The sequence below is a fragment of the Curcuma longa genome, chromosome 1, assembly GCF_044706935.1.
Source record: "Curcuma longa cultivar G26 ecotype Majalengka, Jawa Barat chromosome 1, ITB_CL_G26_1.1, whole genome shotgun sequence".
Classification (NCBI taxonomy): domain Eukaryota; kingdom Viridiplantae; phylum Streptophyta; class Magnoliopsida; order Zingiberales; family Zingiberaceae; genus Curcuma; species Curcuma longa.
In genome coordinates, this window is record NC_133861.1 from 21,909,095 (window position 1) to 22,017,243 (window position 108,149).

Below are 108,149 nucleotides of genomic sequence, written 5' to 3' on the forward strand. Positions count from 1 at the left end.
CATGGAGCTCATACTTTCTCCCATATCACAAGCCTTTCCAAGTCTAGTTGAAAAAGGATGTAATTCGATTGACTAGACAGTTGATGCGTTGGCCACTCCAAAGTTCTAGATGTTCGATTTACGTGGCATGCACTTTTTGGACGTGATGGATTGAACATGATGTAGTAGAAATCTACCCCACACCTTGGAGCGATGACGCGGCGACAGAAATCCACCTCGCACCACACAAAGCGATCATGTTGAAGCTTTCTCCTGGCTTTCTTCTCATGACATGGATGACTCTACGAAGAATAACACGAATCAAAGGGCTCATTAGGAGTAACCTAGACGAGGTCATCATAGTGTTAGTAGTAGTCCTAGAGCTAATTATGTGATGATTAACTAGGAACTTTTATATCATATTATATTATTAATAAAAATAAAGTTTAGTTATTATATTTACTTCATGTTTGTGCCAAATGACTAAATATAATAATGTCCTCAAGTAGTAGGTTCTAATCTATATCATATCAATTAGTTGAATTGATAGTGAGATGATATATAGAACACTACTTTTAACTATTCCTAATCAAGCATTAATATTCAAGGACAATGTTAATGCATTGAGACTAGCATGTAGGTCAATTGATGACTTAATCTTATAAGTCATGGATATGTGATATCACGTTGACACATGGGTATATATTAGAGAATATATACTAAATTGACCACCATAAGAAAGTTTCATGGATCGTTATATGTGTCATAACTTTCTCATGTGACTATTGGTATGAATAGTCCTTAGACCTTAAGTCACTCTGGTTCCCTACATAAGAAGTTGTATACTTTAATATCGTCAAATGTCACTCGTAACAGGGTGGACTATAAAGGTGATCACTATGAATGCAACAAATTATACAGAGGAATATGAGTGATGTAGATAGGATCTATCCCTCCCATATAACGGGAGTGATATCTGTTGGCCCCTTGATCGAGTAGGACTACTAAATGCATGATCATGCTCAAATGAGTCAATATAAGATATTGATATTGAGCTCATTTCACTACAAAAATACAGCCTGTTTGCGATAAACTTTTACGACGAAACATTTTCATCGTCAAATAGGGACGAATTTTGTGACAAAACACGTATTCGTTGCAAAAATGCAACAATATTTGCGACGTAAATATTTTTGTTGCCAATTTGGGATGAAGACTTTTTTGTCGCAAAATTCATCGTAAAATAGCGACAAAAATCTTGTTTCATCGCCAATTTCACGATGAACCCTAGGATTCGTCGCCAATTTGGCGACGAAACCCAGATTCGTCGTCAAATTGGTGATGAAATCCTGATTCATCGTCAAATTGAAGACGAAAGTCTCGTCCATCGCCAAGTTGGCTAAAATGGTTCGGGTCACGGGTCTAGGACCACGGGATAATAAGTTATGGTATTTGGCGATGAAATATTTTCGTCGCCCAATTCGTCGCCAATTGGCGACGAATTTTTGTCGCCAAGTTGACTAAAATGGTTCAGGTCACGGGTGTGGGGCCACGGGATAATAAGTTAGGGTATTTGGCGATAAAAATTTTTTCGTCGCCAAATTCATCACCAATCGGCGACGAAAATTGTATTCGTCGCCAATTGGCGACGAATTCATGTATTCGTCGCCAATTGGCGACGAATTCAATTAGCGATGAATTTGGCGACGAAAAAATTTTCGTCGCCAAATATCCTAACTTATCACCCGCACGCCCGATCCCCTTTTCTTCTTCTTCGCGATTTTTCCTTCTCTCCCTCTGATTTCTCTACTACGCGATTCCTCCGGCGATTCCCTCTCCGATCCCTCCGACGACGGCAACTGCGACAAGAACGCGTTAGGCGAGGCTGCTCGAGGGTAAGATCTATAATTTCTTTATATTTTTTCGTTGTTTCTTCTCTTGGGGGGTTGGAAAGTGGCGGCGCGAAGGTGGTCGGTCGGCGTGGGCTCGTTGGCCGGGTGATGGCATGGCGGCGGGGTGCTGGGGTTCACGCGCGCTGGTTGCTGGGGCTGGCCGGCCGGCCGCGCAGTGGTGAGGTGGTGGGGTGGTGGGTGGTCGGGCGACCGCTGGTGGGGTGTTGGCCGGCCAATGGTGTGTGCTGGCCGGCCGGTGGTGGAGTACAGTGCTAGTCGACATCAATTTTAGGGTTTAGGATTAGGTTTAGCTAGGTTAGGTTAGGGTTAGGGTTAGACTTTGTGTTTAGGGTTAGGATTAGTGGTTAGGGTTATGTTTTAGGGTTAGAGTTAGGGTTAATGATTAGGGTTAGGGTTTAGGGTTAGGGTTAGTGATTGAGGTTAGGGGTTAGGGTTAGTGATTGGGGTTAGGGGTTAGGGACAAATGACTAAAGTTTTTTAATCTGGAGTTGTTGAGAGCTTAACAAATGAATATGACACTACTGTTCGCTGCAATATGTTATTTTTACACTGGCACTTCAAATCTTTTTTTTTTGTTAGTTTCCGTAGAAAAAGTAGACAAAATATGTACTAAAATGCCATAAACGTACACTGAAATTGAAACATTGAGATCATCTTACAATGTCAACTTCATTGAAATTGGATTCATGGGCTGTTTTTTGATATACGTACCTGATTATATTTCCTTGTTACTTCTAAAACTTACATTAAGAAACTTGCTCTTTAAACCATATCAATGGGTCACCGGGACTGCACCTCTGAAACCACACTTCTCCGTGGACAAATTGCAACGATTGTGCTTCCATTAGCCTTGTAATTTATAAGCTGCTCCGCTTGAGGCCTTCTTTATGTAGGAATCAATGCAACGATCGTCTGCCATATTCATCTGCTGAATTAGAGACCGCTTGATGAGACCATGAGGTGTTTCAGTAATTCCGGAACGATACACGTCAGGAGTGAAATCAAATTTGAGGTTGGAGATGGGAGTGTTTGACTTCTTCGAGTCATCTTCTTGTAGGATATCTCCTATCCTAGATAAAATATTGAATGACAAACTCACAAGAACCCTCGAGTAGGCTTCGACGATTGCATGCCCAATATCCTGCCATGAAAAGGAAGAATTAAAAACATGAAAGGATTCTTTATCACGAGTATTTCACAGCATAAATAGAATAAAAATAAGAAGTTTAATTTGATCATTATCCCAAGAAGATGATACAATTGAAGGGCTTTCCATGTGCATAAAGAAATGCGATGCAGTGAATTTAGTAGAAAAATTTATCACCTTGTTGTATTGAACCTTGGTGACATCAATAAAAGATTGAGGAAGGTTTGGAAATCTGATCTTCAAAAGGCGCAAAAGTGCTTCAGTCCTCTCCAGATAGACTGCAATCTTGTCAATTTCAGATCTATGTTCTTTGACAAAGGACCATGGGTGTCGCATTGGTGATTTTTTGACTATTTCATATGACATTTGCTGTTTCCAGACAAAGATTGCCCCTTCTAAACGGTTTATTGTGTCAAGTACAAAGTGCTCAGTCTCCATATTTAGAGATACAAATATTTCCTCAACAGGAATAGACTCTGCAGCTATACCATAGTAGATGTCCACACCCAAACTAGCTTTTCCTGACTGCTTTAACAGAAATTCCATAAGCAAAATACACATAGTTACACAACAATTTAAAAATGATAAACCAGAGGCATTGTTATACAACTAGCAGTGGAAATAACTACAAATGTTTGCTTGCCTTTGGAAGAGCATCTTTTACAGAAGGGGGAATTGGCATTTGAGTCAAAACCTGTTCATTAATGTCTTTGGCGGCCTTGAGGACTTGGTAGACAAATTTACCCAGGAAACCAAGTTTTCTCCTCTCAGAAGGGGAAAGTCCAGACTCTGGGGTGCAAGGAGATGGAATCCACCATTTCTTGCTGTTTCTTGTCCCATTATTACTGCCATCTCCATTTGCTCTGCTACCTAATTCAGCATACCAAAACTCAGTGTTCACCATTGAATCCAACATTTCCTGCAAGTATATATCATGCTTCATTCAGAACCCAAGAAAGGAGCCTTGGAAAAATAAAACTAGAGTGATCTTTATATATGTACTTGCAAATTCCAAATGTCTGATAATTAAATGAACAAGACGTAGCTTACAATCAGCATTGAATCTAATTTCTTGAGAGCAGGGAGAGTCAAATGAACATCAGATCGAGATTTTGGAGTCATTATCTGCAAGAGGTATAGAGAGAATGAAATCTGTTGATTTCAATGCATAAATCTAAAAGGAGTTGGTCATCAACAGTGCACCTCTAATATACGGCCATTAGCACCACTCTGCTTAGCAGGAACCAGCTCAACCATGTAGCTAGTAGGGGAAAGCAACCAGTCCATTTCTCTGTGCCATCTGTTTTTTCTTTCCTCAGATAATGGCTCCAATTTCCATAGCTCTCCGTATATTGATGCTAATAATATAACATCACCAAATAAGTCAGAACCAGCAGATATTTCTAAACGTTGCTTCAGAACACTACATTTTTCTTTCAGCCAAAACAACTCAATCTAAATTTATGCAACAATCTCATAGCCTAGAATTGACATTTGTACATACACTATAACCTCAAATACTTCCAGAGTGCCTGTAAGTTAAAGAACTATGACATCATGACACTTTCACAGAATTCAAGAGATGCAACAATCTGGAATTTCCATAATTTAGGAAATTGAACAATGTCAGATGAAGAACATCAGTACCTGCAAGATTGATAATGGCATGGGACAACGCAAGAGCAGTACTTATCCCTTTGGTTCCCCCTGAAACATCTCCACCAAGAAGTAGCTTTGCAAACTTTTCCTTCATAGCTTCAACATCTGATATGTCCATTGAATACATAATAGGTGCCTTCCCTTTGACACACAAATGATGCAAGCTGTTAAAAGTATCCCAATCATCAAGCAAGTGATCTTCCTGCTTGCTTGAGGACAAGCATTGTGAAGAGAAGGAAGAGCCAAAACCATCTTTGCTGGAAGAACAGCTGGAAGCATCTTCATCAAGAGAGTCCGTGGTTACAAATCCATCAGCACCACTTGTGGTGCCACCAGCACTCTCATTGTCATAGGAGCAGCTGTTGAGGATGCAGCTCTCTAGGCCATTATATGTTGTCACCCCTACAGAAATGCATTCATCCTTCATGGTTCATATTTCATTGAGAACATAATTTTGACAGAGCTATACCTAAAGCTACAGTGAAAAATAAATTGAAGCACGAGACATAGAGCCACGAGTTATCATTTTGATTGGTCAGTTTATAATTGTAAAAGTTTTTTAAGAAAGAACTAACAAATGGAGGAGAAAATGATAATCATATAGAAGAACAAGGTTAGCATTCTTTAAATTGCCTTGATTACAGAAATGTGCAATATATCAGCCTCCAATTCTTATTTACCTGTATGAAGTATGAAAGATGATGATGTTGTAAATAAGGCTAACATAGTTACATTGAGTTTGTAAAATAGTTTTACTAGTGATACAAAACCAATCTAAGGTGATGTGGAGATGAAGTTTCTGTAACATAATGTTGTCTATATTCTGAGCAAAGATTGAAGTGGATATAGACGACACAATTTATAGAGTAAGTACATCCATCATCTGCCTTCAAAGAAAAAAATGGCAAAAACCAAAAGGGCTTCTTGATTTTCAAAATCATTAAAAGGGAAAGTCCTATTTTCTTTATCCTTATTATTTCTAATATGTCCATTATAGTAATATTTATCCTGATTTTTTGTAAAGAGAATGGTTGATACACTTTTGCTAGTTCAAGGCAAAACTCATCCTAATTCCAATTAAAATATATGTTAATTTTACTTTCAAATTTGCTAATCATTCCGCGTGGAGTCATGATGGTTTTTGCTTCAAATTAGCAAAAAGTGGCTAATTTCACTGAAATTAGTCATTTTTATTAGTTTAACAAATCATATTGCTCAATCAAGGTATGAATATTATCTGGTAGAAAGTCAAGAGTTACAGGAGAAATTAGAATGATTTTTGCTTTAAATTAGTAAAAGTCAACAGATCAATGAGAAAAGTCACTTTTCAATGCATCAAGATAAAGAGGGGTTTAAGTAACTTGCTGCTGTTGAAAAATTCCAAGACTGCAGCAGATCCTGTATTCAGTAGATGTGCAGGAGATGTCCACATACAAAGAATCCAGGAAATCATAGCATGACACTCACATTGGCAGTGGGTCCCATTGGCATGCAGTGACCCACTGCAGGAGATGTCCACATACAAAAGGATGATGTGTGTATTCAGTAGAAGCTACTGAGGGAGTCGGTTATTGACAAAGGCCCATTACCTGGCTTCTATGATTCACTATGTTTAGCGAGCGAGGAATAGTAGCTTCTTTGGAGAGGGACAATTAGATATTAAGTGGATATTCAGGAGTATGCAAATACATGTATACCGATCACTGTGGGTACACTCTGATCTGACGTTCTGTCAGACATAATTAGCCCCTAGGGATGATGGATGGTTGATTATGGTGATTGGGCTTGCCCAATCTGTTTGTACACCTTTTTTTGGATTTAATATATTTTTATTTATAAAAAAAAAGAAGATAAAGAGTGGTTTAATGGGCATATTAATTGTAACAGAGTGCCCTTTGATAATAATCAAAATAGAAGCATCCAGTTGAAGATTTTGAAAACAAGACGCCTTTTGAATTTCCTAAGATGATTATCTTAGGAATTGCAATTCATCTTTATTTCTAGAGAAGAGTGCTAGGTATATCTGAAATATACAGACAAAAGGTGGATATCCACAATCTTAATAGAAAGATTTATAAGTCGAATAAAATCCCAACCAATCAATCAAATAGTCAACATAAAGCACATGTCCATATCTAATATGGTTCTTTTGTTTAAAAGCAAACAATAATTACTCAAGAAGGTATAGACTGAGATGCAAGATCTGTATTGATCACATTGGCCGTAACTTACAGGTCTACAGGATAAAACAGGCAAACCTACAGTAGGTTTGTTGATCAAGGACAAAACTAAGACATATCAGCTTAGCCTGTGTTGGCAGTTTGGGTCATAAAGAATCATACAGATCTGAAGAGCAATTGGCCAACTACTGCCAATCACGTGACCAACAGGCTATTGCTGTGTAGAAACGTCATGTCAACCTGGGTACTGGATCAATTATGAACTGCGTAACCGCAATTAATTAACAAATAGATGATGCCTGCAAAGTCGTCTTCCAATCGAATAAGGAATGATAGGTAGCGGGTACAATAGACAGGGTTCCCACGTCGCCTTTTCACTTGCAAAGCACACTGCACCGTCCATGTGATAGGCGCAGGAAAAGCGGAAGGGGGAAACATTGGGTCGCGCACAAAATTACAAAGGCCAACTTACCCTGGAAAGGAGAGAATAAATCCAAAAGCTAGAGACGAGACGGGACGATCTTACAGAGGAGTTGGTCCCAGTGATCGTCAGATGAATCTACATTTACTGCTTAAGGCGGAGTAAAGGAGTCCGCTATCATCATTCAATACGGGCATTATCTCCCCTCGGTCGGTGCTTTATCCTTTCTCTCTATTCCAGTTACCAAGGACATTGCAGTTGCCTTCCAGACAACCGGACGGCCTGAAAACTGACGCGACGCGTCACGCTCATCCTGGTCAGCGATAAAAAGCAAAGGCGAAAGAAAAAAGATAACTACTTGAAAATTGCAGAGTACAAATCTCTCGGTAAGATTCACAACTGTGATGAATACACCTGGAACTAAGGAAGAAAATGGTGCTCAGGAAAAAAAATCAAGTTTTGCTGGTATCGAAACATACAAATGAGCAAGGAAAACAAGAAGAATTGAAACATACGGTCTTGCTCCTCGAAATCCAGGCTGATATCTTTGGTGCGGCGGCGACAGCAAACTAATCTCTTCATGGTATTTATTAATCCCTGCTTCAGCGGAAAATGGGCAAACATTATGAACAGGATTCTAAAACAAGTGATAGGTTCAAGCATGGTGCCGCAAATTAATATCACTTCCCTAAGAGCTAAGCAATGATCGCAAATCAATTGAAGAGGGCTCCACCATGAATCTGAAGCAATTTATTTCTTTTTTTATCTTAATATCTTGCTCGTGTAATCGTGTTACTGTCACCTTCCTATTGTGGGATTAGTTCATAAAACTGCTACTTTTAGGTCTAAAAATAATAAAACTTTCATCCAATCGCTTTAAAAAGCAAACAGAAAGTAGCAGTCCAGGAATTTTGAAACTTGAATCGGACACGAGAACTTTTCAGGAGCAGATGAAGACAACGCCACATTGCAAAAGGTTAAAGTTAAAAAACAGAAGAAGAAAAATTTAAAAAAAAAAAGCTGAAAAGAGAGGAAAAGATTTCAAAAATACGGAAGCAAAAAAAAGTGAAGCAGAGAACTTGAGAACCGAATCCCTTCAAATGATAGTATTTGCATTCCAAAAACAAGCCATGCCAACGAACGGCGAAGAGAAGTTAAAACATTAACCCAGAGAAAGAGAATACGCGGAGGAATAGCTTCCACGCCTACTATTCGAAGATGTAGGCCAGATCTGCACCACAGGAGCAATCACAACAACAAAACGAGTTACCAAAACTCGCAGATGAAGATCTAAAGTCGAATCCGAGAGGGAAACTAACCCGAACTTGTGCCCGTCCGCAATGCACTGCTCGTGAAGTTGTGCTACAGCGCTACCGAGCGTGGAGCGGTTAGCGATGGCGGTGAAGACTGAAGATTTTGTGGGATTCTTTTAGGTTTTCTTTACAAATTTCGGGAAGAATAGAAGACCAGTGAGACGCGCAAAAGCGGCGGAGGCAGAGGCAGTGCGCCACTAGGAGCAGTTGCAGTCTGCCATGGCCACTCGGATATCGAAGAGAACAAAGCGCACCTCTTCTTCCACATATTCTATTTCCCCTCTTACAATATTATAATATAATCATAAAGCCCACTGCCTATGGAAAATGCCATTTTCCTTATAAATAATTTTTTTTCTTTTTCTTTATTATAATTATTATTATTATTATTTTATACAGAATGACAATTCGGTTAGCATCAGTCACCCATCGATGGTCCCTGTGATAAAAAACATCCAAAATCTAGGGCCCAAAATCTATCCATATTAGGGTGTCAATGGGCCCGCTCTGTTCGTCTTCTATGTGGTGGGCCAAGCACATCTCTTCTTGTAAATATAAGACTGTTTTGTTATTTGTCTTATATCTCTATGCTGATAAAGGTTTCTATAGATTGCAAAGTCGTTTTTAGAAAGATAAATTTCTAACAAAGCATGAGTGATTTTTTAGGATTTTCCTCATCCTTAGGATTTTAATTCTCCATTTTTAACCTTAAACTTTTTAACCCAAAGATGTTGATCATGACCATTAAGCTTTGTTTGGGAGGAGATAAGGAAAGGAAAAGAAAGGGTAAATAAGGGAAAAGGAACTTTGAATCTTATTTGGAAAGGAGTGAGGGAAGAGGAGGGAAGGATAAAAAAGGATAAGTCTTAATCTTTTTTATCCATAAAAAGAGAGATTTTATTACACTCTAATTTGAGGTGTAAAAAAAAAAAGGTAACTCTAAATATTATTTATTTCAATTTTATTTTATTTTAAAATATTAATTCTTAAATAACTTATTTAATCTAAATTTTTTAAATTTCTCTAGTTGAGCATGATTTTTTCACTTTTTTTTTACATCAATAACTTTTTATAGAAATATATGTAAACATACTAATTTATCCTTTGTCATACCAAAATATACAGATTTTATATTTTACATACTTAATATACGTCTACTTATTATTTATTTACAATTTTTTATTTATTTAAATCGTAAATATTAATTTTAGTTAATCTTATAAGGTAGTTTTGGCAAAAAAAATTTTACATCAATTTAATGAACTATACATATTTTGTCACATATAGACTTATTTTAAGAAGTAAAAGTATTTTTATAATTTTATATATTTAATCTTCATTTCCTTTCTTTTCCTCCCAAATAAAGGAACACATGTTACATTAATGAACTTTCTTTCTTCCCAAACAAGGAGAATATAAATAATTTTCTTTCCCTCCCTTCCCTTTTCATTAATAAACTTTCTCTCACTCCATCCAAAAAATGATAAATCTCAGTCAGTCTCATGGACTTAATCCCTGAAGTATTATGGTCTAAATGAAGTTTCCCACCGACCACCAGGGTAAATCAGGAAGCACATACGGCGGCCAATCCAGATGCCCAGCATCCTTTGATTGCGTTCTCCATTTGAAAGAAAATTTTTATAAATACACTGTAACTATGATCAATATCATGAATATCACTTTCATTTTTCCGGATGTTTCGCTTGACTCCATCCAAACTTAATATTACAGCACACCAACAGTATCTCCACTATCAGATCGGATCAACGTTCATCACTTCGACACCGGCATATTTCCCTAACATTATACTCATTTTATGTAATGTTTTCTTGTTTGATTTATGTCAATCACTTTCAAAACGTCTATCTTTAATTCCTTACAGCAATTGAAGCATGTGACATTCTTTTTCTTTTTCTCCGAATTAACTTTGATTATCTTTTGATCTTATCTGTGCTCATCTTTTTATTTTTTCTTTATTGTCCTTTTTACTGTGCATGTTTGCGTAATGTACGTGGATAATGATAATGACGATGATTGTGAAGAACCACCCTTCTCGTCTTCTTTTTTGCCACAAATGTAGTCCCCGGGGCAATGATGCAACGGTAGGACATTCGGATTATAACTCAGGAATCTGTGGTTCGATCCCTAGCTATGCCGTATTTGTAGGAATTTTCCTCCAAATGAGGAACGCAATCAAAGGATACTGGACATCTGGATTGGCCGCTGTATGCGCTTCCCGATTTATCCTGGTGGTCGGTGGGAAACTTTCGTGGAACCGGACCGACCACCCCTAGAGATGTGGCTACTGGGATTATCATTTTTTTTTTCTTGTGTCACAAATGCAATATCTTTCTTTCAGATTTTGACTTGGCTTGTGATGCCGGTGCTATGGAATGGCATGGTTCTTTTTCGGATGGAGATCAAGAGCCAAACCTGTGCATATTCTCACGACGCATAGCAACATAAAGCATGAGCTTACTGTGTATATTCCCAAGACGATAGCAACATAAAGCATGAGCTTGCTGTGCATATTCCCAAGACACATAGTAACATAAAGCATGGGCATGCTGTGCATATTACCAAGACACAATGTAACATAAAGAGCATTTATGAAGTTGTCAAATCGAAGATCCTTGAATATATCTTTTTCTGCACATAATGTCAGATATGATGGTCTCTTCATACATAATGAAGGCTCTGGCAAAGGGGAGAGGGGACTTTTGGGGGCTTCCGGACATCTTCATCTTCTTTAGGCCGAGAGGCCTCTTCTCCTGCTTCTTCCGCTTATACTGAGAGGGTTGGTTCGATTTTTCTAAACTCTTCTTCTTCTTCTTCTTCAATAATTTCATTTTCCTTTCACGGAATACTGATTTGAGCGTCGGAGTGGCCTGCCGGGACTTCCCGGCACCGTTCTCACATCCTGTTGAAGTGCATTTCATGTCCTCATCATCCTCTCCCTCGAGCTCTGCTAGGAAGTCGCATACGTCGGACGGTTCGTTGACTGGTGGCTTGACCATCAGCGGCATTTAGCCGGATATTTTATTTTGACTTGGCTTGTAAAGGAGCTCCATTTGTCAATTGAATCATCCAAAGGAATTAAATCCCTTGATACTTTAGAGCTTCCCAAACACCATCATCAATAGCCAACTCTCTGTCTGTGAAAATACGCCAACAGAACTAAGTGAAGAACACAAGTTTCAAATATCCACGAGCTTTTAGGACTACAAATTGAGCTTCGGCAACCTTCACATGCGCAGATCCAGTAACTCACGCCACTGGTAGCTAGTAATCTCTGCATGCATTGGAAAATTAAGTCAGGCATGCACACGCAGAGACAGCTCTGAATTAATGTGACAGGTCTATGATTGAATGTGAGCATCTAGGTGCTTGCTTTTCAGCTCGCCACGCCAACAATTTGTGATCCCACCGTCAGAGCCTTGCCAGGGCAAGGCAGCAGCGAGGGCACGCCATTGCCCATTGGTGCCCCAGAGAGAAGCTTGTGGCTGAGGAGCAAAAGAGTATAGTAGCCAATTGCAGTGTGGGACGTGAAGCACATCTCCATTCTTAATTAGAAGTAAAATGGTGGGCAGAGTTAGGTATACACTAGTATTGAACAGCATTGGAAGTGACCCCAATTATTTTTAGTTTGTTAAGTTTTTTTGTGAATGTTCGATGCAATAGAAAATGATGTTTTACTTAGATTTTTTTTGAGTAAAATGAATTCCTTTCAATAAAAAAGTAAAAGTCATTTTTCCTAAATCATGTGTTCTATTCATAAACTTATCTATGTCCACTAGCCAGAATGCAAGTTGAATAGTTTGGAAAGATTAATATTGCCACATAAGATAAAAAGAATGACTAATTCAATTGATTTGAGTAGTTAGATCTAGTTGAGTAGTCTGATTAATTTGAGCATATTGATCAAATCAAGTGATTAAAGTCTCATATGGGACAATTAAATCGAGTGATCTAATCGTGTCGATCAATCTAACTAGCATAAGAAGTTTGGTCATATCAAACTGCCTTATCCATCTATTAATTAGCAATTTCATTGAAACCTTCAATGACAAAGTCAAATTCAGATCACTATCTTGTAGATGAAACATGTAGGCACTAGGCACTAGGAAACACTAACAACGTGGACCAAGTCTACCGAGCCAAGTGATAAGATTAATCGTTGTAAATTACTCTAAAACGGAGTGTATTGCCTAAGAGTTGACTAATATAATAATATATTATCCTTTCAAAGCTTAAATCATCATCTTTTCTATTGTAAAATTGCATTTTGACCTAGTATTTTCTTAAAAAATGTCGTCCAACTTATTCAAGTAATTAGACATTTTGATTTGGCCATAGCAAAGCTTTCAGATAATCATTATGAATCGATAAATCTTTTAACATGACATGTGCTATTGAATGCCTTATTCAAAACTCACGAAGCATAACTGAGTTGGTTATAAAGTTATAAAAGGACAAGGATTATCCTGACCAGTCAGGTAATACCTTTCTGTATAGAGCCGCTAAGGAAGAATGCCTCGTTCGGAGACACACGACCAACCGCAACTGATCCCGGATCCAGTGAGTGAGTCGGCTGTCTCAGGACAAGGCGTGCGGACACACGTCCGCCTGCGTATGGATGAATCTTCGGCGGCCAACAGCGTAATAAAAGCTGCTGCTCCACGCGAAACCACCCCCGGCCCCGCTTCCCACCGCCCCACTGGCGGCCTCGCTCGACCACGTCGCTGCTTCCTCCGCCGCGGTCAAGCCACCTTCCTTTCCCTTGGACGATATGGCACGTCCGCCAATGTGGCCTCCACTCCGGTCCGAATCTAAATCTGATCTAAGAATCTAAGCCCGAAGCATAGATTTTCTAGGATCCGGATTGGTGCGGTGCAGGCACGTTGAAAGGAGACGCCCACATGCCGCCCGGGGACCCACACGGTGTGCTTCCCGCTCCCGCGGGCCGCTCGCGTCTCCGAGCTTCCAATGTTCCAAGTGGATGAGATGCATGCGCCCCAATCCCTTCTCCAACCGCTGCATTCGGTTTTTAACAGCCTAAAGCATCATTCCACAGGCGGAGCTAAAGCATGGAGGAGGAGGCGCCAGCTGGGACGATGATGCTGCAGCAGCAGCAGCAGCAGCAACAGTTACACCGGGCATCGAGTTCTCTCTTCCCCGACTCCAAACAGCACCCGCCGCTGCCGCCGCAGTTGCACCTGAAGCCCCCCGCCGCGCCTAGATCTCTCGGCGAACCCGCCTTCCACTCCCGCTCCCGCTCCCAGCCTGCGGCCCTGCTTCTCCTTCGACGCCTCGCCCATCACCTCCCTCTCCGACTCCGTCTCCATGGACGATCACGAAATCGCCCAGGTCGGCGCCGCCGCCGCCGACAACGACCTTCCGCCTCGCGGGGCCCACCGGCGATCTCAGAGCGACGTCCCCTTCGCCTTTCTGCCTCCTCTGCCCCTGCGGCCCGGCGCCGGAGTCAAGATGGAGATCCAGTGGGACCGCGGGTTCGACGGCGTCGCCGGCGACGATTTGTTCGGCACCTACATGAACTTGGATGGCTTCGACGTGCTCAATTCCTCCGAGGACAACCGCGGCAGGGAGAGCGGGTTCAAGACGGACGGCATAGAGAACGAGGCGGAGAGCAACTCGTTGGGGGCGGTGCAGCGGGGCGCCGCCGGGGACCCTGCTCAGGTTGCGGCGGCTCCCCGGCATTGCAGGAGTCTCTCGACGGACAGCTTCATGAGGAAGTTCAACTTCGAGGAGGAGGAATCAGCAAAGCTGCAGCCGCCTCGTGGATTGCGAGCAAGATCGAGCGCGGAGCCTAACACCTTCAGCTTGGATTTTGGTAATGGCCAATTTACGCCGGCCGAGATGAAGAAAATCATGGAGAACGAAAAACTAGTGGAGCTGGCAATGGCGGATCCCAAACGCGTCAAAAGGTTAGATCATAAACATCAAAATCGAATCTTTTCCTTATCTTCATCGTGCATCAAAACTGCACTCACGATGATGAATTCAAATTTGTGATTTTAGGATACTAGCGAATCGACAGTCGGCTGCGCGATCCAAGGAGCGCAAAATGCGATACATTGCAGAGTTAGAACACAAAGTGCAGCTGTTGCAGACAGAAACCACCGTTATGTCAGCACAGCTCACGTTCTTGCAAGTGAGTTTTTCATCTCTGTTCCTTGTTTATGGTCTTGTTTAACTACTATTATTATTTTTAATTGAGTTTCTTTTACTTTCACTGCAGAGAGATTCAGCTGGACTTGTAAATCAGAACAATGAACTCAAGTTTCGACTTCAAGCAATGGAGCAACAAGCACAACTTAGAGATGGTAAATTTTATCACTAGAAAAAGTATGAAGTTTTTGTAAGGAAATTAGTAATCTTTGTCTTACACTAAGCTAATGGTGTGTAATCATGTCTAATACACATTAGCCTATAGCTGATCATTTTTGTTATCATGTCTAATCATGTCATGACAGTTTGGGTTAGCATTGGATGATGCACAATGACATAAACAGGTTGAAACTTACTAAAATATTGTATTTATATTATGAAACTTCATTAGAAAAATTAATCTAAAAGTTAAACTTCCTGAAAGAGTTAAAGACTTTTGCCATAGAATAAAACCTAATATCCATTTATACTACTCAAAACTTCAGCAAAGCATTTATTCCTTCAACTACTCTATTTTTCATTGTTATACAGCTTTAAATGAGGCATTGACTGCAGAAGTTCAACAGCTGAAACTTGCTGCTAGTGGACTTGTAGATGCTCATGATTCAACCAACACCAACCAACAAACATCACTTAACGCTCGAACAATGGATTTCAGACAAGATCAATGATCCTACCAAGAAGGAAGGTTGATGCTATGTACAGGGCTTCATCAGTTACTTAGTTTGATGTGCTCATCTGTTCAATTTATCAAGATTAACATATTCTTTAAATTGTTGAAAAATTATATTTTGGATTGTTGTTGATCATAGACATTTCAAAGTTTTCAAACTAGTATGAGATTGTTGGTTTGAGGAACGCATATGTCAAAGTTACATTGTGTGTAATTTTTAGGCACATTATATATAATGTTGGCCAGCATACCAAGATGAAACTCAGTCATACAAATTTCACAACTAGAAGTGTTGATATATTTTCCTTTGCTCGATCATTTTCAGTATTTTAGCAAATCGATTCTGAATTGGAAGGCTATGAGTGGAAGATTGTTCTTAGAGCCACTTCAACTTGATACCTACCTGCTAAAGAATCTGGTTCTACACAGCCACTCTCAACTTGATAGCTATTACAGAAAGAAGAAGATTCCAAAAATAAAACAGGTGAGATAATGTTATATATGATACTTAGTCTCCATTGTTGAATATATGAACAATATGTAAACAATATCATCGACTGCATTCGAAGAAGCAATTGCAATGGACACTGATTTCTCAAACTCAACTCCCATTGTTGGCCCTAGATTTCAGACTCAAAGGGTGGAGGTTTTCATTTTGATCAAAACTTTGAATGGTCTCCTATGCTTATCTTGGATGCACTTTTTATGATGACACATTTCTACACTGAATTGGTTTACAAGGCACCCCAGCCTTTTGATCCTTTGATTGATTATGCATTTTGGGTTGTTTGACCTTAGTGGTCTTTGAATAGCTATAGGTTTTAAGGATGTCTCTTCCCAATGTCACTTTCCTCTCCATTTGAAGCTTCCCTTTAACTTGATCTCTCTCTTTTGTTTGTTAAGACCACAATGCTCAATGGGGGAGTTAATTTTTTCTTTTTGTCGACTAATGGTGAAATCCAGTCGACTTAGATGGTTGTTGGCAAATACATACTGAAGTGATTGAGAAACTTAATCAACTGATAGTAATGAAGACTGAAAGGATGAAAGGTGGTCGTTTGAATGTTGACAAAATGGTGATTGATTTTTAGCAATCATCTATGGGAGCCCCAATAATTCTTAATTCAATGACTTAAGTCGAGAAATTTATATAGAGTTCTAGCAATACACAAAGGTCTAGAGTCCATAAAACTCATGGAGTTAGGCATGCTCTCAATTTTGCTTCAGTAATGGAGGTTGAAAGAATGATCTTATCCTTTTCTATAAAGTCAAATTTAGATGAAGAATCTGAAAGTTGCCCATGAAGTTCATAAGCAAAAAGAAAGTAGTTTCGATATTTCCTATTCAATTCTAAGACATCCTCATCTCCAATAAATTGAATTGCATTGAAATTTGTTATGGCACTGAGAATGTAAGGAAATATTTCATGCTTCACCTTTCCAAGAACTTGAGCAAGTCATTCAACAAACACTGCACTGGAACCAAAAAAAAAAAAAAAAAAACAATGGACAACTTATCAGAGCCTTTCATTCTTTTAAAACAAAAAGAATAATGTATCTTTACCTTCAACACTGCACTGGAAGAAGCATATATGTTGCCTTGTAGTTAACATCTACATAATTGAATGCTTCTAGCTTTTCGATCGTTTCATATGCCAAAAGAAACAGCCTTGTGCAGGAATGCATAGTTGATTCATTAACTATGTTCTAGTGTATTGGCTTAAGATATTAATCAACACAAAAGTGGGTCTGGCTACATCGATAGCTGCCATCATTCAGAGTTATTCTTTTCCCAAACGCATGGCCGGGGAATCATTCTGTCACACTCATTCAAACATTAACCATTGTTCTGAAAAACATAACCATATAATTATCGAGCATGGTTGTTACCCTGTTCGAGAGAGAGAGAGAGAGAAAACAAAAATTTTATATAAAAAAATTACAAAAAAGAAAAAAAACTGGCCCTGCTCACGAAATCTCTATTGGATTGGGACCAGAATTCCACGTGGCTGCGCTAGAAAACAGGCACGTCTCATGCTTCTCCCCACTTTTCCGCCGCGTTAAACACGTACCGAGATCATTCCAGCGACGCCGACCGTCCTCCTCGTTTCCGGTTGCCGGGCCTTCCTTCGCGGGCAGTAGAGTAGCGTGTGTCCCAATGCTTCCCGGCTCGCTGACTGCACGGCCGCACGACCATCTCCTTAACAGCCCGCCAAAGGGAGCGCCTCCGTCGTCTCCGCCGCTATTAGCCTCTGCCTCCCCGCAGCACCCCATCAAGCTCTCTTCCGCGTCCTCTTTCCCCTTCTGCAACCGTCCCGCCCTCCTCCTATCCCTTCTCGCTCTGCAACTCATCCTCCTCCTCTCCGCTCGTTTCCTCCCTGCGCCCCGCCTCCGCCGCCCACACTTTCACCCCTGGGCTACTACGGCTCGTGCTCCTCCGGATATATCTACGTCTACGATCTTCCTCCTGTGTTTAATTCCGATATCCTCGCCGAATGCCGCCACCTCAATCCATGGCACTCCCGATGCGCCGCGCTTTCCAATTCCGGGTTTGGCCCGCCCGCCGACGACCTCGCCGGTGTGGTTCCGTCCACCTTGCTCCCCTCGTGGTACTCCACCGACCAATTCGCCGCCGAGGTCATTTTCCACAGCCGAATCCTAGGTCACCGCTGCCGCACGACCGATCCATCCGTCGCGACTGCCTTCTACGTCCCCTTCTACGCCGGACTCGCCATCGCCAAGCACCTGTGGTCCCCCGCCTCCAGCTCGCGAGACAGGGACCACGACGGCGCCCTCCTCCTCCGGTGGATCAAGGACCAACTTCCGTGGCAGCGATCTGGCGGCTGGGATCACTTCATCGTGCTGGGCCGGATCACGTGGGACTTCCGGCGGTCAAGGGAGGGCGACTGGGGCGGCAGCTTCCTCTACATGCCCGGGATGGAGAACGTCACCCGACTCCTCATCGAGCGCAACCCGTGGGACAGCAAGGACGTCGGAATCCCCTACCCCACCCGCTTCCACCCCCGGACTGCCGGCGACGTCCGCGAGTGGCAGCGGTTCGTGCTGAGCCGGAACCGGTCGAATCTGTTCGGGTTCGCGGGGGCGGTGCGGGCTGCGATCAAGGACGACTTCCGTGGTCTGCTTGTGAGCGAGTGCACTCGCGCGGGAAGCGGGAAATGCCGCCACGTGGACTGCGGGGGCGGGCGGTGCGGCAACCGCAGCGCCGAGACCATGGGCCTCTTCCTCGACTCCGTCTTCTGCCTGCAGCCACGCGGCGACAGCTTCACGCGGCGGTCGATGTTCGACTGCATGCTGGCGGGCGCCGTGCCGGTGCTCTTTTGGCGGCGCAGCGCCTACGTGCAGTACGGGTGGTACCTCCCGCCGGAGGGGGAGTGGTCGGTGTTCATCGACCGGAGGGAAGTGAGGAGCGGAGCGGCGCGGGTGAGGGAGATCTTGGAGGGGATAGGAGAGGAGCGAGCGCGCCGGATGAGGGAGAGGGTGGTGGAGATGATACCGAGGCTGGTCTACGCGGCGGCTGCGGAGGGGCTGGGGGAAGGCATGCAGGACGCTGTCGACGTGGCCGTCGACGGCGTGCTCCGGCGGTTCAGGGAGGAGCGGCGGCGCCGGCCGGGGAGGAAGGAGGATGGGGGAATGTAGATACAAAATCGATAATACGAATTATTATCTACAAACGGCAACATGCACCATTGATTGGGGTTTGGATCGAGAAGCAGCTGTTACAAGATTTGCACCTTCAGTTTTAGGAGATCGACCAAGAAATCTGGGGCTCATTACCAACACCAGCGAAGAAGAAACGTTTATGATTAATTTGTTGAATAATAAGTTGTTGTAAAATGGCATACGAATTTTCAGTTTTTCACTAAATGCCTTCAGTTGCCAAGTATAGGCCTATTATTACAATTTAGATCAAAATTGTATTGCAGAACCTGCTGTTATGCTTACATTATACAATTGCCATCATGGCCTACCTCAAACGTTTACCAGTTTGGGACGTCCAGTTTTCTCATCTATTACCACACGCAGACCAATACCATCAATTTCAGGTGTGTTCACAGGTTGCTGTAGCTGAAACTCGGATACTTCATTCTGGTTTTCCAAATTTCCTTCTAGCAAGTTCCTCATAGCCCACAATCCCCATTCTCTTAGCAAGGGATTGTCCTCATCAACAACACATTGTTGCAACAGCAAAGGAATAGCCTTGACCTGTCTGATCTCATCTTGAACCTTTTTCCTGCCATGTAGACAATTGGCAATAACAGAAACTAGATCTCTCCGATACCCTCTGTAAGGGCAGGCCTTTCTAGCGGCTGCTGATGGTCTTGACTGGTCCCTAGTGTTCTTCATGGATTCTCTAATAATTGCAGGTGGCTCAAGCTCACCTAGTAAACACAAAAGATGCTGTAGAAGGCCTGCAGATAACAATGAATCAACATAGGAGTCTGCAGCATGTGAAACAGAATTCTCCCAAGCACATATATGCCTCAAGATAGCAAGTGAATAGCCGAGGACATCGACTGCAGAGCAACCAGTTGGTAGATCAGAATTTCCTCGATAAGTAAATTCAACAAGTGATGATGCTTTTTTGAGGACTTCCAGAACTTCAAGTGCAAAAAATTTGGAAATTATGGAAACATCTTTAGGTCGATCTCTTAAGTATTCTATCAAAACTTCAAGAAGGAATGTCTGATCTCCAGTAAAGTGCACAGACTCACACTTTATCGAGTTTAGGCCTAATCCCATAAACACACACGAGAAGTATGGTTCTTCAATACAAACTTTGCAAAGGAGCCAATATAGCCAATCATCCTTGTATGCCACTGCAGTAGAAAGCAGAAACACAATCAATGAATGTCCAAGAGCAGTCATGCAACTTTGGAGAGGACGTGAAATTAATAAACCAAAGAAGAAACAAGTGAATTAGCAAAAAAAAAAAAATACCAAGTGCAGTGTTAAGAAACATGAAAAACCTAAAATTGAATTGAAAACGTCATGTCTTTAACAAACTTCGCAAGGAATCCAATATAAACAATTCTCTTACAACCAAATGCATAGAAAAACATAACGAATTTCTTGAAAGTATTTATGCAACCTTATAGTGAATAAAATTATAACCAGACAAAAAAAGCTCTTTCGTCAACTATATGCAGTGTTAAAAAATTCAAAAAATTGAAACTAATTGAAATATGTTGTTTGTTAAATAAAATTACAAGAGTGAAAACTATATAGATTATGCATCCAAGTAAATTCAATCTCGAACACATTCTTAGTGGCAAATTAGAAGATCCAAATGTATAAAAGAAAAGGCATAAAACAACCTGCACGAGCTGTGGCTATGACCTCCAAAAGAATTGGCAATCCGGTCTCAGTTTTGCAAAGCTCTGCCAGCCTCTGACGCCCTCCCTCGGAAGAACAGCACGTGTCCAAAACCATGCACATAGGATCACAGATAGCCGGCTCATGGTACCGAGCCACCTGAAGCAACAAAGTCGGAAAGAACCTGGCCCACACGGCCGACCGATGCGCCTCCCCAGCAGCTGCAGCGTTCCCCAACGCCTGAAGCGCGGCGCGCACGACCTCGGCAGGCGCCGGTGGATCTCTCAGGAGAACGGATGCAATTTGATCAGGGCCACCGAGCTCAACGAAGGCGTCCTGGTTGGTGGCGTCCCCAGCGCAGAGATTGCGGACGAGCCGGAGGAGAGGGAGGATGGCGGTAGCAGGGCCGTCGGCGAGGCAGTGGAGGGCCGCACCAAGGGCTCCGCTGGAGGCGAGGCGAGCGCGGCCTTTGGGGGTTCTGGAAGCTTCCAGGAGGCGTTCTAGGGTTTCCTCTCCCGCTCCCACCGCGAGGCGATCGCCTTGATCGGCCATTAGGAAAATAATTGCGTCGAGGAGAGGTATAAATTGCTCGGTAACTTACCAGATCACTTAAAATACGCAAAGGCCTACCAATTTCCAATTATTTACTAAAATGCCCTTCCGAACATTAGATTTCCAAATTAAAATATCAAATTAAATTAGCAGAAGAAAAGGGCGTTCGTATTGAAGCATAATTGATATTCTGCACGTCACTCTCGTGCGCGATCGTGCGCGCCAGATTGATCATCGTCAATCACGCGTGATTGCGCAGATCTGACTGTCCAAATATGAAAATGCACAGTGCTCTCTGCGCCTGGCCCGCCGCTGTTTCCGTTGCCGCTCGCCGTCCGACCACCGACGGCCACCGGACCAGGCTCGATCGACGCGCCACTCGTCGGCGCATCAGTCGGTGTCGGATTCCAGTCGGATTGTAGCCGAATCCGGTGCAATTTGATCGGAAACACGCCGGCCAAATCGCGGTCGGATTCCGACCAAATCGCGGTCGAAGACCGATCGGGGAAGGACCAGCGTGCGACGGCGATCCTTCCCCGACCGATATCCGACCGCGATTTGGTCGAGAACGCCGCGTGGCAATTGCCGGTGCGTTTCCGACCAAATTACGTAGAATTTCGGTCACAATCCGACCGGAATCCGATGCTCGGACGACGCGCCGGCGAGTGGCGTGTCGAACGGGCCCGGTCCGGTGTCCGACGGTAACCTGACAGCGTGGCGACGGCGGCCGAAAGATGAGGGGATCGGCTGTGTTGTGTACGGGGGTCGCACATGGGATCGCGTAGAATATCACCTCTGCGTATTGAAGATGATCAAAAATAGGACCAAATGTATTACACATTCCACCCGTGGGGAACTAGTCCAAATAACCCAATAAACGAGACGGTAAACGAAGGGTGTATAACGAGAACGTAACAGAATTATTTCCCTCTATTGTTCAGAGATTAAAAAATGGCCACGAGTTCGCTCGTGGGGTTTTCAGAAGATTACTAGTAGCCAGCCACTCACTTCTATACCAATCCCTCAGCCAGCAAAAGAAAGCGGGACCCATGGACGTGCATGCCAATTCGTCTCTGGATTGACATCTGGTGGACAGACTCCGGGAAGCGCGGAGGGACAAGGCGATAAAGGCTGGTGGAGCTGGGCGATTCGCCAGGCCCCCAAATCTGCTCCGATCGTTTTCTTCTACGTGCTCGAGCGGCGGTTTTCCGGTGCGAGATCTGTTGATTCGCCAGGCGCTTCGACGACGCCTAGTTTTGGTTCTCGATCTCGCTCGTCGAGTAGAAGTCGGTGGAATCTGTTATTAGCGTTTCGATAATGGGTCGCTCTTGGATTTTGGTGTTGTTTTCGTTCGTGTACATCTCCAGTGTTGCTAATGCCAGTGACGGCGACGGCGATCCGCTCTACAGGTGGGCTTGCTTCCTTTGGGAATTACTTTCTTTTTGTGGCCCCTCTATCTGGCCTCTCCTTTTGCAAAGTTATCATTTAATTTGTAACTGTATCTGGGATTTTTTTAAACGACTTCCTTTTTGTTCAAGAAAGTTGGAGTTTGGTAGTTTATTTGGATCGCTGTGGTTTATTTTTGGTTTCTTGTTTGCTGGATGATTGGATGTTGCTGCGTTAATGATTTAGAACGACGTGTACCTTCCATTTACCAATCTCGTCGAAGAATCTTCAATTAGCTCTTCAATTAACTAAAGGTTTGGTTTAGTAACCTTGAAAGATGAAGGTGGTACTCAGAAAGAATGTTTAACTGGATTTTGAAGACATAATTCTGGAGATAAGTCTTTGTTGCTAGGCCGTACATTGCTCCAATCTTCACTTAATGAATTCCACAGTGTGTGATTTATATGGTATCAAGTATTTTGATCCTTTATATTGAACGCATTATCGGGGGCAATTTTTGTTCATGCGTTATTATTGATGTTCGGCATACCACGACCTTGTTTTCTATCCTAGAGGCGACCTAGGTAGCATAGATGAATAATGTAAGGCATCCATTTACCACAAAGAAATCAAGAATGTGCTTGGACTTAGAAGGTTGTAGGTTTCTGCCCAGGTGTTCTATTCTGGAACAATGCCCCTACCTGTTGATGGGTCTCATTTGCTCACATATTTGCTGTAAACAATGCCCCTACCTGTTTGATGGATTAGTATTTGTTTACTTGAAATATTGCAATACTAAATTTGAATTTCCAAATAATTTTGTTCAATTTAGTATATTTATTCAAATAAGCTGCTCTATTTTGGTTTTTTTAGTGGCAAGAACAAGATTGGAGTTACAAAAACTTCTCTGTCTTCTGCTTTTTTTCAGTAATCTTAGATTAAAATCTAAATCCATATTGTATGGTAAATGTTATTAGTAACATTTTATAAGAATGATTAATCTGCCAATGGTTCTAGGCAGTAATACCAGACACTAATCTTAGATTAAAATCTAAATCCATATTGTATGGTAGATGTTATTAGTAACATTTTATAAGAATGATTAATCTGCCAAAGGTTCTATGTAGTGGTACCAGACGCTATAGTGAATTATTAAAAAAAACCTGCAGGCATGTTTTTAATGCTCTATCCTACAGGCTTGATTGAAGCCTGAAGATGCAATAGGGAATTCTCCTCCCATTTGCATGACTGGAAAAGAATGAAAAGATTCCTCCAACATCTCGAGACTAGTAATAGTAAAATAGGAAGTAGACTTTGATCAAAGAAAAAAAGAGATTTTTTCTTTAACATCAAATGGAGAAGAGGATTGGACTTTTATGACACTGAAGCACCTCATCTAGGCACCTTAATAGTTATTTAATTACCAATCAAAACTTTGATCAAAGAAAAAAAGACATTGTTTCTTTAACATCAAATGGAGAAGAGGATTGGACTTTTATGACACTGAAGCACCTCATCTAGGCACCTTAATAGTTATTTAATTACCAATCAAAACTTTTTAAATATGATTCAGTAATCATTTTATTAAATATTAACCCAATTAAAAAATAAAAAGGGTTAGTGTTAAATTGTGCCACCTAATGTTGTACTCCCTGAAGAGAAAACATAATTTGATGATTGGCCTGAGGCTTGACTATAGAAGTAACAAAGGCTAACACAAGGTCCATGTATACGCACCTTCAAATTACCTGATAAGCTAAGATAGGATATGCTGCATATGGGATGAAAGTGTTGCATTTTCTCTTATATGGCATGTAAACAAATAGGAAATTTGGGTTAGCCACTTGAAATTTGGGATGAAAGTGTTTGCATTTTCTTACCATGGCGAGTATTGGGACACCCTTTTAATGAGTGATTTAGGGTTAAACTGAGTGTATTAGTTGGCACAAGACTTTGTATTGTAATGTGCATATTGCCTGATGTATAGACCTGTATCATTACTGACCTTTCTTCTTCTCCCATTTCTGAATAACTTCAGTACCTTTTATTTGGCTATGTAATTTGTTCTTTTTTTTTTTGATTTTGAAACAAATCTTCTTTAAATAAATGGGCGGGGTTAGGTTCAATGACTGGCTCGTGTGGTTTCTAACTTTTGGTTGAAAGTGAGAAATTGCACTTGTTTAGCTTGGACTGATTTGGCTATGCATAGAGATTTAAAACCTTGCCATGTTGTTCCAACCTTTTTGTCCATTCTTCATCTCCGATAGTTGGACATCTATTCCCTTAATACTTGTGTCTGACATTGGCGCTCTAATATTTACACTCGGAGTGGGAACTTGACATTCCTTTTAATCACTTAAAAATATTGGGAAACGATTGTGTGGGACACTTGGATGCATACTAGTGTCGGATACTCATATTTGAGTCTGACTAACATAGTTCTTCATCAATGCAGATTTTCCCTCTTCCACTTGTTTGGATTAAGTTGATTAGGTCATTGTTACATGCTTGGTTTATTAATTACAAATTGTTGGATAATGATATTTCTCGTGGCATGAAAATAATGAATAATTTTGTAGGCTAGATATCTGTTTATTTTTTGCTGCTTCACTTATTACAAATTCTATAGAAAGGGTAGACTATATTTGCTTCATGAAAAAAAAAATCTAATTTCCATTTTATAAAAAATAATATAATAAATAAGGGGGAAGAATCAAATTGGCATATTTGTGATTTTTTTATTCCTATTAAAAATAAAACATTAGTCTTTATATAAAGGATGATGGAGCTTTTCTAGAACAATGGAAAAAAACACTGACTTATAGTTTGTTTTGTTTGCATCTGTTTTCTTGGATTTTTTTAGGGATTGCAAAGGTAACCAAGTAAATTTGTGTAGAAACTAGAATGGTAGGAGAATAACATCCCTCCCCCTTCTTTCGGATTATTAAATAAGTCCCTTTTTTGTGTAGGATTTAGATCATACAAATTTTGATGCTACGTGGGTTGTTAGAATTGCACATACTTGCTAACTGTTTAAATCCCATAGAAATGTAAGAAACAATAATGTCCTTGGTCGGCTGGTACTTCAGCACCTTTTTGTTATCTATAGGCTTTGAAATTGTTTGACTTTCTTTTCACAGATTTGCAGATATGAAAGCTCAAAATTACTAGGTGGAAAAGTAGAAAAGTTTAGAAATTGTGTATTGTATCACTTTCTTATTTGAGATGCTTGAAAGTGAAAATTTCTGTTTGGTTTGTAACTTGATGTTTCTTCATGTCAGCGTATGTATAGAAAAATGTGGAAAGACAGGAACTGTTGGAGCCAGCTCAATCCAACACTCTCAATTTTCAGCTGATGGTGTACTTGCTGACGGTCCATGGTATATGCAAGAACCCTTGTATGTTCAGTGGAAGCAATGGAATTTTAGGAGTGACTGTCAATACTTTTGTATGATGCAACGGGAGAAAGAAAGGGAAGAACTTGGTCTCAGACCTGTTAAGTATCATGGCAAATGGCCTTTTAAGCGATGGTCTGTGCTTCAGGTAAATCATTCCCTTAAATCAGTTCCATGCTATGCATTAAAATAGAATGCATTCAATAATTGGTAAACTACTGACTGTTTTTATAGCTGCCTTAATTTTTTTTATGTCCTTTTATTTCAGGAGCCTGTTTCAGCTATTCTCTCTGCATTAACTCTCATCATTCAATTCAATGGGTGGCTATCTTTTTTCCTCTTATCATCTTATAAACTACCTCTTAGGCCTCAGAGTGGGAGGACATATTATGAATTCACTTGCTTGTGGCATTTTTATGGGCTGTTATCACTGAATGCCTGGTTTTGGGATGCTATATTTCACACACGGTATGTGTGATATCTTTTCCTCCTCTGTCATGAAGCAACCAGAAGAATAAGACCCAACTTTACTCTTTTTTTTTTATTTGACTGCTTTGCAATCTTTTTTTTCTCTACAGATGTTTTGATTTGACAGAGAAGTTGGACTATTCATCATCTGTGGCTCTACTTGGGTACTCCCTCATTCTGGCTATACTGAGAACTTTTAATGTGAAGACCGAGGCTTCAAGAGTAATGGTTGCAGCCCCCTTGGTGGCCTTCCTGACGACACACATCCTGTATCTTAACTTCTATGAATTAGATTATGGTCAGTGCTCATCTGCTGGTAAACTTCTTGAATAGTCATTAATTTTCAAATAGAATTGCACCTCTGGATTTGCTAAGTTATCTTGTTGAAGTTTCAAAAACACCCGATGTGAGCCAAACTTAATTTGATAAATCGTTTAACCTCTATTAGCTGGACTATTAGATTGCTTTCTTGGTGATGCTTTGCAGATAAATTTCCTAGTCAAGAGCCTACATAAATTTTATTCCATTTACTTGTTTATTGTGAAGGAAGTTGAAGTTATTTAGAAGGTGATGTTTGCAAGATAGGATTTGATAAATGTAGTCAGGATGCTAATTATATGCTCACTGGCATTTGACTAAATTGTATGTACTATTTATATGGTGCTGTTCTAGGAAAGCAAATTTAAATTGAACTGAATATTTAGTAGGCTAGCATTTCTTGAAAAATTGGAAGTTTGGGTTTAGATAAGTTTCTTTTAGTCTTGTTTAGCTCCTTCTGAAAAGAAATGATTTGACAATAACTGTGATTCCTTTGGATGTTTGTGTTTGACGCTTTGAACAACTACATTAGATTGTTTTAGAATCAACAGTCAAGTGATTTGTCAGAGATCTAAGAAAGATTTCCTCTCGATGGCTATTTAGAATCCTAAAGGAGCTGTCACATGCACAGATGCTTGTTATTTTCATCTACACAATTTAGTTCACAAACTCATGAATCAGTAATAATTGAACAAACAAGTTAGAAAAAGGAAAATTAGCTGGGCGTGGCGTTTGATTTTGGTCCTAAATTAATTGCAGGGCTTAATACAAAGGTGTGCTTGGTGATGGGCATTGCTCAGGTTCTACTTTGGGCAGTCTGGGCTGGAGTAACTCGACATCCTTCACGTTTCAAGCTCTGGGTGGTGGTTGTCAGTGGTGCTATGGCTACCCTTCTTGCATTGTTGTATGACTTTCCACCTTACAAAGGTTACGTTGATTCCCATGCACTGTGGCATGCCGCCAACATCCCTCTTGCATATCTTTGGTGGAGTTTTGTTTCTGAAGATGCTGAGTTCCGAACATCAGCTATCATGAAAAAAAACAAGTAAGAAGCAGGATAGAGCGCTGACGTTCCACTGCTCTTTATAGACTGATTGAGCTGTAATTCTGGTTCGGTGTATTTTTCCTTCTTTCTCTTCTAGTTAATAGTTGTTGATTTTTTTCCCCCACTCCACTTGGTTTCTATTGCCGTTGTTCTTGTTCTCGAATTGATAGTTAGAGGAATTGTTTCACGACCCAACGTGGCGTTGTACTTCATCTGCCCTTTTTCTTGTGGCACGTAGTTTTGTTTTGCTTTAATATCCTCCTTTCTCTGCAAGGTCATCAGTGCTTATATTATATTGATGAATCATATCAACCTTAGCGAAGATAGCGAAAGACAAGAAGCCACAAAATATTTACGAGACAACAAGGCGTGCATTAATATACCAGTCAAATTCAAGAAGCCTATTGAAGGGAGTGCTCCCTCGACGAAGGCTTAATTTAGCTAAAGAAATAGAAACAACATATATAGAGGACATGAAACGATACTATCAGCCTTGGAAGGAGAAATAAAACTGAGTGAAGGAGGAATCATATGTCCACTGCCCAGATGAGGTTTAACAAATGAGACTGGAGGGGGGATAGCATCTATGTGGCTCCATGGAACTACTACAGTTCCACTAGAAGATGATAAAAGGTATTGAAGCTTTCTCAGGGGAAGCAAGCAAGAATAAAGAGTAGAAGAAATTGCCACAAGTAACCTGGTGAGCATGGTCCATGGCTCTCAAGAAACTCCTATATAGCAGCACCACATGGAACTCATGGATCGATATATCAATGCACTTTCCCATTGTCTATAAACCTGGTGATGCTGGGCTGCCTACTAGAATCCACCTGCACTTTCAGAATTTATCTAGCTAGTGGTCTGTTTGTGAGATCCGATCATCCACCTCTAAAATCAATCAGATTACAAGAGCAATATCTTTTCAAAACTACAGCATCCTTTTGAGAGCTTTCCCACTATCATTTCTCAATGTCAGTAAAACTTCAACTTCTGTCGTTTCTGACTACTACAGTCCAGCAGAAGAGCAAACTCAGAGTTGTTCTCATTCAGATACATGCAATATATATCATTTCTCAATGTCAGTAAAACTTCAACTTCAGTCGTTTCTGACTACTCCAGCAGAAGACAGTCCAGCATGCCAATATATATCATTTCTCAATGCAAACTCACAGTTGTTCTCATTCAGATACATGCCAATATTGCTATATATCCAAGCACTCATTTCTAAATAAACTTTGATAGACTTGTATTATTTGGGCGTGTCCTAAACAATACAAGTCAGTCATGATGGGTCATGCTGGGCCAAACTAAAGGTCCCATTTCCTTTTAGCTAGTGTATATCGTAATGCATCCTTTTGACCTCACACCCAGCTGCGCACAGTAGCACTTAATTAATTACAATCTATTAATCATACACTAATCTTGTTATATTAGCAAAACAAATGGTTCCAAGAAGAAGATTTAGAGGAGTATATATCCCTCAATGTCACTTAATTAAAAACAATGCCTGTTTTCCACAAACAAAACACAAAAACAAAGTCAGCAAATATTTAATGATCATAAATTATAGTTAAAACTCAGGAGTCGCGCTGAGCACGTTGATATTCTATGTGCTGGGCGGTGCTCTGCAATATTGTGGTGCGGGCGTGCACATTTTTCCTCGACTAATTTACAAGCGCTGACTTTTTAAATTAACTTATTTAATCGTTTGGACTCCTCAAGGAATGTAAAGTCAAAGGGTTGACTTGCAGCAGCCTTTCGATCGATATCAGCACGCGAACAAGGGGAGTTATAAACTTACGTGACATATATAGAACATCATGCGTATATTTGCATGCTGATGCATACAGCAATTAGCATTTGCCACCTTGCTCGATCATATGCAGTCTGTAATCACATATTTAATCGTTTTTAACTTATTTAATTGTTTTGCAATATCAGTGAAAGTGGTAAGGCTGCACGCTTAAGTGAAAATTACATGCGAACTAAACCTAAATAGCTTTAAAGGCAGTTCATTGACTCGATCCAATTAAGCTTGATTAGGCAGCTAGCAACGTGATAAAGGTGTCTGCATGCACAGGGAACCATCCACCAACCAATATTTTTCAATTTGACTTTGTAAGTTTTCATTTATTTTATAAAGTCAAACACAGTTTAATAAGGGTTTAGTTAATATATATCATAAGCAAGAGATATCTTAGGGACAAATATTCTAAGAACAAGTGAATTAGTTTATATGGATTCATTTGGTTGCAATGTTCCATCTCTAGACTCTGACAAATATGAATATAATAAGTTCATCCGGAAATAATGGAATATTAAAATAAAATAAACAACATTAAAAATGAATGATAGGTACAAAGATAACATATTGAAAGATTATATTCCAAAATATGTGATTAATTAATACTGCAAACTAATTAAGAATCAATTAGAGGATGATATGGACATGCTAAACCAATTTCTCATTTCGTATATGCTACTAGATCTCTCAAGTCCTATATACTTCTCATATGGATATTAGAGGTACCTACAACTCAAGCACATTAATTTTGTAACTCGAGTATCAGAACGAGACACGTTAGATTATTAATTGAAGTTCTTTCAAAGACTTCTATTAGATGTAAATTACAATCACTTGTGAGACTTTTACATCTTCTTCCATCGTAAACTTTTTTGCCACGACACTTTATGCAACAATTTGTCGTGATGGCTTTTTTGTTCGTCTTAGTTGATATCTTGTTTTGTCGGTATGAGTTATTTCTCAACGGTTGTCAACTTAATTAATGGTAAGAGTAGGCATTTAGCATTAAAGGTGACTTGGCCCTTTCCCTTGAGATCAAACAAGTGGCCAACTTCCCTTTAATGTGAAGTAATTAGGCTAATCAAGTTAATAACACCTCCAAGGAGTCTCAAAGCCAAGCACATACTCAAACAACAAAAGCTAGAAGGAGAGAATGAGTGAAAAAAAAACTTTTATTTAAGAACAATATTTAAAATATAAATTTACTATTACTATTGCATCTAAGACCTTTTAGGCAATCGAATTGAAAATGTATGGAAGCATTCTCAACTAGAATCATTTAGGATTTTTTTTTTTGGTTTATAGCAAGAAATTGGATGTATTTGTCAAGGAATAGCAATTAACAAAGGGGGAAATTTAAATAAAAAAAGTCTCCTTTTTTTTCTTTGTTTATCATAATTCATTGCTCAATCTTTACAGTGAGCGTTAAGGAGTTGGTCTCGTCTACTTCCGTGTCGTTGACGGCTTTTGGCGCCGTCTTCTTCTCGGCCTCGTCGTCTTTGGCGGCGGAAGCTCCGGTGAGATGCTGGGAGCGCTCGGCCTGCGCAATCCAGTCTGTCCTCTTGATGACGACGAGCATCAGCGCGACGCAGGTGGCCTGGGCCGCGAGGAGCCCCAGCCAGAGTCCCCTGAAGTCGAGGGGCGTCCAAAGCGCGAGGCCGACGGCCACAGGCATGCCGACGGCGTAGAAGGAGCTTAGGTTTATGTTGGCCCCCAGCTTAGGCCTCGCGCTGCCCCTCAGCACCCCGCACCCGGTCGTCTGCGGGCAGTTCCCGAGCTCGCAAAGGCCGAGGATCGGCAGCACCGCCGCGGTGAGCTCCAGGATGGCCGCGTCGCCAGTAAACATCCTGGCCCATACGTGCCGTACGGAGGTGGCGAAACTGAACGCGGTGAGGCCGAGCGCGGCGCTGCACCAGATCCCCACCGCCGCGGCGCGGCGGGCGCGGTCGGGTCGGTTCGCGCCCAGTTCATTGCCCACGCGCGTCGACACGCCGAAGCTGAGCGAGGAGGGGAAAATGTAGATGAGCGAGGTGGTTTGTATCAGAATTCCCATCGACGCTACGGTGGCCTGCGGGTTTAGTAGGAGGCCGCTGAGGATGATCATGATCTCGTACCACCACCACTCCAAGCACACGGAGACGCAGCTGGGGAGGGCCAAGTCGAGGAGCGACCGCCAGTCCCTCAAGCATTCCTTTCCCAAGCTTAGTCCGCCTGTGTCGCGGTGGACGCCAGAGAAGTAGATATAGACTATGAGGAACAGGACGACGTTGAAGTTGAACCAAACGGAGGCCAAAGCGACCCCGCCGATGCCGAGGCGGAGGATGGAGACCAAGAGGTAGTTAATCGGGAGGTGGAGCGCGACGGCAAGCCCCGCGCACGCGGTGAGCGGGAGAGTGATGGATTGGGCGCGCAGGTAGATGCGGAGAGGGTGAAGGAATGACTGGAGGACAAGGTCCGGGAGAGAGGCGTAGAGGTAGGAGGCGGCTACCGCGGCGAGGTCCGCGTCCTGGCCGAGGAGGAGGAGGAGAGGTTGGATGTAGTACCAGAGAAGCGCGATGGGAAGGGAAGTGGAAAGGAGAAGCAAGACGGTGCGGTGGAGGGAGAGCCCGAGGAGGTGGTAGCGGCGGGCGCCGAAGGCCTGGCCACAGATGGGTTCCATGCCCATGGCGAGTCCGGAAAGAACAGAGTACCCTGTGATGTTGGCGAAGCCGATGGCCAGCGAGCCGCCAGCGAGCGCCAGGTCACCGAGCCGGCCGAGGAAGAGCATGGAGACTATGGAACGGCAATAGAGGAGGAGGCCGGTCAAAACCATCGGCAGCGAGAGGCCAAGTATGGCCTTCGCCTCCACGAAGGCTGATCCCGCCTCCGAGCCAAGCGGCTTTACCGGGAGGACTGGGTGCGCTCCCGCCGACGGCACCTCGACGACCACAAAAGGATGAGTTAGCAGGCCTGTGGGATCATCGTGGTGGTCGCATTTGCATGCGGAAGCCTTACACATCTTGTGTCAGTTTCCGAAGACAAGGAACGAAGGCAGGCAGGCAGGCAGAAGAAAGAAGAAAAAGCAGGCGACGAAGAAGAAGAAGAAAGGGTTTTGTGAAGGTTTTAAACTAAAAATTGACAGCCGTTTCTGTTTCCCAGGCATCAAACAACCACCAACAGCCCTAGAATTGAATGAGGAGAACAGAGCACGGCTATCAGGGTTTTATACATGGCCATGCCATCGGAGACTTGAATTCCCTCCTCCATTAATCAATAAACTATCGACAAAGATCGCTGCTGCTGAAAGTTGAAATTACATAAAGTCAACCATTAAGGAGACGCAATAACTTACTCCCCTGCAGCATGAAAGCAAACCACAGCTCCCCTAGAGCAATGGTGCAACGATAGGACATTCGGATTGTAATTCAGAGATCCACGGTTCGATCCTCAACTACGACGTATTTGCAGGAACTTTCCTCCAAATGGGGAACGCAATCAAAGGATGCTGGGCATCTGGATTGGTCGCATACGTCGTATGCGACCCTGGTGGTCAGTGGGAAACTTTCGTGGGACCGGACCGACTACTCCCAAAGATGTGGCTACTGAGATTATCATTTTTTTTTATGAAAGCAAACCACTGCTACTTGTATATATATTTCTTGCTACTTGTATATATATTTCTTCAGCTAGTTGATCATATGAACAGGTGGTTTGATACAACGTCTGTCCGTATCAACCATAGCCATTTTTCACACGAACTAGGTAGGCGATTACATAGAACTCTCTGCATCACCATTTTGACCTTTCCTGCAACATTATTATTGTTATTAAGCTCGATGACTTTTATTTGCTTGGACTTTTTCTTTTTCCTAATCGTCGATTAGTACACACGGCCACGTTAGATCGTATCTGACAGCATATCAAGTTCTAAAATATGTTTTTTGTTTTCGAGTTATATATGGTTTGCCAATTAACATCCTTCAGTACAAGGTAAAGTCTAATTAAAACAACTCTGGCCGACAGCGTGAAGATGGCCTGAAAAATGCATGTATAATGGTTTGGTGGAAAGGAGAACCAGTTTCCTGACGGATTCATGCAGTAATTTAAAAAAACTCAAGTCAAAATGAGACAACTGAGTTATCAAAGCTTAATTGGAAACTGTAAGTTGTATATATCTCTTGGAATGCAGATACAGAGGACTGCAGATTTTTTAACATGGAGAGGCGGCATGATGTTGGTCAACTGGCAGCATTAACTGGTGTGGCAAGGAGGACTCAGGAGAAGGTCCAAGAAGTTGGGAGGGAGGCCATTAGTTTCTGCAAAACCTCTTCTTCATTGACAAATACAATCATAGGACTGACTTCTTCTTATTCTAGCTACCTACTCTTTATTTTATAATCTAGATATTCAAACTTAATCTTAGGAGTTTTTTATTTTTCAATTCATACTGTTTGTGATCACATCTTGTGTTTGTTAGAACTAGGCATTGAGACTGCATGCAATCTCAAAGAATCTCATGTTCTTGCAGACAGGCAGCCTTTTCCTTCCCCAATATGCTTTAAATTGAGGACTTAGCTTTGGGTCAGTGATTCTGAACCCGGGCCTGTTCACTGGAATAGTTCAGTCGTCGAGTGGTTCGAGCGGAAAACCGACCGGCTGAGTCAAAAACATGGCTTTGAGGTCACTCAGTGACAAGCCATTTAACAGTTACTAATGTCTCCCTTCCCTTCCCTTCCATCCCAAAAAGCAAAAGGGGGAAGCTCAGGCATAGAGAATTGGGTTGGCCAATTAAGACACAAAGGTAGAAGAAGACTTTTGGCTGAGGTTAGGTTTTTACCAATTCAATCATATGGAAAAGTGATCGATGATCTTGTTCATCCTCCAGCTGGTTGCTGGTTTCTTTCAAAGACTACCTGATTGTCTAATAGAGAAATGTTGCCTTGATCTTGAATCATTCAATGAAAAATGAAAAACATGCATGATAGCGTTCGATTAAAATTAGTTTAATTTCTTTTTGTTGATTGTTACAGATGCAATACCATTTAAGTCTCCTAATGAGGTTGGGCTCTTGTAATTGCCATAGGCAACACATCATCATATAGTACTCAAATCTAAAAGTGGTGTTCTAGTTCGTTCTTGAGATAACAAAATATATGCTGCTATTCAAATGAGATCGATTTCTATTGACGGTTTAGCAAAGTACGAGTGCACATTTGTATCATGCCCCCAGGGCTATGAGATGAGATGATTCAAATTTCACCTGTAAGGAATTAATTTGAAAAATAGGTCGTAGGATGTTTTTGTCCAACTAAAAAAATGAGACAAGTCATAATTTTTAATTCAAGTCGGTCCAGTCGCAAGGAGATGGAGATTTAGATAATAATTTGACTAGGATTATATTAGTTTATTTTAGGAAGGCGTGATGTTTTTTTAAGGTTCATATCTGTAAACCAATAGAGGGGCATTCATATATTTAAAGATTTTGTCAAAATTATTTTAAGTTTAATATTGTTTGAAATTGAATGAAATAAAAATGATAGCTGTTGAATTAGAGTCACTTAATTGAAATAAATTAAGAAGTTATTTAAGTGTTAATTGTAGTTAGTTAATTATACAATTAGTAAATTAAATAATTTAATTATAAAACATTCTCAATTTCAAAACTAGGAGGTCTTTTTTTTATATATATAAAAAAGTTTAGCCTTCTATATATAAATAAAGAGGTAGAGTTGGGAAGTCATTACCTTATTTTAGAAATCAATCTATAGAAATTTTAAGCTTTTCCTTAAATTAGTACAATGTTTATTCCATTGGTATTAAAACGATGATGCGGCATCCACTTAACACTTTACTAACTAAGCATATTGCAAGCATGATGATTCTTAATTACTTTAAGGTGAGGAAGTGAAAACTAAACAATGGTATGATATACTGTTCACTTTGAACTTAAATTCTCATACCAATAAAGATATCTTCTATCTTATAAATTCATGATTTTTTTGTGTATTTTCAATGTGAGCTTTGATTGCAATTTCAACATATAGAAGTGAAAATGATAAGATATAAAATTTTAATTAAAAAAAAAAAAATATCCTTATTTTGAATGACATTTGAAAAGTACGCTAAGATATTTCTTCTCAACAATTATGATCCAAGAAAACTTAATGTCAAAATTGTTATAAAAATTTGAAGATAATAGAGATATAAATGTTAAGAGCGAAGTCATTTTCACTATATAGAGAATGATCGATGTAGAGACTACTAATATATTTTTCCCCTATTTTTCAACCATCTACATATGACATTTCAGATTAACCAAATCAGATTGTAGAAATTGACTTTTCAACATCACCCCTCGCTCAAGTTATTTTATAATAGTAAAGTATTAAAAAAATCAGAATCTCAAATGAGAAATATCTTACATGTATTAGCGTGTTAGTGAACTTATACGTTCTTTTGCTTATGGATTTCCTCATAAAATGGATTATTTCTTTCTAAGAAGTTTCTCTTTGATGCACGCAATGGTGTCAACTAGATGCTTTGTTAATGCCTTCACAAATTAATGTTGGCAATTCCTTTATCGATGCTCATCAATATCGATAAATCACAATTCAAAAACATTGAGAAAGTGCACACTTCTTATAGTGTTTATACATATTTGAGCCCTTTCCCAATAGCAAATTAAATGCCAATAACATATAATATCCCTCTGAATACTTATTCTCTCGATCGATACTTCTAGTAATCATGGCCCTTTTCAATGCTTTCTTACGCAACAAATTGAAGCTTTCACGATTCACCCATTAACTCAGTCTATTCGAGTTGTCTAACCTCGAGACTTTGATTCGCAAGAAAATCTACAATACTACTTTAATTCATTAGAACTCCAAGACAAACTGTTGATGTGGATTAATAGCTACCTAGCTAGCATTTGTTAAAATCGATCCTACTAAGTCTACAGCTCTACATTCAACCTTGACTTCATGCCTCGGTGTTCATGAGTTTTCTACCATCGATATAGATAGATAAATTTAATTACAACTGGTCTGGTCTACGTTATTTACTACTACAACAGTGCATGGCTACCAGAAGTCATTCAACTGTGTGAACTGTGGGCGATAATGGCTGCCGTTTATGAAATTTTCAGGTGTGACCATGAATCTCGTTCCACATTTGAATCTCCAGAAGAAGTGGACGAGTTCAACTAAATTTATGTCGCCTTGACGAGGTCATATAGAATTGCAATTGCAAAGCTTAATTATAAGAACATGATACTGTTTATTACTGCAGTTTTACAGATAGATCTGTGATATGAGATATATGGTTCTTTTACTTTGCTGCGATCGAGAGACGTGTATGACTTTAATTAATTAGTCGCTGAGATTGGCAAACGTACGGAGAAAAACAAGCTTGTGTTTTGGTGCGATGAGACAGAGAATTAGTAGTTTTCATGCACGTTTATGTGATCAGTTACAGTGCTGCCGTGGTTGTGGAAAGTCAGAAGCGTTTTATCTTATCATTTCATGCGAGCTTAAAGAAGTTTGAAATAAACTCTCGGACAAGTAATGTGATTCGTGGCAATGATTGGAGGATGTAGTATGATTTAGTGGTGATGCGACAAGATGATGCGAGAGGGAGAGGGAGAGGGAGAGGGAGAGGGAGAGGGAGGTGGAGACCAATGAGAGGTCGTCACGTTATAGGGGAAGGACGACGACGTGATCTAGTACTGAGACTGACAATAAGATTATCGCAACAAGAGCAGCTGTTGCTGATTGGTTATGCGATGGATATGACACGAGTAGAAATGATTAGGTAGCAGCCTGACCATCAACCCTTTTCAGGCTTTTGAGGGTTCCAAGATCACAAGGAAGCCTATCTCACATACAAAGTGTAGGGAGATGGGTGCCATTCTTTTATGTTTAAAAAAAAAAAAACTTACAAAGACCTCCTTTATTATTATTTTATATTATTAATTTAAATTTTAAATGTTAAATTCTAATTCTGAACTTATAATAAGTATGATTTTCTAATTACTTGTGATAATTATAATTTATAACGTAATTGTTATATTTATAAATATTTATATTATAGTAGTTAAAATTTTATAACTGCTATAATACATATTTAATATATTTAAAAATATTCATATTATAACCGTTACAATTTCATATCTATATGTGAATTCAACTCTATTTATCTATTAGTCACTATTTATTCACGTTGTAGTGGTTATGAAATCATAATTGCTACAATGTAGATTTGACTTGTTCACTTAACATTCACATTGTAATAGTTATGAAATTATAACTCTTATAACTTGAATATTTTTGAACGTTAAGTATGTCAGACACGTTGTAGTAATTACGAAATTGTAGTTGCTATAACATGTATAACAACTACGATTTCATAGGTATTACAATGTATTCAATCGATTCATAAATTAAAATTTAAAATTTAGATGAAAAATAATAGTATTAAATAATATAGAATAGTATTAAAGAATATTTAAATAATTATAAGCAATTGAGTAAAAGTGGGTCTTTGATGATTTGAAATAAAGGATGGCGCTTTTGACTTTTTGGCTTTTTTTTATGGGTTAGATGAGTAAGTTATTTATCTTTTAAATTTTTCCTCCCTGAATAAATAAAAAATTCATAAATAGTATTTATTTATCTATTTGTCAACCCTAATGTATAAATCACAATGAAGCTTCCTATCATAAAAATCATTATTATTTTAATTATTAAAGAGAGCTTCAATAATTTTAATATGCTTATCTAAAGTGAACAACTTTAATCATTTCTTTGTATTTAATAATTTGAGATTTTTTTTATAAAAAACATCACTGAATATTCAATATATAGCTTGCAGAATATTTGTCTACATTTTTTAAGGCAAATGATGATTTTAATTATAATTGACAAAAGTGAACTATTTTATATATATATATATTATTATTTGAATAAGGATGAAGAGTAAAATAACACGTTTTAATTTCAAGTGGAACCTAGATATCTTTTATAATAATTGTAATAGTTAATATATAAATTTACAAAACTTTTAAAAAATAAAAAATGATATGTTACATGAAAAATGATATGTTATATGACATAAAATTATGGTACACTCAACTGAATGGATGTGAGCCCCACAGCATGGATGTGAGACCTACTGCATAGAATGTATTATGTTGAGTTTCATGTTACCTTTTTTATATAGTGCATAAAAATCTAGCATTCCTTGATGTTTTTCAAGAAGAACAATGATATACTATATGAAAAATGTAATATGAAACTCAACATGACACACTTCATGCAATGAGTCCATTGCATGGACGTGGGACTCATTGCATGAAGTGTGTCATGTTAAATTTCATGTTATATTTTTCATATAGCGTATCATTTTTCTTTCAAGAATAAAGGAAATTTCTTTAATTTTACCTACATCAACCTAATACCAATGAATGAATGAAAAACATGCTTATATTTTCACTTTCAGTGCTACTTGTCGGCTTCTCCATGCTCCACGACTCTAGCACGCAATCGAGATAATTAATCAAAGTTGCGATCGATCTTGTCCTTGTTGAATTCGAACAGTAGTTGACAAACAGATCGCTAAATACGCTACCTAGCTACTAGCTCTCTACTTATTCAACATCATGTGTCTGTCTGCTATATATGATAATCCATGCATGGATATATCGATTGCAGTATCTTCTACGCCATGGCTTCTGGATTTGTCGTCCGTCGGCACGGAAGCTGCATGCAGGGCTAATGGCGAAGGCCGACCTCCGAATTCCATCCATCCATGTGGCGTGGACTCTGCGCGTGGGTGCACCGCGCGGTGGGATGTTTTGACGCCTGCCGTGTCGGCTTCTCGGCGTTCGTGTCGGCCAAGCGTCAGCAACAACATTCGACCGCGTTTCTCAGCTGGTCTGGGTCGTCCTCGTCCAGGAACAGCTAGCTGCTGCTGCGGCTGCGGCGCGTGCCGCAGCCTCACGTCACTCGCGACGAGACTTTTTCTACTTGAATCGGTCGGTCAGACTTGGTCAAAACTCAACGGCTCTGAGTTGTTTTTCCCACGCACGGCCGGTCAGACTTGGAGGGCTCTACTTGCTGATTCGATCGATCGTTAAGCGGGCCTTACCGAATGGGCTCGGCCCCTATCGCTTTAGCTATCACCATAACCCAGCACCAGGCCCAATTCATTGCCATAACTCGATTAGGATGTTAACTCGATTAGATCCTCCAAGACATGTCTCTCGCCCTATGGTCCCTACATTGCCTAAGCATGAACAATTGGAACACTTGGCAGCAGTTCTTAAGGGGACTGGATTAATATCGCTTTCAAAAATATTAAAATTATCATAAAATTATTATAAAAATCATTAATTGTATATAAATTTATCATAAAATTGTACATGGAAATATTTTATGCATAATATTTTTATTTAATGTAAATCAATTTATTTTATAGGCTTAGTAGTTGTTATCTATGCTGTCTAGAAACGGCGTTTAGACTGCCGTCCCCGTTTCCGAAACGTTCGGAAACGTTTCCAGCCGTGGAAACTTACTAGAAACGGCCGATGGAGGCTGTAGCGGCGTCGGGGCTTGGTGAGAAGAGCAGACACGGCGTCGTCGGGGCCGTATGGTGGAGGAAAGGCGAGGAAGGGGAAAGAAGAGAAGAGGGGACGGCGCTTCCTGGGTTCGTGAGGGAAGGAGACGCGCGACTCCTTCTCCCGGCAGCAGCAGGGGGCACGCGGTGGTGGCTACGATCTGCGGCTGAGCGCGATGGCAAGGCGGCAGAAGATGAGAGAGAGGAGAAGAGGCGAAGGTGGGGTTCGGCTTCGCGTTGGCAGCCCCTCCGGTCGGCGTCGACGGCGAGAAGCAGAGACAAAAGGGGCTGCGGCGCAACGAAGAACAGAAGAAAAACGAAAATCACGATTGGGAAACCGGTAGTGCATGTAGCTTCTTTAATAATCTTTCTTAATGGTTCCTAATGGGTTTGAGTTTATACCATTAAGCCATTAATTCAAGAAACCTCATCCACTAACCAATTAAACCCATTAAACCTCCTAATACTAAATGAATTAGGATTAGTTGTTATACCACTGATATGGATGATAAGGATGACGTGACTCTTCTTTGGACGAAGGTCAAGAGTCCGCTAACGAGTCAAGGTCCAGACCAAAGTATTAGAACAAGTCAACATGAACCCGACTACATCGGATTTAGTCGACCAATGACCCAGGCTCAGCCCATATCAAGGGAGTCACTTGGGTTCGGCCCTGACCCCCTCAACGGGCCCCCAAGACCACATCAGGCGTCTCGTCTCGACCAACCTTCGTCTCGGCCAATCTCGTCGACCTGACCTCGTCTCGACCATCTCAGACACCTCTTCTCAACCACTCCACCCCACACCACCTCTTCTGAGGTTCCCATTTCAGGCCTTTCATGCGCACCACCACGTCACACAACTCCTCAAAAGAGAATGTTCCTACGTGCAGACATCCATGTGAGAATGTACCAGCAGGAGGACACTCGTGGCAGTCGCAGGTTCGGTCCCCTCTGATATTCTTGTTTCTGCACATCAGGACAAAGGGCGTACCAGGTGGTCAGGCGCAGTCTCCTCCGATACCCCCTCCCGCGCATAAAACCACGAGGAATGTAAAATTGTCAGATCTGGTTCCCTCCAATTTTCCTTTTTTTTTTCTGCACATACAGCCAAAAGGGAAGGATGATTCGAAGGAATTTCCTTTCTCGGCAAATGGCTGCAAACAGTTAGGAAGACGTCACCCCACCCGACGTGGAGGGACCCAGTGCAGGTTATAAAATGACCCTCCCATCACTATGTTAGACGTTCGATTTCTAAAACTTTGCTTTTATTACTTTCTCTCTGGTTTTACATCATTTTCACCTAAACCCTAACTTGAGTATCGGAGTGGTCTGTTGGAACTCCCTTGGCACTAATCTAACTTCTTCTTTGAAGTGTGCTTCAGGTTCGGATCGGGATCCACCCCTTAGCTCAACTTGAAGATCATCCACGTCGGATGGTTTATTGACAGGTGGTTTGATCATTCGCGATATTTAATCGGAACAACCATCGTTGAAATAATAATAATTAATAATTTAAAAATAAAATATATATTAAAATATTATTTTAATTTTTTAAAGTAAGGGCGCCCTTTAATAATTCTGATAATTATGGTGTAATTTGATTTTTATCCGACATAAAATGATTCTTAGGCATGTGTATGGCATGCTCATTTCAGTCGGTGTGTGAGCGTCGACAGATCTCTTTCTCCGCAGCTTGTCGGTTTTGCTCCTCTCCCGTTCCTGTTAGATCGACGAATCGCATCCCTCCTGGCACGGCGATGGGTCATGCCAACCTCCCACCGGGGCGACGGGGGCTGGCGGCGGGAACGGGGTCGAACTGTTCCTTCTTCGACATCGTCTCCGCCGTCTTCCTCGCCTCTGTTCTTGTCTTCATCGTGCTCATCTATACCGCCCTCGACACCTCCAGCCAGCGCGTCATTGCCCCCTCCACCGTCGACCCTCGCCAGCGCGAACGAATTCTCTCCATCTTCGATTCCGCATCTGCGGTGTCCTCCTCCTCCGCGGTTGTGCTCGACGCTTGCCCGGCCAAGGAGGTCGATAATATGCCGTGCGAGGACCCCCGCCGCAGCAGCCAACTCAGCAGGGAGATGAACTTCTACCGCGAGCGGCATTGCCCTCTGCTAGAGGAGATGCCTCTTTGCCTCGTTCCTCCACCAAAAGGGTATCGAGTTCCGATCCCCTGGCCCGAGAGCCTTCACAAGGTATATGATCCAATTGCTTTTGTTTTCTTCATTTTGTTGCCTTCTCGTGTTTAGAATTCATTCATGTATTGATTTCTTGATCTGGAAAATCACGATATCTATTGAGAGTTTACTTCCAATGTAGCAATGCTAATTTTCTTGAAACGATTGCATATATATATTCCATTTTTATTTGATAATCTTTAGAAGAATATTCTTGATAGGACAAATAATTCACAGTATTTTACTGCTTTTGTTCATTTTCCTCTTCTTCCCTTGGCCTCCTATTCATCCACCAAGTGAACGAAAGAAACATTTACAGGGGGAGAAGAGTACCCTATCGAAGGGAACTAAGTCATTTTTTTCTTCTTTTTCCTGTTCTTTCTTAATGCCTCATCCTCCAATTCCATCTAAAACGGCTTTCATTTTTTCTTTGGCCCTGTTTGTCAATGCTACACCTATTGTCTCTCTGTTTGTAGTATTTATCTTCCAAATAGTGACCTATTAAAATAATAGTCTTCAAACAAATCTAATTGTTGCCATGGTTTATGGTATTATTTGTTCTAGTTGCTAATGAAGGTAAGGAATCATAATTGAACTCAAATTATTATTAGTTAGTGGATAAGTAGTTTAGTTCTGTATCATAAATATGTTTGTTCAGGATGAATAAATTTTATCTTTCTACTATTCCATACAGATATGGCATGATAACATGCCATACAATAAAATCTCAGAGAGGAAAGGTCATCAGGGATGGATGAGAGAGGAGGGTCCATACTTCATTTTTCCAGGTGGTGGTACTATGTTCCCAGATGGGGCTGTGCAGTATATTGCTAAGCTCGGACAATTTATCTCCCTAAACGATGGCCATATAAGGACAGCTCTAGACATGGGATGTGGGGTAAGAATTTCATCACTCTTAAAGTTATGAATCTTCTTTTTGGTAATTTGTTCTGAAATATATGACACTCATTAAAGGTTGCTAGCTTTGGGGGTTTCCTGCTCAAGGAAAATATCATGACACTTTCATTTGCTCCAAGGGATTCACACAAGTCTCAGATACAGTTTGCATTAGAAAGGGGAATACCTGCATTTGTTGCTATGCTTGGCACTCGGAGGCTTCCATTTCCTGCATATTCATTTGATTTTGTTCATTGTTCTCGATGTTTGATTCCCTTTACAGCCTATAGTGAGCTTTCTTTGTGTTTGTCTCTGTTCATGAAATTTTTTGGATCCACATTATGGTGATCTTTAATCTTCATCTTATTTAATTCCATCAATGGGATACAGATGGAACTTATCTCATTGAAGTGGATCGTTTGCTTCGACCAGAAGGTTATCTTGTCATATCTGGTCCACCTGTTAAATGGAATAAGATGGAAGAAGAGTGGGCCGATCTCCAAGCTATGGCTGATGCTTTATGTTACAAGCTTATTGTTGTAGATGGTAATACTGCTATCTGGAAGAAATCCTCTGGTGACTCTTGTCTTCCTAACTCGCACAATTTTAGGCTCGATAAATGCAGTGACACAGATGACCCAAATGAAGCATGGTAAACTCCATAAAAAATAGTTCTTTCTTAATTGTAGTAAAACTATATGCGAGTAGATATCTGCTTTTGATCACTTCTCATTAACAATTGAATATTACTTGTTGACAGTTAAGCTCTTTTTATAGGTATTTCAAATTGAGGAAGTGTGTGAGTACGGTCCCCCTCTCTAAAGACATATCTATCAGTTCTCTTCCTAAATGGCCAGAGAGGCTGTTAAAACCTCCTTCAAGGATCTCACTGACAAAAATTGCTTTTGATGCATTCAAGGCTGACACACAAAACTGGGCTAAACGAGTTGCATACTATAAGAACACACTTGGTTTGAAAATTGGGAATTCACATATACGCAATGTTATGGACATGAATGCTTTTATTGGAGGTTTTGCAGCCGCACTAAGCTCTGACCCAGTCTGGGTCATGAATGTCATACCCGCTCATAAGCAATTAACTCTTAATATTATTTATGACAGAGGACTTATTGGCGTATATCATGATTGGTAAGCTTCAAGCTCTCTGAGTATTATCATGCTTGTCATGGATTCTCTAATAGACATTGTTTAAATCTAATTATTGGTATAATCGTCCTATGATAACATGCTTTTGCCCATTTGGCTCCATATGAGTTTGTCTCAATACTTGTCTTAAATGGATTAGTGAGGTTGGAGGAGAAGAGTGGTGCTTTTTCGAGTTTTTGATCAAGAATCTGCACCACTCCTAGATTTTTGTAATTTATTTTTTTCCCTTGCATATCCTCTTCTGTACTATGACAACAATTCATAGATTAGGGCAAATAACAATGTTTTATTTGTTATAATAGGTGTGAGGCTTTCTCAACTTACCCAAGAACCTATGATCTTATTCATGTGGTGGGAATGAACTCTTTGATAGAAGATGAAACTTCGACCAAGGGCAGGTATGTGGTTGTTATCTAATCGTTCAGTTTTATTGTTTAATTGATGGACAAAAATTATGAGAGCCACCAAAATACTTATCTTATGAAAGTGGTGTTTGTAAGCCAAACAATTGGTACCTTAGAAGTGGTGTTTGGTCACAATTCAATTGGTCCTCTTGATTTAAGTCTTCTTACCACTCAAAATTTTAGTGGTTATGTCGAAGAACAAATAAACAACATCAAGAAATTAGATAAGTTTGTGAGTGCATCATTCATGCAAAATGAAAAATATAATGAAAAATATAGAGTTTTTTCAACAATCACCACATGACTACTATTTTTAGAAAAGGAAAGCTAGTTTGGATTCATCTTCGAAAAGTATCCTTTCCTCAAGTTCATTATGTTAAACTCAAACTTTGAGCATATGGACTAATTTATAAAGGCCTTTGAAGAATCAATAAAATTGGGTTCAAGATTGAACTTATAGGTGAATATGGTGGTGTAACTACCGCAATGTGCCTTATTTTAGGGAAAATGAGAATACAAAGTTGATTTGACTTTTTTAAGCAAAAGGAGAATGATGCAAAAGCTAATGCGATTTCTTGACATTTTGGAGTACTTGATTCTTCGATCTATTTGATCATAGAGTGAACAAGATAAGTGGAGTAATCCCTTGGATAGAGTGGCAAAGCTACTTCATGAGAAAGTCATTATGGAAGATACGTTACTCTTTATATCTTCTTTAGTAAGGTGAATTTAGTGTCACTCCTTGGAAGGTGGATTCTTTTATGGTTCCCTTTCTCTCTTATTAGTGGCTTCCTTAATTTTTTTCTGTTGGTATAGTTGGGCTAGTATAGGATCGACTAGTGTATCTTGCTGACTGTTTTCCTACAACTTATGGTGGCAAGAATTGGGATGCGATGAGGAATAAAATGGCTTCTTAAACAGAATTCGAGTGAAGAAATGAGCAGATCACCACAAAGAAATCAAAGGAAGAACCGTTGCTCTTTGATGAGAATTTATTGGAGGGCTGCTGAGCAGAAGTTGAATGCTCCATGCATTCCTAGGTTTTTGGATAGGATATATGCAGATGAAGAGGATCGCAAGATAAACTCAATGAAGAAATCCACAGTGACAAAGAAATCTTGCCTCTCAAATTGTTGAAGTGCTACTCTTTTTTCTGTAAAATTAGGGAGGAAAGCAAAATCTCTTGCTTCTCATTTCTTCTCAGAATAGAAGAAGAGCAGGAAGAAGATCAGGGAGTCTCCAAACCTGGAGAAGAACCTGTAGGAATCTCCTGCAGTACAGTGGAAGTCTTTGCAGAAAACTGTAGAAATGGAGTCTATGGATCTAGAAGAAGAATATGCTGCGGCAATAATCTTATGAAATCTTGGAAATGAACAGTTGAACTGAAAGAAATAGGTGAAAGATTTTGGCTTTGTGAGAGAACAAATCAGACATTCTGCTTGTGTATCAGTTTTTGGCACAGACAGACACTAGACAAGTCGGCTAATATTCAAGGTGAATAGATGGCTAAGCTAGCCAATGGAGCAGGCCAACAGTGGAGGCGACCTGTATTCCATATCAAGATGGTGACGAACTGACTTGCAAAACTTGCTTATAGTTTGATCCCTGCCAAAGTGGCCTGGGTTTGGGAGGAAATTTGCATGCGTAAGATGTATGCGCGAAGTTGGAAGCCTGTTTGAGAAGTAGCTTTGTGTTAACAAGGAAGAAGACACAAGTAGCTGAGGAGGCCCAAGTTTGAAGCATGCACTGCAACAGTCTGCGATGAGGACAACAGCAGTGCTGGACAAGAGGGATAAAACATAGATGGGTAGCCTTTGATAACAAGTTAGGTTTGGAGAAAGAGAATATTCTACTGTGTTGTCGTATTTATACAAGACATCACATGGTATTTGCAAAATCCACCTAAACATAACATGCGGGGGAGTAAAGTCTGATTTTTCAATTACAAAGCCTTCTCTTTCGGTGCTTTTTAGGCATCTCTGCACCACTGGGATGTAGATGAAGATGGAATGAGTAGCAAGCTTCATCACTCATTGTAGAACAGATAGGAGAGAAGTTTGTCATGGAGAAATCCAACAAGGCTAGCCCAACCTACCATCATAACCTAATAGCTTTAACAGCAGTTTCTATTCTGTGGACGTCTGCACTTCAACAAACTGAAAACACATAAAGCAATGATCCTTTGGCATTCCATTTCTATAAATATTTTTCCTTTTCTTGCATAAAACTATGGTGACCTGTTAATTGAATGATTTGCATGATTATTTCAACAAGTATTATATATCTTCTGTTGTTGTCATGTTATTAATGTCAACATAAAACTGAAGAATAGGTCAGAGTTGATTTTATATGTTTTACATTTACAATATGCTATTTTAATGGCATAAGTTGGCTTTTGTAGTTCTTGTGCCCATTTTGATTTCCCTGATGAGTAAATTATATATGATTTTTTTTTTAATTCCCTTGCAAATCTATACAAAGAACATAAATCGATCTATGATTCATTTTCTCAAATGCAGGCTACCGTAACCAACTACACTAATCTGTTTTTAAACTCTCTGTCCATGGCAGGTGTAGCTTGGTTGATTTGTTGGTGGAGATGGATCGCATATTACGCCCGGAAGGAATTGTCGTGGTGCGAGACTCAGTAGAAGTCATTAACAAGGTTACACGGATAGCTCGTGCCATCCGGTGGACTGCCCAAGTGCATGATAGCGAACCTGGATCTGATGGCAGTGAGAAAATTCTTGTTGCTACAAAAACATTTTGGAAATTAGTTGCAAACTCCCAGTGACATTGTAAATTCATCAGTTCGTTTTTCATTCATTTACCTTAGGCATCAAGGACACAATTCTCCATAGCTAGCTGTTAGAAATGCCATCAAATTATTTATATGCATAGCATACGCACAGTTAACACTCCTAAAGCTCTGAATTTTGAACATTCTTTGATAAGACATTAGAAATAGGAGTCTATTTGTCTTTTCCATTTAGAACATGATTCGTGTTGTTACATATCATACTGAGGTACTCTGAATTAATATATATCCATTGCACATTTTGAGTAAATTTATTGTGTATTTTGGCTGATGAAAATCTAAAAGGTTTTTGGGGAGAGTTCACTGCAAACCTAGGAGTTGTCTGTTATTGAGGTTCTTGGGTTGGTTTTTTAGTTGAATCGAACTAGTTACATTCGGGGTTTGATAATTATGGTTGATTCATAAGGTTTTTTTAAAACTATTTTAAGTAATTGTCATTAAGCTTAACGCAAGATTGTCATGAATCTTGGATGAACATTGGCATCCCCTGTGTCCCATGCACCAATTTCCTAGGTCAGATGTTAAGGACATCCTTAGCTAGTTTGTGGGGAGGGAGTCAAATTAAGCCTAAGATCATCTATCAATATGATGCTTTTACAATTTAAATTAACTTACTAATTCCTATGAAAAATAACTAATATTTGTTCTTGCATGAATTTCAATTGATTCTCGCATCAACAATTCCTTCTTAAGATAGGGTTCCTTCCACACAATGAGATCTTAATAATTGGGTATCTTTAGGCACTTGTTTATGTGTTATGAGCTAGATTAAGTATTCAGTAATCGAGTAGTTATGGATAATTTAATATACTATAATTAAAAAATAATAAATTTTTTTATTATAGAATTACCACTTTCTTCTTCTTTACCCCCAAGTAGTGATGACCTCACCCTCCACTCTTCTTCCAATGAAGACATTATTGTCCCCTTCTTCCACTTCCCACGACAACCATGCCACCCTCTTCTTCCACACTGACACTTTGTCTTTCTTTGTGTTGACCTATCACTTGAGCTTGCTCTGGAAGACTAACTTTCCTGTATAAGTCCACAACAAGTAGCTTAAATTAGTTCACAAGGGTTGGACAGATCGATCACTTTCAATGTGAATGGTGGAGATGAAAATATCCACAAATCTAGAGACAAAGCTAGAGATCAATATTTTTTTTAAAATAAGACTCACACAAGGTGGAAATCATTAACTATTCCATGAGACATGGAGAGAACCAATATTGAGGATGCACTGGCTGCTGTCATTAAAAAGTTAATTATGTGTTTAGTGATTCGTGAAAGAAGGAAAGACAGATTATGCATTAAAAAAATGGATGAATTAGTGGAATATGTCCAACTCTTTAGGTGCATGCATTCTGCACTGAATAATAATTAGTCAATCAACTAATGAATAAACTAAGCAGAAGATGCCTAAAGGCAGGTATTTCCCTTTAGATCTTAATTTGTTTTGGTGCCTAATGACGTCCTTTAATCGAAGTTAGTGAATTTATAACCATTTGGGGTGACTTCTTTGTGCTGTGCTGTGGCAAGATGTAAGATTCTCCACTAATTGGAGAGCAATGTTTTCTTTTTAAATCGCAGTAATAAGAAATTCAGCAACATGTTCCTCGCGTTTAGTTAATTACAGAGACTCCATTATTTAATCTCCTGAAATTTAATGTTATTCAAATAGTTTCCTTAATTTATATACATTTTCCCCTCTTTTGATGTTAGACAATTGAAAATTGACGGTCAAATTGAGCTAGAAGTCAAAGTTAAGACGAGATCGGATCTAACCAAATCAATTTCTAGAAAGATAGCACTCAATCGAGAAGTTCCTACGATATTTTCATATCTAAGATCCAAAACTTCCAAACTTGCTACAAGATGAGTAGAGATTCTTAAAACCTAAAACATCATCGCACCTTTGAAAAATTAAATTTTAATGAATTAATTAAATTTATGCATATTAAATAAATATAAATAAACTCTCTCTTCGTCGGTCAGCGGGCACGATAGCAATTGGTCCCACATCTACTGACTACAAATTTGAACGGACTCAGCAAATGCAGCGTTAGCGTGTAGTAGTGGGCAATGATTGATCAACCAAAGTGCCATGTGGACGAATTCAGTTGTGGCTTTGGGGCTCAATACAACAAAATGGGGTCGAGCAATCATTTCCCACCACGACCATATCGCTCCGATCGCACCCCACCTTTGGCCATTTACTAAACGCCGAGCTCGTGGATTCGGTTCGATCTTTTTGCCAAAAGAAATGGTAAAATAAGTTAGGTTTAAGAGCGAGGCTTACGCCATTATTGGCAGGATTAAGCAGGGGATCCCCATGAAATGACAAACATGGGGTGGGGCATCCCTGTGGAGCCCACTCACTAATCGACGTATTCTGTTATACGTAGGAAAAGATGCTCCTCCTACGGCTGAGCGAGGGGGCTCTCACACGTCTCGGCTGGAGAGTGCAGCGCTGAGGGAGGGGCACGAACCGCCTCCACTTCGCTTCGCACTCGTGCCGCAGTGCCAGAGCTGGGGGGCCCCGCCAGTCCCGATATCCGTGTCGACGCCACAGGGAGACCTTCGCCTTCACTCCGCACCATTTATAGCGCTCCGTTCTTTAATTGTGCCTTCCTTAAAGAAAAAAAGTTGGGGGAAAAGGCCTCCCCCAATTACACTCCCCTCCTTTTATGGCCCTCCACGTCGCTTTCGCTGCGAGATAGGAACTGGGAGCGCGCTGCTCTGCGCTGCTCCTCTTTTCAGGCTATAAAAGTGGCGCGGCGCCTGCGCCTTTCCCCTTCGTCCGTGATTCGAAGAAGAAGGTGGAGCAGTTGCTTCCCATAACCATCCTCTCTCTCTCTCTCTCTCTGTGTGTGTTCAATTTGATTCCAGGTTTTGTTTGTGAAGTTGAACTAGGGGATCATCGGAGGAGGATCGAGTCGAATATTAAGCAAGTAATAATGCTGGAGACGGTGAAATACCTGATCGGATCCGCCGGCGCGAGCGGCTTCGGCTCCAAGTCCACCGGCGAGGAGGTCACCGCCGCCGCCGCAGCCCGCCTCCGCTCGATCACCGCGATCGTCACCGGTGAGTCGTTTAGTAATCTCAAGGCCTCGGTTATTTGATTTCGATTTGGGTGGTTTCTCACCGTCGGGGCGCAGGGGCGACGTCGGGGATTGGGGCGGAGACGGCTCGGGTGCTGGCGATGCGGGGGGCGAGGCTGGTGCTGCCGGCCAGGAATCTGAAGGCGGCGGAGGAGACGAAGACGCGGATCGCAGCGGAGTTTCCCGGCGCCGAGATCGTCGTGCTCCCGCTCGATCTCAGCTCCTTCGCCTCTGTACGATGCTTCGTCTCGCGCTTCCTCGCTCTGCGCCTTCCCCTCAATCTTCTCATGTACGCCTTGCCTTCCCTCGATCTTTCTTCATGATAAATTCCTATGCTCTGTCCCGTTACTCGCTTTCAAACCGTGGCTCTGTGCCTAACAGAAACAACGCCGGCAAGTTCTCCCACGACTACGCCGTCTCCGAGGACGGCGTCGAGATGACCTTCGCCACCAACTATTTAGGTCGAAGAAACCCATCCCTCCAGCTTACATTAATTGATCGGCATCATATTAATTTTTTGGAATCTTGATTGTTTCAGGCCATTTCTTGCTCACCAAGTCGCTGATGAATAAGATGGCGGAAACGGCGAGGGAGACGGGGATCCAAGGCCGCATCGTCAACGTCACCTCCGCCATCCACACCTGGTTCTCCGGCGACTCCCTCCATTATCTCGATCTCATCACCGGCGAGAAAGTGTAAAACCATTTAATTTCTTTTGTTAATATTAATAACAATGAATGTATATATGCATGATCTTGTTGTTCCTCTTCAGACCGTACGATGGCACGCGCGTCTACGCACTCTCCAAGCTCTCAAACGTCCTCCACACGATGGAGTTGACCCAGCAACTCCAGGTTTGAGACCTCCGCGGCTCCGCCGTTGATTACCACCCTCCTTTCATCATCACGTCACATGCATGCCCTTTCTTCTGATTCCTCTCTCTCTGTCTCAGCAAATGGAAGCGAATGTGACGGCCAACTGCGTCCACCCCGGCATCGTACGCACCCGCCTCACACGCGACCGGGAAGGCCTCGTCACAGGTGTCAGCTCCTCTTCTTGTCTTCCCCGTGATCGATAAGTTTGATTTATCTAAATTCTTTGACGTGCACTGCAATATCATGGCGCAGATTTGGCCTTTTTCCTCGTGTCAAAGCTGCTCAAAACCATCCCCCAGGTGAGTCGCCCGTTCACGAATGTTAATTGCAGCAGACTGAGATTAAAGAATAAGGAGTGTTGTTGCTCCGGCAGGCGGCAGCGACGACCTGCTACGTGGCGGCGCACCCCGATCTGGAGGGCGTATCGGGGAAGTACTACGCGGACTGCAACGAGGCCTCACCGTCGGCGTTGGCGTGCAGTCGGGAAGAGGCCGCGCGGATGTGGCTCGCGTCTGAGGTCATGACGGCTCGGTTCCGACTGGAGGCGTTGCCTCCTCCGGAGGAATCGGAGATGTGACCTGACGGGGGACGGAGGAGCGATGGCGTTAATGTGACCTGCAAAAGAGAAGGATAGTGAAGTGCAGTACAAAGGTAGCAGCTCCGTGTAAATGTGATGTGAGAGGACGGGCGAAGGCGTAGGAAACGGAAGGAAGTTACCAGTGCAGCAGTAGCAGCAGCAAGTTGGTGTATTAATCGCAAGCGACCGTACTGCGATGCCATTTTTGATAGATCTAGTTAATACTTCATCTGCTTCGTTAATCTAGCTAGAAGTAAAATGTGGAAGCTTGGATCTGTTCTAACCCACCAGATGATATATAATATAGGGTTTTATCTTGTCTTCTTAATTTTTTTTTTTCTCATGCAAACACGGCAGTCTGCAGCGGATTCACAGGATTCTTCTCTCTCTCCCTTGTCGATGAAATTATTTTTTACTACTATCCCTTCCCTCCTTTCATCTAACCATGAGGGACACTTATCTCAGTCGAGTTGGTACTCTGATAGATTTACAATAACAGAATGAGATTTGAATCCCCCGTTTACTTTCCTTATATAAGTTCTTAGGATGAACATTACTACAAAAGAGATGAAGGAGAAGTCTAGCACACACTTGCTGCTCACTTTCTATGTATCATGGGAGCATATCTTGAAAGCTGCTGGAAGCTTTTGTGGCCATCAAAAGGACTGCTGCATGTCTAGACAGCACTACGTCAATATATAAGAAGGAAACAGACACTTCTTCATATTCTTAAAGGGCAAAAGGCATTGCCATTGTCTTTCTTGTCTTGAAACATGATGCCTTGTCTGTTTCCTTCTTATTGACGCTTGAAGATCATGGGCGCTTCACGCTTGGGAGACTACATGAGCACCTTGCCGCTTTGTGAATCTTATTTACTTGGAAACATAATAAAGTCTCCTTTTATATTAGAGTGGAAATTAAAAGAGGGTTATAGATATATAAGTTTTGATGTATTTGATCAGTATGTTCGCATAAGCATGTGAAATTTTCTCATAACCTTTAATTATTGATGATAAATAATGTTTTGGTTATTTATATATCTTCTTAAATATTAAATTTAAAGCTTTATTCAGTATAAAAAAAAATGGATAACTAAGGTACAATGAATTATAGTGGAGAATATTTATCTAGTGAGTTTATAGATCACTTGAACATCCAAAAGGAGAAATCAGACATGGTCTAATCAATGACAAGTTGTGTTGGCCTACAAATATCTATTTTTTGAGAAAATGCACTTGATATTGTGACCTTGTTCCAAACATGGTTCCATTAAATGTATATTGAACAAACTGCAAACATCATATGAGATATGAAAATGAACGAAATCACACCTTTTCTTCCTTTGAATTGATTATGTGAAGGTTATGTGCAAGATGAATGTATCTATTCATGAGATACCCAAGGGAAACCAATGAATATTACATTTACAACTTACAAAAGCAAAAAGAGTTTGCTACTCTCTCACGTTCTTTGAAACAAATTGGAGCTTGCCCTTGATAGCAGGGCTGGCCCTGGGCCAGGGCAACCAGGGCAACTACCTAGGTCCACAAATTAGTAGGGCATTAATTTTTGAGTTAAATTTTATATTCTAGCTTTTAATTATTGTCTCTCAAAGAATATATATTAAAAATTCTTTGATCGAATTCAAAAAAAATTGAGCGGTCAATTCTGTAATTCTTTGCCCATTTGCCCATCTAAAAAAGATTAGCGGTCAACTAATTTTTAACCCCTAATTGCCGATCATTTTTCTGTTCATTCCGTCAAGTACAAGCACCAGATCTCGACAAGTTGTGGATCTCATCACCAGATCCTTTTTCTATTCATTCCACGAGTTGTGGATCTCTGTCGCAAACTGCCCTCACAGGTCACCAGAGACGGATCTAAGTAGGGACTATCCTGGGCTGTAGCCCAGCCCTATGAATTAATTTATCATTAATCTATTTTAAATATTTGTGTACAGGGTAGTGGCGCAGTTGGCTAGCGCTCAATGAGTTATTCCTGAGGTCGCCTGTTCGAGACTCTTTCATTGTATTATTACTTAATATAAATTATTTTGAGTTTTGATCTAATTTTTAAAAATTTATATAAGGTTGGGCTATTTTGGGCTCTAATATAATTTTAAAAAAATTACATAGATATTTATAATCTATCATTTGGTATCAAAGAAAAATTAATAGATTTTTTTTATTGTATTTTAATGTTTAATTCATCCTTCCCATATTTAAATTCAGCACAGTCTACTTCTAATTTCTGGATCCGTCCCTGCAGGTCACAATCTCTTCTATAGTTCCACACACCATGAAAGTGTCATTCCATATTGAGTTTTATTATTCTTTGCTTATTGCTTATTATGAGCGGTTATAAAAAAAATTCGATGTTCGATGACGACCTTCATCCAGTTTGGAGCTTCTTCACTACGAAGAAGAAAAAGAGTATTTCAATGAAATTTACAGTGGCAATTCAAAAAATTCTGACTTTTTTTTGTTCTTTTTTATATGTTCTAAATATTACTTAGAGTGTCATTATCATTTTAAATAAGAGAAATTATTCTTTTTTATCTTGGAACTCTAGTTGCTTGGAGAGTATTGTTTCGTATAAAATTTCTTTATTTTAGAACTCTTATTGATTGAAAATCATAATTTATTAAGCTCTAAAAATTAAATATGCTACTGTGTCAGAGGTCAAAAATTATAATTTCACCCAGAACCCTTATACAACAAGGATTGACTCTGATTGATAGAATGTGATGAGTCTACAATCCACAAGGACAAGATATCATATATTGGCTCTTAAGACTATGATGTAATGGTAAGAGATGAGAGGCTCCCAAAATAATAAGGATTCAAATATCACCTAAGAATACATTGCATTTGAAGAGTTTGAACAACTTGTGATGTTGGATTGTTTGTTAGAATCTATTTGTGCTTTCCGATTTATGTTGATGGTTAGTGAATTGAATATCTGAATTATAAAAAAATTATATATATATACTAGAAAGAGGTGACTCAAAGCCACGAAATCTAAAATACAATTGAGGTATATTAAGTAACTTTGGACCTTAGCAGATCTACCTAAAGGCGGTAAAATGTGTTGAGTGTATAGTCTGTATATTTATGAATTGATTATTAATATGCGTTGAAATTGGCAAACTGTTAAGATTAGGAGTGTCGTCGTACGGGTGCGTTCGTTCGTGTCTCGAAGGGATGCGGCAACTTTGCCGACGCCCTTAGTCGCCTCCTCCATTTGCTCGTTTCCATCTTGAAAGCGAAACATGGAGCCGCAAACCCATGCCGGCGATGATGGAGGCGACGACATCGAATCCGTTAAGCGATTGCGACAGCAAATGGAAGACGTCGTCGCCTCCCGCCGCCAGTCGCAGCTCGACCTCGTCTCCTCCCTTCAGACCATCGTTCCCGACCTTGTATCCTCCATAGATGCCTCCCTCCGCATCATCTCCGCCTTCAACAGCCGACCCTTCTCGCCCACCCCAAACCCTAGCCCCAAATCCACTGCAGACCACCACCAGCCCCTCACGCCCCGCCGCCGCCCCCTTCCAGATGCCCACCCCCTGCCTCGCACTCGCCCCGAGGCGGCACCGCTTTCTCCCGGCGCCGAAGGCGGCTCTGCCAATGGCAGCGACCGCCTCTCCATCGTCCGCACCGTTGTTGCAGTATGTCTCCTGGAGCTCGTCCCGTTCACTGAGATTGACTCCGCAGCATTGCTTCGGCGGCTGGAGAACGACCAGTCTTCCGCCACCCCTGCCGAGAAGACTGCTTTGACTGATCTTGGTGGGGATCTTGGGCCAATCTCTGCCGTCGAGATGGCGCTCCGGCGAATCTCTGAGGAGAGTGGGGGAGTCCAGTTGGAAGAGCTCACCGTGAACGGTAAATCCATGCTGATGATTTGGGGAATCGATCGGAACAAGCTTCTTAAGGAACTTCCCGAGAGCTCTTCTCATGGTCAGCAGCCACCATCTCATTTGTCATCGGCGGAACCCAGCTCAAGCAGGGGGAATACTCACGGTCAGGGGCCGGCAGTGACCGGAGCCGACAATGCTCCTATTATGATGCCAAGTCCGTCACCCGATATGTGGATGGGGCCTCCTGATTCTCATCTCGCCGGCATGCCGCATATGTTTCGTGGCGGCGCCCCGCCCTTAGTTGGTCCGAGGGGGGGCGGGCCTAGAGTTATGGGGATGATGGGGATGCCAAGGATGATGGGACTTTCTCCACTCCATAGGCCCATCATGGGACCTGACAACTCGCCTGGTGCACCTATTTCTGGAATGCCAAAGCAAACGACAGAGGAAGATGATCTAAAGGATCTCGAGACGTTGTTAAATAAAAAGACATTTAAGGAGATGCAGATGTCAAAGACAGGAGAGGAGCTTTTGGATCTGATTCACCGGCCTACTGCAAAAGAGACTGCTGTTGCTGCAAAGGTTTTAATAGCTCACCTAAAGTTATTACTTCGCTTTGGATTACTAAAGATTCTCCATGAAACTTCAATTCATCTGGTTTAATGTAGATGTTCAACATCCTACGGCCTTTACTACCACAATTAAAAAAATTCTAAATTTTGAAAACAACAATATTTTTCTTCTTGAAATTTCAGAACTGTAACTGTGTTTTTATATTTGGGTTCTATGATTTTGATTTGCTTTTTGGATCGTATCTTTTGTAAATGGAATTTCTTTCAGTGGTTTAGTATTCCGTTGACTTGCTAATCTGTGTTGTTTGTTTTATTTGTCAGACTAGTCTGGAAGAATTCTCTGAGATCTTGTTTAAGAGGTTGTAGACTGTCTTCCTATTTTTAGTGATATTTTTCTAAATAATAGGAAATACTAGACTTAATCTCGTACCTTTACTTATTAATAATAGTTATGTGTGGAGGCTATATATACATGGGTTGATTGTAATCTCATGCTCTGAAAACCAAGGTTCAAAATCTCAAGGTTGGTGTTTCAGCCGTCAACCAACACGATGTTGTTTTGGTATTGTACTGTGTTAGCCTAATACGGTTTTGCTACTTATTTACTTTGTAAGGATATGTGTATACCAATTTAAAAAAGAATTTGTTATTAATATTTGAGAGCAATAGCGAATAAATAACTATTTTAATCTTGATAATCTTGCTTATAAAGTCATCAACATCAAGTGTTTACAAGAACTCATTTACTAGGATTCTCAAAATGTTTTGGAATCTACCTTTCCATTGATTTTTGTTTTATTTCAACTCATTGTGCAATGACTTCCACTCCTAACTTGGCATAGTAGGGTAGAAAACTTTGCTAATACAGCTAAACGGCACTGACAATTTCATTATTGGCTTATCATACCCCCCTCAATAAGGGTACAATCTACATAGTCTTCTATTTCAGTTAGTCCATTGAAAAAATTCATTTTGATCTAATGGATCATGAAAATTAGGCTCTTTAGGTTTAAATGTCTGCTAACATGTCCTATCTTATGCTTGGGCCTCCATTTGCTATTGGTCTTAGGAAAATGACCTTTGTTCTTTAAGGAATGATCATGTTGCATGTTGCATGTTGCATGTTGCATGTTGTACACAGATGAGACTTATGAGTTTATGCTACATTAGTGACCTAGTGTCTTAGGATCCGTTTCTTTTTCCATCTTGTTGAGTAACCGCATAGTGTTGCATGGTGTGCTCTTTAAATCATTTTAGGTATTCACTCTAGTTCTTAGGGCTTTAAGCTCATCTTCCATGCTATTATATTTTGAGTCAAAGTTGTCACACCTAGACATCTCTCCCAGTAGTATTTCCTTTTATTATGGCCGAATTTATGAGTTGACAAGTAATGGAAATATAAAATAAAAAAGCACTGTCATCCTATGTTTAAGATGACAGTAATTACTAAAATTTAAGATGACATTGGTTACTGTCATGTCATCCTATATTTGTCCTCTTAGAGTTGATGCAGGATTTTAAATTATGCACCAATTTTCATCTTCCAACAACTATACATGGAAATAGTTGAAATTTCATTGATCAGAGGGTTCTTGGAAGAGATTTAACATTTTGTTCTTTAGTTGCAGATTTTTGAAAGTGTTGCTTCTCAAATTTGTTCTTAAAGAGTGACCTAAAGTTCTGAAAACCAATATAACAACATTTCTAATAAGCAATGAATTTTCATTTTATTGTGGGGGAAAAAAGTTTATTTCTGAAAAAAGAGCGTAATCACATATAAGGAGACTTTCAATCAGTCTTCTATATATGCTTGTCAACTTAATTTCCATTAAACAATGAAGTTACTATTTCCACCTCTGTTGGTATCTGGCTAATGGAGTGTTATATTTCGGAGGAGTTCCATTGTTTACTTGATGTGTATTGATATTTGATAAAAAGTTGCTCTTATTCTAATTTGGATATGTAATAATATTGTTATCTAGATAGTAAATAGCCTAGGGAATTTTGCTTGATGGGTTGAGTACAAACATCTCTTTTTTGCTAAGCCAAAAAGGTCCCTGAAGATAATTTACACAACAACTTTTCCAAAGCTATGCCAGGATCCCTGAAATGATTTTCCAAGTTTATCTTTATATTTTTCTTAAATATATTTTGAGTAAACATTGCACACATCTGGGAAATTTTGAAAAAAAGGTCACAGGGACCCTGAGTGGGATTAAAAAAAAAGGGAACCTATTTGGTCTTTTGCCATTTCTTTTCATAGTTAATCATAAACTCACAAAGATTGTAATCTTTAGATTCAATTATCTTGAAAAATGAAAATACTAAGTGAGTTGGTAAAGTTCTTGAAAATGCATAACCTGTTTGTCTTGAGTATGATGAATGTTTTCTCATGAAATATTGGATGGTTTTCCTTGTATCTGCCAAATCTTATGTCTAAAATTCATTTCTCAGTTCAAGACGAAAGGTGGATCTCAACTCAAGGAATACTGTTCTAATTTAACTAAAGAAGATTGCAGACGCCAATCTGGTTCTTTTGTTGCTTGTGATAAGGTTAGTGGTGGTCTAGGTTTTACAGGTGCAGTTTGCTAATCCGTGACTGTTATTATGCCACTAAAATTCCATGAGTTCTATTTGCAAATTTTAAAAGCTACTTTTACTGAAATTTTTGTAGTGGTATATCTTCTTATTTCTTGTTCACCCATGAACTACTATCTTTGGTATATATTCAATCATGAACCATCTTTGGAATATAATGGTTATCATATGTGTATGTACAAACAGGATCAGTTTGAGTTTGGTCAGCAACTTAGTTATACCTCTGTCAAGGTAGAAATTGATTAGTCATTTTACATCCAGAAGGTTTAATCTGAATGTTTGAATATTACTTGATGCAATCTAAGCCAACAAGCTGTCAAGAATAGGTGATGCCTCCATGATGGACAAGAAGACTTTCGTCGAGAAGGCCATCTCTTAAGTGAGTCCATTCCCATTGAATATAACCTACTACCAGCGCATGTTATCTATGATTCAGCATCAAGATTCATGCATTACATGCAACCCTATATTAAATTGTCGAGGAGTACCTTTATGAGGTGAAAAATAATAAACAAGGTTATCGCATCAAGGATTGGGTCAAAATATTTTGCTGATTTTGTGAGTCATGAATCATATTGAGTGTAAATTGTAAGAATGATATTAAACATATGAATTAGTAAAAGAAAGGTGCCTTAGAAAAATTGTAAGAATATCCTATGATTTAAAAGGTTGACTGCTCTGCAATACCAATATCACATTCACAGAATCACAAAAGCAATACCTAACACCTACTCTGGCCAAAGAATAGGTTGGCATGAAGAGGCAGGACGGATGATGTGAGGCGTGGGCTAACCCTATATATCTTTTACTGTGATTACACCTCTCCACAGAATTGGGTTTAAAACAATTTGGTACAAATTCGTCTGATTCTGATCCAACTCTGATTCGGCCCACCAGTTCAAATCATTTGGATGGTGAATTGAATCTAATTGGTTGATTCAAACTGTGAATCGTGTGATTTTGACAACCATGGATATATAGCTGGATGCTCCGGATATACATATAGAGTTATGCTCATTTGGTAGCTGGATGGAACCAACATGAAGCTTCATCTTTCTTATTTTCTATAACAGAAAGTCTGTGTCGTAACAAAATTGATGGATTTACTCTTGATGTACTACATATATGGCATCTTGAATAGTGCTGTGCAAGAAATTAGTGTCATGTATGAAATGCAGATGGTCGCATATAACAGAGCCAAGTTTGAGTAGAGCCAAGTTTGAGTTACTTCTGAACTCCTGGAGAGAGAACCAACTCAGTTCCTTTAAACTGTGCAATAGACTGCATGCAATTGATATTGTCGACCAGATGGTCAAGAAGGCAGGGACACTGATTCACTTCCTCTACATTCATTATTGGTAGACAACATGTAGAAATTTGGTGATGGGGAAATCTTCTAACAACTACTACATTTGTTTCCCTTCATCTCATTGAAGGTCTGCACTAGAATTATGTTATGATGTCACAATAAATAGCAAGATGGAAAAGATTCTCCTATTCTCCAACTTTTGGAAGTTTAACATGGGCAATACATATCACCTAATAACCAACTGAGGAGATCAAGAAGTGACTAAAAACATTTAACAAATATCAACTTTATATTCATATTTATCTAAGGTTGCATGGTGGAGTGACAAAAAGATCATCATTTGACGAGTTTGTTATTTGTTGAAATAGAAATGTTATCTTTGTATCAATTACCAAGTTTCTGCTGTCCATGTCAATGACAGGGTGAACCTTTGGGGATTGTAAATGATTACAACAACCAGCGGATGCTACAACAGCCTTGATGATGCTGTTCATGACATTCCTGTTCTCAAAAAAGGCATTCCATTTTTCCCTTGGTTAGGTTGGCCAAGAGGTGAACAATGAAGTGAAGTCGGAGATTCTAGGTAGCTAAGTAAATTTAGGGGAGGGGAAGAAAGTAACTTTCTTCCTTGTGTTTGGAAGAAAATTGAGTGTTTCATCTTCCTGTCTTGCTTTCCTCCTTCACGTTCTTTCCATGTAAACAACATTTTGAAAATCTTTCTTCCCTCAAATATTCCCTAGTTTTTCTTTCTTTCCTACTTCCTCGCCAAGTAAATAGGGAGTTAAAATTAGCGTGTTTGCTTAATTTCTTATATGGGTGAATCTGAGTAATTACATGGTAGTATGGGTGTATGTGGTCCACATATAGTCACTTATCAGTCTCATGAGAAGTCCAATTGGTGAAGGTTTGCATTTATATATTTGGTTGCATATGAGATTTCATAAAATTTTATACCAATGACATCTGCAACTGATAATCAACTACTTGGTAATACTCAACCGTTTAATGATTAAGTGACTACTGCAGGCATATAAGCTTACCTTTTTCTATATTATGTGCAGTTGTGAAAAGTCTCAACATTCAGATCATCGTGAACCTAGAGCATTATGTTTCAATTTTTTTTAAAGCAATGTTCCCTGTGCTTGTATATGCATTTTTTTTTTTAAATTCTTCGATACTTGGACTATTCATCTCTCCTTTCTCTTTGGTCCCTTTTTAAGTTTGCTTGTTTTCTTGCTCAAGGTTTTCATTTTAAAAAAAAAAAACAGGTTCATTTCCGGCGTATTATTGCTCCACATACTGATACGAATTTAGGTGATTGCTCTTTTCTGGATACGTGCCGTCATACAAAGGTTAGCTTTTGTTTTTTTACTGTCTTAGTTGCTTCTCTTTTTTTTTTTCCCTTCCCCCATTTATATTATAAAAAATTTTCATGGCAGACTTGCAAATATGTTCATTATGAACTTGACCAAACACCAGATGCTCCAATTATAATGGGATCTGCCAATGCTCCACCTCCGAAGGAATTAAAGCTCCGAAGGGCTGAATACTGTTCAGAAGTGGAGCTTGGTGAACCCCAGTGGATAAATTGTGATATTCGTTCATTTAGAATGGACATTTTGGGAAAATTCGGCGTCATTATGGCTGACCCTCCATGGGATATTCATATGGAATTGCCTTATGGTACAATGGCTGATGATGAAATGAGAAATCTGAATGTACCTGTATTGCAAACTGATGGTTTAATTTTTCTTTGGGTCACTGGGCGTGCAATGGAACTTGGGCGTGAGTGGTGAGTTATTATTTGCCTTCTTTTCAAACAGTCCTCTGATACAATAATTTGATAGAGGGATAGTTGAAGCCAATCACAACTTGATGAACTCAGATGACAAGCATATAGCAATCTCTACTATGTTTATCTTTTGTGCCTTCCACTATTTATCTGTGCTACATGACAAGCATATTTGACTATCCAATGTTATTTCACTTAGATAATATATTCCTTGTTGCTTTGTTTGAGGAACTTGCATGTGTATTATATTGGGGTATACATTTATGACAGTTTGCATAATGAGTGTATTTCAATGTTCATCTAAATCCTCTATTAGGACTTTTCAAGTTGAAATATCTAAAACTTCCTAATGCTTCTTGACATAGCCTATTGGTCGATGACAAAACTGGCGTTAATGGATCCTTACTATATAAGGGTGGACAAGACCATTTACTGTAGTGCTTCAAATTACCCACTTGTCCTCATACAAGAATTTCATTCCTCTTATGAACCAGTGAGACAGTAGAACTGAAATTCCTCCAACTCTTTTCTTCATATATGCCTCTTGGAACTTGGTCTGAACTGTTGTACTAGTCTACTAAATAAAAATTACCTAGCTACTTGGGTTTGAGATTAACATAGGTTAGTTCTATAATCCAGTGTAACAACAACCTGATCTTGTAGGGTTCACACTGAGTGGTCAAACCAATTAACTTGTACTATAGAAGCAACCACTAACAGAGGATTTCATTAGGACAAACTTGTTCAGGGATTCCTACCTTGTTGTAAGGTAAATGGTCAATTTTCAAACTAGTAACACAATAAGGTATATGCTATAGTGACCTCATTTTTGGGGTAAACTCACTTTGCGTATTGACATTTTAAGCTTGTTTAGTACTAATTTGACATATCTTTTATAAGCTTTGATTGAAACATTTATTCCTTCCTCATATGCAGTTTCTTGTGAATTTGTATGATACTTACCAAACATATAGTTGTAGTTAGGTATTAGTGGCTCTGGAATGTGACAGTTCTTTTGCATTGGGAAACGTTCTGATTTATTATTAAATTGATTTGGTTTGCTGAATTCTCATAAGATTATGAATTTGGTTTCAAGTATCCTTTTTGGATCACAATGTAGCAAGATGTACAATTGTGTTTTAGAACCTAAAGTTATGATGATTTGAGGATCTTAAGTTAGCTCATCTCAGTTAAATATTATTACCAGCCTAGAGCTTTGGGGATATGAGCGTGTTGAAGAAATCATATGGGTGAAGACCAATCAGCTTCAGCGGATCATAAGAACTGGACGAACAGGCCATTGGCTCAATCATAGTAAAGAACATTGCCTTGTTGGAATAAAGGGAAATCCTGAGGTCAACAGGAATATTGACACTGATGTAATTGTTGCTGAAGTTCGGGAAACAAGTAGGAAACCTGACGAGGTACTAAATTTTGTAGTTTTGCATCTATTATCTATCAATAACCATGTAAAAATTTGACTATGGATGAACTCTCTTCAGTTTCTTTTGAATCAATATGCGAGTTTACTCTCATGCATCTAAGATTGAGCTATATAAAAACTCTTCAGTTTACTCTGTTGCCCTTGCCCTTCTTTTCTTAATTCTTATTAATGCATTGTGGAAATATGAACTAATTATTTAGTGATCTATTGTCTTAAATTTTGTGACATACTTTTATATTAATTACATGGAAGATGCAAATTTCTAATGCATCTTTGAATTGCAGATGTACCCTATGCTGGAGAGAATCAGCCCGAGGACGCGAAAATTGGAGCTCTTTGCTCGTATGCACAATACACATGCAGGGTATTCTCTTCTATTCTAAATTGTGTTTACTTGGTTGTAGTGCTCTTTATGCTTAATAATACACATGTGGGTTTTCTCTTCTATTCTAAATATTTCCTGACTAGTTTGGGTTTTTCTTTTCACTTGTATCTTTTTAACACATTTCCTGGTTATTCATTTAACTGTTCTAAGTTTGGATCTGGAACACTGATATTGTTCCCCTATATAAATATCTTGGTCTTTTACAGTTTTTTTTTTTGTTGTCTCCTGTGGGAGTCTTTCAATTTGTTATAATGGTTGCTTTCCAACAATCAGGTGGCTATCGCTAGGAAATCAACTCAATGGGGCGCGACTCGTGGATGAAGGCCTTCGGGCGAGATTCAAGGCTGCTTATCCGGATGTGGAGGTACAACCAGTATCACCTACTAGAACAGCTTCTGCTGCAGACACAGAATCAAATGTCTCTCAAATGAGGGCACCTTCTGTCGGAGCGGAACACTACAGCGAACCAGCAGTGATCCCTGCAGGTTATGCTTCTGTAGTGAAACCCATGGTGTCAGACACTGAAGCTGCAGTGTGACGTCCTTCTTTGGCAAGCATAAAACGATTCTCTGCAGTAGTTTTTCTGCGCCGTCTCTGGCATTACCAGAAGAAATGTCCACCACAAGTGCATTGGTTGATTTTCAGCACTTTCTCTGGCCTTTCTGGATGGATCATGTACCCTGTATGATACAAAACTCAGAGTCTCTCTACCCTTTACTGATTAGTGCACCAGAGGTCCGGCATTCTAATCCCCATGTATAATTTAGTTCGCTAGGATTATACAGGTAAACCTGAAGCTCGAGTGGTGCATGAATACAGCAAATTTCCAGCTTCTGTAATGGTAGAAAATTATCTTATGGAAGGTTCGACAATTCTTGCATTCTGTTAGTTTGGTGGCACGAGGTTTAATTTGCTAGGCAAAGATTCAGTTTGTGCTCTGATATCCCTACAATATTACTGAGATTGAACTGCGCCATGTAAAAAGCTTGGAGTTCGTAAGGTTTTTTTGGTTGACCATGAATGTGTCTCCAGTGACATGGAAAAACCCTAGCCCAACATCTGCTGTATTGTCAATTGTGCACGACCAATCTGCTGTATTTCGGTGAGCAACATCCGTGCTAATACATCAACCTTTTGATAGTTCTAATCCAATCATAGACTTTTGCTTACCATTCTGTTTAGGAGCAACTTGCAACACAAGTGCAGATCAGTGCAACACAAGGCAGGGGTAGAGACCGAACGAGACATTTTGGGTGAATTGGTCGGGAGAAAGAGGTTTGAGTGGAAGTGAGTCAGGCAAAGTTTGGCATGGAGAGGGACATTTCAGGCATCCACTTAAGCGCATGCAACGTTTGGTAAATTTTAAATTGCAGTAGTGTGTTTTTTGAATATTCCTTAATTTTAATTGTGCCCTTTGGCAAAATGTTGTTTCTTGTTAAGAATCCTTTTTTTTACAAAATAAAATAAAATAAGAAATTTGAAGTAAGTGTCAAAGGGAGCTCACTAACTCTGATTACTTAAATGTTAGCAACGTGTGCGTTGCGAAGTATTCTCAATCAATTATTGCTGCCTCGGTCTCAACAATTCAATTAATATATTCCTTAATCCGATGTTAGAGTGGGAGTTCACCTACCCATTGAGAGACAATCAATATTCTTTGAAATTTAGCTAATCAATGCAAAAGAAGAAAAACAAAAAAATAATCTAGTTCAAACAAGTCATCGGATATTAATGATTTTAAGTTTATCAAAAGTTCAAAAAAAAATTATACATTTTCTTGTTGTCCTCTCAGATTTTTCAATATCCCTCCACCATTCACGCTTCAAGATAAAATAAAGCATAGATATATGCAAACATTTTTTGTATAATTAAAAATATATATAAACCACTTGCTACTCACTGAAAATAAATAAAATAAAAAATTCTTTAAAAATTTTATATTTATGAAAATAGTCTACTAACCAAATTAAGCAACGAGCACAAATACCTTGCAAGATTTTCCATTACCAAGCCAGCAAGCAAGAAGAATACAAAAGGAAAGTACGCTTTTTATTGATTTGTTAAATATAAATATAAATATAATTGCTTTCTCTAAATAATTCCTCAAAATAATACAAAAGGAAAGTAAATTTTTTTTATCCTTCGTGTAATAACGGGGAATGGTGGCCCGAAATTTTCAATTTAATTGATCAAAAATAATTTCTATTACGATGACAAAATCTCCACGAATAGTGTTTAATTGACTACGTATTTAAACAGAACATCCAAACACAACACATCGGAATCTCCTTTGGCCCTTTCGGAAGTGGAAAACACAAACAATACCGACCCAACCAAGACGGCATTAACTTTAATGATTAAACAGTCACTAATGACGCGATTATTGAATCCATCTTTAAAACCAACCCACAGGCCAGCAGTCATAATAGAATATATAACTTGGAAGGAAGGAGGGAAAGGACGGATTCCCTTCCTCTATTTTATTTATTGTTTTCCTTTTCCATCCAAGGAATCAAACCTCAGAACTCCATCCGTCGCCGTGGCATGCAATTCCCAATCCACAGCTATTTTTTTATTAATATTATTTTTATTTTCAGCATTAATTAGTGAATGGCCATCTCTCCTCTTCCTTTTGGCTTATTTTTATTTATTCACAAATATTTCTCTCTCTTTCACCTCCTCTTCTTTCGCTCTTCCTCGATTTCGATCAATTTTCTCGTCCAGTGGTTGAGGCGGCGGCGGCGGCGGAGTGGGCAGATATGGTGGTGAATAGTCCCACATCGTTGCTTGCGGCGGTGGTGGGCGGAGTAATCTTCGTGCTGGTCGTAATCTCCTTCAAGTCGCTGGTGTTCTGGATGGGCCGGTGGTGGCGCTGGGCGGAGGAGCGCACGCAGGCCTACCAGTGCTTCGAGATCCCGCAGCGCACCGAAGGCGGCGAAGACAACCCGCTCTACCGCCGCGCCGCCACCTACGTCGCCGCCCTCCCCTCGCTCGAACACGCCGACTCCGCCATGCTCTTCTCCTCCGGCCGCAAGCCCAACGACTTCTTCCTCCTCCTCGGCCCCGGCCACTCCGCCGTGGACTCCTTTCTCGGCGCCCGCGTCTCCTGGACTAACGTCTCCGCCGGCGGCGGCTCCCGCCTGGTCCTGCGGCTTCGCCGCCAGGACCGCACCCGCTTCCTCCGCCCCTACCTCCAGCACGTCGAGTCCGTCGCCGACGACCTCGAGTCCCGGCGGAGGGACGTCAGGTTGTACACCTTGTCCGGCGGAGGCCCGCGGTGGCGGTCGGTTTCCTTCACCCACCCGGCGAGCATGGAGACGGTGGCCATGGACGCGGACCTCAAGTCGCGGATCCGCGCCGACTTGGAGTCCTTCCTCAAGGGCCGCGCGTACTACCACCGCCTCGGAAGGGTTTGGCGGCGGAGCTACCTTCTCTACGGCCCCCCCGGGACCGGCAAGTCCACCTTCGTCGCCGCCATGGCCAAGCTCCTCTGCTACGACATCTACGACGTCGACCTCTCCCGCGTCTCCGCCGAGCAGCACCGATCTGAAGGCGCTCCTCCTGGGCACGACCCCCCGGTCGGTGATCCTGGTGGAGGACCTCGACCGGCACCTCAAGAGGAAGGGCGTCGGAGAGGAGGGTGAGATTCTAAACTTCATGGACGGCGTCTTCTCCTGCTGCGGCGAGGAGCGGGTGATGGTGTTCACCATGAACTCAGACGGCGGCGGAGGGATGTTGGAGGCGGTGGAGCCGGCGGTGCTGCGGCCGGGGCGCCTCGACGTGCACATCCACTTCCCCCTTTGCGATTTCACCGCCTTCAAGACGCTGGCGAACAGCTACCTGGGCCTCAAGGACCACAAGCTGTACCCGCAGGTGGAGGAGGTGTTCCAGAGCGGCGCCAGGATCAGCCCGGCCGAGGTCGGCGAGATCATGATCGCCAACCGCGCCTCGCCCAGCCGGGCTCTCAAGTCGGTCATCAGCACGCTCCAGCAGCAGCACGCGCCGTCCGCCGCGCGTATCGGCGGCGCCGCCAGTCGGAGGCAGCTGAGCGACGGACGGTACCTGGAGCCGGTCGGAGAACTCGGCTGGCGACTCCAGCGCCAACGCCGCCATGGGGTTCGGTAAGGAGTTCAAGAAGCTCTACGGGTTGATTAAGATGAGGAGCGGCAGCAAGAAGGAAGGCGCGGTGCCGGTGGAGTTCGCCGCCGCCGGAACCACCCCCCTCGACCAAGTAGATAAGGACCGTTCCACGTTGAAGAACTAAATTTACTGGATTTTTTCATGCAAAATTCAATCTTTTTCCTCCCTCTTTCCAATTTTTTTTTTTGTTAAAAAATATTTTAGATTTGTTTTCTTAGCATGGGATCATCAAAGAATCGGTACGGAGGACTTATTACTATTATTATTATTATTATTACCATTGTAGCTGTAGAAAGAAAGACAAACTCAATCTATCGTCGTTTGTGAATACTGTAAATGACACATACAGTTTGATCAGATTACTTTTCAGTGATCAACTCTTTTTCTTTTCTTTTCTTTTTTCATCGAATGAACAAATATTTTCTCTGCCAGAAAAAAAAAATTGTTCTTCATTCGAGCTTCTGTGATCAAAACTGATGGCCTGAAACTGTGGACGATAATGTTCCATCGCTCGAAAAGTTTGTGCTGGAAAGACGAATTAGATTCGTGCAGCATAACGTACCATCAAGCAAATGATACGACACGGCATCAGATTTGTTCAACACGAACAGGCTACGAGTCAACGCTGACACTCAGCTTTGACAAGTGTTTAATGAGAGAGTCAGCTCCCCTTCTACAACTACAAGTTTGATTTTAATTCAGCTTCAGACATTTACGTTGTTTCGTCGACGTTGTGTCCAATCCTCACGCCTGAAATTTCAGAATATTCAAATTGCACACTATGACCAAGTTAGAGTCAGTTTTAACTTTGAAGTCAATATTGCTCCATTCCAAACACCAAACCTTTCGTCGAAAACAACTTGATAGGCAAAAACATTCCAAATTAGCCATGTAGCCATATGAGACTACGAATAGAACGGTAGATGAACTTAGTAAGTCAAGCCGAATTTAAAATGAATCAAACCATTTATGTTTAAATTTGACTTGATTTCTTTTTTATGAATTTAAGTTTGATTTAAATTTGACTTGAATTTGATTTGTTTAAATGTTATCGAACTCTTAATTTAAACTTATTTGATTGATAGAAACTTTTATATTTTAAAACTTGTTTGATTGGTTATTGAGTTTGATAATAAAAATTTATTTATTCATTTTATTTTTTAAATTTATTTACCATGTTGATAAGAGTTTATTGATGAATATGATTCATAAACTTTATTTGTGAATATTAAATATTATTCACTAATAGTTTACAATTTTTGTTCATGAACATTAACAAGTTGAACACATGTGTTCAAATTTATTTATTTAATTAAACTTTATTAGTATTGAATGTTTGATTTATTTATAGCCCTAACTATGGAGGAATTCCTTAAGGTATTCTAGTCTCCTTGGTAGTCTCAAATAACTATTTTGAAAGTTTTAGACCAATGAGCTATTTTGTCTAAAACAATTTGATAGACAAAACCCTCCAAATTAGCTAAATGAGACTATGGATGAATTGTAGATGATATTCTTGACTTGATCAAACAATTTTATCCAATAAAATTAGATGGGCAAAAATACTCTAAATTGGCTATGGACTTCGATGGCATAAAGTATTTTAAACTTACTAGTAGACTTACATGATCAATCTATTTTATGCAAAATAGTTTGATAGTCAAAAACCCTCCAAATTAGTCATTTGAGACTATAGATGGATTAATTGTAGATGGTATTTTTAACTCACTAGAGGTCTTAGATGCTTAATTTGAAGAATTTTAGTTTATTATTTATCCAAAATAGCTCGAGATCACAGTGGGATTGCTTAAGATATTATGTATTCACTCGTAGATTAGATGATAATTTTGAAAAGTTTTAGGTGTTCTAGAGGTTAAACAAGCGGGGAAGAAGAGACTAGGATTTTATAAATATGAATGAAAAAATAGATATTATAAAACTTTAGATGCACAATTTGGTAACATACTGTTTTATTTATTATATTTATTTATTTATATATTTGTAAGGTAGACAGTAGACTACTTGGAAGGTGAATTAGTTTCATTCCGTGGAGAATGTGGAGAGCCTACAAAAACAAACAAACAAGAACCATAGGAATCTGTTCAGATAAGCCATCCCTTCTCAAATTGCTGATGCTCACGGCACCTCCCTTCTTTTTTGTTTGTTTTTTTGTTTTTGATAATCCAGATATTTGATTTTTCGAACTGAATAAATCATGAAGCGCAAATCCATTTCTTTATAAGATTCGACAAATTCAGCATTTGGAATTCATTGAGATAACTGCTGCATTATCGAGCTTGATTTGATTCTGACAGGCATCAGCGAGCAGCTTTCACTGCCAAGGAGGTGTTCCGAAGAGATTCTGTCATCTTGCTCCGGGGAGTGGTTTGCATAGTTTTAGGAAAGAAGAAAAGGCATTAAAGAGCATCATCAATGGCTAAGGACTAGTGCTCCAGGGACATTAACTTCACAACAACCAAAAGTTAAGAGAGAGGAGTCAACAAGGAACAGAGCAGAGCTGAGCTAGATTGATGTCTGCTCAGCCACTCGAGTGCTCGAATCCACTTTGGTTGCAATCAATTTGGAGAAATTATGATGATGTATATTTTGGATTTTTCTTGATTGATTCAATACCAGCCTGAAACCCATAGCTCAAGATTCAAAGAAATGGCTGAAATTTAGAAGAAATAGTCCATGATAAGAAGAAGATATTTCCAGATTAATTGCAACTTGAAATCTTTTAGTAGGAGAAATAGAGAAGATGCTCTTCTGTAGGTGATGTAATGCAGCAGCCGAAAGGTTCAGGCTTTAGACTGCAATAAAGGTTCACATGAAGAAAGCAGAGAACAATAAAAGATTGGCTTTCTGAAATCTTTTTCAACTTCTCTCTGTATAATAAACTGAATGCTCAACTATTTAAAACCAACTAACCCTTATGCACTCGTAATCTCTATATAAAAAATTGTCATTAATAATCTCAATCCACCTTTATATATATCAAGAATTTTGGTATGATACTGACACCTCTGGATAAATAACATATATAGCAAATCTCTATCTGATGGAATGAATACATCCAAGTTTAGTCACATTCACAAGTGACGACCACAATTAAGTAATCAGTTATGGTGTTGTTTGGACATCCAAAAAAAAGTGGACAGCATCTAAACTAAGGTGTTTGGGCATTCAAAAGAAGTCCACAGCATCTAGATTTTTAGCAATCAATTTCTTACATGGTTATGTAACCTTCGTTTATTTCTAAGGACATGTTAGTGCTTAGTTTCTTTTAGTCTGTTGAACCTTCTTCAATGTTTCAAATAATTTCTACTTCACTTCTTCCCTTGCAGAACCTCTAGTTACTTTTAAGATCTAAAAGACTTAAGTGAGATGACTCAAGCACTATAAAAGTAATGATAATAAACTTCCAGCAAAGTTTAGTGGCGATGCTGATGCTTGATTATCAATAAACAGCCATCGAATCTGATTCTAGATATTAAAAAAAAATTCTTGCAGGTCCATAAAAGTACATCCACATGCACTGCACAAATATGCACAGCAGGCTCAATTGTACTTGTTCATCATACAGCGTGGTACTTTGGATTTACTTGTTATATCTTTAGGCAATGGCCACTCGAATGCCTAAGGATGGGTTCCCATCGACATGATACTTCAGCTTTGCCATCTTGTACTTGGTATATGATTACAGTCCTCTCTTTCGATGGGATTTTGATTGATTTTTCTCTCTCTGTGTGATATATATTTGTATGGCTTTCAGTCTCTGATAGGTTGATGATCAATTAATCGAGAAGTAGCGTCACAAATACTCGTGTGGACGACTGTAGTGATGTGTACATGAGGCCTTGTCTTCTAGCAACAGCCAGCAGTGGTGGAGGTGCTAAGTTGGTGATTGGCATTGGAGAGACAATGCCATTGAGTTGAAGGGATAAAGTTGAGAGATGAAGAGAGTATATAACACAGTTCTTTGCAAATTCCATAATGTCGTCCTCCTTTTTTTTTTTCTTTCTTTCTTTCTTTGGAGTAAATAGTTTAATGCAACATACTGTAATGGATTGGAAGAGTAACAAGCTGATCAGCAACAAAATTTGGAGGTGGAATGTTGAAGAACAAAGCTCATTCCTCACTGCTTTATGGCTGGGAAAAGTTTGAAGAAGAGCTATTACACTCCCTTGGAAGGCAGATGAGGGTAGTCAATAGGAAGGGTGTAATGAAGAGTCACTTTTAATAAGGATTAATTATGTTCTCCATTTATCTGTCGTCCCAAATATAATATATATCATCTTCTCACTTGAGTGCCTCTTCCTTTGTACATGAACTCAAATTCAAACCTCCACCTTAACCATCTAGTTAGTGTTGATATTTTTCCTCCAAATGAAGAGCGCAATCAAAAGATATTAGACGTCTAGACTGATCGCTGCGTGCACTTCCCGATTTACCATGATAGCTGATGAAAAACTTTCGTGAAACCGAACCGGTCACCCCAGAGATAGTCAATGAAACTAACTGAGATTTATCATTTTTTTTTAGTTAGTGTTGACATTTTCAAATGAGAAAGCAGGGCAGACCCATAATTGCAATTCAGAAATTGAAATACAAAGAAAACGACAATGTATACATCACTCGTCACAAGGCAAACGAATATGAATATGATTATTATGATAGCATTAAGTTTGAATACAATAAATAGGAGTTGCGAGAGCAGCTTCATCTGCTTGTTGATCTCCAAACTTCTTTTGGAAAAAAAATGCACATACACAGCCAAAGCGTCAAAGATCCTGGAACGAGAAGGAGCCTTGCGGCGCTGTGGCAATACAACTAGACGCAAGCATGCCAGCAACAGTGGTGGTAACTACACAATCCAAACAAATGGATTTTCTGAAAATCGGAGGCACTGAAAACCTAACAGCTTACATTGTACATCATGATCACGATCGGTTTGTAGCATTGAACAGAAGAAATGTCTGGATTGGGTTAGTGACAATATGATCTCCAAGTACCCAAGCGATATGCCATTGTGAGAACTGAGAAATTGATATCTCCGTTAGCTCCTTTCCATTCGATCTTCTTAGAGGGGTAACAAGAAAGTACATTGGAAGATCTCAGTCAGGAATATCTATATATCTGGCATGACAATGATCCAGAATCTCCAGAAAGTAGGAACTAGATCAAGATTCTGCTATTTCTTCATTCCTCTTGTTTTCTTCTTGGCTATACAATGCATTTAACTCTTGTTGTAACTGAAATATGCAGGAAATATATTGGTTAAGCTAAGTAATATATATATTCTTAAAATTCATTCATTAAAAGTAGCAATATGCACAGCCAGAATAGGCAATCACAGAAACAGTTAAGTGGACCACTAATAATGGTAAGTTTAAGTGGTACAAACAGAAACTGCCCTTTGTCCAGAAATGCAACTCTCAACATTTTCCTGAAATATAGACTTGTAATTTCTTCTGCAATGTACTAAGAATCAGAGAAGAAACACGCCAACATTACATTATTGGTAATATGGCATCCTTGTTTAGTTCTATGACCTGTTAAACTGGCTTGCTTGGAGCTAGATCTCAAGATATTTATTAGTTGTTCCTACAATTTCGCTTTCTAGAAGGTAGAAAGAGTATTGAGAAAACCTTGTTTCTAAGCATCCACTTCTCTTCTTGGTGGAATCAAACAAATAAAATAATATAAAACCAGTAAACATAACTACAATCTAGTTTCAGCTCCTTCTTCATAAGTGACAGCAATAACTAATACTATCTACCCTTATAGCCAACATGTATTGGTAACAATTGCGAGAACAGGACTTTAGGTAAAATAAAATGATTAGATATCTGTATTAGCATTATCAACTCATTCCTAACATCTTATTGTAGTATCAAACAGTTACGCTTGCCTGAATATGTTGCAGCTTTGCCGCAGTAAGCTCATCAGTTAGAATAATCATCCTGCAGCAGGAAGATATAAATTAACTGGTTACAAGGCACCCTAGGAGTACAACACTACTATCTGAACGGTAGATGAAAATTTTAATAATGACTAGTATATATACCAGCTTAGCATTCAAAACATATATAACTTTATGAATGTGAAACTGACTTTTCCAGTAACATGTGCCTCTTTAAATAAGGTCTGAATTGAAAACCTAAATAATAGGCATAGTGGATAGGTTTGGTAGACAATTTGATAACACAGGATATAGCAAGCCCATGTTATCTGAAGGAGCATACATCATAAATTATTTTTTCCACTATGTCCCATGTGTTTGTTAATGGATAATTTGATCATTTAATCAATGAAAATGATACAATAATCAGGATTACTGACCACTTCAACTTGAGCTAAAAGCACAAATATTTGTTAGCAATGCAAGTGAGAAATACATTTGTTATGCTTCTTGATAAACATCATTAAGTTGCAATGCAAAAATAAATATTTGTCAACAATGAATGTCTACAAACTATTGCAATTGGAAAATATGTACAGTGCATAACCTACCTGAGATGGTTAATGAAACTTATTTAGCCAAGGAAGATATTGATAGAAATTAATAAAAAGAACCTCAGATTCTATTACCGATTCAAGCAGAAATATCTCCACACAAGCACAAGGTGTGACAAACTAGGTACCTAAATAATCAGAGTATTTAATAAAAGGTGCCTCTGATCATCTGAAAATTAGAGAAGGCATTAGGAGGTACCTCTTTGTTTTTCTAATTCAATAAAAGAACATTTTTAATTTAGCTACACAAACAGTGGTACACACATTGATTATCCATAGGGTCAATAAAATATTGGGTTCAGTTGCATATAATTTTTGAAAATCACTAATTTTTAAAATTTCAGTTCAAAAATGAAATCATAAATCATCAATGATATCGGAGCATTTGACTATGTTTTTGTAAGTCCGGAGCTGGTTTTGTGATAAATGTCTTTAATTTATAATAACCTACACTGGAGAGAAATATTACCTGGCTTGTAGCTCTGAGATTTTACTCAGTAGTATACGTTCTCTTTCGCTGTTCACAGCATCCGGCTATTAAAAAAAAATCTCACTCAGTAGTAGACCATACTATACATTATTTCCACTCAATTAAAACTGAGAAAGGGATGATCAAGTCCTAAATTAACAGAAAAAGAATAGTATGATTCATGGGCATGCCTCCGGTAACCAGAATGAATCATTATTTATCTGTATATAGTGATAGATTATTTATTATATCTCTCAATCTCTATTTGAGTGATTTATTCCCCAACATAGTGAAGAAAAATGAGTATATGCTGCCAGTAGAGGAATAAAATTTAGACTAGCAAAATAAGGCACCATAGAATCTCTTTTCTTTCCTCTTTCAATCTTTCTTGTGATTCCACACCAAAGGTGGTAGGGAAGTAAGTTGGCCATAAATAGACAAGATTTGTTGGTTTCACATTTTGTTCAAAGTAACTGCATTTGCAATGAATTATCAAATGTAAAATTTTAGTAAACTAGTAATTTTGTTATTTACTCGACAACCATGTTCTCAGGCAAGATTAACATAGTTGGATCAGGAGATAACCCAAATGTTTCTCCTGGAATCTGATAAACACACAACTATTTGGCATAATAATACCAAAGTTGATATAACCCAAATGTTTCTCTTGAAATCCAATAAACACAACTATTCAGCATAATAATACCAGAGTTGACACTCAAAGGTCAATATAGGCCAGCAGCATATAATCATGCAGATAGAAGAATATAAAGTATAACATACTACTTACCAACTTCTCATTCCTCACATTTTGAGTTAGGTAAGGCACTGTAGGAAAATAAAAGGAAAAGAAAAGCTCAATATAAATTTTCTACTTGACATTGATCTTCCCAAATACACAACCGGAATAATTTTAAACTCACAATCAATTGTCTCCCTTTGCTGCAAACTATTCAACAGATTCATAATGAGATCCTGACAATTAAAACCACTAGCAGTGTTATAAACAACTTTAAACATTGTTGTTAGATTTCACTCAAGGCACATGAATTTGTGAAGGAATGGAGGTAATTGAAGATGATCACGATACCTGTTGAAAAGATGCTTGCTGAAAAAGATTTTCAAGATGGGGCTTGAGAATGTATGCAGGCATTGTACTGTTGTTAACTTCCTTCAGATTGTTATTGCCATCTCCATTTGGAGGTTTGACTTCCTTCAGATTGTTGTTGCCATCTCCATTTGGAGGTTGGCCCAGTGACTGAAAGTAGAGAAATACGAGCACCTAAGACCTATACCAACTAATAGAGAGATGGAATAGGCATAAATTACAGGAAAATATGGATGCATCTATTGTCAGTTTCAACAAGGAATGGACAACAATGATTGCATCATGAGACCTCTGCATCTACCATGTGATTGTTTCAGACAGATATAAATATCTAATTTGACTAACAGAAAGCACTAAAACTTGGTTTTCAGAGAGAAAAACAACACTAGATGAGGAAGGTTTGGAAAGAATTGTCATACACATACTTCTAATACTCCTAATAAAAAGATGGCGCACCATATGAAGGAAACCTAACTGTTTAAAGTGATAGATCAAAAGCTGACTAAAAAATATAAAAGCAAAGAAGAAATATTGCATATAGTTTTATGCATGCATAAGATTTATAATTAAATAGCGAAAATAATGCACATACATATGTTCACTACAATATTCAAAACTATCGAAACATAGAAATCATTTGATGACTTCTCTTTGATTATTGAGTTATACTGAATTTGTAACAAAGACTAGAATTTTCGATATTTACCAAATGAAATATACTTCCTCAATCATGAATAAAACACTCAATGCTGACTAACTGTCACTAAATAACTACAACATCATTGCAAAACTTCCAACCATAAATTAGAATCTTGAACTAAGGAAATTAGAAATTATTTGTCAGTCTTGTAGAGGTCCAGTGTCTCACCTAGAAGTTCAGGAGATTAAGATCACCAAAATCTTGATACCATAATGATTTTCTTTCTAGAATATCTATCTTTGAACAGTAACTGTTCAACTGTCATCCACTAGCCAATAACTTAACACATTGAATAGTTGATAATTTCTTGACTACTGACATTTTCCCTCTTGAATTATTTCCAGATACCAATAATGATAATCAATTCCTTACCTCAAAAACCCTGCTTAACAATTAATCCTACTGTCAACTTATATTTAAAGGAATTGTGTCTGAATGAGGTTGATGGGGAATTTTAAAGGAAGAGAACCAAGCAGTAAAGAACTATGATTTTGGCTTCAGATAAATTAGAGAATATGAAAAATGAGAGAATAGTTAATATGGATGAACATGAAACCTAGTTTTACAACATTTCTTGAATTTATTAGTTGGTATCACTTAATCGACTAATAACACATATGTAGTTAGCGAGCACTACCTAGAGTAGAGTTTTAAAAATAATTCCCCTAACATGGTGCATAGCCAACCATTGATACTTCCTTCAACCATCCAATGTTTGGCAATGAAACCCTCCCTAGCATTTGGCAATTCTTCTTCAAGGCAAGCATCATCAACACGAAATCATCTCCTAGTGTTTGGAAATGAAACCCTTCAACAAAGTCCACACATCCTCGCATGATCATCATGTCTACGAGTTTGGCGGAGCCCAACCTTCCCCTCGCAACCATTGTGTCCCTATGTTTTGCAACATCCACTCATCCTCATGCAAAGTCCTCAACTTTGTGATGACCTCTGACAAGTGATTCTGTTGCCATGTTCTTTTGTCATTTTCCACCTAAGATATCAATGACCTTTTCAATCGTTGATGGTTGCTCCATTATGTGCAACTTCATGTGTTATTAATTACTCCTAGGTGAGGCACCCCCAACTCAATCCATTGTTGTTGTTGCTTCCTAGGTCCAAGGGTTTTATTTTAGTTCTATTATTGTTTAATAACAAAAGAATATTTATAATTACTAGGAGTCATTAAAGTTTTTAAAACCATGTTGTATTTTTATATAGACCGTGCCTTATTTCAAATCAATAAAAGGGGTTAGTATCCCATGTATTAGGTATCATTAGCTTGACAATATTTTCCTCTTTGTGAGTTGAGCTCGAGTTTTTTTGCGTGGCACAATTTGTTTATGCTGTGACAATTAGTATCAGACTTGAACTCTTGATTCAGCCTCTGGTGCAAGTTCCTTCCTACAAGTCATTCTCTTCCAGCAACAGCTTGTGTCTCAGCGAGCTCATGTTCAGCCACCTATCTCCGCCCTTAATGCCCCACTCCATCACAACCTTTTGACTGCCCACCTCCTTCCCCAACAGGTATCGATGCATCACAAAATCCTTAGGTCTCCTCCTGCCTCCACTTCAACCTTCATCAACTCCACCATCCATCCATCTTCGAACGATAGCATCCCCTAATTGAAGTGTGCCAATAGTTCAATCAATAAATGTTACCATTGCATTTAGTGTTGCCACCCGCATCACTGCTCTCCTTTGCCATGTTATTGCCCACATCAACATGTTGTTTCATTTAAAAACCCCGTTTTCCCACTAACATCTTGGTCACGTTCGCATGATAGTGTCCACAACTGACATCACCGCAAACCCATGCGACCTCGCCTCTGCTCCTGCCCAACATCTTGCTCAAGCTAGGCAGCTTCATCATTGACGCCTCCTCCACGAACCTTGTGACACATCCACGAGCTCGCACCCTACATCAGCTATGCAATGCCATCAGTCTGGTCCCTAAATCGTTTTAACCTAATTTGGAACTTTTGCAATTTAGCCTTGGAAATTTCAAAATAGTCTAGTTGTTGTAATAAGAAAAAAAAAAGCAAATGATATTTTCCCTCTTGCATCTCATCACTTTCACATCTTACAAGAAGTCAGCTTGTTCAAGGATCACGTGGTGCAAACTTCATAGTAGAAAAGGCTCACGTTGTTAGTAATTTCATTCCCTTCATTGAAGTTCCTTTTATTTAAATTAGTTAGTTTAGTTAGTATAAGTGTATTTATTGTTTTCTCACACAACATCTGGAAACAGCCTCTTGCCAAAGGCAAGGTAAGGCTGCGTACAATGGATCCTTTCTCCGGACCCCGCATGGCGGGAGCTTCGTGCACCGGGCTGCCCTTTAATCACCCTTATTTGTTTAATTTTCTATTTATTCTTTAATTTATTATGATACTTTTATAATTCTCATTAGGGCGCCTGGGCCATCAGGGCGCCTGTATTAAGATCCGGGTGCTCGGACATACCTTGGTCTAGGCACCTGGACCAAACCAGGGTGCCTGGACTGTCCGAACGCTTGGAATATAATTCAGGCGCCCAGAATTGGTTCAATCAGGTTTGGTCTGAGTTGACTCCAAGTTTGGTTTGACTGTTTCTATTTGCTTCTATCATGCTTCCTTAGTATTACTTCCAGCTCCTGATTCCTACAAGATTAACATACAACAAACAAGCAAACAACTTAAGCCTAATTACAGTCTATTTATGACAAGAACTCACATTATCATACAAGTAAAAGTAGGTGAGAGATAACAATACACAAGCTTAGGACCCTTTGAAATAGAGAGGATGCCTAAAATCTTTAAAGACTATGCTACAAATATAATCAATAAATTGGAAAAGGTTGTCAGATGCAACCTAACTCAGTTCACTCCTTAAATCAAGAACATTATAGATAGTGAGAAGGTGCCAACCCTTCATAGCAACAAGTAGGAGGCACCTAGTTCATTGAAGAGAACTTTATAATACTTGGTTACTGAGGACAAGCTTCGACTCTAGGGATGACAATTTCCTACGAACCCAATGGAGGATCCAATACCCAACCCGAATGGAGGTGGGTGTGGAGGAACTTTTTACTTGATAAAATAATCAGCTAATTAGGTATGGGGATTAATTATTGAGTTCAGGTATGTAGGTAGGTCTGGCAGTATATATATTTAAGAAAAAAAATGCAATTGTAGGTAGTAATAGGATATTTGGATAGGGTATGGATATCTGATCCTCCGACGGATATGAGGATGGGGATAAAAGTTGAATATCCAATAGGGATGGAGATGAGGATAGATATAATAAATGAGGATGGGGACGGAGAATATGGAATCCAACCCATTGCCATCCCTATTCGACACCTTGCTCCTAAGTTACTTGAAGAAATGGAACACAATCAACCAACCCATCAACAAAGGCTCCCCCCACTTAGCACCTATATGAGATACCACAAACCTTAATCTCACCACTTGATAGTCAACTACTTCATGATGAGGGAGAATGACATAGTCTAAGGTTTTATTTTAATTTTGTTATTTGTAAATAACAAAAGGATGTTTATAATTATTAGGGAGTTGTTAGAATTTTTAAAATATACTTTTACAGAGAAAAGGTCTTTATTTTATTTCAAGTCTATAAAATGGGTATCTTCAGCTAATAATATTTTCCCCTTCAAGTTATGAGTTAAAATATTTTGGGTGACATGATTAGTACATTCTGCGTCACCAAGTCTAAGTAGCTCTATTCATTATTGTATCCAATAGCTGTGATGTTGTGACTACATTCCCACTCTACGCTCATTAAAGGGTTCTTTGTGGACCAAAATCTATTACAAATTTACAATCGAGATCACCAACCTAGGTAAAAATTTGTAAATAGTTAGAGTTGTCTATTTTTTCGATATAGTTAGAGTTTTGATCATTTTTCATTTACTTAAAAGGAGTGATGTATGACTTTATTCATGATTAATTATGTAATTCTGTTTTGTTTGCAAATACTTTATTGTAGATTTAGTTTTCAAGTGGCAATTCTTCCACCAAGAGAGACGATAGAATTTTTATTATTGATAAAATTATCTCAAACAATAGATTAGGTTTCTCATATAAGTTTTTATTATAGACAAGCAGACTAAGTGCATTAAAAAAAATGCAATAAGATAATATTATTTTTATTTGGACCAAGATCATTTTATGTAAGCCACATTATTTTATTTTTAGCACCATCTCTATGACAATTAGACTAAGATCAGTAAAAAAGGTGCAACAAGATAACATTAATCTATGCCTCTTGTATTTGTGTCAGATACCAACACTCAATCTGGAGGCTTGTTTATTTTATTTGGCCCTAGACCATTTCATGTCAGCCACATTATTTTTAGCATCATTTCTACCCTACCATAAGAGATAACTATATCATGAAAGGATATCTACTTCTTAAGCATTCTACAATGGCTTTCCATAAATTCCAGATTGTTTGGATGCTCTCTTTGATATATGTGCCATCATGTTGAAAGAAATGTCTTAATATAAAATCTCTTGATGCTAATGTTTAAGGCTGTACTAAGAACAGTAGAATCTTTTCTTGCTGCCACATAAATTGCAGCTTTGCTTAACAAGAAAAACGTTATGAGATGCTATGAGTAATTTATAAGGAAAAATCTGTATAGAGTAAACAGCATCTCCATGGAATATGTATCTACCATAAACTGAAAGATGCTATGAGGAAAAAAAACAGAATAGAACAGTGAAGGCATACCACTGGCTTTGGATTAATTATCCAGTCACCCACACTAGCAGATTTTCTTAAGGGGGATTCCTGAAGAAGGAAAGAAGAAACAACAAAATGACCTGTCAAGGTTAAATGCAGATGACTACAAAATTGCATTATTTCATGGAATATGATTTACAAATTTTTACCTGGGTTGATCTTCTTGAAATGTTACATAATGGCAAGTCCTAAATGTACAGAGACGTCAATGTTAAGTCAAACCATGCAAATTAGAATGAATAGTTTTCAGAAGCCTACCTTCACAAGATCCACATTTTCTGATGTAACTGAGAATCGGCCTTTTATTTGAACAACATTAGGCTTGATCTTGTCCTCCAATGAGTCTCCACATCCTGTAAATGTGCAAAAACAAATCGGAAGAATACAGTCATACATTTGGGAAAATTTCAAACAAGGACTTAAAAGATAAGCTTGTAGAACTATTGCAAATATTCCTAATGAAAAAACATAAGAGCACATAATTGGATACAGAACAAATGTCAGTCACGTAAACCTAAATGTATACCCGACTATTACAAACCTGTTGATGAACGCATAGGAGCAGATAAGCTGTTAGCTGAAGCACGGTTTGGAAGCATTAGTGGACCACTGAGATTTGCAACTTTACGTGTATCACGTATGTATCTCTCAGCTCCTTGCTGATTGTCATTATCAACCCTAGAAGATAGAGGCAGGACTATTCACATTGTTGCATGAGCATATGATTTGTGAACCAACACAGTTATTTCAATCAGGACAACCAAAAGGAAAACCAATAGTAGTAAATCATCACGAAACAACAACAATCAACTAGGAAAAGATTATAGCTCCATTTATCAGCAGTAAAAAAGAATGAGAAACTTATGTCAAAGCATCCACCTTGTATAATATAAGGGGAAAAAATACATTTAGAAACAGTGTTGATCATTGAATATTATTGGTAATCAACTCTGAATAGAGAAAGCTAAAGATTAACCTTTCTGTGGAATGCACTCTTTCTGACACTGAGGTGGTAGGCATGCTTGACAGTGCAAGTGGACCACTATAAGTTTGACGTATTTTTCCAACTTCGACTTTCCTATGATTGGTAAGTGCATCGGGTTTTGATGTTGATGGTGCTAAATCACTTTTCAGTCTGCAGCTGTCGTATTGATCTAACCTTTCCTGATTACTACCATCTGAAGACTGTGCTTGCAATATTTCATCCCTTGTATTTGAGCATTTTGTCTCTGAGGATTCTGCACACTGTATACTTCCTCTGCAGAAGAAAAAAAGAAAGAACCTAAGAAAAAGAATATTTTGATTAACATAACATGGTTTTTATTAGAATGGTAAGTTTTGTGATAAATTTGATTTTCAAAGTGCTAGAGGATTCTCTCTGACTGCCTTAGCAAGAGGGGAAAAAAGAGCCTTTGCCTTAAAAGAAAGTTTTGACTAAACAGATGTTGTTTTATTAGAATGACTAGCTCTGTATCAATTTGATTTTTGTGAACGTTAAGGATTCATCCCAACTTCCATAAGGCAAGCAAGATGAGTAGCAGCAACACCATAAGACGCAATTTAGGTTTGATAAGCAAGAAGGGTCAAACAGATGATAATATGGATCAATAAACCCATACATCAGTAGAACAAATACACATTCAGTGTAAGATTTTAGAAAAATTATAATTCCATGAAACATAACAACCACCTATGCATGCTCAAACGTAAAACATATTAAGTCATGTTAGGCATTGATAGCATAAAATATGTAAATAAATTGCACTCAATGACAATAATGCAGTAGTCACTACTCAGAAAGTTCTGCAATAATTCTCAAGTATATTAATTAATGCAATTTTTCACTACTTGCCTCAGTTATCTCAACCTTGCTCCTTGAGGATTGAAAGGAAAAAAAATAAATGGAAAAGCTTCACCTATGTCATAGGGTTCATGTGAAAAGTGTAAGGATATCTGTGCAAGTCAAGTTCCATAATGTCTCATGCAAGAGATGGGCTACATTGAGAGTAAAACATGATATACAGGAAGAATGGGCTTGGTGCAAGCGGCAAAATCTCAGCATTGAGAGTTCTCTTGATATATGAGCACATTTCTGCTATTGTACAAAATACTAGTAATCTCTGAAAAAATCTGTTCTTAGAAAGGAACCAGATTTCACATGGACATAAAACATAAAAAAAATAGAATGCCCCAGAGGGTTAGTTAATTCTGATGAAGGTAAACAGGTGAAGAGCACAATTATTTTACAAGAGAGGCATGTCAGGAATAATGTAAACAACAATTGTATTTGGAAGCATGTTTCCTAAACAAATCATGTTTATATATATATATATATATATATATATATATGAAATTTACAATTTTACATTTGTAATTTTGTATGACTCCCTAATAAAATGATGAACTGAGTGAGCAACCACAAATCATGTCAGTCCTAATTTAGCATAGATGATATCTCACATCCATTGACCTCAATATTTAGATCTTTAGAAAACGAAGTAGTAGGAAACCACCCAAATGTTAAATATAAGCTTCATATCACTCCTCTGAAGCCAGCTGATTACTAACTTGACAAGTGGATTAAAGTGCAACGAAATGTTAAAGGCATTAGCCAATCTTTGTAGACCAATTAAGTACTTTTTGGCATCATAAAATATTAAATTATAAAGTTTATTTAGGGTTTAGAAGAGTTAATTAGGGGTAAAATTGTCAAAATTATAAGTTCTACAACTGAACCGAGATGTTTAGATGTTGATTTAGTGGTTTTTGGACAAATCTGGTTTCAATGTGATGTTCGATAACTATTTAATGGTCGAACTAGATCATATTTGATTAAAAGTTGCTATGAGTTTAAACCGGGCTCAAATTGGGTTTTTCTTAGCTATAGCTGAACCAGTGTCAAACCTAGTTTGACCTGGACGGGCTCAAACTGAGCCAGCAAGATAGGTTAATAGCCTCAGATAAACTCATTCTCCTCTTTTCCCTCTTATTAAAACTCGCAAGCTTTCCCCCTTCTCTCCCACATGAAACTCTCTCCCTCTTCCTTCTCTTGTGACCTCACACTGGAGCCCGTGTTCGTTGTCACCTCCCACATAAAACCTTAATACAATCAAGACTAAATCAAATGCAATTATATACTCCTCTTCACTGGTGACTGGAGCCTGAGTTAATCACTGACATGTCAAAAATTACAAATAAAAAGTTGAAAAAACAAAAAGAAATGAAAAGAAACATTTGCCTTCATAAGATAATAAAACTCACCTTGAGTTGGTTTTATCATTAATTGGTGACTTTTCGCAACTGGATCTCAGTGTAGAGGAATCCTGAAATACAAAAAGCTTGGAATAATTTATTTTTCGGAGGAAGTGAAACAGCATATATATCAATTCTGACAATTGATTAAAAGAAATGAAAGTAATTACTAGCTCAAAAAAAAGGAGTTAGGTCAACCTTGCTGGAAACAAAATTTTTGATAGTTTCTTCATCTTCCTTCGTTTCAGAAAGGTCATCATCATCTCGAATCTGTGAACAAAAAATAGCAGTTTAGAGGTGTATGAAGATGGACTCTAAAGCAGCTTGATAGGGGAAGTGAACATGATGATATGACAGCAATTAAAAGGGGACGAAACTTTCTTATCACAACAGAGCAGGCAATTTTAGAAATACCAGTGATGCTTGAGCCTTGAGATCCTCAATGTCAAAGTTCCATGCACTGACACCTCTCTGATATTCACTCTGTAAACATAGAATATAGCTGAAGATGATCAAAGCCTGATAATGAATAAATGACATACTTGAGACTTAATGAATAACATCATTCTTATGCATTTCAAAAGGAAGACATCCATCTTTGAGTTTTCTATGGTATATCCTACATAAACATTCTTGCTACGAAAGAAATATTACTTTGATTGTATATATGTATATATGTATTATGATTCATTGTAGACAAAAGTAAAATCAAGATATAATAATACTGAAGAATGCAGATTGCAGTTAATGCCCTCTGTACAATACATGGAAAGTCTGGCGTTGAATGACCAGCATTATTGACCCTTTTGACGACCAAACAGTTTTAACTTCGGGTTTTGAATCATGGGAGAATGTACTAACTCTTACTTGACATGCGTAAAGGGAAACTTTGCTCCTATAATTTTTTCATGTCCAAATACCAGTTGGTGTAAGTTGATGCAAACAAGGAACAGACGATCACAAGAATTTTAATTTTTAATTGATTTGGTAATGTTTTATTTACGATTGGGTGTCTTTTGATTTGGCACTAGTCTTTTAATTAGTATAAGCATTGATTAGAATTTTATATTTTATATTTTAATTGACATTGGTAATATTCTATTTTTAGATTAGGTAATCAATGTCTTTTCATTTAATTCAGTATGTATGCAGATTATTATATTTTCTAATTAGTGGTATTTATTTTCTATTTGGTTTGTATTTAGTATATTAAAATGTCTTATCACTATGTATTTTTCAGCTTTTAATTAATAAAATTCCTTTTCAATTCTCTATTCCATGCTCTATGAAAAGTTCTTTTTCTCAGTATGAGATACTCATCTCCTTCATTAATTTTGTCTTTAATTTTTTATGTGATTTGAGAATTTGATTTTTGTGTGGCATAAATTTGATATCAGAGCATTTTTTGTACTTCATCAATTTGGTACTGAAGTCGATTTCTAATTCGGTATTTGATACTTCACCATCCACCACCTTGAGTTCTTTCCAATGCATCCACCCATTCGCCACCTCCAAACCAAAGCCACTCTATTCACCCCATAATTCTCTTTGTTGCTTCATCTTCGCACCATGCCACTACAGTATCTGCAGCGCCTTGTCAATCAAACAACAGCATTGTCTCATTACGCTACAAACCACTTCCCTCTGCAAAACATCCCCCAATGAATCCCACCATTCATCACCCTTTCCAAAAAAAAAAAGAGCTCCCTCCTTTCTTGAGATGCTAAGACCCAACCCATTTATCATCGCCCGCCCTTTTAATCGTGCATCAACCACTCATCCAGCATCACCATTCCTCCACTACCACCCATCAATTGCATCTCCACCACCAAACTCCACCCAATCGGTCATTCCAAGTGTTGCAACTCTCCTCGCCTTCTTCTAACTACCACCTTCTGCACAAGAAGAACAAAAGCACTCTACAAATCCTCCAATTGTACTACCACCAATATGCCTCAGCTTCGAATCATCTTCTCCAACAGCAGAGTCATTGCCCCTCACTCCATGTCGACTTAACAACACTTGGCCAATTTCTCACTTTTCATCACCTTCTCAAACACTTAAAAAATAAAGTGGCCATGCTGAGTTGCACCACTTCGTCTCTACACCGCCCTACACCATAACCTCTCTCTGTCCTTGGCCTTCTGCATTAATGCAACAACACCGATTGTTGAGGCTAGGGAGGAATTGTGCATCTCCTCAACCAACCTTCCTCTACACCATAACGTCTCTCTGTCCTTGGCCTTCTGCATTAATGCAACAAGACCGAATGTTGAGGCTAGGGAGGAATTGTGCATCTCCTCAACCAACCTTCCTATACTCTAAAGAGGACATCATCATATGTTGCCTTTGTCACTGGCCACCTCTATTGTCATTACCATTGAGTTGAAACTCTCCAATGGAGAGATCAAAATTGCAATCAAGAAGACCACAACAAGAAGAGATAAAATCCTTATTGTCTGCAAAACAAGAAAAAAAAAAGTGAGAGGAATTTAAGAGATGGATCAAAGCTTTGGGAGTTGTACAAGGCTGAATGTTGTCTACCCGTAAGGTTAAATAGTAGTGTTATGGGCTTATATATAATTGTCTAAACTATCTGGATGTATCTTTAATATTTCATAACCATTAATAGTAGTTTTTGTCTACAATTGAGTTTTTGGTGTCATATATCTAATTTATTGTCTACACCACCTACCACACCAGAACAATTGACACCAAAAACTCAAGCATAATGGACCTAAGCAGGCAACTATCATCTGAACCTATTACAGTTTATCCTCAAAAACTCTTTTGCCTCACCACAATACTCCAAGTCTACCAACTAACACCATGTTTCCCATTACTAATCTTATTCATCCTTGTCAACAATGTAATTTTCCAGCCATGCTTTGACTTCAGTTCCAAACTGTTGTAAGTAAAATGAAAGTGGTGCACTCCAATGGCACATAGAACTAGTCACTCTTTCTTCATGTAAGTTTCCTATTTAATACAAGTTTCATAGGGTCAAAGTTCAATTGATGGCAAAAAGGTACAGAGGGATATGTGGTGTTGATTTTCTGAATATAAGCCTCTCAATGTGCTGCTCCAAGCACCAAAAGTAATAATGGAAATACTAGGATTTGAGCTTCGGACAAGCATCATGGAGGAGAGAAAGCATTTATGAGAGTTTATAGGAAATATATGACAACTTCAACAAAGAAAGGAAAATGAAGCATGCAATCTCCTTCTCCATAAAAAGATCACATTGCTGAAATGACCATGGTCTTGGAGACGGAAGGATTGTGAGGAGGCATTTTAATACAGCAATACCATAAGGATGTGTTTTTGTGAGACTTCAACAATGTCTCTCTCGAGCCAGGTTACTGACCATACAAAAAGAGATTCATCGATTCAGGAAAAAGCAGTGGTTGAAATGGTAATCACGTCAAATAACTCAAACCTCAAAATTAAGATGTTGGATAATCCATAATTGTAGCATTGAATCTGCGATATTGTCTTCAACCAAAATATGTAAACAGAAGAATATCAAGGTTAATGTACCATCCTTAGAGTTGCAACCCGGAGATGAATTTAGATGGTTTTTATTCCTTTAATAATATTTCCATTTACTTCTAAAAATAAAATTATAGCAATTGAATAATCAATTGAATTTTTATTGTATTAGACCTACTGATATTTGACATACTTCAACATGTGTTAGAGTGTGCCAAAATAAATTTAGATGTGTTCTAATTTAATTTACTTTTACTTAGAATTTTTTTATTTCCTTTTACTTTTAATATATCAATTAGATAGTTGAATTGAAAATGATTTTCCTCTTTTTTTACTTCAATATGTGTCGATATGAATTGATATAAATTTAAATTTTATGTCTATACTCTTTCAACATTTAGCTTGTTTAGTTTTGAAAAATATTAACATAATAATTAAATAATCAATTGAATTAAGTATAAAATTATAGCAATTAGATAATGAATTGAATTAGAGTTTTGAAAAATCAAGATATAAAAAATAACAAACATTGACATGAGTCACCGTGTATTGAGTGTCAACGGAGTATGATTCTAACTGGCATGGAGAGCATAGGATAGATTACCCATGCCAACGAGCAGTGGATTTTGAGAATTTACTAGAACGGGTGTTGAGTGTCAACAAGAATGATTCTAATTGGCATGGAGAGCATAGGATAGATTACCCAAGTCAACGAGTAGTGGATTTTGAGAATTTACTAGAATGGTAAATTTCGATCATGTCAGTTGCCACAACATGAGAATTGAATTTGTACTGTTGCATAGACCTGACAAATTAAATTGGATATGCATTCGATCCAGTTTTACACACTGCTATTAAATTTCAAACATGATAGAAATTGCTCAAAACTAGAAAGGAATCAAAGAAGTAAACTAATAACAATAATTTTGAAATTCAATAGATGCGTAATTATAATACTAAAAGAAGCACAAACCTGTGATAGTGCCTCCTGTTCAGATGATGGCATTTTCTTGAGAACTAGCTGTGCAGCATCCTTTAACTGAACAAGTGAATGAGTTTATGTTCATATCATACCATCCAAGGGAGCAAAAGTAGTCATGATATAAAAGAGCATTAACAGCTACCTGGAGTGCCTTCACACAATCCCAAAGAGGAGGAAGGTCACTTAAAATGCTCTTCAACAATATCTCAGGAGGCTTCGCATGCTTAAAAAAAGAGTGCTTCAACAATTTTTCTGCAGTTGGTCTCTTTGTTTGATCTTTCACCAAGCACATTGCTATCATCTCTTTAAAGGACTGAGTACAACTGATTATTGTTTGTTAGAAAATTTGCCAAAATATAATGTAAAACTATTCCATCAAAAATTCACAGGTATCCATTATCCAAAGGGACCTTTAATACCTTTGAGAACTTTTTATCCCGATCATAATCAAGTCCTGGAGGTGCATTTTGGAGAGTCATCAAGAGAACCTACAGCACGCAGGTATGTATAGATCAGAAATGTATGTAATAGATTAATACTATAATTCCAGCTTAAACAAATATTTTAGAGGCACTTGAACATATTAACTATCACAAAAGATTTCCAGATTGTACTGAGTTGTTCATAATTCTCAGTATATTTTAACAGTAATGTAGAAGAAACATAGAAATCCATATAAATAATAAATAAACCACTACTATCTCACAAACACGTTAATCCATTATATTGCACAATCAAAACTACATAGCATGTTCAAAGTTATAATGGATTCATCATGACATTGAAGTTTTATCCTCATGGTAAAAGATGTTTGAAGGGGTGGAGACTAATCTAGTTTAACATTAATAGATCATTAGAAGGAGGAAACCTTGTCACAGTAACACCCTAACATTGATAACATACCTACACAATGCAGAGGTGTAAGTTGGCTTCGCTACCATATACTGGAGCTCAATTCAACCCAAAATAATCAACCAAATGGGCGAGAGAAACTCCCTCATATAACCACTCAAAGGACCACCTGCTTTGGTGCTCATGATGGAAGCAAAGTTTAATTTGTCCTCCAGTCCAACCCAAAATCACTAGCACCAATGGGAAGGGCACTCCCTTATATAACCGCCCAAAGGACCATTTGACTCAGTGTTCACCACAGACAAAAGCAAAATTTAGTTTTGCCATAACATTTTCTCCCGGGCATATTTTTCACATCTGTGATTAGTTAAGTTGCCCATGAGACAACTAAGTATCTATCAAGTTGTCCAAGGTTAAACAAACTCCCATCGTTCTCTAAATGTTATATTCTCGATTATCTTCATAGTTACCATTATCAATAAAAATAATAGATTAGCAAGTCACAACCAAGATTAAAAATCTTGAGCCAAGCTGAACTTTCAGTCACTAACCCAAATGACACAATTTCAATAACATATAATTATCGTGCTGATACAGTTTCAATAATTATTTAATTGAATTATTAATGATAACATCATTAATTTTACTTAGTATAACACTAAATTGTGACTTTAATTGCCTATTTATTTGTAATTAATTAATTGTTTAATAATTAATTAGATTGTTAATGCATGTTTATTCTTTTATTTATGGTTTCTTATTAATTTGGTAGCATTAGTAGTCAAGCTTAAAATGTTTGTACTCAAAAGTTTTAATATTTAGCTTTAATGTCTTGTGAACTATAAACTTCTTTCATTCTTATGATTATACAACTTTTGCACATAGAACGTTGGAATGAACAACAAAAAAAATGAGACGTTCTCTACTCCTCTATAAATAGGGGCATGTTTTACTTTCAGATTCTGCAACATTTGAGTAATTCCAAATTTAAAGGCCCAAAAGACCTTCATTATTGAGGATGTTAATTAATAATGTTTGTAATTTGTTCTAAGTAATTTTCTAACATTTCAGTAAAAATTTGAGTTCATGGCAATTTTTTAAGTTTGAGTTCACAGTCACTACAGATTGTAAAATGAAGGTACATTTTTATGGGTTCATGTGATTGTGTTTGAAATTTATTTATAAGCATTTGATAACAATTTTGATCATTAAATGTTACTTTGTTTGTTTCTTGTACTTTGTTTGCTAAAACCTAAACAAACTTTTGGAATTTGTAAGTCAGTTAAGGACTCAACCAAATTTATATATAAGATAATTAAGTTTAGTGGTATTTAATTTAGCGCGGTTTTTTGGAGTCATTTATATTTACCCTTTCTCTCTATGTACTCTCCTCAAACCTGCCCCCCCCCCCCCCCCCTCCCTTACTTCTCTTTTTCTACCTTGCACGCCACCATTTGCATGACACCTAATTCTCTAGGAAGCGCCATTCGACAATAAGTGTCATTCACTAGTGACCACCAATCCCCTTCTCCTCTCTCCATAGACCTTCTCTCTCTTATTCTCTCTCATAGTGTCTCTCTCCCAACTTGTCTCTATATTTCCACCACATACATCATCGTCATTCAGGATGAGTTGTGAAGCGAGGAGAATAGTCAACTCATTACTCATGAAGCTCAATGTCAGTATCAAAGATGTCTCGCATGTCGATCGACAGATGAAATGTTGTTCAGGCCAACTAGCATGATTGGCACTTTAGTCCATGGTGTCAACATAGTTAACCACAAACGAATTGAGTAATAAATTGAAACTGACCTTAATCAAAATTCACATATTAGCCGAAACTATGGTTAATATAGTTGACTATGGATTCATTGGCAATACACCTTTCCCAAATGAACAGTTCATTATGGCATATATAGTGATCAGGCAAAAGTCAAAAATACATATAATTCCACTTATTCAGTGAGCATGTAATAATAAGCTACAGCAACAAATAGAAATAAGCATATAACAAGGCATCATCAGGGATTAATTAGACCTTCATCGGAGGGTATTTTGAAAATGGAGCATGCCCATGTGCCAATTCTAGTGCAGTTATTCCAAATGACCAAATGTCAGCTCTGCAGAAAGAAAAGGTATCAGTCATATAGCAGAAACCAAAATCAAAACAGTTACAAGAAAATTCCAGTTTTGTATTTACCTATATCCACTACTTCTAGTTTGATTCAAGAATTATCTATCTTTCATGGGAAATCATAAAACCTTAGGTTTAGTTATCTTCATTCATTGAATTACGTGGCTTGAAATTCTAGGTGAAAGATTAAAAAAACACCTAGATGTGATTTGTAACTTTTCAGACTGAGTATTGAATATTATTAGTATATCCCATAAAATAATCATTCACTATTATTACATTAGGCCTTGTTGTCGCATCAAGATGGTGCTTCTTCTAAGTGAATTGCATATCAATACTTGTTTATGCTGTTATTGGTCTTAATAATTTGTTAGAAGAATTCTAATAAAACATTAAGTTTTTATAATTAATTTTCTGATAATTTTGTATGGAGAGAGCTCTTGAAATCTCGTGTAATCATTGCGTGCTTTATATACTTATTCTTATTGTATAAGGTTGTAGTGAGTGTTGAGCTATGAGTAGGCAGCAACTAAAAAAAAGTTAATATAGCAATATAAAAATACTTAAATGGATGTGTGGGGTTAATGGAAGGCATAAAATTTATAAAATGTCTAAGGATGAATATCTTACGTGTCCTAACTTTGAGGAAATTTTTCAAGAAATTTAAGATTAGGATCGTCATGGTTAGGGCCGATTTTGTGATTATGGATGCTTATTCCAAAGATATCACGTAGAACTTTCTCGTTTGGGAATTACAAACGTGGTCTTGTTGGACATTTTAGGAAAGATAACAATATTGTCTCTGCACACCTTTTTACAATTCTTTGTGAGACTTTTTACTTTGTGTTCCACGTCAAATAGTTTTGTCTAGTTCAAGCATGTCTGCAATTGCTAGTACTAAATGCTCAAGTTGTCCTCAACCAATAAATTATACCTTCAATAGTGCAACTTAAGAAACATAATTCTTGTTATTTAATTTCTCTGTAAGGATAGTCATAGGGCCTAAGAGGATCAAGGAAGAAGCAGATGCAAAAGATGCTGAAATGTTTAGGATCCTATCTTTTTTGGGAAGGCAGCTTTGTGGAGTAGAAATTAAACCTATAATAACCATATGAGAAAGCCATAGGATTCAATTGGAATCTACTATCGATTGGAGATGCTGAAGAGGATCCATAAAATTGGCTCACTACAGGAAGCCAAAACATTGTAGGAAGAAGAAGACTGAAGTTTGTGGATCGCACATAGACATTATTGGCCCCCAAAATGAGCATCAGCGAGACAAGAACCATGCAGCAGCACAAAATAACAATTAACCTGGAATTCCAGTAGCACAGTAGAATATCAAGATTGGATTTATTAGAAGTTGAAGAGGCACGAAAGGAGTAAATGAAAGAAAGGCAAGCAGGTATGTTGCTCAATGGAAGCTATGAAAATCAAAGATCTTTGGCATCAAAGACAACAGCAAAGGGTGAAATGCATACCATAAAGAAAAAAAAAGGAGAAGCTTAGACCGATGAAAAGCTCCAACATGTAGGTGGAATAAAGGCCAGAGATGGTGAAGAAACTCATCTAGATCAAAAGAACCCCTTAACGTGCAGAGAATTGAAGTTTACAGACAAGCACAACAAGCACCACCTCATTCTCACGCAACTCAATAAAGTCAGAGTAGAAGCACTCAGTTCAAAGATTACTTGCGGAAGACTCAATGACTCAATAAGTCATGCTGATGCAATTGAGCATGAGATTCAAACTTGAGTAGGAGGAGAGTAGACACTCTATACTATGTTATTTGGGGGAAAATTATTAGGGTGAATTTTCCTGTAGATCTTCTGGTTATATATGCCACCCTATTGTAACTTTGCACATACATCTCTGTGTTTTTCCCTACTTATAAGTAAGCCCCTAACTATTTACAAATAGGTACAAAACGTTCAGTGTGTAAATGTTTGATTATCAGATATATTACTTACTTAAAATTATACCCACTTCCTGGCTGTAACACCTCTGGAGCCATCCTATACAAAAGAATCTCATCAAAACTTTTGCTAGCATCTAAGCATTACTCAGAAAACAATTACTAACATTACATATATGTAATAAATTTAAATTTGGTTTCTCACCAGCATGGTGTTCCAACAAAAGTATTTCTCGAACGTTGTCTGTCACCTTTATCAAACATGCAGGCTGAAACACCAAAGTCTCCAAGTTTCACCACGCCAGAACTATCAAGGAGGATATTCCCAGCCTGTAGCCAAATTCACTTTTTAAGAAGGGAAAAGGTCTCATGTATAATTTCTAAAAAGAATCCAGCATAAAAGCAACCTTGACATCACGATGTATATGCCCATGTAGATGAAGGTACTCTAAAGCCTTTAGTGTTTCTTTAAGTATTGAACATATGACAGGTTCTTCAAATCCATCTGGATATGCAATCTTCATCAGATGCAAGCACGAGCCTCCGGCCATAAATGGCATAACAACCCAAAGGTATTGCTCAACAACAAACGAACAATATGCTCTTATTACATTTGGATGGTCTATTAAGCTCATTGTTTGGGCTTCCCTTCGAATGTCATCCTAGATAAAGTAGCTTGACCATTACAACAACACAAAGAAGCATAGCAGAATTTACATGAACATTTCCTAATATAATACAATAAGCCTCTCAAATTCAGTATGACAAAGTAAAAAAGCACTTCGGAGAGAAAAAAATAGATATTTCAGAATCTGTACCATAGAAATCTACAATGTTGGTAGCATATGATCAATATCATATATGTATTAAATGGAGTGGCTTGTTATAAAGATAGTAACCATCTTCTATACCCAGAAGAACAGTGCCCTTTTCATCTCTTTCTCTAACACCACATATATGGTAACTAAAAATCATGATGGCGGATGGAATAATGCAAATGCTAGTTGATTGTGCCAAGTGTAGAATCTCACTTCAAACTTAGGAAGAAATAAGGATCATGCTGGTAGTTTGCTTAGAAAACAATTTTGAATTCTGTGCACACAACATTTAGTAGCATATTTTCTGTTTATCCTAAGGGAAAAAGATTGACCAAATGCAAAAAACCAGAACGAGGATAAATCTATTAGAAGGGATAAAAAAAAGCATGCATTAGAACTGTTATTAACCAAAGATATGGTAGCATCTTCTCATACAGAAACTAGTGTGATTCATAGAACACACATTTTTTCACAATGAAATAATGTAACAGCACCTTAGGATAGCCAAGAATCTATTTAAACATGATTTAGCCTAGCATCTATGCTCTTACAGTTTATAGACTTGTTGGGTAAAGATAAACTACAGATTGTGACATAATTCAGGTTTCACTGGACACATATTTAAAATTTATGATATGGAGATGGTAATTATCTGAATTCACAAATGAGCAATTCAATGCATGATACTCCTCATAAGATCTTCATTGGAGGAACACCCCCACTCCACCTTCTTTCTCTCACTCACTCTCTCAGTTCGGGAATTCTAAATTGCAACTTCAAATGTTCTCCCCAAATTTTTATGAGGTATGCTAATATCAATATTGCCCACCCCAACTAGGATGCATTCTTCAAGAATACCATCATATTATTAATTGTAACAATTAACAACTGAGCAAAAGAATTGATTTCCCAGATTCTTACAATTTAGGGGAAGTTTATGACCCAATTTTGTTATTTAAAATTTGGATAGTCAAATAATGATCAAAGAAGCTAAATCCAAGGACCACACGGCAGAGGATTGAATAAAGAGAATATTACAATAAATATAGGGTAGGTTAAATATAGTTTGATGGTAGAAAAAAATGGACAGCAATGTAGGTATCGATAACCAAACAGAATTAACTTAGAAGTGTTATCAATGCCCATTACTCCATTATGTCCTCCTAGTTGAGTATCTAGCACCATCCTACTTAGCACCTAGTATTTGCTACAAGTAAATTGTTTAAATTCCGAGAGTTATTCATCCAAGAAGAATAAGGTACTTATGACATGGTAGGCAAGGAGAAGAGGAAACCGTAATCATAGTGATTCAAATCATGTAATATGCATCTTAAACAGCACCTGGCCACTGGAAACAAAATAATTCCAGATGTTAAGGATATTTGCTCAAGAACATACCGTAGTTGAAAATGATAAATGGTAGAGATCCATCCAGCAAAATTAACTTCCAAACAAAAACAAACATAAAAATTTTAATATTACTATCACAGTGGACTAGAGTCGAGCGAATTCAGAGCAACAGGGCCTAAAAATGTTTCCTTCAGTACATGGTCCGTAGCAAACTAAGAAAGCAAAAACATCAAAACAAGTCATGAACATGGAAATTCGTTACTACTTCACTAGATATCTTCAAATATCCAACTACCAACTCTCTATTCACCCGTTAAATTCCAAAGGAACAGTCTAAGAAGCGCAAGTTGAACTCTTTAGAACGTGTACAGTCTCGTACAATACCATCTAGAAAATCAAGAATGAACGTTGGCGAGCAAAAAAGTTCCAAAATTTCAATAGGATCTCAGATTTCCAAAAGCGACCTTCCCGATTGCCTCGATTCAATCTTCTCATCAGAACCAATTGCTGGTACTGGACCTCGGCGAGAAACTAAAGTTGAACCTGGTAAAGAAAAAGAAGTGCTAACTCACGAGGTTACTGTTGCATCGATCGAGATCCAGCCGCTTGACAGCGACCAACTCGTTGGTGGGGAGGTAAATCGCCCGGTAGACAGTCGCACTGGCCCCGTACCCGACTTCCTCGAGCAGTTTATAGTCGTTCGGCGATGCCGAGTAGCTCCGCCTCACGCTCCCGTTCCTCCCCATCCTCCCCCGATCGCCCACCGACGCCCGCTTCGCACCCCCGTTGACCGCCGCTTCCAAAAGAAGAAGCCACACCAACACCGAAGGATGCGGACAAGAAGACGAAGCAGGGAAGCCGTCCGATCGAGAGAGAGAAGCGAAGCCTGCTGGGAAATGGCGAGAGCTGACGAGGCGATGGGCGGCGGGTTGTGGTCCGTACGAGCCGCAGGACGGCGGAAAGCAACCCCAAAAGAGGGCAGCAGGCACGCACGCAAAAGCAGCTGGAAGGTTTGCGGATCGGGTTTCGTCGGCTCATAACGAACTCCGCTCTTCGTGCTCTCCCAAGTTCACCCCGCGAAATCTACCAGGTTCAGCTTTGGAGGATCTCCTAGCGGTCCGGACTCCGGGAAAGATCCGAACCGGGTACGAGTAGGGTACAAGAGTGCGGATGGATGTTTCCGGTGATACCCGCATGCGATCGGATCTAGTTAAGCTGCGCGATCCCTGCGGATCCGACAATAAAACGGATGGCCATTCGCCTTCCTTTTCTCTTTTCTTTTCCAGCAGCATTCAGATTTCTCCTTCCTTTCTTCCCAGGAAAAAGAGCAGCATCTCCTTTTTCTCCTCCTTTCCTCTTTCCAGCAACACAACAACAGCAGCAGCCCTAGTTGCTGCCCTCTCCTTCCTCTTCTCCAACGGCAGCAAGGCCCATCTCCTTCTCTTTGCCCAGCAAACAGTAAGTAGGTTTGTTTTTCTTTCTTTCCAGTAAATGCAGCCACCTAATAATAATAATAATAATAAGGACAACCACTAACAGCAACTTCTTTCCCTTAATTCCAGCAGCCAACTGTTCTTAGTTTTCCACCAGCAAGGCCAGTATTTCAGCACCATCTTCACGGTATTTTCCCCTAAAGATCTTTAGCTAGCCAACAAAAGTAAATATTGTTACTGCTGTTCATTGCATCGAATGCTGCTGTTGACTGCGGTAGTGGTGGATTAAGTGTCGTTGATTGAGGGAAAGGTATATATGTTATCTGTTAGATTTTTGTTAGATTGGGTCATCTAGTTTAGACTAGAAAATAAATAAATTTGTTATTCGCTAATAATAGGTGTTGAATAGTTATTTAGAATGTATCGAAATAGGATCAATATTAATCCATCGACTTCAAATCTTAAATAATGTTCTGATTTTATGTTAGTATTTTTATTGGATATCATTTTGAGTATTTGAATTATTTTTATATTATAGTGGTAGATACGAGTTCGAGTAGAGCACGATAACCTACCGACACTCGAAACTTTTGCTGTATATAGAAGCAGGAATTTCTATTCTTTGACTTTCATATACTTGTTTAATTGTTTTCAAAAAAAGGATTAAAATGATATTTAAAATAATGAAATGAGTTTTAAAACAATTAAATCATAAATAATCGATGTTATTCTATGTTCACATATGGATTTCATATGTGAATTAAGATTGGAAAGATTGTTTTAAAAATTAAAATGAACATTCTGAATTACTCTTCAGTTGATACCCGTCTTTGAATTTACTTGACCTTCCATACTATATATTGATATTTCATATTGTTGATGCTTGTAACTTCATGTTGTATATCTTTTACTTGTAGATCTTATGATGATACCTAAATGAATTAATATGTTTCATATTAAAAGTTGATTTAGGTTGGTCGTTCTGATTAACCGATAAAATATGAACTTAGAATTGAACAATTGTGGTAAAAAGAAATAAAGTGAAATAATAAAGGTGTTAAATGGAAAATACTAAAAGGTGAAAATTTTGAGCCTAGCCTTATCCCAAGTCTTATACCAGAGTACCTAGCTGTCCACAGTGCTGGTGTCGCTCGCGGTTAGGATTTATTTGCTCGTTGGTGCTATATTATTGTATTCCATCGGTGAGGACTTTTAACACATGTCAGATGATGCATGACATTATTACACTCTGAGGATATTGACTTTAATAATTCACTTCTTTGTAGATTGATTGATAGATGATTTATCAAGTTGACATTTCTACCTATGGATATTGATTTTGTTGATGTCGTCATACATGATGGTTAAACAATAATAATTAGAAATTATCTTAATTGGTAACAAAAATGATAATTTTAGAAATGACGATAGTACTTCTAAATATTGATATGCATAAACAACTAAAGGATATGTCCAAGCTAAAGAAGAATTTACTATTGATACAGTTGTCAAATCGGATGAGCAAGATGACGTAGGACATACAGATGATGATGATGATGCAGGACCTTTTGGTGTTATCAGGGCTCTAAATCTGCAAAGATACCAGGTCATATTTAGTAAACCTATGTTACCTTTTGCTTTGCTCATTTTTTGTATTAAGTTTTATTACTCCCAGCATCACAGATGCATTAAGGAACTCAAAGAGTTCTTGTTTGAAGCATGTACTGAGGAAGCCACAAAGAAAAAGCTGAAGACATATTTGGAACGACAAGCAGGTGATGTGGGCTTTTTAGTTTCTCAACGCTTTGCCAACTGCCCCTACAAGTTAGTGCCTCCATTGTATGATGCATTGTTTGTTGAGATAGCATGGGCAACTGAAGATGAGGTTAAGTAACAAATGACTGTACATTTTTTGAAATAGCTTTAAAGTTGCATTTGCCTTTTTGTTATTTATACTTCTACTTGTCTCTTTCAGCCAACGCAGGAGCTTAGGGACTCCTGTTTCAAGTATTACGTGTTGGTTACTAGAATTTTTGAGGTAGATTGATTGCCTTATTTTTTAACCTAAAGATTGTTTGTCGTGTTAGTTTGCATTATCATTTTTGGTGGTTGGTTGTCAATAATTGTAGCCAAGATAAAGAATAATTCATTAGTGTGCTTTTTTATCAGTATCAAGTAGTAACAGCTACAGTCATTGTTAGTGATGCCTGCCATTATTTTATTTGGATCTTCTCAATAGCCATATGTTTTATTTCACGCTATTTCCAGGATGATTTTTAGCTTCTTTTTTTGTTCTCAACCTCAGAGCAAAACCATCAACCAAAGCAAGAAAAACTTGAATGGTGATGATGATTTTAGTGACTCTATAATATATATCAAGCCAGAGAATGAGATTTTTCAAGAGGTATTATGGAAGTAAGTTAAATTGCAAAGCTTACTGCCAAAATCTCTCACATTCTCTCTCTTGATTTCAGCTGAGCCCACTTTCATTTACTTTTGCTTTGCGTGTGAGGTATGCTTGGTGTTTCCTTGCATTGATCCATTACTCATTTCTTACTAAGCATTTGACAATATGAAAATGTTTTCAATGTTTTATATTTTACTGGCATTTGGTGGATATATGCTACTCTATATTCCATATTGGCATTCTCACTTTATCTTATGATATCTAGCAACAATGTATTTGTGACAAAGAAAACAAATTTAATAAACTTTGCTCTTTTAATCTTTCAAGTGTCGTATCATCTAAGTCTATTCAAATTCAAAAAGTTAAGTAAGAAGGTCATTAATAGTTTTATATTGCTCCAATTTGTGATGACAAATACAAAAAGTTTGCTCTATACTACAGATGAAGAACTACAAGGAGAAGGGGAATTTCTGAGTTTGGAGAGAAGTTAAAGTGTCTAATGGCTGAACGTTGACACTACAAACACTAGGCCCACGTCAAAATCTATCCAACTGTTTATAAATCTCCTTGAGCAGTCAAACCAATTTGTAGTTTATGCAGACTTAGCATGGCAAATCATTTGAAGATTTTTGTTGCCGAGGTCAACATCGCACTCCTTTTCTGACTTTTTTTCCATGCAGCAGTGATGGGATTTTTAATATCTGTTTCTTTCAGACTGACAGATTTTTTTTCTCCCTCATAATTTTCAAACAAATGTAATGTTTATCTTCTCCAGAACAGAAGTTTTTTTCTTCTTCCATTATCCATGTCTTGTTTACTTTTGTAAAATATAGATTGGATGTGAAATTTTGTCTTCTACCTACTAAACCATTAGAAACATAAGATCCAATGGTTTTGAGATCTTATCCAATTTACTTCAACCACATTTAATGGATCGAAGACCATAATTTAAAGTGTCATATTTGTGTGTTCTATCATTCAGGTTGCTCACCGAGGAGGGCAGGGCATGCACAGTCTTGTACTTGCTTCTTCCATGGCTGCTGTGCGATCCGATCCCAATCATCATCCTTCTTCCTGCAGCAGTGTGGCTCTGTACTTTCTTTCATGTTCACCTGTCAGAGTTGGCCTACCATTCCCATCTTCTTGCTGCAACTCAACTCGAGCAGCAGCCAGTAGTGCTCTCCTCCCACCTAACGTTACTGCTGATTGAATCCATTGCCCTGGCTTCTTCCACACTCATGCGCATGGGCGTGGGGCGAGCGTCATTAACGCCGCCCGCCACGGCTGTGGCCATCGCCTCCATTACTGCGTTTCTTGTGCCCAACTGCCTTCTTCAATGAACGAATAATTGGCTCACCGAGACGGGCGGCGTCCGAATGGGCGTCGAGCGAGCATCGATGGAAGGAAATTAAAGAAGATGTGCTGAGAAGTGAACGGTTTACTGAACAGCTCACAAATGCTTACTGAACGGTTTCTGATGAGAGTAGTTACGATTTGCAGAACAAATATTACTGATCAGTTTCTAACATGCAAATGAAGCATCCAATATAGTTTTAAGTATGTGATTTTGCCTCCGGAACATAGCTAAATTGGTTACGACGGAACAGATTTGCACAAGAGGGCAAAGGTTCAAATCTCAACAAAGCCGAGTAATATCCTCCTTCGTCATGATTAATTGTAATTTTTCAAAATTTATCTTCTCATATATGATTGTGGACTGATCGTGTAGGACCGTTGAGATGACGAATTTCACATTTTACAGAGAAATATGTGATCTTAATGTTATGAAGGTAATGAAGCACCTTGCAAGAAATTTGTTTGTTTACTTGAATGTGACCTAAGTATTTCATGTCATGTCATGTTGGGGGTGACCACATGCACTTACATTTTCATCTTCCTTACAATGCAATTGGAATATATATATATATATATATATATATATATATATCACTCACTATGCACCAAAATTCCCATAGAGATAAATTAGCACAATAAAAAATGCTAAGTCATCTGATTCCAATAGAGGAGGATATGAAAGTATTTTTTTAATTTGATTAAATAATCAGATAGAGAGATTTTTGAAATTAAATAAGGAGGCAGATCTGATAGAATTCTATTCATATTCAACTAGAATATCAATATTAAATTATAATATATATATATATATATATATATATATATAAAATCCACTGACACCTCTTCAATTTAAATTTTATAGATTTTTTATAAGATAATAGTATTGGGATAAATGATTTTTAATATTTTATTATTTGATATTTAATTTGTTAATTTTTATCTTTTTTTCATATTATTTTCTTAATAATTTAATAAATATCCATAACTTCATCAAAATAATTGAATTTGGAAAAATAAATACAATTGTAGGTGGTAATAAGATAATAATATCTAATCCTCAGATGAGAAAGTATGAGGATGAAAGTTAAATATTAGAGATGAATATAATAAATGAGAATAGAATAGAGAATATGAAATCTAATTTAAATCTGACTCATTATCATCTTTAAATTTTAGATTTCTCATTCAAAAGAATTGAAAAAGAAAAGTAACAAGAGTAGAAAGGAAGCTAATTAGTTAGGTGTGCCCTCCTCCTCTTTAGACATGAGTAAAATGAGTCGAACTGAGCCAAGCCGAGCCCGACCGAGTTTAGCTACTTTTAAACCTAGAGTATAAATGGGCAACACAATGTGATTAATCCCATGATGCCTTCATGTGTTGTGTTGCTGCACCATCAAGGCCTTGCCTTCACTTTTTTTTTTCCTTGAAAACTTTTACTGCGGTCCCTCTCGTTTATTTATCTCATCATTATTATACCTTTGCCCTTTTGTCTAAGCCCGACTTTAAATGCCCCGTTACTGCTATACACAAACCCCCTTTTCCTTTTCCCCATCAAAGGCCTCTAAATGATCGAGACAAGTCCTCTCATGTAATAGAGAGGACAATTCGCCTGAGATCTATTACCGAATTCTTTCGACGAAACCACTAAATCCGACCGACTCATCTATCCGACTCGACCACCTTGACGATTCGTCTAGCCGGACGACTGCCCCAATTTATCGAACTTGCTTGCTTGTTCGACTCGATTATAATTAAGATTCCTAATTAACAAAACCTTTTATTTTTGTGAATTTTTGGGCAAAAAAAACTTGCTCATCTATGATCAGTCCTCGTCATATATATATAATGCCTTAGCTTCTCGCACAGTGATCCATCGATTGTTGTCCATATTTACGTGCCATGCCAATTGGTCCACATAATTAATTCACCTCGGCCGCTTTAACTAATATGATCGATTAGGTTGTGGTCCATAAAAGGCCAACCCGACATGCCCAATTCTATCGTTAATTTATTCCATCAGACACGAAATATGGCCATCCCCACCACAATCACCTTAACATTTATTTGGTCCCCCATGAATTGATACCTCGAAGCCACGCCATCCGATCCAAATCGGATGGCCCATGTGTCATTTCTCCGGCACATAACCAAATTATTTTCGTTCTCAACGAACCTTACTTTTTCCCCCTCCTCCTCCTCCGTTGAACCTTATTTGTTAGGTTATAAACGAGTTAAGTTTTATAGTGTTCAAACTTGTTTGATATAGTAACTGAGTCAAGCCAAATCGAGTCTAAAATGATTGTTCAGACTTGGTTTAATTTCTTTTTTATGAGCTTGAGTTTGATTCGTTTAGATATTATCGAGCTTTCAATTTAAATTTATTTGACTGTTTGAAACTTTTATATTTTAAACTTGTTTGGTTGATTATTGAATTTGATAATACAAATTTATTTATTTTTTTATTTAGTATATTTATATGAGTTTTATTGATGAACATAGTTCAAGAATATTATTCACCAACGTTAATAAACTGAGCATATATATATGTGTTTAAGTTTATTCATTTAATTAATCTTATGTGTATTGAATAAACGTAAACAAGCTTTTACTATATCGAACACTAAATTTGTTCATGAACGTTTGATTTATTTACAATCCTATTTCAACAATTGATTATTGTCAAATATATATATATATATATATATATTCTTGCAAATTTTGAGAAAAAAATAACATCCAATATTTTTAGAAATAATTAAGAGAAAGGAACTTTCCCCCCTCAACTAGCATAGGAATCTAATCAAAGGAATGGATTCGGAGCAACTAAGTTCACTATTTAACATTTTGAAGGGAAGCTTTTATTCTTTATTCTAGTAAGCATATGACATGTACAAAAAAGTAATCTTTGAAAAAGAGATAATTTCATATAATAAGAGGCAGTGAATGATAGATCATGAGTTTCCGCAAGATTTAACACTATTACATCAAAAATATTATGTGCTCATCGTCTATGCTACATCCTAAGAACTATACAACATATATAACTAAGGTTGTATAAAGGTTCGTCATGCTTACAAATTCATACTTAAGGAAAGTTCCCTTGATGTATGCTAGCAAATGTGTTTGAAAATAATTTTGCTTCACAACTCTTAGATAAGAAAAGCACATAGGAAAAAAATTAAATTAAAAATATATCGTTGATGTATAATTCTACCATAAACAGTAGATTCTTTTGTACATTTTGATTGTGAAATCAAGAGCATATGGAAGACTAAACAGTTTTTGCATAAACAATCATTTAAGATCAAAGTTTTTCATTATCGTTAAGAATTGAAAATGTCATACATTATTCGATCTTCTATGAATAGTATATTTGCAAAAATAACTTAATTTAACAATAGCATAGTTTTGTTGGATTGCAAGAGTACAAACATAGTCTCATATCTAAAATACATGGAAAAGATCATGAGTTTAAAAGGATGAAAGATATCTCCATTGGTATAAGACCTTTTGGGTTGAGCTCAAGAACAAAATCATGAGGGCTTAGGTCCAAAGTGGACAATATCATACCATTGTGTAGATATTTTGATTCCATCAGTTCTAACAAGTGGTATCAGAGCGAGGCCGCTCTTCACCGAATTAATCGCCGAAAGAGCCATGATTCAGATCTAACCATGTGGGTTGAACCTTAAACAAAGGAAGTGAGTGCTTCCATATCTGAATCAAGAGGACCAGACTAGTAGGTCGAGTGGACTGAGGGGCAGGAAGTCCTAGTAGGTCGAGTGGACTGAGGGGCAGGAAGTCCTAGTAGGTCAAATGGACCGAGGGACAGAAAGTCCTGGTGGGTCAAAGATTCAGACATCGAACAGGAGATCATGAGTTTAAAAAAATGAAAGATATTTCCATTAGTATGAGATCATTTGGGTTGAGCCCAAGAACAAAACTATGAGGGCTTAGGTCTAAAGTGAACAATATCATGTCATTGTTGAGATATTTTGATTCCATCGATTCTAACAAGTTTTTCATTCATATAATTTGAAATCTTCAAGATATTCAAAATCCCCCATCTAGTCATTTGTTTAATTTTATCCACTTTTTCAATTTAAGGATATATTTTAGTATGCCTAGTATCTAGCTCAGTCTCAATCTACTGTAATTTCATACTTGTCTAATCTTAAGTCAACTTTGACCTAAGCAATGTCAAGTCAATTTTGACTCACCAGAACCTTTGTTTACATAGAGTTTATTCTTTTAGGATTTTAATATCTACTAAGGATTCAGTCATATTTAATTTTGTTAGGATTTGTGCGAGCTAGAGAGGTGGTGAATAGCTTTGATTATTTCTTGTCTTGATCTTATACTCGTCGTTTGAATGCGCAGCAGAAACCTTAATTCAAATGTGACTCCACATGCACAACTCCGAGATTTTACTTGGTATCCGCTTCCTTGAGATGACTAATCCAAGGATCAACTCTGAGTTATTTACCTCTACTATGAACTCCTCCTTTTCAAATACCTTTAGGAGGCGAAGAAGTCTTTCACAAGTTTGTTTCTATAATAACATAACAACACAACAAAAAATATAAATACAAATACAAATACAAATAAAAACACCTTTACAATTGAGATCACGTCGTCCTCAAACCCCAAGAACTGACTTCTTCTCCTTTAAACGAAATCCTACTTATACAGTTGATATTAGGGTTGATTTTCATCTATTAGTCGACTGATATTCTCTACTAGTTGACTGATTTGGTCAGCGATCAAATAACGGCTTCTAAACCTTCTGAAATCTATCTAATTTTATCGATTTTCAAATATTAGACGACTGATTTGTTAATCAGACGAATCGATTCATTTTTATACACTTCTAAAATAACACTAGTCAATTGATTACCCTGATCAATTGAATTGATTTACTTCTATTCAATTCTAATCCAAATCAATCGACTGATACACATAATCAATCAAATCGATTTAAGTAAAAAGATACATCTCTGAACGAATTTCATTTCATATCAAAGATCGTCTCATTCTGATATCCGAGTCAAAAGTTATAATCTTTGAAAGTTTGCTATGCCGTTTTTGACTTCTTTTGCATAACATTCGGCTATCCTTGACCTGTCAAAATATCCCGTTGCCTAGCATATGGTCAACCTTGACCTGTCAGGACTTCATCGTTGCTTGTCATCCGATCAACCTTGACCTGCTGGGACTTTCTCGTTGCCTAGTATCTGATTGACCAAAACCTATCAGGACTTCGTTATTATTTAGCATCCGATCAACGTTGACCTATCAGGACTTTAAATCACCAAGTATCCAGTCAACCTTGATCCATTTGGACTTTTCTCTTGCAACTTCACTATTGGACTTTCGATCATCAAGTGTCTGGTCTTTCACGATCCACTTGGACTTTTTATCTCGTGACAAGTGTCTGGTCTTTCATGATCCACTTGGACTTTCCGTCTCATGTCAAGTGTTTGATCTTTCATGATCCACTTAGAATTTTCACCATCAAGTATTCGGTCAACTGGATCTACTTGACACTTAACCAACATATTGATCAAACATCAAAACTCAATTCAAATCAAACTGAGCTTAGTCAACTTGGTCAACCTTAACGTATGTGACCTACGTAGACTTCCTATTAACCAAGTATTTGATAAATCTTGATCAAATATCATTAATGTCAAATTTCTTATTGACCTACTTGATAAAATATTTCCAACATATATATTTTTGCCACTGTGAGGCTCAAACCTACGATCATAAGATTGATAGCCTTGCATTCTATTGATTGTGTTAGATAACATATAATTACTCAAAACACATATATTGTTCAAACGCAAAATATCATTCAACCAAACTATGATCAAACTTAACCAATTTGGTAAACCTTGACTAGAGACAAAATTCTCCAACAAAAACTTCCCCTTAAGTCAAACTCGTAGAAGTCGATTGTATGCACAATCTTTCCAGTCGCACTAATAGTTTAGCGGCCAAGGGCGATCATGAGAGGAGAGACAGAGAGAGGATACCAACAATTGGAAAAAGGGCAACTACTCGAGAGACTAGGGGATGTAAAACATAGAACTAGGGTTACATTGTTGTATAAGTCGAATGT

General features: G+C 38.6%; 11 protein-coding genes and 1 pseudogene across 15 annotated transcripts; 8 read left to right on the forward strand and 4 right to left on the reverse strand.

Moving 5' to 3' along the window:
* Positions 1 to 2,499: 2,499 nt before the first annotated feature.
* LOC141838657 (rop guanine nucleotide exchange factor 14-like) lies at positions 2,500 to 8,724 on the reverse strand. Of its 3 annotated transcripts, XM_074726214.1 has the most exons (9): positions 8,619 to 8,724; positions 8,467 to 8,530; positions 7,815 to 7,896; positions 4,687 to 5,100; positions 4,243 to 4,397; positions 4,090 to 4,164; positions 3,683 to 3,958; positions 3,217 to 3,564; positions 2,500 to 3,033 (listed from the first exon to the last, which is right to left on the reverse strand). In XM_074726214.1, the coding sequence occupies exons 3-9, from the start codon at positions 7,879 to 7,881 to the stop codon at positions 2,737 to 2,739; spliced, it is 1,632 nt and encodes a 543-aa protein (XP_074582315.1). In that variant the 5' UTR covers positions 7,882 to 7,896; positions 8,467 to 8,530; positions 8,619 to 8,724; the 3' UTR covers positions 2,500 to 2,736. The 3 variants fall into 3 exon arrangements, with proteins under 3 accessions (XP_074582315.1, XP_074582308.1, XP_074582301.1); XM_074726207.1 differs by lacking the exon at positions 8,619 to 8,724 and having other exon boundaries at positions 8,484 to 8,530; XM_074726200.1 differs by lacking the exons at positions 8,467 to 8,530; positions 8,619 to 8,724 and having other exon boundaries at positions 7,815 to 8,016.
* Positions 8,725 to 13,673: 4,949 nt separating this feature from the next.
* On the forward strand, positions 13,674 to 16,170 carry LOC141840396 (bZIP transcription factor 29-like; annotated as a pseudogene).
* Positions 16,171 to 17,550: 1,380 nt separating this feature from the next.
* On the forward strand, positions 17,551 to 19,214 carry LOC141834976 (xyloglucan galactosyltransferase XLT2). Its single transcript, XM_074722414.1, is given in 2 exon segments — positions 17,551 to 17,892; positions 17,895 to 19,214. Coding segments are annotated over 2 exon segments (1,497 nt in total). The 5' UTR covers positions 17,551 to 17,631; the 3' UTR covers positions 19,131 to 19,214.
* A 139-nt stretch (positions 19,215 to 19,353) lies between these two features.
* LOC141835049 (uncharacterized) lies at positions 19,354 to 21,359 on the reverse strand. The gene is made up of 2 exons (XM_074722503.1): positions 20,810 to 21,359; positions 19,354 to 20,311 (listed from the first exon to the last, which is right to left on the reverse strand). Exons 1-2 carry the CDS (start codon positions 21,357 to 21,359, stop codon positions 19,464 to 19,466), a joined length of 1,398 nt encoding a protein of 465 aa, XP_074578604.1. The 3' UTR covers positions 19,354 to 19,463.
* Positions 21,360 to 22,451: 1,092 nt separating this feature from the next.
* Positions 22,452 to 28,184, forward strand: LOC141821405 (uncharacterized). Of its 2 annotated transcripts, none has more exons than XM_074708840.1 (5): positions 22,452 to 22,768; positions 26,027 to 26,288; positions 26,409 to 26,608; positions 26,719 to 26,924; positions 27,686 to 28,184. In XM_074708840.1, exons 1-5 carry the CDS (start codon positions 22,677 to 22,679, stop codon positions 27,973 to 27,975), a joined length of 1,050 nt encoding a protein of 349 aa, XP_074564941.1. In that variant the 5' UTR covers positions 22,452 to 22,676; the 3' UTR covers positions 27,976 to 28,184. The 2 variants fall into 2 exon arrangements, with proteins under 2 accessions (XP_074564941.1, XP_074564948.1); XM_074708847.1 differs by having other exon boundaries at positions 26,719 to 26,906.
* Positions 28,185 to 31,060: 2,876 nt separating this feature from the next.
* LOC141821398 (protein DETOXIFICATION 49-like) lies at positions 31,061 to 32,846 on the reverse strand. Its single transcript, XM_074708827.1, has one exon. It carries the CDS (start codon positions 32,771 to 32,773, stop codon positions 31,175 to 31,177), a length of 1,599 nt encoding a protein of 532 aa, XP_074564928.1. The 5' UTR covers positions 32,774 to 32,846; the 3' UTR covers positions 31,061 to 31,174.
* A 9,198-nt stretch (positions 32,847 to 42,044) lies between these two features.
* Positions 42,045 to 48,071, forward strand: LOC141821388 (putative pectin methyltransferase QUA3). The gene is made up of 7 exons (XM_074708815.1): positions 42,045 to 42,571; positions 43,248 to 43,451; positions 43,529 to 43,739; positions 43,841 to 44,102; positions 44,228 to 44,599; positions 44,920 to 45,015; positions 47,593 to 48,071. Exons 1-7 carry the CDS (start codon positions 42,128 to 42,130, stop codon positions 47,813 to 47,815), a joined length of 1,812 nt encoding a protein of 603 aa, XP_074564916.1. The 5' UTR covers positions 42,045 to 42,127; the 3' UTR covers positions 47,816 to 48,071.
* Positions 48,072 to 50,508: 2,437 nt separating this feature from the next.
* On the forward strand, positions 50,509 to 52,915 carry LOC141840124 (short-chain dehydrogenase TIC 32 B, chloroplastic-like). Of its 2 annotated transcripts, XM_074728036.1 has the most exons (9): positions 50,509 to 50,658; positions 50,729 to 50,923; positions 50,998 to 51,229; positions 51,322 to 51,401; positions 51,479 to 51,635; positions 51,713 to 51,794; positions 51,893 to 51,980; positions 52,068 to 52,114; positions 52,189 to 52,915. In XM_074728036.1, the coding sequence occupies exons 2-9, from the start codon at positions 50,797 to 50,799 to the stop codon at positions 52,390 to 52,392; spliced, it is 1,017 nt and encodes a 338-aa protein (XP_074584137.1). In that variant the 5' UTR covers positions 50,509 to 50,658; positions 50,729 to 50,796; the 3' UTR covers positions 52,393 to 52,915. The 2 variants fall into 2 exon arrangements, with proteins under 2 accessions (XP_074584137.1, XP_074584129.1); XM_074728028.1 differs by lacking the exon at positions 50,509 to 50,658 and having other exon boundaries at positions 50,687 to 50,923.
* A 2,722-nt stretch (positions 52,916 to 55,637) lies between these two features.
* Positions 55,638 to 65,758, forward strand: LOC141834596 (putative N(6)-adenosine-methyltransferase MT-A70-like). Its single transcript, XM_074721916.1, has 8 exons — positions 55,638 to 56,833; positions 59,278 to 59,376; positions 61,999 to 62,082; positions 62,170 to 62,522; positions 63,730 to 63,946; positions 64,251 to 64,330; positions 64,625 to 65,453; positions 65,534 to 65,758. The coding sequence occupies exons 1-7, from the start codon at positions 55,664 to 55,666 to the stop codon at positions 64,887 to 64,889; spliced, it is 2,268 nt and encodes a 755-aa protein (XP_074578017.1). The 5' UTR covers positions 55,638 to 55,663; the 3' UTR covers positions 64,890 to 65,453; positions 65,534 to 65,758.
* A 1,235-nt stretch (positions 65,759 to 66,993) lies between these two features.
* On the forward strand, positions 66,994 to 68,750 carry LOC141839301 (AAA-ATPase At2g46620-like). The gene is given in 3 exon segments (XM_074727025.1): positions 66,994 to 67,887; positions 67,889 to 68,404; positions 68,406 to 68,750. Coding segments are annotated over 3 exon segments (1,503 nt in total). The 5' UTR covers positions 66,994 to 67,110; the 3' UTR covers positions 68,616 to 68,750.
* A 4,382-nt stretch (positions 68,751 to 73,132) lies between these two features.
* Positions 73,133 to 97,768, reverse strand: LOC141821588 (uncharacterized). Its single transcript, XM_074708971.1, has 22 exons — positions 97,402 to 97,768; positions 95,069 to 95,323; positions 94,867 to 94,991; positions 94,717 to 94,761; positions 92,651 to 92,732; positions 90,180 to 90,248; positions 89,903 to 90,073; positions 89,752 to 89,817; positions 85,701 to 85,769; positions 85,485 to 85,556; positions 85,296 to 85,357; positions 83,011 to 83,292; positions 82,576 to 82,712; positions 82,293 to 82,387; positions 82,184 to 82,222; positions 82,023 to 82,082; positions 76,570 to 76,737; positions 76,403 to 76,454; positions 76,270 to 76,307; positions 75,480 to 75,544; positions 74,406 to 74,457; positions 73,133 to 73,746 (listed from the first exon to the last, which is right to left on the reverse strand). Exons 1-22 carry the CDS (start codon positions 97,573 to 97,575, stop codon positions 73,675 to 73,677), a joined length of 2,250 nt encoding a protein of 749 aa, XP_074565072.1. The 5' UTR covers positions 97,576 to 97,768; the 3' UTR covers positions 73,133 to 73,674.
* Positions 97,769 to 97,999: 231 nt separating this feature from the next.
* LOC141826177 (uncharacterized) lies at positions 98,000 to 102,510 on the forward strand. The gene is made up of 8 exons (XM_074713426.1): positions 98,000 to 98,287; positions 98,392 to 98,449; positions 99,768 to 99,868; positions 99,938 to 100,147; positions 100,238 to 100,300; positions 100,568 to 100,666; positions 100,737 to 100,774; positions 101,652 to 102,510. The coding sequence occupies exons 1-8, from the start codon at positions 98,000 to 98,002 to the stop codon at positions 102,007 to 102,009; spliced, it is 1,215 nt and encodes a 404-aa protein (XP_074569527.1). The 3' UTR covers positions 102,010 to 102,510.
* Positions 102,511 to 108,149: the final 5,639 nt, after the last annotated feature.

What these genes read in the sequence shown, in the direction of transcription:
- LOC141821405 (XM_074708840.1), top strand. Translation starts at nt 22,677, where the DNA reads ATGGGTCGCTCTTGGATTTTGGTGTTGTTTTCGTTCGTGTACATCTCC. An exon ending in AGCGATGGTCTGTGCTTCAG is followed by an intron (nt 26,289 to 26,408) that starts GTAAATCATTCC and finishes CTTTTATTTCAG; the next exon opens with GAGCCTGTTTCAGCTATTCT. An exon ending in GATGCTATATTTCACACACG is followed by an intron (nt 26,609 to 26,718) that starts GTATGTGTGATA and finishes TTTTCTCTACAG; the next exon opens with ATGTTTTGATTTGACAGAGA.
- LOC141835049 (XM_074722503.1), bottom strand. Translation starts at nt 21,359, where the DNA reads ATGGCCGATCAAGGCGATCGCCTCGCGGTGGGAGCGGGAGAGGAAACC. An exon ending in CATAGCCACAGCTCGTGCAG is followed by an intron (nt 20,312 to 20,809) that starts GTTGTTTTATGC and finishes TTTCTACTGCAG; the next exon opens with TGGCATACAAGGATGATTGG.
- LOC141821588 (XM_074708971.1), bottom strand. Translation starts at nt 97,575, where the DNA reads ATGGGGAGGAACGGGAGCGTGAGGCGGAGCTACTCGGCATCGCCGAAC. An exon ending in AGAGTGCATTCCACAGAAAG is followed by an intron (nt 82,713 to 83,010) that starts GTTAATCTTTAG and finishes TCTATCTTCTAG; the next exon opens with GGTTGATAATGACAATCAGC. An exon ending in TAATTAATCCAAAGCCAGTG is followed by an intron (nt 76,738 to 82,022) that starts GTATGCCTTCAC and finishes CTCTACTTTCAG; the next exon opens with TCACTGGGCCAACCTCCAAA.
- LOC141840124 (XM_074728036.1), top strand. Translation starts at nt 50,797, where the DNA reads ATGCTGGAGACGGTGAAATACCTGATCGGATCCGCCGGCGCGAGCGGC. An exon ending in GATCACCGCGATCGTCACCG is followed by an intron (nt 50,924 to 50,997) that starts GTGAGTCGTTTA and finishes GTCGGGGCGCAG; the next exon opens with GGGCGACGTCGGGGATTGGG. An exon ending in TGCTCAAAACCATCCCCCAG is followed by an intron (nt 52,115 to 52,188) that starts GTGAGTCGCCCG and finishes TTGCTCCGGCAG; the next exon opens with GCGGCAGCGACGACCTGCTA.
- LOC141834596 (XM_074721916.1), top strand. Translation starts at nt 55,664, where the DNA reads ATGGAGCCGCAAACCCATGCCGGCGATGATGGAGGCGACGACATCGAA. An exon ending in AGACTGCTGTTGCTGCAAAG is followed by an intron (nt 56,834 to 59,277) that starts GTTTTAATAGCT and finishes TTCATTTCTCAG; the next exon opens with TTCAAGACGAAAGGTGGATC. An exon ending in CTTTTGTTGCTTGTGATAAG is followed by an intron (nt 59,377 to 61,998) that starts GTTAGTGGTGGT and finishes AAAAAAAAACAG; the next exon opens with GTTCATTTCCGGCGTATTAT.
- LOC141838657 (XM_074726200.1), bottom strand. Translation starts at nt 7,962, where the DNA reads ATGCTTGAACCTATCACTTGTTTTAGAATCCTGTTCATAATGTTTGCC. An exon ending in AATTAGATTCAATGCTGATT is followed by an intron (nt 3,959 to 4,089) that starts GTAAGCTACGTC and finishes ATATACTTGCAG; the next exon opens with GAAATGTTGGATTCAATGGT. An exon ending in CCAAGGTTCAATACAACAAG is followed by an intron (nt 3,034 to 3,216) that starts GTGATAAATTTT and finishes TTTTCATGGCAG; the next exon opens with GATATTGGGCATGCAATCGT.
- LOC141821398 (XM_074708827.1), bottom strand. Translation starts at nt 32,773, where the DNA reads ATGTGTAAGGCTTCCGCATGCAAATGCGACCACCACGATGATCCCACA.
- LOC141826177 (XM_074713426.1), top strand. Translation starts at nt 98,000, where the DNA reads ATGGATGTTTCCGGTGATACCCGCATGCGATCGGATCTAGTTAAGCTG. An exon ending in ATTTCAGCACCATCTTCACG is followed by an intron (nt 98,450 to 99,767) that starts GTATTTTCCCCT and finishes CTATTGATACAG; the next exon opens with TTGTCAAATCGGATGAGCAA. An exon ending in AGAATGAGATTTTTCAAGAG is followed by an intron (nt 100,667 to 100,736) that starts GTATTATGGAAG and finishes TCTTGATTTCAG; the next exon opens with CTGAGCCCACTTTCATTTAC.
- LOC141821388 (XM_074708815.1), top strand. Translation starts at nt 42,128, where the DNA reads ATGGGTCATGCCAACCTCCCACCGGGGCGACGGGGGCTGGCGGCGGGA. An exon ending in CTCTAGACATGGGATGTGGG is followed by an intron (nt 43,452 to 43,528) that starts GTAAGAATTTCA and finishes CACTCATTAAAG; the next exon opens with GTTGCTAGCTTTGGGGGTTT. An exon ending in GATTCCCTTTACAGCCTATA is followed by an intron (nt 43,740 to 43,840) that starts GTGAGCTTTCTT and finishes AATGGGATACAG; the next exon opens with ATGGAACTTATCTCATTGAA.